The sequence below is a fragment of the Vulpes vulpes genome, chromosome 2 (assembly GCF_048418805.1).
Source record: "Vulpes vulpes isolate BD-2025 chromosome 2, VulVul3, whole genome shotgun sequence".
Classification (NCBI taxonomy): Eukaryota; Metazoa; Chordata; class Mammalia; order Carnivora; family Canidae; genus Vulpes; species Vulpes vulpes.
In genome coordinates, this window is record NC_132781.1 from 93314886 (window position 1) to 93459064 (window position 144179).

A 144179-nucleotide genomic window follows, 5' to 3' on the forward strand; every position below is an offset into this window, starting at 1 on the left:
TAACAAATCCACAGACATTGCATTGCAGTAATTTCCATGTGTAGTAATAGAGCCTTTTCTTCTTTTTTTCTTTTTCTTTTTAAAATCTGGTTATAGAAAAAAATAAAATAAAATAAAATAAAATCTGGTTATAGTCTAGTTGCTTCACTGAATGACTCTGTATGACAAGTTTTTTCTCTGGTCTTTATCTTTATGAAATGATTTGTGTCTTGTGGATATTTAGTTTTGAGGGTGAGAATCTGAATGATTCTTTAATCTGTGAGGGCTTTTCTAAACCCTGTTTTCTCATCACTAAAATACTTTATTTCAGATTTCTGGCCCCCAGAACTGTGAGAGAGGTGATTTCTGTTGTTGTAAGCCACCAGGTTTGTGGTTATTTGTTACAGCAGCCCCAGGAAATAAGACAGCCCTGCAGAGGTGAAGATCTGTGTTTATTCAAAGATCTGGGGAGGACCCATGGAAAGGTGATGAGTAGCCTGAGATGATGGGGGAGAGTCAGGAGCCAGGCTTCCGCAGGCTTACTGACTTTGGAAGGATGTTTGGCTTATTAAGTACAATGAGAAGCCACTGAGAAGTTTAAAGCAGGAACTCTAATGACCTACTTTTTAAAAGGAGACCATTCCTGCATGGAGAGGGAATGGAAGCAGGGAAGCTGGTGCAGAAGCATGAGTGAGGGCTAACAGTGGCCTGATGAGGGAGTGCTGGTGGAGATGAAAAGTTGCAGATCAAGTCAAGACATATTTGGTAGATAAAGTTGACAGGACCCATTGACTGATTGGCTATGGCGGTGGAAGAAAGGGAAAAACCCAGGATGATGTCTTGGTTTGAGCCAAAGGAGTAGATTGTGATGAAGCCTAGAGAGAAAACAAATTTGGAATAGGGGGTGAGACTCAAGAGTTCAGTCTTGAACATGGGAATTTTAGATGACTGTGGATTATGCAAGCAGAAATGTCAGGTGAGAATCTGAGTGCACAGCCTGCAGCTTAGGAGACACATCTAGGCTAGAGATGTAATTAAGGAATCATTATAGAGATTATATGAAACTTGGGTCTCCAAGGGAAAGACAGAAAAGACACTCAGAAATAGACCTTAGAAATACCAACATTTTGAGAAAGGAAGAAGAAAATAAGCCAATAAAGGAGAGCAGGGATTGAAGGGAAATCTAGGAAAGCATGCAGTCCCAGAGGCCAAGGAGGGAAGCGTTTGAGAAAAAACTGTGCTCAACCCCTTTCAGTGCTGCTCAGAAGTAAAATAAAACAAGGCCAGAACAGTTCTGGCCTTTTGATTCAGCAATGTAGAAATCACTAGAGAGCTTGCACAAAGCAACATCAGGTGAATGGCGAGGGTGGCCTCCAGATTGGGGTGGGTGGAGGAGTGGGTGATGCAAAATGAAATTCCAGGTGGAATAGAAGTAAAACCATAAGGACAAAATTACAAAAATATTGTAAGACCATACAGGAGAATCTTTTTTTATAATCTTGTGGGTAGGAAGGCTTTGAAAGGAACCCCACATCAAAACTAATTGTTGAATGATCAGAATTAATAAGTAAATAAATTTACTTATTCAATAAAAATTAAGAAATTTGACTGCACATCAGTTATTTAAAAGCTCTATAGGAGGATACCTGGGTGGCTCAGCAGTTGAGCGTCTGCCTTCAGCTCAGGCGTGATCTCAGAGTTCCGGGGTCAAGTCCTACATCGGGTTCCCTGCAGGGAGCCTGCTTCTCCCTCTGCCTGTGTCTCTGCTTCTCTCTGTGTGTCTCTCATGAATAAATAATCTTTTAAAAAATTTTAAAAAGCTCTGTATGATAAAAAAAGAGACCATACACAAATTTTAGGGGGAAAATGCACTATGGATTTTGATATGGAACTATCATATATTTGCAATATACACAATAGAAAAAGGATTGCTACTTAGAATTTATCACAAATTTCTATGAATCAGTAAAAAAGAATACATAATCTGACAGAAAAGTGTGCAAAAGATACAAAGGTACCTTACAGAAAATGAAAACCAAGTGGCCAATAAATATATGAAAAGGTGCACAACCTCATTAGTCATCTCAGACATGTTCATATCAACTGCTGGTAAAGGGTCCTGGGATTGGGCATTCTCAAACATGGCTGGTTATGGTGGGTATGTAAATTGGTACAGCCATGGAGGGCAATTTGGAACACTATTTATTAACAAAATCCACTTTGTATGATAGGCCCTTCAGAAACACCAACATGTCTATAGAAGGTGCTTCATTGCTGGGTTTGTAATAGAGAAATGTAATCAAGACATCAGCCAGCCTTCTGTCCTTTTTGGAGCTCTGGCTCCTCTTCCAAGTTCGTACAGAACTCAGTTCCTCGTGGCTGTGGGACTGCAGTCCAGTTTTCCTGTTGGCTAACAGCTGAGGGGTGCTCATAGTCTACTGCCATATGGCTCCCTCCCAACATGGTAGCTCACTTCTTCAAGGCCAGCAGGAGACTCTCTCTCCAGAACTATCTGCTAACACAGGAGTCTATATTATGTGATGTTTTCAAGGGAGTGACTTTCCTATCAGGTGAAAGTAGATAATATCAAGGAAATTATTTAAAAAGTCATGGAAGTTATTCTGGCCTGGTATGAAGTAAATAAGCCCATGAGGATTTTTTTTTTTTGCTTATAAATTTAGCTTATTTCACAGGAGATTAGAATATACTCAATTGTACCATATCTATACCCTGTGTCCTTCATCTTCAACTTGTAAAAAAGATTGGCTTATAGGCCCAAAGCTTACAGTGTGACCCGAGCAAAGGAGTAACCAAAATGAACTAAACTAAGCTATATATATAAAAAAAAAAAAATCACTGAAACACTAAGCTTCCTGCTAGCTCTCTGCCCTGCTGTTGCTTGTACAAACATTTCCGTAGCTTCCTCTCTCCTGGAGAGCATTGGGAAATGCTGTCAAAAGCAAGTTGTGTGCAGGGTTTTGCACCCTGGGTTTTTGTTTGTCTTTTTTTTCCATTGTGGAGAAACTCATTGATGATATAAGACTTGATTAAGACTGAATAGCACCAACAGGAGAAATATATGAATATATATATATATATCTCCTATTTTATATATATGCTGCTGATACATACATATATACATAAATACATATATATATGTGAGTATATATATACACACATATATGTGCACATATATAACCCAGGATTTCCTGCAGAGCTTGTCATCTTTGGAACAGTCACAGTGGAAAATAAAAGTATCTCTAGACCTGTTGTTCCCCATGGCTACAATAACACAAAGCTGTGTTCTTTGGACACTTTTTGCTGCCCCAGCAGTCCATAGGAGATTTCCTCTTTGTCCTTAAGCCACCATCATGAGCAAATTGTTTTGTCAGTTGGCCAGGACCTCCAGATAGATACTCAAGGATCACGTTAGCAGGAAACTCCAGCTGCATGTGTGGAAGTGGGGTGGCTATGCCTTAAAGAAGGTTTCATTTTTGTTTCAAGTTGTCATAATCTTTTATTGGGCTCAACAATGCTGGATGAAAACACATCCAGGGTTGTTTCTACATCTGGAACTTAGCTGTCCTGCTGAGGATAGTCAGGGTGACTCCGGGGAATAACCATGGAAAATGATGAGGAAATCATTCTGAGAGCCAGAGAAAGAATTCTTCATTGCACTAAGATGCTCAAAAAAAAAAAAAAAAAAAAAATTAGACCCTGTGTCAACCCCACATGAGCCTTGGGAATAATCAGACTCAATCAGGATCCCAATTCTCTCCCCTCAACCAGCTGTAGTTCACCTACTGTTCATCTCTTTAGACCTGGGCCAGCCTATGCCCAAACTAGCATTTGCTCTGGCACTTGGTATATATGAAGTCTCTAACCAAGGCTTGCTGATTCATTGTATTCAGTTAATTGGCGCTGCCTGTGGCTTAATTTGCTTAACTCACTGGACTCCCTATGCTCCCTATGTGCTCTTAGCCAATGCTAACCACCTAGTCTTTGACTTTAGTTCAACCATCTTTACTCTGGTTTGACCATACTCAAGTTCACCTATACTCTGATACTCTAGATCTTGATTCAATCCCTTATTCTTTAACCTGTGAATCGATCTTTGTTTACCACATTCTTCCGAACCCTAAACTTTCCCTTTTACAGCCCAGGCTGTGGTCCTCTCCCACTCCCTGTGCCCACTGACACCCAAAGCCCACCTGCTCTCTGACGTCAACTCTTTCAAATCGAGGCACCCTTACTCCCTCCCTGACTCCAGTCCACCTTCCCTCAGGGTGAAGCTCAACTTCAGGGAAGAAGTAGGGTGAAGGATAGGTTAGACTCTATAACAGGAACAGGATGAGCAATAGGATAGGGATGGGAGAAGGTGAGTTTCTGTTGTCTACATTTCCTGGTAACTCACAAAACTGGACAGTTAGTGGTGTGGTTAGGGCTATGCAACAAGTATGAATGTCAAAACAAACTCATCAAAATGGCAGAGTCAAAATGGCACCATAAAAATATGCACTTGTGCTGCCTATGTCCTGCATGACAATAAGTGTTACAAGGCAACATTAATAACTTTCATTTTGTAGCATTTCTGAGTTTAAAAGTTGCCTTTACATCTCATATTTAATAGATTTTAGAATTGTAAGATACATTTTTTTCATATTTTTTTTTAACATTTCTCCACTATTTGCATCTTACAATCAGTATTTTATAGTCACTGTAGACCAGGTTTCAGTTGTTACCCCACTGTTATTGCTGACTTTTTTTTAAATAGTCGATTTGTTATTGAAATATAATTAGCATACACAATGCTATGCTAGTTTTTAGTGTATAGCGTATTAATTCAACAATTCTATGCATTAGGCAATGTTCACTATGATAAATGTAGTCACAGTAAATGTAGATAAATTGTTACTATATTATTACAATGTAATTGACTATATTCCTTATGCTGTAATTTTCATCTCTGTAGCTTATTTATTTTATAACTGGAAATTTGTATCTATTAATTCTTTTTATCTATTTCACCCATCTCTCCAATCATCTCCTCTCTTATAGTCACTGCTTTGTTCTCTAAATTTTAGAGTCTATTTTGTTTGTTTGTTTGCTTATTTGTTTTTTTTTTTTTAATTCAACATATAAGTGAAATCATATGGCATTTGTCTTTCTCTGTCTGGCTTATTTCACTTAGCTTATACCTTCTAGGTCTATCCATGTTGTTGAAAATAGCAAGATTTCATTCATTTTTATGAATGAGTAATAATCCATTATATTTTGTACCATATCCTCTTTATCTATTCATCTAACAATGGACACTTGAGATACTTCCATATCTTGGCTATTGTAAAAAATGCTGCAATAAACATTGGAGTGCATATATCTTTTTGAATTAGTATTTTCATATTCTTTGGGCAAATGCTCAGTAGTGGAATTTCTGGATCATATAATATTCCTATTTTTAATTTTTTTGAGGGACCTCCATACTGTTTTCCATAGTAGCATTTGAAATTTGAAATGGATTTTCAAATTGAAATTGAAATGCAAATAAAAACCACAATGAGATATCATGTTACACCTTTCAGAATGGCTAGAATGAAAAAGACAAGAAATAACAAGTGTTGGTGAGGATGTGGAGAAAAAGGAACCCTCATGCACTGTTGGTGGGAATGTAAATTGGTGTCATTGACTAAATCTTCAAAATACCAGCATCAAAGTCTGCAGCATGGGTGGCAGCAGTCTGGAAAATCCCAGGGACAATCATTTTGTAATCCCTACAGGCCAGATTCTTTGGTGGGGGAGAAAGGGAGGGAAAGTTGGTAAATCAGATGGGTTTGGCAATTCTTAAAGAGGAAGTTCAAAAGAAGACCAAATCTAAATAATTGCAGAGCCAGCTTAGGAGATCAGTACAGTTGGCTTCTAGCTCTTTGATGGATTCTTTTAGAGTGCACTGTGGCATTAAAACTCTTCATGACACAGAGGGTAGTTTATGTAGGAAAACAACAGCTTTTAGTGAAGCTGAATCAAAAAGCAGTTTGGAAGAGTTAGAGTAGGAATGTGAAGATGTTTCAATGGATTTCTCTTGTTTTCCTCTTTTATACATGCACGTTAGTATAAAACCTGTGTTTAAATAAAACTAAAATCATCCTTTTAATACACATAAGGTAAAAACTTTCCACGATACGAAAATGTTGTCTCATAGTTTGACAGTGTTTTTTTCTTTCTTAGAAATGGTGCATCTTATAGATAGTGGCTCTCAGATCATGAAATGTGTGTGCCATTTGGTCAATGAGAAGTAGAAGATGCTTTGCACTATGGTGGCCCACTGGTCCTCCCTTTGACATGACATCGATTCTTAGTTGGTAGGATTCATCGGATTGTGTCGGTTTCCTTCTGCTCCAGCAGATTGATTCATCTGTGGCCACAGAACATTCCTTACTTCTCTGTTTTGAGACACTCACAGAAGCTACCGACATCAAGAACTAGGTTGATAAATGCCTTTAAAATCACTGTGCCTTCTAAGAAGCCAAGCTCGGAGATGGAATAGTGAAAAAAACGATAGAATACAAACTATTTCCCAATATTTGCAGTGCAGCCTGGGTAATACAGGGGAGGACTGTCAAGCAGTTCCTTGCTCATCTAGGAGCTCAAGAAACATCAGGAAAATGTGTGATGAGGAAATTTTGCCATCAAAGTGCATGGAAATCAAACTTAACGGGACCAAGGCTACCCTTCAAGAGTTCACAGTGCTCATGCCAGGATTTGATTATCACCACAATATTCAATGCTTACATTCCTTTGAGGGAAAGACGGATATCTGATTGTTACGGGCTATAATATATCCATTTTCCTTCCCACCAGCCACCGATTTCCTTAATGGGAATTACATTCTCTTGTTGAGAATTTCTTGGCCACAAGGCCATCCTGATTGTTGCCTTTCCCTGCCTCTCCCCACAGTGGAGGCCAATGGGGCCAAATACTTCCTCCATCTGCCTTCTGCTATAGCCAGAGTGTCAGCTTGGGTCAGTGACTGAGCTAGGCTTGACCAATCAGATGCTTACACTTGGGGACTCTGGATTCTGTGCCTGTGATGTAGGAAGGAGAGGAGTTTCAGAAGTTAGATTCATCACAGTGGCGCCAGTCATTGTCACAGTGATGTCTTGATCATACTGTGCCTATAACAAAGCTGTTGCCTTATTTTATACATTTTGATGCTTCTCACTAGGTCTTTCATGGTTCTTTCTATCCCAAGACTGTTCTTTTAGCTTCCCTCCAATTATGAGAGCCCCAGATAATATCCCCTTAATCCCTTATTGCTTCAAAGAGCCTTAGCCAGTGTCTATTACTTGCCCCTAAGAACCCTGATTCAACAGCACCTCATATGAGGTAAGTGCTATCATAAAGGAAAGAAGAGCCTGCATAATTTTTCAGGTGTCCTCTTTTGTGTCTTTAGAAGAAAGAGAAGAAGGAATCAAATCTTTTTCTAGAATCTTAAAGAACACAATGATGTTGTATCTAACATAGGGTGGTTCTGCCAAAAAGACAATAGATATGGCTTTTCATGGTTTCTTTTCCTCAATATTAGATGACTTGTGTGTACTACAGATGTTCAATGGGAGAGTGTAGGCTAAGAACACAGAAGTCCCTGTGTCTGACAGCCTCCATCCTATCTTTTTCTTCTTCTGGTACCAAAGGAGGGAAAACTAGATTTGCTTACTATTTTAAAATTAAACTTCCTTTCAGGGTTATGCACATATCTTAGCCTTGCCAGACTAAGAACTACCACATCCCTCTCCAACAAAATAATATACAACAATAATTTTGGTGACAGGCAGATATACATTCTGGAAGAAGGTGATGGGGTAAGTATATGCATTTATTTGGGATTCAGAAATGGTTCCCATGTTGATGAAATTATCCTGGACATTTCACTATATATTTAATGGCAACAAATAAAACAGAAGTGGCAACCAATGGCATATCTTAGACGAAAGATTAGTATGTGCCAGTATCCAAAGTTAAATCTTGCTTGGTGCCTTAGGGAACTATACCAACAGTATTCATCAATGCAGGAAGATTCAGAATTGCCCATACCTGAAGGTAGTTTGAAGGTGCCTAGCAGTACTGCCCTTGCTTCTCTGCAGCACTGTCAGGTGGAGTAGAAGACTATGGGGATGGTTTCTTGAATCTTGATCCATTTGGCTCTCTAAGCCAGTGCTGTTTCCCATGGGAGTTAGACTTCTCATCCCCAACAGGAGAACCCAAAATGTGAATTATTCTTTCAGTAAAGGTAATGCATTTAACTGGCTGGGAGTATTTTTTAATACAGCTGACCAGGCTTAGCAGTTCTACCTCAGATGCTGAATGAACTTCAGAAATACAGCAGGTGTTGACAACATGGTCCTGGCCAAGAGAGCCCAACAGGCTGGCCACTAAGCTCCTCCTTCTTTTCCTCCGTATTGCAACAAATGAATGTAGAGGGATCTTCTCCATACCTCTTGCTCTAAAATTGGCAGAAGAAATTAGAGCAATAGTGCAAGGTTCACTTGCTCAGTCAGGAATGTTTGTATTAATTACACATAGGTTAAAGAGAGATTAAAGATAAATACTTCTGTAAAGAGGAAAAAACCCATAGAAGAGCTGGAACCTAATGATTAAGCATCATAGATAAAAAGCAAGGCTAAGGTAGTCAGTCTCTGTCTGAGCAGTGCTTCTGAGTTTCATATTTAGCAGTTTCTTTCCTAATTAAATGAAACTTGATACCTTATTTGCTCACATTTCAATTTGGGAAGGGTTGGCGTGGAGATAAGAATGAGGTCTTATCCTCTTATGAAGTAGGAGAGATAACTGGGAGTTGAAGAGCACAATTGGGAAAAGGATAAGATGCCTTGAAATGGATTGGAGTTGTCCAAGACAAACATCATCCCTTTCACCTGGTGGTCTAGAGCAGTGGTACTCGTATCTGATGTGTATCAGAGTTACCTGGGGGCTCGTCCCAACACAGGCTGCTGGACTCTGCTCTCAGGGTCTCTGAATCAGGAAGTTGGGGTTGGGGGCCAAGCATTTGCATTCCCAACAAGTTCTCAGCTATGACGGATGCTGCTGACCTAGGAACCACACTTCGAGAACCACTGATCCAGAACCCTGTGTTGGTTCAGGCAGGCATGCAGCAGAGTATGGAATCTCATGTACCTATTGTTGGCTAGCACCATTGGCTCTCACAGCACCCGGTTTGCAGCCTATTTAATTCTGCACTGGGGTCCAACCTATACTATAGGTACTAGTTAAAGTCTCCCCAAGGGGTAAATCTTAGAAGGAAGTCATGTATTTTTCTTGACTCTCTAAAATACTAGAATTTATTCCCTGTCTCAGACAATATTTTTGCACATTGGAGATGTTAGAACTTTTCTCCTGGAGACTTAAGAGTAACAAGCATGTGAGGAGAAAGGCCAGGCCCAGTTGTCCATAGCATTATGTAAAAATGAGGAAATGTGACTTTAAGAACAGAAATGGTAGAACAGCTCCTATAATTCAAAGCAATCTTGATATCATCAAGGTGCTGGCAACATCCATCCTTTGAATCCCAAATTCCTGCTCTCTGACAAGCTCATCCAGGCTCCCCAGGCCCACTGCTGGTGGCTCCCGGGGAAACTAGGATGTTATTCTGGCCCTCATTAGTTTAGATGGATTCTTCTTGTTACGAACAGTTCAAGGACTTCTGCTTCTTAGTGAATCAGGCAAGATTTTTTTTTTTTTTTTTTTTTTTTTTTACCCTGCTAAGAACAGAAGAATGTATACATGTGGGCATCTTAGCCTAAGTTTTCAACTGTTCTGTTCTAAGGACCCCATTATACTCTTAGAAATTATTGAGTACCCCTAAAAGCCTTAGCTTAACTAGGTTATATCTATCAATATTTATCACATTAGAAATTAAAATGGAGACATGTATAAATATTAATTTAGTAATTCATTGAAAAATAAGTACAATGTGTGTTTTCCAAAATGAAAGTGAGGAGAAGAGTAGCATTGTTTTACACTTTGCAAACCTCCTTCGTGGTCTGGCTTATAGAAGATGCTGGATATTTGCTACAGTAGCTTGAAAAGGGAAGAACATTTTACTAGCCTTTTCAGATAATTGTGGATATTCTTCTCTGTTTACTACATCAGAATTTAACCAATGGCAGTTTCTTAAAGATCAATTGCAATGTAGAATCCAAAACTACGTCAATGATCTATTAATATCCTGTTATAGGGCAGCTCGGGTAGCGGTTTGGCACCGCCTTGGGCTGGGGGTGTGATCCAGGAGACCCGGATGGGTCTCCACGGCCAGCTCCCTGCATGGAGCCTGTTCTCCCTCTGCATGTGTCTCTGCCTCTCTCTGTCTGTCTGTCTGTCTCTCTCTCTCTCTCTCTGTCTCTCATGAAAAAAATAAATAAAATATTTTTTTAAAAATCCTGTTATATTAAATTCTTTCTTATACTCTGCTTCAGGTTTGAAATGTAATAAAATTACTAATTTTACTGCTGCATTTAGGGTGTCCTTAATTGAGGCTCTTTTTTTTCTCCCCTCTGAGTTTGTGATGATGAAGAATTTAATGGCTAATGACTGGTTTGTGCTAAGACATAAACAGTTGTACCCACCATTGCTTCCGTAAGAATGTCAAGAGAAAGGAAAAGGTAAATAGCATTTTAGTATCATTAGGAAGATAGTTTTGGCTCCATGGACTCCTGGAAAGATCTCAGTAACTCCCAGAGGTTCATCGGCCACAGCTTGAGAACCGCTATGTTAGGAAAATGAGGTAACAACTATATCCTATATTTTTATCTTGCTGGCTCTTTGATCCTTTCATCTTTCAGTGTGATTAATAAAGAAAACCCCAAGATCACATTAAAACTCTTCTAATTTATTCACGACATCTAATTACAAGGCAAAACAAATCACAAAAAAAAATTGCGAAGTCTCTTGAATGCAATAAAAATAGTAATTAGTAACCCAATGGGAAGTTATCCTCCTGGCAGTCAGATAATGAAATACACAGTATAGTCTAGAATACATAGGAAAATATAAGATTAAATAAAATATAAGATTACTTGCTGTAAATTTATGGGAAATATCATGGGAAACTTAAGAAAAATGGAATGCAAGCATGTCCATTATTTTTTTGTTCCTTCCATTTGGTAGAAGTAATGGGTGTGACTGAGACCTCTGAATATCCCATGGTGCCATGGGGGAGAGGCCAAGCACAGAGCTAGGGACTTGGGGCTGACCTCTAGGGAAGGGGTGGGTATGAGAACTACTTAAATGTAGTAGCTCAGCTGACACTGAGCCTAGGCACCCCTGATCCTGAGCTGTGTGCTATGCTTCTCCTTCACCACCTGCTGAACCGAGTCTGGCCACTCCAGATGCATAAGAGATCATACAGCAGCAGAATCTAGCTTCTTAGTCAATTCCAAGGTAGCACCCACTTTGTTCATGTCCTATATCATCCTAGATGCTTGTTTTCTAGACATAGAAGCTTAGAACTCCTCCTCTTGATTCCTTGTCCTACAGAACTCCTGCTTGCCCTTGACTTTATGGATTTGTATAAAGCATTCCCCAGGTTTGGCTCTTGGGGCTTCTGGCTCTTTTCTCACCTCTCACCCCAGATGAGCCTTGTCCCTAGTCTCAGACTTGAATTGAGAGCCAGTGTTCCTTGGCCTTGGCCCTCACTTAACTTCCTGGACTATTGGTATTTTGGTATAGTTGACAAATTTCCAAGGCCAGTGAGATTCCATTGGAACCTCAAGAAACTCAAAGAGCAAATTGTGGTGCAGGTATGGCCAAGATGGTAACGAATTGTAATGAAGAATCATAAAACATACTTTTAAAAAAAGTCTCCTCTCAGAGGGATCCCTGGATGGTGCAGCGGTTTGGTGCCTGCCTTTGGCCCAGGGAGCGATCCTGGAGACCTGGGATTGAATCCCACATCGGGCTCCCGGTGCATGGAGCCTGCTTCTCCCTCTGCCTGTGTCTCTGCCTCTCTCTCTCTCTCTCTCTGTGAGTATCATAAATAAATAAAAATTTTAAAAAATGTTTAAAAAAAGTCTCCTCTCAGAGAGTGTGTTGGCACTGTCTGTGCTTTTGACATGTAGAACCAAGGAAACTCAGGCCATCCAGTTGCTCACCAACCCCACTCCAATCAAAACCAAAGTGGCCATTGGAATTCTTTCTGAGGATTAAATTCAGAATTTTACCCTTCACATAAAGACTAAAGTGACTGGAAACGAATGAGTCAAGAACCAAGGGAAACTTTTGAAGAAACATCAAAATTATTCGTGATGGAAGCATGACTTGTGAAGGAACCCTAGAGATCAGTGAATGCAGCTCCATGATGGCAGAAGTGTCTGTCCACCACTTCATCTTCAGAGCCTATTCAAATGTCTAGCACATAGTACATGCTCAAGAAAGATCTAATGAGTAAAGGAGTAAATTAATGGATCATTTAGATAAGAGCAAGGGGACATAAGAGAGAGGGAACTCCTGTGTCTCTAGATCTTCTTCCCAAGAGTTTGAGTTTTAAGGTGCCTAAACATGATGGATAATGCATTCAGGCAACAAATATGACCTCAGCCCTTTGGAGACAGGCAAGGAGCAGGAAAAAGAAGCAGGCATCCTAGGAAGGATGAGATGACAGATGCCACATGGTCTGGTCATATATTCGTCTCTTTATTTCTCTTTTGTTATCCAAAAACCTTTTAGTTTACAATTCCAGTGCTATTGCAAATGCATTGTAGGAAATAAATGAAAAGATTTTGTGTTCACATTTGGGTCAAAGCCTTATGAAAGAGCAGGTCCTTGTAGGCTGGCCTAAAGTAGCTCTAAAAAGAAGGATCTCCAGGGAGGCAGGAGTCAGAATTACAAGAGCCCAGCTGAACTTTCTTGGTGATTCTTACTTCATTGATTCCATTTTTTTTTAAAGAAAGTCAAATTTTTGCCTTGCCGTATTATCTTTGACCAACCTGACCCTGTTACTGCCTACAGCTTAGCGTGAACAGAGGACTTGTAGGAGGCAGTGTCTAGAACACACATGCGTGGCATTAACCCGAGACTACTTCTAACATCTGACTATGGTAGATCATAGGGTTGTCCCCATTGGATGATCACTGGTCTCAACATGAGCGTGGAAGACGTCGAGCCACCTAAGTGATAGGAGCAAAAGACTACAACTGCTTTGGAAACATACCCTAGAAGTGCGTGCAGTCGACACCAATATTGTTGGATGACCCCATTAATAGCACAAAGTATCAGTTAAGGGCAAGATGGCTTCGTGGCAGCTTTCTGACACAACTGGTTTTAAGTTTTAATGTAGTTGACCCTCCAACAGGTATTTTTCAGACAAGCGGTCTTCACAAAAGGAGGGTGAGCTCTTTCTAGTTCCTGCCTAAACAGCAGTGAGGGGCTGTAGGGTTAAGTCCCTTCTGCAGTTGGGTTTCTACATTTAGATATCTATAAGGGCAGCCTGATGGTAAAACCCTCCGAGAAAGTGGTGGCTGTGGCTGGCGGTTGGAAATATTTTTTGTTTTGCGACTCAGCATATAACAATGTATTTAAAAAATTTGTACCAGGTTTAATTAGAAACAAATTTGACACCACATTCATCTGCTTGATCTCACTCCCTAGACTTCACTGGTACGTTGTGTCATAGGTTGCAGTCAAAATCTCCCAACAGCACTATAGTTCTGAAGTAAAGAACTTGGGCTCTGGAGGTGGACAGACATGTTCAAGCTCTGCTTTTACTATATATGCCACATCTTCGGCACCCTCTGCCCTCATTTCTCCATCGACACAATAAATATGGTAGCACCCACTCATCAAGCGATGAGGATTAGTGGTAATCTATGTAAAGTGCCCAGCAAAATGCCTGAAAGATAATAAGGGGTTCAACAATAATAAAAGCTACTTTTGAGAACAAATATTAACCATTTATGTCATCAATACACATCAATACACACTTGCCATCTCCTAGGGTACTTCTACTTTAAAATACCTGTTCCCTTATCAGACCATGTGTCAAGAGACATGGTCACTTCTTGCTACCTCCCAGCTCCTTACCTCCACTTAACCTTCCATATCTCAGGGGCCTCCTTCACGCAGCCCCTTTGTGTGACCTGCCCAAGGCTACAAGAAGTGGGTTTGTCAGAGCAGGTCCCTGGGACTGACAGGAGACTAGGAACTACATGAAATATGCTCTCCTTTAGGAGTACATGGTTCCACTCATTGGGCTAGGCCCTGCAGTGACAATCCTTGGGGACTTTCCATGTGGAGGACTTTGTTTCTCCAGAGTAAGCCTCAGACTGCATGTGTGTGATGTGGTGTGTATGTGCAGTGCATGAGCACGTGGTGTGTGGTGTGTTTGGTGTGTGGTGTGTGTGTCTGTGTTGTGTGTGGTATGTGTGTATCTATGTATGGCATATATGTATGTATCTGCAGTGTGTGGTATGCATGTGAGTGGGGTGTGTGTGTGTGTGTGTGTGTGTGTGTGTGTGTAAGCATGTGTGTATGCACATGATGACCTTGGCTTTGTAAAGAAGGCCCATTTCAGAGTTTCCTAACTCATGCCTGTATTCGGCAGTCACTCCACAGAAGCATCCAGCCAGCCTTGCCTAAGTGCTTCAGCCCCTGGCACCTGTGCCTTTTGGATCTACGACTAGCCTCTTGGAGAGAAGACTCTGCCCCAAGATGGGAAGATGCCAGCTGCATTCCTTGCTTCAAAGCGAACCAGCCTTTCCTGAGCTCTACAATGAGAAGCCCCACCTTTTTCCTGGCCTGAATGTTTACTCCTTTTTCTCAAGCATCCAGGGACTTCTGGTGAGCTTTCTCCACTTCAGCCTCTTTACAGCTGCCTGGTTCAAGTGGCACTCCCATCTGTGGCCTTCCCAGCTTTCCCTGCTCCCAGAGATCGGGTGAGATCTGTCGTGTGGCTTGAGGTGGGGTCCGCAGATGGGCTCGCCCCCATTTCTTGCCTGCTGCCTCAGAGTCTCCAGATCAAACCTCCTCAGTTTGCCCAGAGTCAGCGGAGGTTGCGTAAAGGCTGTCTCTACACCGTGTAGTTTGCAGTGTGGGAGGGCCCTACAGGCCAACAGCTGGAAAATTTTGAGTCAAATTTCCTCTGGGGTGGGACCCAGAATGACAACACTGCAGTGAACTGCCAATGCCAGGACAGGGTCTGGGGGTAAGCTAGCTGCCTGAGGTGCCTCTGTTCTCCCTTCTGTGGGGGATTTTGTCTCACGATTACTTTCAAGGGAGGAAGAGAGCAGATTTAGAATGAAGAATCCAGGACTAGAGGCATGTTTTTGACGGATTATTGTCCTCCTCCTTCATTAACCCTAAGCCCTGTGCCTTCCACCTCTGCCTGTGAGTGACCTGCACGCCGCCCACTGGGAGCACTTTCCCCAAGCCCTGACTTTGGCACCAGTGGGGCTCAACCTCCCACTCCTGCTGACAACAGGGACGAGTGATCTTGCTCACCAGAAGAGAGATTAATTTGGTTCCAGCCTGAAATTGTTTCGTAAGTGCTCGTAGGCTAGGGAGGTCCGTGCTGAATCTGCACCTAGAGAACCACAGGTGCCGAGTCCTACCCACTCCGAAACTGCCGATCGGAGGGATGCCTTGCCCTCTGTCCGTGCACGAGGTCTTTCTGGTCCCCTCCACGTCCCTGCCCCTCTTCCTCCGTGGTCCGCCCCTCTGCCTCCCTGTTCTCTTAACCCCCAGGCCTGTGATTATCTTAAATATGAAGAGAGGGTGGGAGAAATGGGGCTCCTTCTGATGGATGCTGTCAAGGAAACATTTCAAAAATGGGACACAGTGAGTTGAGCCCCTGGGAAAGGCCAGAATCACTTGAACTGGGACTTCCTCGGTGCTTGAGGCTTCACGATGATCCCTCTGGAGCCTGGCAGGGTGACAGGTGGGATGCAGTTACCAAAAAGCCGAGAAGCATCTCCTTATGCCTTTCCCCTTGTCATCGGCTGTCCTGGCAGAATGCGAAGCGGGGCTGCAGCGAGCTTCTCAAGTGTTTCTACTGTATCAGTGTGTACTTTACAGGTCATGTTGTGGGGTTTTGTGTTGCTTGTGCAAACAAGCACAGTGATGTAAAACTGTCCAGGACCCTGGATTTCCTTACACGCCCCCATCTCAGGTGCAGCAGAGGCTGCATGCCCATCCTCAGCCACTCCTGCCCCTCTCAAAACAGTGTGCAGAGCCTGGGACAGACAGGAGGCCACCCTGAGTGTGAGTCTGGTGGCACCTGTCACATCCAGGGGCTGCCAATGACGGTGTTCCATACAGTCAAGCCCTGATCATTTCATGGTCACTGTGTAGGGGGTGGGATGTTGATGGAACCCGATTCTGGCTGGTACATACTGAGCGCTGGGCCTGCTAAAGCACCTTCTTTCTCATTTAACCTTCAAACAATCCCACACTGTAAGCACTACCATTATCCCCATTTCTCAGAGGAGGGAACTAAGGCTCAGCTAGGTCACCGACCAGGGCTAAAAGCAGACAGCTTGTTAACTGAGCTGCAAGGCAAGCCAGGTCTGTCACCAGAAGCAGAGTATTCTATCCCCCTGGGACTACAGTGAGCGTTTGAGGAAGGGGGGCCGACAGAGCCAGCCCAAACCTCTACCTGCCTTCCCAGGGACAGTGTGTCTGACCATTCGGGGAGGGGTTCTCTACTGGGGCTCTTGTTCATGTCCACAGCTGGGCTTCGGGGTGTCCCTGAAAAGCCCTCTGAAACTGCACAAGCTGCTGTGGGAGGGGCACCTGGGTGGCTCAGTGGTTGAGCATCTGCCTTCACCTCAGGTCATGATCCTGGGGTCCTGGGATCAAGTCCCACATCAAGCTCCCCCCAGGGAGCCTGCTTCTCCTGTTGCCTGTGTCTCTGCCTCTCTCTTTGTGTCTCTCATGAATAAATAAATAAAATCTTTAAAAAAGGATGCTGTGGGTATGTGTGGTATATTTTTTCTGAAGAAAGAATGCATAATTTCAGTGATTCTTGAAAGGCTGGTGCCTCTCCAAAATGGTAAGACACAGGGTCATATCACTTTACCACATTGTCTGTGCCTCCTAAAGGCTTTCTCTTGCCTTACCCCATCCCTGCTACCCACTCTGTTTTGTTCCATCAATGGGAATCCAATCCAGGGCCTGTTTGATGGTAAGGTCAGGTGACTGGTCACAAAAGCGATCAACCTTGACTCTCAGACTGCCAGCAGACCTGCCCAGCTGCCACACTCCTTGCGATGTGCTGTGGTGTCCAAACTCTCCATGGATTCTGCACCATCTCTGGATGGAGACATTGGACACAGAGCCCGAGGAGGCTCCTTGCCAGCCCACTTTGATGTGTTACAATAGGGTGTGAGGGTCTGGCCTTACCGGGGTGAGGGGTGGTGGGTCAGTGGGCCAGCCGAGCCAGGGTCCCTGCCTCTCTCTGCTGGACTCACTGGCAGCTTCATTCGGAATCACAGGTGACCTCACCTACCCTTTAGGCATGGTCTTCAACATGAACAGAGGGAAGTTGTGAGAGTCACGAGTCAGACTCTGGTCATTTTGACTCATTTTCCTGGAGTAGGAGCTGAAAGATGAATTTCACGTGGAGCAAACTTGAGCGGGGCAAGGGGTATGGAAATGAAAACCCTAAACACCAAATGTTCCTAAATAATAAATAGTTTTCTTCTGATTAGAGGTCATGTTAGAAATCCCCTCCCTCAATTTATGAACAATTATAAGCATGCTGGACCCCGAGTTAAGAGGTGCCATGATGAAAATCTGGCCTTCACTTTTCACAATCTCTTTTTCTCAAACTGTCTGGAAAGCCGTGACATTCTCATCAGTTTTTCCATTTGTCCTTTGTTGAGAAAAACTGGCCTTAATAATCTGAGAACAAAGTTCTTTTTAACCATCCTTCCTTCATTCGCACCCCATTCCCCAACCTGAAAACAGCCTGCCTTAGATGGATTAAGACCACCTCTCACTCCTCAAGAATGACCATGATAAGAGAACTTTGTTCTTCTCCTTAACTTGTCTGATTGTACCCGAAACTGGATGTGAGCTGAGTTTTCCATAAGACCTGGTTAGCAACAGGTAAACATATCTGAAAGTCCTTCAGAAATTGGTTTACTTGAAGCTAAGGATTGATTTTTAGCCCTGAACGGCCTGAGATCATTTTTGGAAGAAGGCGCATGGAGATAAATTAATACAGGATTTGAACCCTGGTTCACAGCCAGCAATGGGTCCCGAGCAGGATCAGGAGGTGAGCTACACGTCCTGGGTCACACCACTATTGCCTGTTCACTGTTCGGATAGAAGAGAAAGGTCTCGGGGTGAGGCTCAGTCTCAAAATGATTTCTTCCCTCAACCACAAGCTTGACAGTTTATAGAGAATAGACTACAGGGAAATAAAGCGCTTCTTATTCAGGGCTTTTGGAAGAACTGAGTCAGAGATGGGAAGGGGACCACTTGTTTGGAGTCACGGGGGAGGTACAGGTTCCCAGGGTGGGTTAGCGCCCATAATTCAGAAACTGACCGTGGGGCCCTGACCCGGTTCTGCCCCTCCCGATGTGTGACCTTGAACACACAGCTTAACTTCTGCGTGTCCGCTTCCTTACCTGTCATATGCGGATAATAACTGACCTCATGACGTTGTCTGGAGGATTACGGGAATTAATGTTTCTACTGCTAGAGTTGAGACTGGCTCGTGGAAAGTACTAGACAAAAACTACGTATAATAGCTACCACTGCTGCGATTACTGTGAAAATCACCTTCAATTCCAAGGATGCCAGAGCCTGAACCACTGCACTTTTAAGGCCGCGCTCCCCACCCCACCTCATCTTTCCCCTGCCAGAGAGTACTGACTGTCACCCCAGCTAAGGGTCTGGCTCTCCTCATCTCAAAGGTCTCTCCACCAGTTCCTCAGTTATCTGATCTGTAATAACCCTTCGAGTCCAAAAGTCTGCCATAGAAGTCAATTAACCTCTCTTCTTGAAATTAAAGCCATTTCTTTGCATTTAAACCACTCTAAGATGGAGAAGTGTACTCTCCTTAAAATAACTCTCCTATATTTAAATGCTTGATTAAATCCCTTTTCTGCCTTTTCCTCCCCTGAAAAGAAATCACAATCATTTAACTTTTCCCTGGGGTTCCTTTCTATTACCTACTTGAACTGTTCTTGCCTTCCTGTTTGCCGTACCTCCCTCTTAAAAACCAAAGCCACATCTGAAAAGACTGTCATTGAGGACACTTCTTGCCAATGCCACAAGTCAGGGATGGATTTCTTCATCACTCTTGCCCATTCTCTTCCTGTTGTTTTGGTATCAGCCTTGCTCTCATGGCCATAGTCAAACATATGAGTGAATGACCCCCACACTTGAGCTGAGGGGGCCCTTCATGATCGTCTGCAGGGTCTCAGCCCTTTCTGCTACTCATCATTCACCATCCTCAGCTCTTAGGATCTTTCTGAACCTGTCAAGGTGCTAGACTCACAACCAAATATGGACTTAAATCTAGTGGCCAAAAAATGAGCTCCTCAAGGTAGAATGTTTGGCTCTCTATCCCAGCGCTCATTATGATGCCTGGCTCACAGTAGAGCTTCAGAAAACTTTGTTAGATGCATTTTCCAAGCCACCACTAGAAGTAGGAGGTTTTATCAGGCCCCAGGTAAGCCTTGAGGACTAATGCGACATTCCCTGAGAGACTTCCTCTCTCCCATATTTCCAAATGGACATGGCTGGGAAGGGGGTCTATAGATGTGACTTCTCTCGGGCAGTATGTACCCACATGGAAATATGGTTCATAGATTTTTTTTTTCACCCGAGTGCTATTTCATCCTAGAGTTGGACATTCTCGGGAAGTATTTTCAAAACCTCACAAAGGGAAACCTTGATCTACTTAGGGTCTGGATTCCATTCTGATGAGCTCTTTGGAGAGATATGGAGGGAAAAAGTGGGACATTGTGAAATCAAACCAACAATTATAATGTCTTCTAACTCCAGCTTGGTTGGGAATTATTGGTTCAAGTCACACTTTCCACAGGGTCACTGTCTCAGAATAGTGTTCTTCAGAGATTACATAGCCACTTGTTAAATATACGGAAACCAGATTTATTTCCATCTGTTCCAGTCTGTGTCCCTTCCACCCCGGTCAGCTGGCCCTACTCCCTGCTCCTGGCTTCATCTCTTTCCATAGCTTTGCTAATTCTGTTTTATTTTTGTTTTTTACCAGGGATGTCCTGCCCCCTCTGTACTCCAGAGACATTTAAATCTACCCTGAGGCCCCCTTTCTCACTGTCAGTATTCTCTCCTCTTCAGATGTGCAAGTTTTGTCTTCCCAATCACTCATCATTGAAGGTGGGCCAGGGGCAATACCTCTTTCCCCAATTTTCAGCCCTCAGGGGTGTGTAGTACAGAGGGCAGAGCTCTAGATCAGTGGACTGTAAACCAGTCAATTTCCAGAACCACCTGAGCAATTCTTAAAAATATCTACTGAATCAAAATCTCCAGAGGAGAGGCCCAACAATCAGCTTCTTACATATTTTACATGTTTTAATTTTTTTTTAATGTTCAGGTGGTGATGAAGGTCTGATGATAGGTCCAAGTTTGAGAACTACCATGATGAGAGGAATCTGTGTCAAGTCAAGTTTTTGGTACTTAGGTGATAGAGCTACTGAGCCTTTGACTTGGTCTAATAAAACCAAAACAGTTTTCTTCCCAAGAGGTGCACTGTGAGTCTTCACCACTGGAGTCCATGAAAACACTTGGCTGCTCTGACACTGTATACATCAAGATGCTGGCTTTTTCTTTTCTTATTTTGCATCACATCCACCTCCAAACTAAGTATCACTGGTCTTACTAGCCACTTGATTTAGCATCCAGATGAACAGGCTTTGCTTGGCAACTATCATATTCCATCCCTTCTACTATAAAATATGGCTTCTCCTTGGCCAACATACAGGATAGATTCTGTTCAACTTAGTGTTTAGTAATGGTTTTGTTCATGATGTGCTTGTCCACTCTTAGAAGGTACAATCACGACCACTGTCATTACCACATCCAGGAGGCTTTTCTAGACAGTGCCCACTTAAATGTGGTGGTGGGCCATTCATTTGTTCAGGTATAGTCTAGGCTGTAGAATCTAACCTTAGACACACACAGCCAGTTTTGCTCAGATGTTTGCCTGTAGTGTTTCTAATCTGTGGTTTGGATGCTTCTTTAAGCCTCTAATCTTGGGCCTAGGATATGCTGTAATATGTAGACATGAAAAATTTTCTGAAACTGGAGGCATCAAATTTCACTTCTCATGTGGTATCCATTTATTTTACTTTAGATTACCATAATGACATAATACCAATATTAATAAAACCATTTATTGAGAACCTAATATGCATAGGACAATGTACTAGGTAGGTGCTGAGACTTCAAAGATTCATAAGATAAGATCCTTGCTCTAGGGAGGACCACACTCTGGTGGTAAATAAAGGAAACTATTCATTAAAAAGCAGTTTACAAAGCCACAGAGGAGACATCAAGTACCAGATGAATGGCTCAGTCAGTAATCTCCCTTAGGATATGAAGGAGCACTTGACCATGAAGCATTTGCAAGCTTCATGGGGAACCTACTATGACATGGAAACTGGAATACAGCAGGTACTCAGTAAATACTTGCCAATGAATAAATAAATGAATTACTGTATGGATGGTGCTAAGATAGGAATTGTGCCTTGGAATATAGGCAGAGCACATTTAGGAGAAGAAGAAGTGCACACGCAGAGCTTCTTTATCAATGAAGCATGAACCTGTCTCATCAGGGAGCAACATGAGAAGTGTAGGAAAAAAAATAGTTCCATTAAGGTTAATCTTTTTATTGGTAGTAATCATTTATTGAGTAATAATTAAATTAATAGCACTTACTAAATATTACTTATTTGGTAAGTTATTAGTAAGCAAATTATTAGTAATTTAGGAAGTAAATTATTTTCAGTATATAAACACTCACTGTGGAAACACTGATTCACCATCTAACAGGGAGACAAAGGACATGCCTGAGTATAGATGCCTTTGCTGAGCTATGTACAGTCACTATCTGATTTGCTTTGTAATCAATTAATTTCTATTCCACCTTTTTCCAAAACAGATTTAATATCAAACCATTTCTAAGACCTAAGATAGGAAGCAAGATACAAAGAGGCTGAGAGTTGGAGAAGAAAAAAACTGAAAAGGACCTGAGCTAATGGGGTCTTCTTGCAGCTTGGGCTAAAAAGAAAGGACATGAGTGACTTAGAATGAGGAAACAAATAAGTTTCTGGGAGAATAAAGGAGAAAACCTTTCTCCTTGCTCCTAATTTCTGAAGAAAACGGGGTTGTTTTAAACTGTAATCCCTAGTTAATTGCTGCCATTCCCATTTTTACTACCAGTGAGACTCTTTCTACCAGCTAGCTAGCCAATTTTTTACGTGCCTGGCACTGTGCTAAATCCAATACACACATTTAAAAAATTTTAATCCTACAACTGCCCTGTGAATGGGTCCTATAATTCGCCCCTCTCGGCAGAAGCTCTTTTTTTGTGCAGCCCTTCCTAAGAGCAGCTGGATGCTCTCTGTGAGCAGGTCTTCTCCAGCCTGGGAATCCACTTGCAGAGAGCAAGCAGACTTCATTAGGCAGGAAGCTTCCCCAGTGGGAGAGAAGAAGATCCCACTGCAGAGACAACTTTGATCTGGAAAGAGGAGCAGACACACAAGCTATGTCCAAGCAGCTCAAGGAGACTCTCGAGGCTGAACAGGAGAAGAAGAATCTCTGATTGTCGAGGACACTGGATTGCTCAACCACCGCCTTTGTTTTTTGGAAGGAACCATGTGTGGAAGGCAGTGTTCTGGACTCCGAGTCAGAGAAGATGTTTCCAGCTGTGTACAATGAAGGAGGTCACTTCACATCTCTTAGCTCCAGTTTCTGCTGTTAGCAGTGGCAAGGAAGGTCTGCCCCCTTCTATGCTAATTCCAGAGGACCAGATGTGGAAGTGCACATAATGCATTAAATGTGAAAGCTGCAACATGTGATTGAACCCCAATTTAAAATCTTACATGTTTGGGGCACCTGGGTGGCTCAATTAGTTAAGCATGTGCCTCAGCTCAGGTCACGATCCCAGGTCATGATCCCTGATCTCTTCCCTTTTCCTTCTCTCTCTCTCTCTCTTTTTCTTTTGTTCCTTTCCTATCTATGTTTGGTTGTGCCACCCTAAGCAATGACAGGAAGAAGACAGGCAGACTCGAGTGGCAGCCAGCTACCAGCACTCGGGGCATATTGAAGAGGACACAAAGGTAGAAAGAGAATAAAAGAAGAAATACTGAGACACCAGGTAGTAAGGACTTGTAGTGACTCTCAGGCCCTATCTAGAGACAAGAACACATAGGATTTTATTTTTTATTATTTATTTATTTGAGAAAGAGAGACTGAGAGAGCACAAGTGGGGAGGAGAGGGAGAAGCAGGTTCCCTGCTCAGCGGGACCTCGATGCCAGGACCCTGGGATCATGATCTGAGCTGAAGGCAGATGCTTAATCTACTGAGCCATCCGGTGCTTCTCTGTGAATTCTACTTATTGTACACTGCTGTGAAGAGCTCCCAAGTTGTTATGTCATTTTCATAATTATTTTTGCTACTGGTTGTAAATTAGCCCATGGGACAAAGCATCTCATGATGAAAATTCTAATTTTATTACTGTTGGACATTTAGGTTTATTTAATAAGTAGCACCATCAAGAATATCTGATGTATGCAGACTTTTCCACCCTATGAATTAAAGGAGAAAGTGTTTATAGTTATTTGGTTTTCTAAAAGCCAGGCAGAGTTTTCTAAACTCCACACACACTCAGTATCTATCAGGCTTTGCTCACCCATTCTGCTTTATCTTGCTTTATCCTCATGGGATCTTCTGGTCAGTGAGGCAAGGAATTAGCTGCTGTTTCTAATCATGACTTTTTCTCTCAACAAATATCTTTAAATGCCCTGAAAAGACCAGAAGAATTATGTAGATAGCCTGATAGCACTGGCCTTGCAGTTGTCAACTTTGGAGACATGATGCTGTCCAAAGCAACAAGAGGAAGTTCATCCAACAGAATGACATGATGCACAGCAGAGTCCCACTCGCGCCCCTGGGCAGATTTTCTTCTTCTTCTTCTTCTTCTTCTTCTTCTTCTTCTTCTTCTTCTTCTTCTTCTTTTTTTTTTTTTTTTTACCTAAAACAGAGATGGCATAGATAGCTGTACCAATTGGGGACCAACCAGGAAAATGAGAACCACTCTATGTATCTAAAACAGAAGACATTTAATACAATGAGGTAGTGACACAGATAATGGAAAAGCCCCAAAGCCAAATGAGACTGGTGAGGCAATTGAAAGATTAGCGAAGGTGGGAAATCACTTCTATCCCTAGGCTGAAGGACAGAGCCAGAGTCATTTGGTAGAAGTTGGGCCCACTGGGCCTGGTCCCACAGTGCCAAGGTCACTGAGGAGGAGATGCAGCCCTGTTGGAGATGCTATCCACAGCACTGGGGGTGGGGGGGTCGGGGGGTACCCTGGCTTCTCCTCACTCCAGCCTTCCAATCTCCCTCCAACACCTCTCCTTGGTTGAACCCAGCTGGAAACTAGGTCTCTGGAGAGTCTGGGACACACAACTTGGAACGGTGAGCATCCCCCCTCCCCATTATGATCCCAAGTGAAGTAGAGAAAGTATGAGGAATGAGCCCCAGGGCAAACAAATCAAAAATAAGTACAAAATCACATTGCCAAATATCCATTCAAAATGGCACTGAGGCAAATAAAGAAAATCCTCTGGAAGTTCTGGCCAAGAAAGCAAAAGAAAACTAAATGGTTTGGTTTTAAGTACCCGCATCAGCCATGATGCATTGTTAGTTGCAAATGGTACCTCCAGCTATAGTGAGCTAAAAACTGATTTATTGAAGACTATTAATAGGTCACAGAATCTCTAGGAGACCAATGTCAGGTGTGGAAGCTGTAGGACCAAGAGGGAACACAGTACGAGTTTTGCTGCAGGGAAGAGTTGCTGTTGTTGCAGAGGCAGGGCCAGGCCCCTGGACTCACACAACAGATAATCTGTACCAGACACCATGACTGGTCTTCCTTGGAGCTGTCTCTGAGAGCTGATGACTCCCTGCCAACTGGCACTGACCTCCCGCAGAGTGGATTCACCCCCTTTCCTGCCTCCTCCTGGTCTTTACTAAGTTGAAGGCAGCTAAATGCCCAGCCTGTGACACATACCTGCACCCCAGCTTCAAAGGAGGCTGAAAGAGAAAGTCTGGCTTCTAGCTTGAGGAAGGATCACTACCATGGGGTGAATTGTGTTCCTTTCCCCTCCTGCAAAAAAATTATGTTGAAGCTCTAACCCCGATCTGACTGTTTTTGAAGGTTGGGCTTTTAAAAGGTTCTTAAGGGCAGCCAGGTGGCTCAGCGGTTTAGCACCGCCTTCAGCCCAGGGCCAGGATCCTGGAGACCGGAGATCAAGTCCCACATTGGGCTCCCCGCAGGGAGCCTGCTTCTCCCTCTGCCTATGTCTCTGCCTCTCTGTGTGTGTGTGTGTGTGTGTGTGTGTGTCATAAATAAATAAAATCTTAAAAAAAAAAAAGAAAAAGAAAAGAGGTTCTGAAGGTTCAATGAAGCCATGAAGTGAGGTCCCAATCTGATAGGATTGATGGCCTTATAAGAAGAGAAAAAGAGAGAAAGAGAGGGATGTCCCCGTACACACAACGAGGAAAGGCCATGGGAGAAGGTGACGGTCAGTCTGCAAACCAGGAGTTGAGTTCTTGCTGAACCTGACTGTGCTGGCACTCTGATCTCAGAATTTTAGCCTCCAGAAGCATGAAAAAATACATTTCTGTGGCTGAAGCTACCCAGTCCATGGTATTTTGTCATGGCAACCTGTGCAGACTGAGATGAGGACTCAGTGTAGGAAGTCCCAAGTTCAGCCAAGGATGACTACTCACAAGACGTTGAGTGACCACACATGTGATGACCGTCCACTGTGACCACATGGCCAAATTTTGTTTGCTCCAGAATGTTATTAGGTCTCCCCACCCTTGTGACCATTAAAGAGGATACAAATTACAAGAGTGGTGACACAGCTACTGAGATGGTACAGTGCCATTGCTCCTGTCACGTGAGAACACTGGTTCCCTTTGCGCCCTAGATCTGCTGGAGGCAAATCTGCATCCTTCAGCCATGTGGCAGCTCTGTCTTCTGATGGGGTCACACCAGGGAAACTAGGCTGTACCAAACCTTAGCATGAGAAAGGAAGCTTAGAGAAGAATATGCTGCCTCTGTTTCACCCAGGGCCAGATCCTTCCAGGTCTTGGAACAGCTCTAGCTGTTACAAAGATTCTTTTTGTAACTACCATTGACATTTCTGCAAGGAAGCTCATCTACAAATTCAAAATTCAAGAAACAACTAACAAAGAGTGTGTAAAAGTTGGTCCCACTCGGGGACAAGTGTTAGAAAGACAGAGCCTGGGTCATCCCTGGGAGGGCTATTTTAAGAACACCTCATTTTCAAGGAGGGTCGGACAATCTTTCATTCATTTCCTTTGCCATTAGGTTCCAGTGGAGTAAGACCGACTCCGTTATTTTTGTAGTAACCACTAATGGAGTGGAGTCTACTGATGTGTCTTTTATAGTCTTAGGGTCTGGGAAAAGTTAAATAAGATATCATTCTTACTTGCAGAAAATACAAAGTGTGGTACGAAAGGCAAACATAGAGACCACTAGCCTGTAACTACAAGAAATACAAGAGAAAAATGAACAAAATGTGAGGAGAGCCTGCAGGAGGGAGCAACTGACTGTTTGGAGAGACTCAGAGCCGGTCTCAAAGACAAGGTGTGTTTGGGGATGCCATGGAGAGGGCCTGACGGTGCTTCCAGGGCTTCTATTGAAGAGAACAGTTGGACACAGCCATTCAGTTCCTTGGGGATGAAGCTGGAGCAGTGTGCCTAGGCAATGCCTGAGTTAAAGAGTTTCTCTGATAAATAATTCAAATGGAGACTCTGGGCCTGAATATGGGCTGGGTGATATGAATAGGTTTGTCTTCCCCAGGTTGATCTTTAGAGGTTATTGCAAGAGACTTTCTTTCTTTCTTTCTTTCTTTCTTTCTTTCTTTCTTTCTTTCTTTCTTTCTTCTTTTTTCTTTCTTTCTTTCTTTCTTTCTTTCTTTCTTTCTTTCTTTCCCTCTTTCTTCTCTCTTTCTTTCTTTCTTTCTTTCTTTCTTCTTTCTGTCTGTCTGTCTGTCTTTCTTTCTTTCTTTCTGTCTTTCTTTCAATTTTATTTATTTATTTGAGAGAAAGAGAAAGAGAGAGCGAGCGCAAGAGCACAAGAGCAAGGGGAAGGAGAAGCAGACTCCCCCTGAGCAGGGAGCCGAACACAGGGCTCCATCCCAGGATCCTGGGATCATAGCCTGAGCTGAAAGGCAGACGCTCAACTGACTGCCACCCGGGTGCCCCTCCTTTTTCCTTACATCCACCCCAAAACCAAACACCCTCCCTACAATCTCCGCCACATCCACTCCCCTGGGCTGTTATAGTACCCAAACAGTCGCAGACAGTCCACCACTGAGTGAGTGTGGCTGTGTACCAATAAAACTTTACTTACAAAGTGTGTGCATGTGGCCCAAGAGTCCTGCTTTGCCAACCCCAACAACATGGGATCAGATCTGAGAGCGCAGCCCTCATTCACTCCTGGCTTGCGGTTTTCAGGTCCTTTGAGGCTGCGTATGCAGGTGCTGGGGATGGGCGCTGGCGCTGGCGGGGCTCACGGGGGCGGGGGGTGCGGGTCAGAGAGGTCCTCGCTCTAGGGCGGGAAGGGCCAGGTTAAAGGCAGGTCCCACTCATTCCTCCCGCGGAGTGCCTCCTGGCCGCCCGCCTGCTGTCTCGCTGCGGCTCCAAACTGACTGCTTGCGTCGGGGCCAGCTGCTGCTAGGCAGGAGCCGTGGTTTGCTCCCGAGGTGACTTTGCACAGGATAATTTATATTTTGGTGTAAACCCACCTCGAGCTCCTTTGAGATGAAAGACTCTATATAAAACTGAGTTATGACCCTGTTTAATGGGAGCACTGCTGAGTTTTTCCAAAAGTGGAGTTAAACCCCTCTGGCATCTGCGAAGGGCTGGCTGTAAAGGTCTGTTGGCCATTCCGGCGGCTCTAGTTTTTGCTCTTGATCTGCATGCGATAAATCATTCTCCTCTTCCAAGGCCAAGGAGGCATTTGTATTTGCCAAGACGCTTGAGGAGGAAGATCTCCAACTGGTCTGAGCTGAGGCTGGATCTTTGCTTTTTAAGTTGTTTGGGAAGTGAGAACACAGACACATATTCATGCTCTTTCACACTCACACACACACTCACACATGTTAATCTCTCATGATCACATATTCCAGACTAGCTACCCCCTCACCCTATAACTTCATATGGATTGCCATCACACTGGTTGTGTTTTTGTTTTTGTTTTAAGATTTTATTTATTCATGAGAGACACACACACGGAGAGGCAGAGACATAGGCTGAAGGTGAAGCAGGCTTCCTGTGGGGAGCCCAATGTAGGACTTGAACCCAGGACCCCAGGATCACGCCCTGAGACAAAGGCAAATGCTCAACTGCTGAGCCACCCAGGTGTCCAGACACTGGTTATGTTTTTATACAAAAGATGTGACTTGGCCAGTCTCCTTTGACATTCTATACTTTTTAACCACTGGAAGACTCCTTTTTTGTGTGGAGCAAAGCTGTCTCCAGGTGTCTCTGCCTCTAGCTGAGGCCCTGGCCCCCTGCCCGCCCCCTGCTCCGGCCAGCTCTGCGCAGGGCTTCCCCTCAGACAGTATCAGACAGGGCATACCAACATGTCTTTTTTTAAGAAAAGACCAGAAGTGTCTTATCTTACTCATTTGGAATTTCCACAGCTATTTAACCTCTGGTTTAGGAAAAGTGGGTTTGAGGGTTCCTCCAGTTGTCCCCAAGCTCTCACATCAGATCAGCGAGCTCATTTCACCCGAGGTGGATGGCGCTTCTGCTTGCCAATGTACCTCATTTCCATCTCTCCTCCCTACTGACTAGAAACCTTGTGGTTAAAATAACACACAGCCTCTATTCACAGCTCAAACTTAGAGCTGCTCCCAGAAGCAGATTGGGGATTTAAGGAAGTCTCAGAAGGTGCTTTTGAGTTGCTTCTCAATACCCAGTGTTAGCGTCTCGAGAAGAAATCAGGGATCTGCAGGTAAACAGCTTCTTTTTCTTTTGCATTGGTTTGTTAGGGGAAAAGAAATGATTAAGAAAATTGCATCTGCACACATTGGAGGAAGCCAGCTGCTTGGTAGCTTTTGACTCTTGAACGGGGCTTGTGTCTGCTTCTCTGAAAGGGGAATAAAGTCTGACCCCAGAATTGTACGGAAAGAAAACTGCACTGGCAATTCTCTGTTGGCAGAGAACGGGCTGGGGCTTTGGGGGAACAGATGCGTCTCCTTGGCGGAGCAGCAAACCACCTTTGGGTTTGTGGAGGTGGTAAAAATAGGAAACAGTGGTTGGGTTGGTCTCCTTCACGTGGGGCAGTGGCTGGAGGTAGGTCACGTGACAGGGGCAAGGGGTGGAGGAGCCCCGTCTGATCTGGGCATCACATCTTACCCGATACAACAAACAGATTATCCTTCCCCCGCTGCTTTCTCCTCAAGCAGTTGGGTGCCACCCTTACCTGTGTCTGTCTCCCACTTCTAAATTGTTGGGAAATGTAGCTTATTATCTCATTTTTTAAAAATGATTTTATTTACGTATTCATGAGAGACACAAAGAGAGAGAGGCAGAGACACAGAGGGAGAAGCAGGCTCCATGCAGGGAGCCTGATGTTGGACTCGATCCCAGACCCTGGGATCACGACCTGAGCAGAGGCAGATGCTCAACCACTGAGCCACCCAGGCGCCCCTGCGATCTCATTTTTAAATACATTTCAACTCATACCTTTCTCCAGGGATAGAACATTGAGGATTTGTCTTACATCTATTTGTTAAAGGTTATTTGTAAAAGGTGTTTGTTCACTTGCAGATTTTCTCCCTCCCTCACTGTCCCTCTGTGTGTGTGTGTGTGTGTGTGTGTGTGTGTGTGTCTCCCTCCTTTTCTATCTTCCCCTCTCCCCACATCATGTTTCCCTTTATGTCTTAATTTGAAGAAAGTTCTATTCCTATTAGGTGATAGAGACAAATCAATCAATCAATCAATCATCGGTCACCAAACATTTATTCGATCCACATGCTCTGTATTGGAATAGTCACCAGGGTTGGGGGAAGATAAGTCCTGTCACGACGTCTGTCATGTATTTTGACTCCTCCGTACAGAAAATAATGACCCAATACAATCAGTCCGAAACGAAGTGCTAAATTTCGAACTTCAGATTATAGGAGACATTGAGGTGATGACAGGGCTGCCATTCCTGAGAGCTCACTCCTCACCAGGTACTAAGCTCAGCACTTTGCAGTTGTGTCGTTTTATTATTCTCTCAATAGCCCCTATGTTACATACAGGGCAAAACTGAAGCCCAGAGAAGGGACGAGTACCCAGCCTCACGTGGCTTATACGCAGTAGACTCTATGCTCAAAGTCTCAGTGCTCATGCTCTGGCAGGTATCAGAACATGTGCCCCAGGAGAAGGGGTCTGTGTGCTGGGCCCCAAACAGTTGTCCAGCCTACAAATGGCCAGAAGGGGCAGTTCTGTGGGCAAGAGGCAAGGGAGGAGGGTCAGCGCAGTGGCAATGGGGGGCTGCAGGGAAGTGCTAGATGCTGAGAGCCAGAGGTGTTGGGCACTGGACCAGCATGGTGCTGTTGGCCTGGGGGGTGAGACAAGGAAAGGGGTCGAATCACCAGCCACAGTGCTCAGAGCCATCTGCAGGCTGTGCCTCTCCCTGCCTTTCCTGGTGAGTGCAGGGCTCATACCTTCCTGCCTCAGGTTGCAGAGAGGCTTCCGCCCTCATAGGAGAGGCTTCCTGGCCTCTCCTATCAGAGGAGCAGCTGTGACCACTGCCATTTGCTTCCTGTTGTGGTAAAACAGACGTAACATAAAATTTAATTTTGAACCATTTAAAAAATGCACAATTAAGTGGTATTTAGTACATTCACAACACGGTGCAACCATGACCATCATCTAGTTCCAGAGAACGTTTCCATCATCATGTACCCTTTAAATCGGATATCTGGTCCCCGCTTCCCTAGCACCCCCAGGCTCTGAGGACCAACCCACCAATCCATTTCCTATCTCTATAGATTTGCTTATTCTGGACGTTCCATCTGGACAGAATCGTACAGTATATGGCCTCTCGTAGATGGCTTCTTCCTCTTAGCATCATGGTTTAAGGTTCATCTTGGATGTAGCATTAATCAGCACTTCATTCCTTATGGCTGAGGGTATTTCGTTGGGTGCAGGCATCACATTTTGCTCGCCCACTCATCACGGATGGACATTTGAGAGGTTCCCACCTTTTGGCTACCACGAACAGTGCAGCTGTGACATTCATGGGCACAGTTCGTTTGAACACCTGTTTTCAATTCTTGGGGGTGAACGTGTAGGAGTGGAATTGCTAGGTCCTGTGGTAACTCTCCGTTAAGCTTTGTGAGGAACTGCCAAACTGTGCTCCACAGCAGCTGCACCATCTCACGTTCCCGCCGTCGTGTATGAGGGCTTCAGTGTCTTCACATCCTCACCAATATTGGTTCCTTTCTATTTTCATTTGATTGTAGCCGCTCTGGTGGGTGTGAAGTGCTATGTTGTTGTGGTTTTGATTTGCATTTCCCTTATGACATCGAGCATTTTTTTCATGTGTTTGTGGGCCATTTGTCCCATTCACTTTTTATGTCCCTTATTTGTCTTTTTTTTTAAAGATTCTATTTATTTATTTGAGAGAGAGAAAGAGTACAAGTGGCAGGAGGGACAGAGGGAGAGGGAGAAGCAGGCCCCTCGCTGAACAGGGAGCCAGACAACGGCTCCATCCCTGAGCCACCCCGGTGCCCCTTGGCTCTATTCTTGATACATACGTCCTATGGTTTACCACCTGTCACATTACATGTTTATTTACTTTCTACCTCTCCTGGGACCGAGTAATCTCCATGAGGCAGGGACTGCTCTGCTTTGTTCATTCTTGTATCTCAGTACCTGGGGTAGGCTTGGGTATTGCAGGGACTGGGTATGGATTTGCAGAATTACTGAAGATCAAATTATGGCTATTGTTCCCAGCCCCGGGCCTGGGGCCTCTCCTCCCTGCTGGTGGGTCAGCAGAGGGGCAGCACGGTGAGGGCAGAGCCACAGCTGGTCCCCAGTAAGTCCTGATCATGCTCCCCCACCAACCCCCCCACCCCCCAACCCCCCAACCCCCACCAGCCCTGGTTGTCAGGGCGACAGTGCCCTTGCCAGCCCTCGGATGGTGGGGAGAGAAGTGGGAGCAGCCCAGTTGTTTTGGAGATAATCTAGGTTTGAGGTCACAAGAACCAGAGCTAAGGCAGCAAGCAGCAAGGAGATCAGCGTGGGAGGAATACATAGGACGGGGGGATTTCAGGAAAAATCAAACTAGATGACTGGCTGATGTGTCAATCAAGGTAACTTCAAATTTTGAACTTGGGAGCCTGGGAAATCGGTGACACCTTAATGGTGAAAGGCAGTTGGAGAGTCTCTGGGAGCAGGGAGGAGGCTTGCTTTACACGGAGTTTGAGAAGAGCAGGGTTGTGCCCATGTGTTCTTGGCGGCAGACACAGCCCTGGCGCTGGAAGGGGAGAGGAGGACTTGAGGAGGGAATGGAGATCCTGGCTCCAAGGATCCCGGGTATCAGTGAAACTCGGAGAATGGATGGAGCTTCAGAGAGAGGGGAGAGAGGTACAGAAAGGGAGGGCAAACACGTTAGTGTTGCTATGGTGAGGATGGGTAGAAGGGGGGTGAGCAACGGAAAGGGGGGCAGGGGGCAGGGCATGGGGAGAGGGTCAGGGCGGGAGAGGGGAAAGGAGGGGGAAGTAGGACACAGATGAGGGAGCACCCACAAAGGGAAGCAGGGTGGGGCAGGGAGGCCGTGAGGAAGAAGAGGAAGCAGTGAGGGGTTGGTATTCCAGAATACTTGCCACCTGTTCAGAAGCAAGAAAGTGGGGAACAGAGATTTGGCAATTGACCTGGGGGTCCACCTTCTTTCCCTGCTCCCTCTCCCCCCCAGGCTCCTCAAACACCCTAACTAGCCTCACCTGATAACCTGCAGCCCAGGACCTTCCAGGTGAAAGGTTATTAGTGAGTCAAGTCCAGACTTTCATTTGGAGAGTTTGGAAGGATGCTCCTGAGATAGGAAGTCTTCCTGTCCCGCGGAGCAAAGCTGTGCTGGGCCCATGGGTGTTCTCTGCACTCAGCAGAGCCCTGGTAGAGCATGATTTCAGTGCAAACAACGAAGTATCTAAAGATCCCTGAGCACTAGGGCATGTGAGAGAGGCAGCAGCCTGGGGAAGAATGAAGATGCTCGGGCCCTGGAGGACAGTGGGAGAGCAGCTCTGAGGTCCTCTGTCGACAGCTCTGGTTCGTGCATTCAGCAGACCTGGCTGGGCCAAGGACTCCACGCTCAGCTGCACCCGGATTCAGTGAAACAATATCTACTCCCAAAGTGTTTGATGGGGAGCAGGTTTATGGGAACTTGCCCAAAGCATGTGCAACCTAATTTCCTTTTTTTTTTTTTTTAACGTTGAGGATATGGGAGGTTTTTCTTCCATCAAAATGTAGGCTGACATGTATTTATGAAGAAGGCACTTATTACCCAGGATGGAAAACTCTGACTTGGGGAAGAACATTTAGTGGTAGAAATCTCTCATGGACTCCATGGAAACTCCAGGGAGGGGATGACCCCTGCCATCATCCCTACCTGAGGAACTGAATTCTGGGGACGATGGCACACCTTGTCCTGTGAGCCTCCCACTTGGAGTGTATAATATTGTTCCCTGCCTAGAGTCTTGCTGATAAAATTATCATCTCTCCATTGCAAAGCAGTGTTCACTAATCATAAGGCTGGATGCTTATCCTGTTCCGGCTCCAAGCCCGAATAGAGAAGAAACTTCTGAAAGCTAAGTACACTGTACTGACACCCCACGACAGCCACTCCCTATGCAGCTATTCTTGGCACAAAACAGGGCTCTTGACATTTTTCTGGAACATAACCTACCAAGATGTCCCAGGCAGTAGAGGAACCTACCAGGATAGGGTACATATTTCATTAGACAGTACTGCCCAACATTTTTTAAACTTTTCAGGAAGTTGCCCCTTATGTAATTAAAAAGCAAGTAAGAGTTCTGTCTTCATTCTGAAATGATGGGGCGTCAGGACTGATGTCCTTGGATGATACCATTTTCCAATTTCAGTCAATTGTTCATTAATTTAAAGACTTACTCATCTAACAAATATTTGTGTAAGCTCACCAAAAAGCCAGTCAAAAGTCCCACTGGGAGAAAGATATAAGACCCTGTCCCTGTTCTCAAGTCTTAATAAAGAGTTAGGGCTGCCATGGAGATGAAAAGAGACCACAGAAGAGAAGTGCACAGAAACCCACTGTGCGGGGGGCAGGGGGTGGTCAACATGGAGGGCTCCTTGCACATAGCTCTGGCCTCCCCTACATTTGAGTTGGGGGCCACCTCCCTAGCATGTCCAGCCAGGAGGATAATAACTGAGAAATTAAATGGGAGAATGGGCACCATGCATGTCATCCAAGCTCAAAGATCCACAGGGCCCAAAGTGTTTATCCAAATTAACCCTTTGTGCTATTGCAGGCTTCACAGTGACCAAATTGTACAGAATACACTGCTTTTACAGGATGCACCCTTCCGTGTTGTAAAACATCTGTTTAAAATAAGAGAAGATGTCTAACACATCATCTGTAATAATGGTTTTCAATGTTCTGGAATTGTGTTGGAATAGAAATACCGGCTGGGGTCTTAGTGTCATGGATGCTTTGTCCTAAAGGAGTGATGTGTTCCCTTCCTGGATGTTGCCACTAGGATGTAAGTGAGTGGAAGGATCATCATATTTGGGTGAATGCTGGGCCTGAGCCACTTCAGGAGATAAAATGTAAAACCACCACTGTGGACTTTTGCACATAAATTGTAAAAAATCAGCCTTTAATCTTTTATATTTATCCAGAGCAGTAGTATCAATTAATCCCATTGTTAATTTATAATGGCAGATGATTAACATAAAACAACTACCCCACGGGCTTCAAAAAGTATTATATGAATTATTTTATAATAGTCTTACCTTCCTGATTCTTACTTTTCTTATTAAAACTGTATTTATGATTTCAGCACATACAACCTGAAGGTGAAGAATTGGGCCAGAAAGTTGGCAGAAGGAGCCCCTTAGGGGTTAAATGTCACCCACAATACAGGGCTGGTGATAAGCATAGCGAAGCTCAGCTTTTGTCTTCTTGTCATCCTTTTTGATACCAGCCATAAAAGAGAGTCTAAAAATTATTTTCACCTCTCCCCTGGGTACTCCTCAACAAAATCATTGCCAACTGGAGTTAGCAATCCAGGGCAACATAGCACCACCCTTCAGAGGGTGGATTTAGAAATAGAACCTACTTGGTTGGTTCTCCAATCTGCCTCTTATTCTAGCACATTAACTTCCCTAAGCTTCAGTTTCCTGATCTGTAAAATCAAACTAATAAAAGCTCCTAGACTTCAGGAATGTTATGACAGTGAAGGAAGCTAATGTATGCAAAGCTCTTAGCGCATTCAATCAATGTTAACTATTATTATCACAGGTAACAGTGAGTAACGGAATGAGCTGCCGTCTTTCAGCCACCCTCCAGCCTGCCTCTCTCTCCCCTCCTGTGAGTTTAGTCAGAAAGCACAGCTCTGAGGAAGTTACTCCTCCACTCAAAGCCCGGGATGGAATCAAGTGCAAACCCCTACAGCGTGCCACGGGGTGAGGTGGGTGGGGTGGGGTGGGGGAGCTTCTCTCGAAGCTGGGTCACTCTCCCTTCCCACTAGCAACCCTCTCCAGCCCCAGCACTCCTAAAGTCACAGCCCTTTCTGGAACGAGTCCTATGCTCCAGGGCCTCTGTGAGTTCCCTCCTGGTCGCCCCATCCCTGGTGCCCTTTCCTCCCCAGCTCTCTCTGCGCATTAGTTCTGACGGGAGCCAGTCAAGCTGGAGTTAGGTTTTTTTTGGTGCATTTCCGTGATACTTTGCGCCTTGACTGTAGCACCAACCGGGCTCACTTTGAATTGCTATCTCCTGTGTGATACAGCAGGCTCCTTGAAATCTGGAACAAGATCATGCTCATTTTCATGCCTCCTATCATACTTTGCAAGCTGTTTTGCACATAACCGAACAGCAAAAAACGTTGGCTGAATCGAATCAAAAAGTTGATGCTCAAAAAAAAAAAGTTGATGCTCTAGTTCTAGGTCATTCCAGTAACAGTAGAGAAGCAGCTTGTTTGGGATCCAAAGAACTGAATATTTAAGTCTGTGTATGTAGACATGTGTATACGTGTGTGATTTACATATTAATTAAAATATATAAAATATTTTTAATATATAAAGATATGGGCAGTCCCAGTAGCTCAGTGGTTTAGCGCTGCCTTCGGCCCAGGGTGTGATCCTGGAGACCCAGGGATCGAGTCCAGCATCGGGCTGCCTGCATGGAGCCTGCTTCTCCCTCTGCCTGTGTCTCTGCCTCTTTCTCTCTCTGTCTCTCATGAATAAGCAAAACAAAATCTTTAAATATATATATATATTCATAAATAAATATAAATAATATATAATGTAGTAATAAATATATAAATATTTTGTATATTATATAATATATAAATATATTAAAAATAAAAATATATGCTTATAAAAATATATATATCTCTTATCTGTGAAATAGACAAATGACATGTGAAGTTCCTTCCAACTCTGGATCTATGAATCTGAGTTACAGGCCTTCCTACCCTTCCCATACACCTCTAAATATTATGGCAAGAGCATAACCAGGGCTCTGCCATCTAGAGCCACAAGAAGTTCACTAGGCAGGAGGTGAGTCACCAAGAGTGGTCTGAAGGGTAGTGTGCTGGCTGCCCCCCCCCCAGTTGGCTTTTCCCCGTCAGGGGCCACAGTGGACTTGGCTCATTATTTCAGTCCTGCTTTTCAAGTCAGCATGTGGCAGTTTTTCTCTTCTCCATTGTACCATTTCACAAGCATGTGAGTACCTTGCCCACAGCAGACGCCCCATAAATATCACTTAATTGAATGAGTGGATAATCTTTCCTTTCATCCAATAACAATAATAAGAACACTAATAATTTTAAATACATTTATGGCAGGGGTCTGTGCTTAAAAACAAAGCCACAGGGCAGCCCGGGTGGCTCAGGAGTTTAGCACCGCCTTCCGTCCAGGGTGTGATCCTGGAGACCTGAGATCGAGTCCCACGTCAGGCTCCCTGCATGGACCCTGCTTCTCCCTCTGCCTGTGTCTCTGCCTCTCTCTCTCTCTCTCTCCTCTCTGTGTATTCTCATGAATAAATAAATAAAATCTTAAAAAAAAAACCAAAAACAAAGCCACAGATTCCACCGAGTAATGAATCCTCCTCTATACATTATGAACATATAAGCTCGCTTAATTGTCACACTCCTGTGGGTTACGAGCTACAAATTCAGACATTTTATCATTGTATGTAGCAATGACCACCTAACATTATTTGTTAGTCTTCTCACTATGTAAAATTATTTTATGCTCATGTGTATTATACTTCTCTTTGTAAAACGTACTCTCCACGAAGATAGGGATTTCCTCCATTTTATTCATTACTGTTTCCATAGCACAGTGCCTGGAGCATAGTAGATGCTCAATAAATACTTGCTAAAGACAATTGAAATTTATATCAAGAATTTGGGGAATGCCTGAGTGGCTCAGTGGTTGAGCGTCTGCCTTCGCCTCAAGTTGTCATCCCTGGGTCCTGGGACTCGATCCCCCCACAGGGAGCCTGCTTCTCCTTCTGCCTGTGCCTCTGCCTCTCTCTGTGTCTCTCATGAATAAATAAACAAAATCTTAAAAAAAAAAAAAAAGAATTTGGTACTAAATAAGCTCTATGAGATAGAGAAAATCATTTAACCAGTGAAGGAAGCTAATTTGGAAAAAGAGAATGAGGCCTGAAGTTGATTGGGTTTTGGGAGGGGGTGGTTAGGACTACTGGAAGTTTTGTTTGTTGGTTGGTTGGTTTTTACCCCTGATGTGTGTGTGTGTGTGTGTGTGTGTGTGTGTGTGTGTGTGGTGGGGGGGAGGGACTGGAATGAGACAAAAAAATGGGAAGATAGGATTTCCCTGAAGGTTCTGGAAATGATTATCTGAGACCTTTCTTTCATATTGTTGTTTTACATTATGAAGGCGAGGAATAAGAAGAATGGGGGATAACTGTAGATTTCATCTTCTTCAGTTTTTAATACTGTGAAGGACAAGAATAAAAAGTAGGCAGGTTGAAAATTGAAGAGGAAGTCTATGGAAGAAATAATAGAAAAAGTCCGGGTGGAGGAGGAACTAAAAATCCCAAAAGACAACGCAGCTCTCCTGGCAGGAAGACTGCAAACAGGGAGTTCAGAGGCTATCAGTGAAATCAAATGAAGGAAACAGTGGGAGGGAAAAAAATCAAGAAAATGCACCGTTAAGGAAAGCAGCACAGATGCAGTTCAGCTTGCCAGCACGAGAGCCAACTGTCTAAAGGAAATGGGAAGCTTCGGGGGCGAAGGTAGTAAGTGGAGCAAATAACAGAGTGGTGGGTGGAATATTTAGGCTGGAGATTGCATGGCAAAAAGTTATGGACCGGAAGAACTTTGGCATGGCGGGTAAAGAGATGAGTCATTCCAGAGACTAGAGACTTTATAAAAAAGATGTAAATGTGTTAGGAATTGGAGGACACCTGTCACACACAAAAAGCTAACCAACAAACCAGAATTCATTCATTCTTTCATTTAGCATTTATTAAGCATCAGCTGGCTACTGGGGATACAACAAATGTGGATGAATCAGACGAAACACAATCCCTGCTTCTTAGAGTTTACAAGTGAATAAGTCATATAATCTCCCTGATGAATATATATGGATGAATATATATGCTCAAGTAGGTGTTCCAGGCAAAGGAGATCAGATGGAAGCATGATAACCAAGGAGCCATGTCTTCTTGGGCTGGGGAGGAGGTGGAGGTGTGAAGGTGTAAGCAGGCTTTCCAAGTAGTAGTATGTGAACCAGGATCTGGAGTGGGGAGAAGAAGGAGGTTGGGCGAAAGAATCCTTCTAGAGGGAACATCACATGCAAAGCCCTATGTAGGAAGGCTCATAGCACCTTCAGGAAATAGAAGGTGCTGGAGAACAAGGAGTCAGGAGGCTGGGATGAGGTGGGGTGGGAGGGGCCAACAAAGCCACATCCAGGAGCCCAGGGAGTCATGGTCATTGTCCAGGGTTTCATCCCAAGAGCAGGAGGACATCACAGGGAACTACAATTTCTTCCTTATGGGAGGAATGAGATGCACCCAGTAGCTGGACTCTTCAGATAACCAAAACTCACCATTTGTGTGCCAGGGTGTCTACATCTTTCCTGCCTTTGATGGACAAAGGTCTTAGATGAGGCTTGCTCATTTTCTCTCCTTTCTGAGGCTCTTGTCCCTGACCTCTTAACATTCTTTTGATGGTGCAATGCATCAAAGACTGTACTTTTGAGGTATAAAAGCTGCTTGTCCTTATGCTCAGTTATCCTAGGCAGTTTTTCTCTTTGAGTCCTAGTCTGTGTTCAACCTTTTTCATTCCAGTTGCTGCCATTGTGCCTGCCTCTCTCTCTAGTTGAATGCCCTGGTCTGTTGTGGAAAGAATAATCAGAGAATCAAATCAGGAGGCTTCAGTTCAGCCTGAGTACATGGGCTTCGTGGCTCTCCAGGTGCATTTTGGGTATCCCCCACTATGTGCACTGATGCTCTAAACCTCAGGGTGGCTGGAGTGGGCTTCAGTTGATGCCTTAGGGCTGCGCTGTACAGTATGGTAGCCAATGCCCATGCAGCTATTTAAATTTAATGAGTTAACACTGAATAAAGTTCAGAATTCAGGCCTCAGTCTCATTAACCACATTTCAAGTGCTCGATGACCACATGTAGCCAGAGGCCACCATACAAGACAGCCCAAATCCAAACACTTCTATTATCGCAGAAAGTTGAATTAGGCAGTACTGTCTCAAGATGTTGGTGGAGATCGTGAACCAAATCATCTACACTATTGTCATTAATATTTTTAAACATCTATCTGATGGTGACTCTAGGCATTTACCAAATGAAGAAGTGGATGTGGCCTTTCTTATTTCTCCGAGCTTACAAAAATACACCCCGTAAATTATTCCTTTCAGAATTGTTATAATTACTGTAATGCTATTGAAGAAATGCTTAGAGATCTGCTATTTCCAGCAGAGAAATGGACTCAAAGCTCATTAAAATTCTACAGTTGCTCCCTGGAAAAATCGGAGCTCTTGCTCGCTTCACCTTCCAACAGTGTCTCCAAATAGACACACGTTGCATACATGCTATGCAGCCTTAATGATCTATTTGAGAAATTCCATGACACCACCTGAGCCTCCATCAGTTTATACCTCAACCTCAGGAAACAAGGTACATTCGGGAACCTGAGATCTTGGCACAAGCAGATGCTTGAAAAAAAAAAAAACAGCTTGTTGAACTGATGAGCTAGTTATCCTATGTTCTGAGCTCAGAATAGCAAATGAGAAAGAAAGAGATCGAAGATACTCTGGTTGAATGTTATAGAAAAGTCATGTCAAGGTGTGATGAATAATGCATTAGAGATGCCTTGATTTTCAGTATGTGTCAGCTTGAGAATGTGGTCCATGCCCAGAGGTTTCCATAATCATCACAATCATAATGACACATCTACAGGATTACTAATCCCTGTGACAACTCTGTAGGATAGGCAGCATTCTCATCGGAAAGGTGAGGAAACAGGTTCAGGGAGATGGGGATTCGTCCCTAAGCTGCTGTGACTTGTATGCCCCCACGGCTCTGCTCTCAGGTGCATGCTCCCCAGTCTCCTGGGAGGTGGGTTAGGAAAATGCACACACCAAGGCAGAGTGACAGGCAAAGGAAGCCTTTATGGTCCAGGGTACTCGAATCTTTCTGGAAGCTTCTCCTCATTGTAGCTCCTCAGGTGATTGTATGACTTGCCTGCACTAAACCTTGGCTTTTACTGACAGTGAGGAAAAAAAAGTGGAACACAGCATTTTTTTTTTTCTGACTATTGTAGTCAGCTGACTCGACATGAGTTTCAGAGAGAAGTTCTACTTTATTTAAAAGTGAACAAATAAGCAAATAGACACAAACAAACCTGCAAAACAATTCTCTGGGATGAATGTGAACAGCCTATCTTTTGCTAATTTGGTCATTTGTCATCACCAATGCTTCTGGGAAAAAGTACTGGCTGTGGCAAGGCTGGGCCTTTTGAATTCTATAAGGTCTTTGCCTTAGAGGCCCTCAACTGCTAACCCAAGTGGCTCAAAATATTTTCTGAGTACCTGTCTTGTGTCAGGCACTTAGGATCCAAGGATGAGTGAGATACAGTCCTTGCCCAAGAGGGGTCTGTGATCTGGCCTGGGAGGGCCAAGGGTCAGCAAATAATGAAAGCAAAACAAGATAAATGTTACCATATGAGGATAGGACATGCAAAAGATTTGAGTACCAAGTGTATACTTTCAACCCCAAATTCCAAGTTAGGGTAGGCTGGGTGGGGGTGCAAGCTTAGAGACAGGACAAGCTAGGAGCAGGCTATAGGCTACGGCTAGTGCTGAGCAACACAGACGAAGTGCCTAGGACACAGGCACCCATTACAGGGCCACTGGGGAGGCTTGCCCAGGAATTAATATACAATGATGGTTTTAATTTTTTTTAAATATTTTTATTTATTTATTCATGAGAGTGAGGGGGGCGGGGAGAAGCAGAGAGAGAAGCAGGCTCCATGCAAGGAGCCTGATATGGGACTCGATCCTGGAACTCCAGGATCACACTCTGGGCTGAAGGCAGGCACTAAACCACTGAGCCACCCAGGGATCCCCACGATGATGGTTTTATAAACCATGGTTCACTAAGGGACAGAATCAGCTTTAATAATTGACTAGTAAATATCTATCAGCAATACTGAACTAGAAGTGAAGAAATAGATCCAGGATCAGGTAATAACTTTAAGAGATGAGAGTCACGTGTTCATCCATCAGGCAATGCTGGGAACTGTAAGTTTGAGGCAGGAGAGAGAAAATGAGAGCATGGACCATGGAAGGACACAGAGTTCACAAAGAATGGACATGAAGTTTGTCCCAAGGCCACACGGAATACTAGGGAAGAGGATGAACTGATCAGAGGCTCCTCAGCATTCCACCACGGTTTTACGATGCACCAGCCTGAACTCAGCCGGACTGAAGTCTGAACCACTGGGTCCAACATCCTCCTCCGACAGTTTGGATGCAACATCTCTCTGCTGAGAACTGGATGTTCTCCTTTGCATTCCTGAGTGAGGGACTCTGGAGGCTGATTTTCAGACAGAGTGTGGGTGGAGGAAAAGATGGGAAACTACCCCACACTTCAGTAAGATCAGGGGGAGAGAAATTCATGCAAGAGACTAGATAATGAAAAGGAGAGAACGGGCAGGCTAAATCTGCGGTGCGTGGGCAAGACAAGAAGGTAGGAGTGGGTGGCTGGCCTTCACGAAGGCCAGGATGGCGCGTTAGCTTACAGAGGGAAGAAGACCAATTTCTTTCTGTAAGACCACCAGCCACCTCCCCCAAGACGGCATGAAGGGAGGGCGCAGGCAGCAGCAAACCAGAAGACGAATATTCTACCAGGCCTTCAACCAGAAGACGAATATTCTATAGAGCTTCTAGGGCAGTGATAGCAACCTCACGGCACCTGGTGGTCTGATGTGTCCCAATATGTTCCATTTTTCTCAGCAGCCCCTCCCCCATCCACACTTTATGAGTTTTCCCCTCGGCTTCAATAGGAGTGGGGACAAAGCAGGAAGGCAACTTCCTGATGACATCCTATAGTGACCCTTAGAGCAGTATCACATTCTTCTCTTTCACATGGCAGGACCATCTGACACTCACCGAGTCCCTGTGGGCCCAGCAAAGTGCCATGAAAGATAGCATGAGGTCAGTCCCCTCCCTCTATAACCAGATACCTACGATCTCAGGCGAGGGTCTAATTAGGGCAAGTAATAGCCAATAAAACAATATTCTACACAATGGACGAGTTTGGAGCTTACTTCTGAGATGCTTATTAAAGAGCCTTGACTCCAAGTAGTTGCTGCGTCCCTAAGCCATACTCCGTCCCTGGGACTCCCTCCCAGCTCTCCTGCTGCCACCAGACTTCGAGCATCAGAGTGCTGCCCTGATGATTCAAGAGGGTCACACACCAGGGCCTGGAGTTCAGGAGGTATTTGCAGGAATTCAGGGAGGCAAAGCACTGAGCAATCCTACTCGCAGATATTCCTGGTTGACTCAGCACCCTGCCCAGTCCCTTTCTCCATTCTGCTGTCCTGACGGGACCCGCTGTGGGCCTTATGTCTGTCTGACACCTCTCCGCAGGCAGCTCGTCTGCACCAACGATTTCAAGGAGTTGCCAGTTCCAAATGATCCAAACTGACGTGGGTGTCCAGATGTGGCCAACAATGGGCTTGTGAGCAGCACCAGAAGGTCAGCCTGGAATAGGCAGGCCATTGGGATCCACACGGAGAAATTAGGAGACCATCTGCAGGTTTTGTCCACATTTAAACCATGCCCTGCATGAGTGACACCTCAGTTTCTGCTCAAGGCAGATTCCTTTTCTAATTTGGTCGCAGGATGTTTATCAGAGCACAGGCCTCTCACATCACAAAATTGGAAAGTACAGTAGACTTAACATCCGGGACCTTGGCATATCAGCACGGATGATGTTGAATTCCTTCTATAGTATGTCCCTTCCATTATTTTTTAATTTCTCAAAAGTGTCTATTTTCTGGGGATACCTGGGTAGCACAGTTGATTGAGCATCAGACTCTTGATTTCAACTCAGGTCATGATCTCAGTCATGAGATTGAGCGTGGCCTGGGGCTATGCACTCAGGGCAGTCGGCCTGAGATTCTCCCACTGCCCTTCCAGTGCGTGCTCTTTCTCTGTCCCTAAAATGAAAAATAAATCTTTGAAAACAACAACAACAACAAAAACACCAAGAGTTACTGAGCAGAAACATGGGGGAAACTGAGTTGAAATGTAGATAATAAGCAGTAGGCTAAGCTCATCACCAGCTCAATGGCTTGGCTCACTCCAAACAGTTGCTCTCAGACTGTTCTAGTGCCTCAGCAGGACAAATTATTATACATCTCAGGCTTTGGGGGATGTTCACAGAGAGTCAAAACAAGCAACAGTCGAGCTGCAAGTGCCCAGCAACCCACATGCCAGCTCTGGCACTGCTATTAATCCTGCCCTCAGGAAGGAAAAGGCTTCTTTCTTAAAACTTTGGACCATTCCCGGGGGGTGGGGGGCTGTGTGACACAGTGCTGGGCTTCGTGCTCAGAGGTGAGGCTTTGGCTCAGGATGTTTGCCATGGATGCGGGTGTCCATGAGGAGAGCCCTCAGGTGTGTCTTTCCCTCAGGGTGGCCTCCTGGCTCCTGTTTGTGGGCTTGGGGGTTGGATGGGGAGTGAGGGGTGGTTGTGGTGGTTTTGACAACCATGGTGGCTCCCAGCTGCCCTGCTCTGCCAGGAGCTGCGGTTCAGCACCACCATGCAAATACATGTCTTGGGCCCTTCCTGCCACCATGCCCTACTGGGAACCCCAAATACCGCAACCCGTTCCCCACCTCTCTGCCTCACCCCTGTTTCCACTCTCCACTCACCTTTCTCCTTCCGGAGGATCCCCCTGGTTTATAGAAAATGTACTCTGTGATTTTAGACATAAAGGAGGTTGAGGAGAACTTGAATAGAGTTTAGAATATGGTTATTGCCATCAGGAGGAAATTCAAATAGTTTTATATGCCTTTCCACCTTCTTAACTCCTACACCCGTCCGAGAAAATTTGACGTCAGTTCCCATGTGTTAGCACCCCCTCCTTCTGACAGGAACTTCCTTTAAAGATAAATTTAAACAGAAACTCTATTATGCCATTAGAATCTCATCCAGAATCCACATTTATTTTTGAAAAGTTTTTTCTTAGTGCTGTTTAGTGATCTTTTAATTATGCCAAACAACTGTCAGAAATCATATTGCAGAGCTTCTCACAAATACACTCGTCGGCTTAAGTCACCATATTGTTACTCCTCCAGTCTGAATGCCTTTGTTTACCCATGACAATGAATACAAGCATCGGTACCTGTGGCCCGGAAAGGAGATTCATGAGCGTGGCCCAGGCTGCCTGGGAGGGCCCAGGCCAGTGCTCCCTGGTCTCTAGGGCTTCTTTGAGCCAGGCTGCCGTTTCTAATCCTGCCTTGGCCCAGCTCCAATTCCCTCTCATGCCCCGGATCTTATTCATCAATAACTTGTGAATTAGAGCAGAAGCTAACAGACAATGAGCTAATCACGGCCCACCCTTCTGCCTGGTGAGGACAACTATGTCCCAGAGACCCGGATGTACTACGGCGACTTGATTTTCAATTTCAAGGGTCCTGCTTCTCATGAGCTGTTAGGACTTTTGAAAGAGTATGGAAAGGGATTTAGAAGTAGACAAGGATAAGATCTAGAATGTTCACTCTCTTCCCTTAACTCTTTTCTATCCACCCATCCCTCTGTGGCTGCCTATCCCCTGTGCAAATATTTCTCTTAAAAAGTTCCTCAATCAGCAGGTAAGCAGGTGGTGTCCAGGATGAGTTCTGGACCTTGATGTATTCTTAGAGTATTTTTAGTGTCATTGGCTTTGGAAACAAAGGAGCCTACAGTACACCATTTATCACACTGCTGGACTAGCAGCTTTTTGGCCAAGAACCCCTAAATTAAAGATGATAATACTTAAATAACTACCTATTAGGTTGAGAAGGAAAATATCAACCTATTCTCTGATTGTTGGTAAAAGTTAACCAGGTTACGGATCATTGATGTTAACTACTGGGACCCAGATATTCTTTGGATCATTTTCACAAATGTAACTGGTAATTAAATGAACCAGTCATTTTGAATTTATTTTTGAAACAATTGTGTTTTCATATTTTGCAAATAACTTTTATACAGCAGAGTTGATGTGTGTGTGTGTATACTTTAAAAGCCCCCCAGTACAGGAAAGTCTTGCTGTTTGCTAGACAGCTGGCACCTGCTGCTCTATTCCAAGTGATTAACTCATCTACAGTGACTTCTCTTTTGGATAAATCAGAACAGTGATGGTGTCACTGGCTACAAAAATGGTAAATGGTGGTGGCTAGCCTATATTCTATGAAACGATCATCCAGTGAACTCTAGATTTTTTTTTTAATGTATTTCAGAAAGGACTTCCAAAAAGGTCTTCCAACATTTCTGTCCCTAGATAGCCATTAGCAACAACTTAAAAAAAATATATATGGAAGGAGCATCCACATTTCACACCCCTTCTCCCTGGTGTTCCACTGAGATTCGACAGATGGAAGCACAGCAGTAGTTTTGCAAGTGGCTGCCAAATAGGGCAGCCAAACGGAGCGGGGAGAGAAGAGGTGCTATTCGAGATGCTGAGAGACAGATGCCCCTCCTGCGCTCTCGCAGGTAGCTGCTCCCCAATACCGCTGTGGTTCCGCTCGGCTGGCGGCACAGAGGCAGCTGGAGGCAGAAGGCCCAGCCTCACCACCAGAGGAAGAAAGCCGCCCAGCCCTTCATGTCACAGTTGGGGAAACTTTGATGCAGATGGGGACAGTGACTTATCAAGGACATGGGATGATTTAGGAAAATCCAGTTTCTTGCCTCCCAGTCTAGCGGCCAGTCTAACATTCTCCAGGGCACTGTACCCATCACAGATGCTAACCACAGGCTCAGGAACCAGAGCCCTTCTGACACCCATGGCTTCTAAAATTTGTCCTGAAGAGGGGGAAAAAAAACCCTTCTTGATTTCTGTTAACGAGAGTTACTTTTTATACATCACCTCCCTCATTGGGATAGATTTCAAGGCCTGGGAGCCAAATGGACTTTGTCTAGTTCCTGCTTTTGAATCACAGTGTTTTTGAACTGTTTTTGTTTTTGTTTTTTAAGAGGAAGAAACTGAATCAAGGCCTTTATCTTACTATCTTCCAAACTTTTTTTTTTTTCTTCCAAACTATTTGATTTAAAACCTGAACACTGAGCTAGCAGATCTTGCCACTTGCTCTAAGTAAACAAAGGAGTCAGGAAGCCTGCAGAGAGGATTCCTTCAGTTTTGGCTGAGACCCACAGACTGACAACAGTGTTGTGTTCTCGCACATCTAAGGGGGACCATTTTATCCTAAACTTCCCATGGGGAGAAATACTAAGATTTTCTGCACTGATACTAATGATCTATCTTTGGGTATTTGAAGCTGGATCAATTGCTTCATACTGTTTGTTTATAATGTCCACACTTAGGCTACTTTGCTTTTTCCCCACCAGATCCACCCTGCCATGTCTTCATTAATTTTAAGCAAAAATTTACTCATGTTCAGTGAGGTTCCTGGTTCCATGCTAGGTCTTTTTAAATAGGGATGAAGGAAAAACACCCCTGAGTTTTCTCTTCTCACATTTGGAACCTGTCTAGTGGGGGATTGGGTTACTGATAAAATGATATTGGAGAACGTGGTTTCAAGTCTACTGGCCAAGTGGGCTTAATATCAGGCCCTTAAATTAGGTCTGCTTTTGGCTACAGACAGTGTTGCTATTGAACACCCATGACCACCAGCCTTGAGGAGTGACTAACATGGTGTATGTTGATTGGCAGGTTCAGGAGGAAGGAGAAAGAAGGTGTTGAGTTGTGTTCAGTTCCTCCCAGACTCTACATACCACTTTGCCTTGTGCCTGCAGTACAGCATAGATGGGGGTGGAGAGCCTGGACTGTGACTCTGTGTCACCAATGGAGAATGGGGCTTCCTCCGTTGTACAGACATTCCTAGTTCAGAAGAGCCAGGATTTCTGCCTAAGTTTCCAGAGCCCAAGTCTGGGTTTCAGTCCACTGTTCCCACCCTGCTCTCCTGACAGGGAACGGCAGAGTTCTTTAGCAAGACATAAAATTCCACCAAAAACTAAGAAATTTACTGTATCCTTAAAAAAGAGAGAGAGAGATGGCAATATGCCCTTTAGAGAGCTATTTCTGACTTATGGGATCGATTGAATTTCTTTGTTTATAAAAAGTATGAACATTTTAAAATCACATGCCTCAGATTAGAAAGAGTTCAGATTTACTGGCTGGGAAAAGGTAGGTGGATATCCCCATCTCTTCATCCAAGGTATGAGCCATGGGAAGGACCATGGTCAAAAAGCAAGGATACCTTTTGTCAGTTGGAAAAAAGCATCAAACAGCTTTTTTCTTTTTAAACATTTTATTTATTTATTTATGAGAGACATAGAGAGAGAGGTAGAGACCTAGGCAGAGAGAGAAGCAGGCTCCCTGTGGGGAGCCCAATGTGGAACGCGATCCCAGGACCCCGGGATCACGACCTGAGCTGAAGGCAGACACTCAACCACTGAGCCACCCAGGTGTCCCCAGTTTTTTTCAATAGCGGGACTGGATTTACACCCGAGGGGTAGCGGTTAAGGATCTGGCTTTGTGACGTGGCTCTCAGCTCACAAAAGTCACTGCTGCAAATCCGAAGCTAAGATAACTGAGCTTCCCACCTTGGGCCAACTGACATCATCCTGCAGGCAAACCCAAAGGAAGCGACCTCTTGACTGATTTATCTAACGCAGCTCATTTCAAACTCAGTAGTAGACTCTATTTTCTGCCCTGTCAGTAAAATGCACCCTTTGGGTTAATGCCCTGCACAGCTGACACACCGTTTACACGGATTTGTCTGCCAAAGGACAACTCAGTCTTTTGTGGAGGGGGAGAAGTTCAATGTCCCAAAAGAGGCAGACAATAAGTAGACTTTGTTTCTAATTGTTTTGCTGGGCAGTTCATCTTTTGTGTACTTTATATGAGTTCATTTTTCTTTGAGGAAAATTTCTTTTTTTAAAAAAATGTAAATGTACTGGTTTATTTTTCTGGGGACAGTTTGATGCTAAAAAAAAATTCTGAGTTTTCCATTTTTCAAAAGAGTTGGAAGAGATAGGGTTTTATATGTTTTGTCCCTACAGTCCCAACCAATTTGCCATGTCATTGCAATTTTTAACCTTTCAAAGGAGTTCATTTAAATAAATAGACTGTCTAGAGGGAAGCCTAGATGGGTGTTTGAATTTGACTAATTCTCTCTGCTGCCATAGATTCCTGCTTTGCAAGTGAGCAGGGCACTTAGAAGCCCATGGACTGGGCACCATCACTTTAGATCCATGGGCACTCTTAGACAGAATAGGTAAACTATTCATCAGTGATGCTGGAGATTAGGCTGCTTGGCCTATTTGCAGTGACTGGAGGGACTCTTAATGTCAATCCATCATTTCCAGCTCACACATAGAGTTTCCGACACACATCTTTGGTTCTTGAAACTCATTCTTATTTCTTTGTATCATCACTTGGAAGGCCTTCCTTCTTCCCATCCAATAAGGGCATTTTGTGATTCAAGTAGCCTTTGTGATTTCATGGCTCTCACTGGCCTCTATCTTCTCCAAGTTTCCACAAAACCTGTGTCCCATGTTACAATCTCTTTAACTTGATGGAAAAGTATTGAAGTCAATGACTTTTATTCGTTACAGAATTTTTGAGCTAGAGAGAACTTTACAGTAAAGACAAAGGGACAAATGTAGTAATACTACTGGAGAGTAGAGACCAATACAAAGTCACATAAAAATAGCGGTAGATAAAGCAGATGGCCCGCCCAGAACTGGGCCACCATGTGCTCATTTTATAGTGGATCATTTTATTTAAGCCTTGCCTGACTAACAGTTTGAGGCACTGTCTTTAGCACCAAGAGCCTAGGCCATACCAAAAGACAACCATGTTCCTCCTCTTAAAATATGGAAAACGTAAAAACTGACCTTGAGTTCACAAAGAAACCAAAGATTAATTAACAACAACAACAGAAAGGTTTATGTTACTGAAAGAAAGAGAACGGTGAAGAGCAGAGTACCGGCCTGCATTTCTAGTGTCAGGAGTGGAGTGTCCTGCTAGGTCTAGGATCAGGACCATTTTTGTAGCGGAAGATGTGAGGGCAACCAGTCTGAAGACCTGATGAAGGTAAAGAACGGAACGAACATGGACTGGGTGACTGTGATGACTTCAGAGCATAAATGATTTTATATCAAATTAATTTAATTTACTCTCCCACCTCATGAATAATAGACATTCTTAGGTTCCTTATTTTTTAAAAAAAGATTTTATTTATTTATTCATGAGAGACACAGAGGGAGAGGCAGAGACACAGGCAGAGGGAGAAGCAGGCTCCCTATGGGGAGCCCAATGAGGGACTGGATCCCAGGACCCCAGGATCATGCCCTGAGCCAAAGGCAGATGCTTAACCACTGAGCCACCCAAGTGGCCTGTTTCTTAGGTTCTTTAAAACTGTTTTGTCCAATTGCATGTTTTTTCTTATGATCTAAATGCCTGTGTTTCTGTACTGATTCAGGACTGACTTGCATTACGGCTGGTAGACAGAAGTTTCATTTGATTCCCATGTAAAATTATGGATCGAGTTGTTTAAACACAGATTGGATGACTTAGCAAATAGACATTTGAGGTTTAACTATTAAATTGAAGCTCTCCCGCTGTCTGTAGCCCTCTATTCTGACGTTCACAAAGAACTCTGCTGTTTCTTTTGAATAGAGTGAGACACCCATAAATAAATGTATTTGAAATCTTGAAAACTCTTTGTGGTCATGTAAAATGTTGTTCAAGAATCTTTTATCAAATCATTCAGTTGATCCACATAAATACACACAGGCAGAAAATCTAATATGAGTGACTAGTTATAGAAATGGTTCTTTACAAAGTGGCTGCTTAGCATTGGGTGGAGGTGGGGTGGAAAGGCACCGGAGAAGACACTTGGTTTCTACTACATATTTGGCTCTAAACCACTGTCTGGCCTTAGACAAGTAAGTTGTTTCATCTGTAATTATATCTGAGGGTTTCTCCAGTTCTAGAAAACTCTACTTTTGTAAAATAGAAGATTTTTTTCTCTCTTCTTATACTTAATGTAAGGGATAAACTATTTCTATAAATGGGGACAGTAATACTATGCATTTCTGGAAGCCCTGGATTGTGCACCTGGAATTGGTCTGGAATCAACTGCATCACCTTTAAAAAAAAAAAAGGGATCCCTGGGTGGCGCAGCAGTTTGGCGCCTGCCTTTGGCCCAGGGCGCGATCCTGGAGACCCGGGATCGAATCTCACATCAGGCTCCCGGTGCATGGAGCCTGCTTCTCCCTCCGCCTGTGTCTCTGCCTCTCTCTCTCTCTCTCTCTCTCTGTGACTATCATAAATAAATAAATAAATAATTTAAAAAATATATATATATATAATGTATTTATTTGAGGGAGAGAGAGAGAGAGTGAGCAAGAGGGAGAGAGAGAGAGAGAGAGACTGCACAAGTGGGGGGAGGGGTAGAGAGACAGGGAGAAGCAGACTCCCCAGTGAGCAGGGAACCCAATGCAGGGCTTGATCTCAGGACTCTGGGATCATGATCGAGCTGAAGGAAGACACTTCACTAACTGAGCCACCTAGGCTCCCCTGCATCACCTTTTAAAACACATTTTGAATTAGGTTTCAGACCATTTGATCAGAAGCCTTTTTTTTTTTTTTTTTGCATTCTGTGACATTCCTTAATAGCAAGTTGTCATAGTCTTCCCATAGCAGAATTTTTACAAAAGAATCCATATCCTAAGGGGTTAGAATAAGTGAGAGCTTTTCTTAGCACTACCTAAGATCTGACTCTGTTTTTCATCCTTCTGGAAAGCTGCATTTGACAGCTAATGGATCTGTTTTGTTCTAAAACTACCATCTGCTCCACGGCACTTTTAAAGGTTTCTATTATCACCATCATGTGTAAGATGTATAAATATATGTTAATAATTATTCATTTCTAAGAAAAAGGCAAAAACACAATTACACTTAGGCTTCAAATATATAATATCTAAACAAATATAGTGGTGACTCCTAGTTACACACATTTGATATCGCTGAAAACCAAAATAACATTTTATTATTACAACAGAATTGCAGGAAGTGCTGGAGAGGACTGTACAAGTTACAGCTTCCAAACATGAGTCTGCTAATTCCAGGAGTGGCTATACAGCAGGGATGTGTCTCTGCTACACAGGTCTCCCTTCTTGTCAGAGACACGCTAGTGCCACCGGGGTACCTGCTGGCATTTGAATTCCAGGTTCTGATTCAACTCCAAGCCCTAACCTACCTGATTTGTTTGCTCAACCCTTTCTTCAACCCTGTGATCCAATGAAATGTCTGATATGGTCATGCTAGTTCAAACTGGGTTTTTGTCATTTTCAGCAAAGAAAATTCCTGACTGATGGATAAAATATCAAAATAGAATGACCTTTCATCTAGTTTATTCCTTACTCTCTAGTTTACTCTACTTGGCAAACTGGTCTGTGGTATGTGTTCACTAGGTGCCAATAACATCTCATCCCTTCCAGGCAACATAGATACCTCTTAAACTCGACCTTAGGAGGAGTGTGCCCATACCTAGGGAACTATGGGTGGTCAGCAGTAAGGAGATTTTGGCCATGGTAAGGATACGTTGTATTGTTCTTCAGTGAATTTGGCATATGAACGATACCTGGTACAACGTTAAAGCAGGACTACCCTGGTGAAAAGAGAATTCAATTTCCTCTTTCTGTAAGCCGAGAACATATCTTGGTAGATTCCTGGTTGCATGTGGGAGAGGAGCTCAGGAAGTCAGCTGGGCAGGAATTACCACAGACAAGGAGACCCAGGCTGAGCCAGAGGACAGCAGGTCACGGAAGGCTGTAGTACATGCAGACCTGGGGTATAATTCTGGGGATTGCTGCTGGAATTGGAATCAAAGGGGGCCCAGAGAGTGATGACAACAGCGAGCATTCCAGAGGAGGCAATGGCCTGTAGAAAGGCTGAGAAGGGAGCAGAGTGGACTGCAGAGTGGTCAGACGTGGGGCTGTCCTAGCGGGGTGGGAGGGGTGATCATCCACGAACCACATGAATAGGAACTTAATTCAGGAAGTGTGTGATGTAAGATTTGAATTCAACAGAGGCTCTCCTGTAGGTTTGCAAACAGAGGAGTTGGGTGATCCTCATGAGATTTGTGTCAGATCGTTCTCCAGGCTTTGTGTGGGAATCTGAGGGAGTAGTTAGGCCAATGGCGGAGCCCCAGACATTGTTGCCAAAGCTGCAGGACTATGTTGGAAGGGACAAGGGACGGGCCAGAAGGACACAAAGTGATGACTTTCTGTGAGGGAAAGACATTTAAGTAGGGAGGGGCTAGAGTTGGTTCTAGGCTGTGAGCCCCAGAAACTGACAGGAGGGCACCATTCTTGGAGCTCCTTGAAGATGGGAACAGGAGGGTGAGAGGAGGAACCACACTGACTCTCTCAGAAGAAAGACTCAAGTGATACTCAGAAACCTGGTGGTTCTTCCAAGACCAGGATTCTGAAAGAACAGTCTTTTTTTTTTTTTTTTTTTTTTTTTTTTTTTTTAACCTAGCGACAATTAGATCAAACCACTGGAAATAAAAGGGTTGATTCCATCTGGACTCCCTCTAGGAGACATCTCAACTACTCAACTTAGGTAACTCATTAAGAAAACCCTCTCAGAAATTTGTTTTTCCTGTCAAGAGAGCTATATAGGTATTATTTTCATTCTTGTTCTTTCTTCAGGAGGGTGGTATTGTTTGAAAAACTAAACAAATGGTGGATAATAATTGGGAATAATTGTGCAAGCAAGACCTGAGCTAAATTCTTTTTATGACGTATTCTCATAATCCGCAGAAATTATTCTACATTTTAAGCAGGGAAGACAAATGTGAAGTCTTAGTGTCTGGTTTTCGTGAGTGGATTAGACTCATCGAGACAGGTGTGATACTCCAGAAACCCTCTTGCCCACTGCTCTCTAGTATTTGAATAGGAGCAGTCGCGTTGTGTGTCACGTGAGCCAGCCCCCTAGGCACAGCCCCTGGGAACCCAGTCAGTGAGCTGACACACGGTCAGCCAATCCACGGTCAGACGTCTAGAAAGAGGTTTGGGGTGGGGGTGGGGGACAAATAGCTCTGCCCAGAGATGATAGTGATTAAGTGAACTAATCAGATTCTTTCTCTCAGAAATTCCCTTCCTTAGAAAATCAAAGAGCCCCATCTAGAACAGCAACATCTCCATCACTCAAAAGTTCACTTGTACCTTTCTGTAGGCTGCTGCCAATTAGCCAGAAGTTCCTATAATTATTTGACCTACTAAAGAAGTAAGTCAGATCCCTAGACCAGGATCACCAGCAACTTCCCTGATGTTGACCGGAAGGGTCTCACCAGAGTCTGACAACTAGAGGCAGAAGCCAGATTTGTGGAGCTTTTACTACCACCATCTCCACCACCTCAGATACAGTTGCCTGCTTCGGAGGCACTCAGAAACGATGACTATGACATCTCAGCATCCTTTACCGAGGTGTACTTAAGAACACTGGTCACACCCCTTCTTTCCTGAGTGCTGACAGCACCGGTCCCTGCATCAGAGGCACCATCCTCCTAAGTGTCACCAAGGAGACATGCTCTGATACATCTCGTTCAAAAGAGGAATGCATGGTGGTCCTGTAGCCTTTTTATGCAGCAGTATAAAGGGGCCTGCTGCCACCGGCCGATCACCAGAGAAGCAACTCTTCTGATTGACGGTTCTGCAGACAGCTCTTTCCAATTATCACAGGTATAATTTACTGGCCTCACGGTCCGGTCAGAGCAATCAGCTTCTCCTGCAAAAGCAGAAAGCCCTGCAATGGTCACCTTTTGTCTAGCTTTTCAGCCGTGAAAGAATCTATTTCAACCATCTCCACAGGCTTGATGGGTAATTTGCCTGGTTTGCACTAAGCAGCAGGTCTCTGATGCTGCCGTATTAAAAAAAGAAACCCTTCATCCGGCCCGCTGGGAGCGCAAAGTGTCTGTCTTGATTCAGATGTTTGCCTTTCTACAATTGCTATCAGTCCTGGTGCGCTATGTGGTTGTGACAGCTACAAGGTGGAATCCTGCAGAGCAGCTCCGAGATTTGTCAGGAAAATAGGCTTCACACATACACCCCCCGTTTGGTTGACCAGGGCGAGCTACTAAAATTTCAACCGACAAGCCGTCCCTATCTTCCTGTAGTGACTAAATTATTAAGAGAGTGGAATGCAAATCAAAACCACCATGAATACCGCATCACACTCATTCAGGTGACTATTTAAAAAAAAAAGAAAATAAAAAAAAATGTGTTGGCAAGGGTATGGGGAAACCTGTTTATTGCCAGTTGGAATGTGAAATGGTTCAGCCAATGTGGAAAACAGTCTGGAAGTTCCTCAGGAAGTTAAACATAGAGTTACTGTAACATCGGCAGCTCCGCTCACAGGTATATACTGAGAAACCTGCAAGCAGAGACTGAGACAGCTATTTCTGCACCACTGTTCACAGCAGCCTTATTCACAATCGTGCCCATCGATAGCAAATGGATAAACAAATGTGGTCTCTACACACAATGGACTATTATTATTCAGCCTTAAAGAGAAATGAAATTCTGGCACCTGCTCCAACCTGGAGTCTTGAAATCTTTATGCTAAGTGAAACGAGCCTGTCACAGAATGAGAAGTATCATAGGATCCCACCTCTAATGTGGTACCTAGAGTAGGAAAATTTAAAGACAAAATAGGATAGAAGGTGCCAGGGGCTGAAAGGAGCAATGAATGGTGAATTATTGTTTAACGGCTACAGGGTTTCTGTTAGGGGTGATGAAAAAGCTCTGAACGTGGACAGTGGTCGTGTTTGTACACCATCGTGAATGTACTTACTGTTACTGAATTGTATGCTTCCAAATAGTTGCAACGGTGGGAAGAAGTACGTGGAAAAGTACATTTCTTCTGTGTAATTCCTTGCCAAGGGCATAGGCAGCTCAGTTCTGTGTCCCATCTTCTGCTCAGGGTTTTTGAAAGAAGCCACACCCATGTGTCACCTTGTCACAGAGAAGACTAGAAGCTCAGACTCTGGGAGACAGGTCTCACTGGACCACGCCGGCTGGCTTGCAGCAGCCTTGTTAATATTCTCTGCAATCCCAAATGTCTTCTTAGATTTTTCCAAGTTCAATCACATACATGTCCATTTATTTGCCTGCAATTCTGGGCAAGCGAGTTCTGCTGGGGAATGTGCCTTCTCCTCTCCCTGAGACACCCTTTTAAAATGAATAAAACATGGGTCTGAGCAATTCAGCCTTCCCAGCTGGTTCTTACCAGCTTATAGTATGTCTTTTGTTTCCTTCTACCCTTGACAAGCTTGATGGCTTTGCTCTCATGCTGACTTTTTACTCCTGTGAAGTTGAGGATAACAGGCCTTCTTGTCAATCCCCATCTAAAACAGACTCTAGTGATTCGCAATGCCATGCTACTCAGGACTACACATGTATCCTTATCTTGTCCTAACTGCACACAGATAGCCCTCCCCAACTGCACTGCAAAATTCGAGAAGGAATAACCAGACAGCACTACGATGCATCCCTTGCTGAAGTATGAAACCCTGTTTCTACATCTGGCTGAGTGGAGGACTCAGTCTTGGAAGACTATAGTCTTGGAGGACTCAGCTCTAGCTATGGTTTCCGCAATCACCTGACAGTGTAGCTGTTTTGACAAAATAGAAGGATTGGCATTCTATCTCTAGAAAGAAGTAACTCTGTCAGATTTTGAGTAGGCACCAAATGCTCAAAAAGTCCTGTTTGAACCATATTTATAAATTAGAAGTGAAAACACGTATGCCCCAGGAAGCATCAGGCTAACTCCATTTGTCATCTCAGTCGAGAAGATTCAGAACAAATGACAATGCTTGGGAATAAGTGTTATAATATAATGAGGATACAGCAGTGGCAGGCTGTGGAGAATACAGCAGATGCAGAGGCATGACAGCTCCATTGCTATTTACCCCAATTCTTCCAAGGGACTTCTTCCCCCTTTAGCAGATATTAGTAAAGCAAAAACAAACTGCCCTAATTTCGAGTGCATTTTCCCCCTTCCTCGCTTCAGAATTTTCCAGTGTGCTGCTCCATAATCTGATGGCATGATTCTGACAGGTTGGCATCTGCCAGTGTTTGGTTTTTGGCATTTCTGATGTGACACTGGCTTCATTTTATGGAAACGTTTTTATCCAGAATGAATATAAGTTCCTAGAGTGACTTTGGGGTACAACTTTGCTTCAAAATCCAACAATGTCACAAACCTTGGAGTGTTCCATCTCCTTAGTTAGCCATCAGCTCAATTATTATGTAACAGTTATCCATGGTCATCAGTACGAACAGGAATGTTAAATCAATTAAGCCATTCCATGGAGTTGGGATAAAGCTGTGTGAAATGAAACCAGATTAACAGGTCTAATGAGAAGAGCATGTTGTCCCTCAAGAATTCTACTAAAAACGTATTGAAAGCAACATGTCAGAGAGTTTGTTACAAGGGCTTTCTCCTGGGAGCGGAGGAGAACTGTGCTTGCATTATATCCTTCATTTCCAAAGCACATTTCTTTCCTTCAGAGGTGAGGACAACCCTGACCCACATTCCATTCTGGATTCCAAGGCCTTTTTTCCCATGGAAGTATAAGATGCTTCCTGGAAGTCTATATAGATCGCCCATTTCTGTAACTGGAATTTAAATAAAGCCTTTATCTGATGTGAGAAACGGAGAGGGGGTCTGCCTTCTAAGAATAAGCAGGTCCTGCTCCACATATGGAAAGCGTCACCCATCGGGAAGTGATTGGTATGGTAAAGGGAATGGTGGGCATGCCACAGGTAACATATGCTACAACCCTGCTCAGAGGAGTCCACAGCATTTTTAGATTTCTCCTCCATGTGGGGATCACTGGCAGCTGGAGGTACACACACAGCTGCAGATTTTGTCTTACCCTGGAAACCATTGCTGTGGTGTGTTTGGGTGGATGCAGAGCCATGCACAGTAGCATCACCTTTGCTATACCCACTCATTTGCAAGGTGAGATACTGTCTGTCCACCTGGGAATGTTTGAAAACCAGGCCTAGATTGTCAGGCTGACTCTTCCGGATGTTTAGGCCAGAGAATTTGGCCCAAGACACATTTGAGCACTTAATCTTGAAATCACTGAGACTTTCAGTGGATTTATAATATGGTTGCATCACTTCTGCCTTGGCCAGTTGCCTACTTGGCACCCTCCCATTAAAACTGGAAAGAAGGGGTGAAAGGCAGTGGAGTAACGACGTGCTAGCCACAGGTACAGTAGGTGTTAATATCTGGAGAAAGAGTCATGTAAATTTATCCTGCTCATGTATACTTCAAAGGATATACTTGGCTTAGTATCAGATGGCTATTTTGTCCACAGTATTTTTGTCAAGATTTCTAACACATTTATTCATCCTCTCGTCACTGGGCCAAAACTGGTCTTCTAAATCCTGAAAGCTAGTTCTTTAACTGCCCTACACACACATACACACACAGAGAGCCATATGCTCAGATTAAGCTCTGAGACTTCACATTTCACATTAAATAAAAGTCCTTTCATTTATTTTTTATTTTTTATTTTTTTAAAAGTAGGCTCCATGCCCCGTGTGGAGCCAAACATGGGGCTCGAACTCATGACCCTGAGATCAAGGCCTGGGCTGAGATCAAGAATTGGACACTTAGCCAATCAAGCCATCCAGGCGCCCCAACAAGAGTCCTCTTATTGAAGTGTTCTCTTGGAATCCTGTGTTACCTGGGCTTCCTGGGAAAATGAAGGTAGCTCTAAACACCCTGCTTTACATAGTGTCTGAACTGAATTCTTTATTTCAATAGCTTTAAGAAGTTCTAACACTTTGCTTTAACCTGAAAATGCATACCATTCTCTTGCCTGGAAAGAAGGAAGGAAGTAAAGAAATGCCAATCTTGCTTTCCATCTAAAAGGCTAAATGGAACAGTCTTTCTTAAAATTTGTTAATCATCTAGTATCTCTGTAACATTTTTTCCTATAAAAAGCAAATGAATATAGAAATAGTTTCCTCCCTTGGTTCTCAACAAATGAAGGAACTGTGCTCATAAGTTATATTTAGTTGCCCGAAACTGAAGATACTAATAGCTCTCGTTTGCAGAGTGCTAGGATGCACCAGGTGCTCTGCATTTCCCCGCATTCATTCTCACATGAACCCGATGAAGAGGGCAGCAAAAGAACAGCTTGCGTTTATGGAATGCTGACTCTGTGCTGAAGATGTTCACAAAGTATCTCATTTAGTCCTCATAACCAGATTATAGTTTGTTATTTTATAAACTGGGGCTCAGAGAACTGAAGCTTTGTAATTCATACAGGGCAACGTGTAGCTCCAACCCAGATTCTTTGGACTTTGGAGCCTAAAGATTTTTTCCTTCGGGTTATGTCATCTCCTGATGAGCAGAGGAATTGGGAGGCACTTTACTGTCAATATACTCAGCTCCTCAAATGGGGCAACCAGTCACTTTGTGGTTAATGAGACCACAGAACCAGCGAAGAACTAGGAGAACCTGCCAGTAGGAGCAAGCTAAGATTAGGATAGGTCACAGGTGGCTACTCTAAAACTTGGGTGCTTATTAGAATCCCGGAACTTGGTTAAAGGCAGGTTTCTGGGCCCCACCTCTAGGCTCCTGGCCAATGACAGCTAACCACTCATTCTTTTGCCAACAGCCCACAACTCTACCATTCATATGTGAGCAGATTTAAAGGATGACATTTCTAGTCTTAATGGTTGATGTCATGAATGGCAGTTGTCCTCAGATATCTTGCCCTTAGGAAACTCACAATCTGGTGTGATGAGGGAGGCCTTTGTGCCACATAAGGATGCTGCAGGAAGGCAGGCCCTTATTTTGAGATATTTGTAGTGTGGAACACAAAATGGAGCCTGTAACCTAGAAAGTGGGAATGTTAAATAGTCATAACTCAGCAGTGGGAGTTAACTGTGAACTAAAGATGTTTCACGGCACCTGCCTTTATAAGAGAGAGGAAAGTATTTTGTCTTCCCAAAGCAATGCTATATTGGTGTCTGGGGGAAGGGGCGTCCTTCTTACTGTCTTTGTAATGGTGTTTCAACTCTACCTCTAAAAAATCTGTCTTTTAACTTTTAAAGATAATTAATTAATTAATTAATTAATTTAGAGAGGTGAGTGGGGGAGGGGCAGAGGGAGAGGGAGAGAGAATCTCCAGCGGACTCTGTGAAGAGCCCGACACGGGGCACAATCTCAGGATCCCAAGATCACCTGAGCTGAAATCAAGAGTTGGTTGCTTAACTGACTGAGTCACCCAGGCCCCCGTCTTTTAACTTTTAAATATATTCCTTTAAACATAGTTATTAAGACCTTAACATTTGATGTCAGATGGCTGAAAATCAGATTTACCACCCTGCAATCACTTCAACATTATTTCGTCCCCACGTTCTTCAGTCCATCAGCATTTCCCTTCCACACATGCTAGCACCCTGTTCACACTACAGTTCATTTGGAAAGCTGGGAAAAGTTAATAATAACAGTAATGGGACAATATCTTATGAGGTAGCAGCAAAGAATTCATAATTAGGAAATGTTCTTCGACATTTTAAATTAATCCTTCAACCTATAAGGTCCATCATAACCTCATATAGAGGTGGGCCAACTGATAAACAGGTGGCCCCTGATAAAATAAACAGGTGGCCCTTGACCACGAATAAGGCAGTGTTCTCTGGATAGGATATTAGTTTTGTTGATGCATATCATCTGTTCCAAGAATGTAGAATATTATAGCTCCAATATATGCTATATAGAGAAGGAAAAAATAGGGGCGGATTTAATACTCCATCTGTGACTAGTTAGTTATGGTAACCTTCAGGTATTTGGTGGTTTCAGCAAAAGTCTGATGCACATTCCAGGCATCTGGAACTATAGGAAAGACGGTAGAAATGTTTAGACAGAGAAGGAATACACTCACTAGTTTGACAAAAACTAGAAAGTACATGCAGTTCCAGCTGACTTCAGGACTGTACTCTGTACTCTGATGGCAGAAGTGTGCTCCAGGTTCCCACCCAGGGCAGAGGCTCTGGTGATGGCCCTCCTATTCAGCTAGGACTGGGTAGAAATGAACCAAGTCATCGGGGAGGGTGGGTGACAAAAGAAACTTTGCCTCGCAGCTATCCTGGAGTTTACTAAGCAACATTCTAGCCAGATGAGACACTGGGTTCGGACGTTGTTACTTTCTAACCACTGCTGATGAAAAGCTGACTTTGGCTAATGATTTGTTTTCTTTTCTCTGAATTATGTTTCATGCCTATTGGTTGCCTTCCTCCAAACTACTAATTGTTCCCTTTGTCCTCTCGCATTTGCATATTTTATATTGTTTGCTTTTAGAAAACTTAATTTCTGTTCGATTAAACCAAACAGGCAAATAGCATGCAATCTACTTGAGATATATATCAACCAGGTACTTAGAGGCTAATAAACGGAGTTTGAGAACAGTAGACTGTTTTTAAGGCAGAGCATGGAAAAAGCAAAAGTAAACCTCAAAACATTTAAAAACAAGCAAATAACCCAAGGAAACCTCATCATTTGCTAAAAGTGCTGGCCACTTTTCCTTTGGTAACCTTTGATCCTCAGCTGAGTATTTCGACCCCATTTGTATGGTGAGGGTTTATAACTCAGTATTTGTACCGTGTGAGTTTCCATGATCATTTTTTTCACTTCAGAGATATATGCCAACTCAATTCAATAGACAGTTGTTTCATCCAGATGCCAAAGGTATGGTGCTAGGTTGTAGTAAACGGAGAGACTGATTTGTACCAAGTCTTAATGTATAAAGGTGACTGAGTGACAACATGGAAAGGTCAGTGTAAAGTTCCTTGCAGTTCCCCCAGAAACATGGGGCGTGGCCCGCCATGCAGGACCACAGAAAGAGCACCAGTGTCCATCAAAAGATGAAAAAGAGCATGGGGAAAGCATAGACATGGCCTTTTTTTGGGGTCTCTGTGTAAAAGACAAGGCAGGGGGGCACCTGGGTGGCTCAGTGGTTGAGCATCTGCCTTTGGCTCAGGTCGTGATCCTGGGGCCCTGGGATGGAGTCTCCCTTCGGGCTCCCTGCAGGGAGCCTGCTTCTTCCTATGCCTGTGTCTCTGCCTCTCTCCCTGTGTCTCTCATGAATAAATAAATAAAATCTTAAAAAAAAAAAAAAAAAAAGACAAGGCAGGGCTAGGGAAACAGCTGAGTATCGGCTGGTCTGAATAATTCCGGTGGGCTTTGGGGGGTAGAGGCCGTCCCAAGCCAGGGAACATACTGGTTTGATGTGTGGCGGGTAGGAAAGGAAGTGCTTTAAAGGATGGGCTCTGCATCACAGAGGGCTTGGAAACAGCTGTGGCCATTACGTTGGCCATTTACTATAATTGATAGAGGCCAAACACAGAACTGAGGAAAACATGGTTGGGACAGGGTGAGGGGGTAGCTGTGAGCAAGCCCTTCCTCTGGGAACTCAGAATCTAGCAGCTGAACTAAGCACATATGTTATATGCCAATAGAGTGAATGCAAGGTAGACCATGCCAGATGCTAACCTAGCAGCTTAAACAGAATCCTTTAGGAGTTTCACAGAGGCAAATAAGCAAAGTCACAGAAAGCTTTCTTATATGGGAGATTTCCATTGTCTTTGATGCTCAACTAGAATCACTTCTTCAAAATCCTAACACCCTGGTAATATATATGGAAGGACATAAGACAAGGCCCAGCCAAGTGCCTGACACATGAGAAACAGTGAATGAAAGGTAGTTCACACTTGTCCCTCACAACTTGGTGTCATTTCTGTCTTGCTAGCCATTGCCAACTTAATAAAAGGCCAATATGTCACCATGATTCCAAATGGAAGCTTTTTTTTTCTTTCTTTCAATTCATACTGGCAACCAACTTCTTTCATTGTTATTCACATAATTCCCATGTTTTAAATAAGAAGTCACGTGGGCTTAGAGAAAATGCTGGAGTTACTTTTCATTGATTCTTGATTGGCTGGCGTGTGATGGGAAGAGAGGGATGCCCATGTCTGGACCACTCTGGTGCTGGCCACACCACTGTTTTCCTGGAGCCATGTGTGCATCTCCCTTGTACCAGTGGGACCCCAGCCAGCCACTGTCATTCCCCAGAGGACAGGAACGCAGGGTTTTCCTAATGAATCTGGCAAAGAATTGCAGACTACAGGCAGGGAGATGCTTGGGATGTTCTGTAAACCACTGGTAAATAGTAACCCTTCGCAAGGGTGGTGACAGGGCTTGGGAGAGAGGCAGAGAGGCTGTTTCCCATTAACGTGTAGCCTTACAGAGGAAAAAGCTGACAAAGAGATAGCAAATAATTAAAAATTATTTTTCTAAAGTATAAATAAATAAAAATTATTTTTCTCATGTAATAACCATGTGGATTCACTCTTCTTAGAGTGAAGGTATCAGGTTCTAAAAAAATATTTGTTATTCTTCTCTTAATCCCCAGGATTACAATTTTCGGTCTGGGCTGGTACCAATTCTTCTAAATCAACAGTTAACAAACACCTATTGCATTTTATTCCCAAAGGACATTGCTCTGCTGCTCCTCATCATCATAGAGTGATGGTGATGACTACTGTTTTTTGAATGTTTAGCATGTGTCAGTCATTCTGTTAGGCTTTTGACACACTATTTCTATTTCTTGTGCTCTATCCCTGCTTCTCAAACTTTCCCAATGTGTAAGAAGCATCTGGACATTTACTGGACATTTACTTAAAGGACAGATTACTGGGTCTCAATTGTAGAGATTAGAAGTTCCGATTCTGATGTGTCTCGGGGCCAGGTTTTTGGTCAAATCCCCAGTTAATCGAAAATGAGGAGTCCATGGAATGCACTTTGAGAAACAGATTTCTAGTTCATGGTTAAAAATAGTGATGCAGAATAGCCTCGGAATTAATGTACAGCATGTCAGTATCTAAAAAAAAAAAAAAAAAAAGGTTTATTGGCACCTGTGGACATAAAAGCCTTTCCAGTGTTTGTATAATTATTATTGTCTGACTTTTAGAACAAAACAACAAGAAGGACTTCAAGGTTTTATCAAGAACCTTCATCTTTTAAAAAATGAGAACTGGTAGTGTTTTTCAGACTAGGAAAAACATCAAAGAATATCTAAGTCAGCTAAAGGAAACCTTATAGTAGGTCATCACAAAAGAGCCCCAAAGCAAGGAGGGAGGAGGGTTATCTTAGGTCCTTGAAAAGGCAAAGAATTAAAGAAACAAGGGTTTTGTCCTTTTTTTTTTTTTTTTTTCTTTTTTCTGAAGACGCCCTTTCTCTGGTCATCATATATCTGTCCTGATGACTCAATAATCTGAGTTCCTTCCTGAGTCTGTGAAATCCCTTCTCCAGGACTCAAAGAAAGGCGGGATGTTTGGGCACCTGGGGCTGGATCCTGGCACACATTCCCCGGCCAGCGCTGGGTTTCTAACAGCATCATGCTCAGAGTTGGTTTAAATCACATTTGATATCTCTTATCACATAAGTAGCAGAGAAGATATTTTTCCCTGTGTTGAAATCAAGTAGGTAAGAGAAAGAGACTACGGTTGCATTAAGAAGGGTGGGTGGTGATGAGGAGAAGGAGCGTGATTCTTCCTACAGTCAGAATAAAACTTACACAGGTGGTTTTTGCATTACCCAGTCCTGACTTATAAAAAAAAAAAAGATTCCTTTTTTCAGAAAGCATAACAACCAACATATTCGTATGTGCTTATATAAAAAACATAAGACTACACGCAGATGTAGAGCTGGTTTCTCTCATGCCATGTCCACCATCTCGAGGCTGTGGCAAACTGGCCCAAGGGACTGACCTTACCAACTTTTATCCTCATTTGGGGAAGCACCTCCCTCCCCTTTGTCTCTGTCTGACATTGTAATTCAGATAACCACCCACTCAGACTCCTGGATCTTTTTAACCTTACCTCCTTCTTCTTCGTTATTCTATTTTCAAATCTTCGGGAAAAATCTCTCCCAACTTTCTCCTTGCTCCCCAGCTCCTCCACCATTTTCTATCCTTTTTTTTTTTTTTTTTTTTTTTTTTATTCTGCTTGTTCACTTCAAATGGCCTTAGTCATGGCTGGAAAGCAATAGAGCAGGGTTAGTAATGTATCAGTGCAGGAGAAAGAGGGAAGGCAAACATTTTGAAATGAGGCTGCCATGATAAAGAGCCAGGGCTCAGAAACCACAAAAATCTCTGAAATTGCAAAGTCATCTTCACAATCTGTAGCCGCTCAATCTTATTAGCTTCTTCTAATTAAATCTGCCTTTACCAACCTTTCTGCTGAAACATAATTTATTAAACTTTATTTAGGTGGGTTTCGCTTAGTTCCTAGCATTGCTTCAATGTTTTGGGGTTGTTGGTTTGTTTTTTGTTTTTTTTTCCTACTGCAACATACAGCATTTCAGTTATATTATAAAACTTCTGTGGGGTTGACCCAGAAACCCAACAATATAACATTGTTCTAATCGGTTTGCTGGCTGATAAATGATCTTGCAGGAACATTTGGCTTCATATGTATCTGCATGGTGCTGGGCACCTATAGGTGTTCCACGAAAAGAAAAAGTTACTTCAGTGAGTTGACAAATTGCGGGCAAATGGGAATGGTATATGCCATTGAAGCACTCTGTCCCTGAAAGATGCGTTTATGGCAAGAAGTAATGGCACCATTGCACAGGACTACGACTTTTTTCAAAAGCCTCTGTGATTTATTTTCTGTTTTTCTCATCTTACTCCTTCAGTCGGGAAGTGATACCCTCTGCCTCTGCCTAGAATACAACCCACCTGTCGTCCAAGGTGCCCCCCACAAAGCCTTTCCTGGTGGCTCCAGCCCACAGAACACCATTAGTACAGGTACCAGTGGTAGGAATTACCAGCTTCTGCCCTTTTGCTATGTGCCAGTACTATGGCTGAGCGGATGGGGCAGCGGTCTCAATCACTGAGGCCAGAGAAACATGGAGTGGCCTGGAGTCACTGTTCATTCTAGTCTGAACTCTCCCACTGACCTCCTCCTACTCTTTTTTGCCTTTAGGCAAATCCTAGTTCCAGCCTTAGTTTCCCCATCTATCTCAGGAGAGGCTAGACCGACTGACCTCTAAAGTCTCCTCCAGCCTATAGCTAAGACTCTTAGAGGTCTTTTTTTAAACAAGGAAATCCCAAGCACTAAGCTGTTGCCACCGGCACAGTTTTCTGCTCCTCACGCCTTCCATGATTGTGTTTTTGTGAAAGTGTGTGTGTCTGTGTTTTATGTGTGTCTGTGTATATGTGAGTATGACTGTGAGTTTGTGCGTGACTGTCTACGAGAGTGTGTGCACCTGTGCGTGACTGCAGATGGTGTGTTTGTGTGCGTCTGTGTGTAGCCGTTCGTGAGTGCGTGTGCATCTGTGTGTGAATGTTCTGGGTGTGTGTGTACATCGGCGCAGGGGCGAAGCCGCCCACACCCAAGTGACAGGAAAAGAGACAAGGGTGTCCGGCTCACCTGTGCTTTGAGGCGACCCACCCAGGCCGGGCCCGCAGGAAGCCGATGAGCTAGGCTCCCCACGCGGTACCGCCCTCGGCGGAGGGAGCCGGAGCCCGGAGGCCGCCTGGCGGGCGGGGCGCGGAGATCCGGGCGGGGCGAGGCGGCGGAGGGCGGGCAGATGGGCGGGGCGAGGACGGGCGGGGGCGGGGCGAGGGCGAGCGGGGGCGGGGCGAGGCAGCGGAGGGCGAGCCGATGGGCGGGGCGAGGGCGGGCGGGGGCGGGGCGAGGGCGGGCGGGGGCGGGGCGAGGCGGCGGAGGGCGAGCTTATGGGCGGGGCGAGGGCGAGCAGGGGCGGGGCGAGGCAGCGGAGGGCGAGCCGGCGGGGGGCGGGGCGGGCGGCGGAGAGCGAGCCGATGGGCGGGGGGAGGGCGAGAGGGGGCGGGGCGAGGCGGCGGAGGGCGGGCAGATGGGCGGGGCGAGGGCGGGCGGGGTCGGGGCGAGGGCGAGCCGATGGGCGGGGCGAGGGCGAGCGGGGGCGGGGCGACGCAGCGGAGAGCGAGCCGATGGGCGGAGCGAGGGCGAGCCGATGGGCGGGGCGAGGGGCGGGGCGAGGGGCGGGGCGGGCGGCGGCGGCTCCGGGCATGCTCGGCCGTGGCGGCAGCCAGCGGGGCGGGTCACACTGGTCCCCGGCCGGCCGGATCGGCGGCGGCGGCGGCGGCGGCGCGGGGCAGCATGAGGGAGCCGCTGCTCGGTAAGTGCCGGCGTGTCTCGCGCCTCCTGACCCCCGCCGTCCCCTTGGCCTGCTTCCACGGCGCTCCGCGGGCCTCGCCCCCAGTGTCCTGCGGTCGCCCCCAACTTCTCCAGCCCGGACGTTGCTCCCGGACGAGGGGCGTCGGCGCCCCAGCCGTGGGCGTCCCGCACGGTGCCCATCCCGGCCTCGGGGTGCGGAGCCCGGTCTGCGGGGAGGGGGCGTCCCCGCCGCTCAGGTGCCGCCCGGGTGCGGGTCTCCACGGCGGCGGGCGCTGGCGCTCGCGTGGCCCCTTGCCGGGGCGCGGGGGGCGGGGGCGGGGTGGGGGTGGGGCCGGGCCGCCGGGGGTCGCCGTCTCCGCGCCGGGCGCCCTCCTCGCCAGCCGCTCCCGCCAACGCCCCTCCCGCGGTGCGCCCCGACTGCGCGGACGTCGGCACAGGCGCTGACAGCCGCTGCCCGGAGCCCCCGAGGTCCGGGTCCCACGGTGCCCCCCGCGGACGCTGGGAGCCCGCCGCCCGCGCTCCCTGCTCGGGTCTCGCCGGGCCCTGCGCGCCGCGCTCGGCGGGTCAGGACCGGGGATTAGGGCGCTCACCGCCGCGGCTTCCCGGCCACTGCCGGGGGCGGCCCGGCCTCTCGGCTGCTGGGGGTTAGGCGGAAAAGAGAGAGAGAGAGAGAGAGAGAGAGAGAGAGAGAGAGAGAGAGAAGGGTGGGAGAAAGGAAAGAGCCGCGCCCGAGAGCGCTGTGAATCTCGCTGATCGGCCCGTTTCTGGGCTCCGGAGCCTGCCGGCCGCTCGCGTCTCCGCTCTCCGACCCCCGGGGCACCCTCCCCTGCCAGGGTTTGCTGCGCGCCGTGACCAGGGGGCTCCGCACCTACAGCTGCGAGCTCCGTTCCTGCCCCTTGTCGCTGGAGGTAGCGCCCAGCGCCCCGGATTCTTCTGGGGGGGCTGAAAAAGAAGCTGTGATTTCACTACTGGAAGAAAAAAACACAAAACGGAAACTCTGCGCCAGCGCAGCCTGGTCAGACCCTATTCCTTGCTCATCGACGCTCTCGAGGAGCAGAGGACTTGGGGGAATTAGCTTTGGCAGATCACCCCTCCCCCTCCCAACACACCCTCCCACCCTCGCTCCCATCCCCTGCATCTCCTCCCTCTACTCCCGTGCTGGCCTGTCCGCTTGTGCCTCCCCTGATCCAGTGGCTTGTCTTGGGAGAGGGATGAAGTAGCGTGAACCACACAATTGCGAGGTTTTCCCTACATCTTCATGTCTTCTCTTCTCTGGCTTTTTGCAAGGAAATTTGATTTGAGATGAGGATTTGGAAGATGGGATAGGGTGGGGTGGGGTGGGGGGCGGACGGGGAGGATTCCTGGGAGTCTAGGGACATGGGATTTAGGCAGCCAGAAATACTTAGATAAAAAACGGCAGACTCAGTATTCAGACCTAAGTGGTCACAGGCTAAAGTTCAAGAAAACAGTGCCTTGTATCAGGCAGGTTTAGAATTTAAGATGACTGGATTAAGACCATACACCAAGGCAAGCGTGTATAGTTGTTTTAGAAATCACATGCAGATTCTTATTTCGGGGGACTTGTGATAGTTTGCATGTGAAATTGGGAATTTGGCAAATTCATTTGGTTTCTCATAATGCTGTACGGGTTTGAACTTTATATTTACCTTGATATTAGGTGTCTCAGTCTTGGCCACCAGCTGCACAGCAGTCCCGAAGGTCCCTAACTGTTACTCTGGGCAGATAGCATGTAGCAAACAGTTTGACTCCCCCAAGAGTGGGTGAGCAAATATTTGTTGAACGAGGCCTTAATCTGCTGGGCCTTCTCCTGGCAAACTTCACCCTGTGCTGCAGAGAATGGAAGGTCAGGCCTTTGGCAAGCCCAAGAGATTTCAGGGGATTGGATGGGTGGAGAAAGCCTGTGCCAGAAAAGAAAAACAAAATTATATATATATGTCTTTCTACCTCCTTGGAATATAACGTAAAGTGCAGGAGCGCTCACATGCTCTGGAGGGCTTCACAATCAGAGTTATCTAATGACCATCTGAATAGTCACAGACTCCAGATGCATAGGGCTTATCGTTCAATAGCTATAAAATGTAACTAGAGATTGGAGGTACACAAGGAGAATAAATAAAGGACCAGTTTTTCAGTTAAAAAAAAAAAAACACAAATCTGAAAAGATCCTTGGAGTATAATTTTTTTTAAGTGCAGTTTAAAAATAAACTAGAAATGCTATCAGTAAAGAAAGCCCAGAAGTCTGTGGTTCCGCCAAGTTCTCATTGTCCTTGCTGGAGAGTCCTCTAGTTTGGGAGGACAGTAAACACCAACCCTGCTCTAGGAGTCCAGAGTTTCTCTTTTAATGAGCTTGGCGAGACTTCACACTAATTAATCTAGGGAGAGTTTAGAACACAGAGCGTTGGATTTGAAACAATTGTTCTGTTGTGGTTTTTATTTTGATAAGCAAAGACTATGTCTCTGAAATCCTATTTCAGGCCTATTGCTGAACCCATTACTGCAGTTTATTTGGTTTTTTAACAGATGTTGTTTTTTACCTTTTGGATGGCAAGGGTTATCTCACTCATTAAAATGTGGCTATTGTGCTTTGTTTCAAGAGTCTATTGAGTTAAGGAATGCTGAGGGACACTCACTTGCTAAGGCCAGCAGCCCAGGGGAGGTGAGGTCAGTTTCCAATACTCTGATATAGCCTTTAAATGCTAAAAGTCATCGAAAAACTATAGGAACCGCTCTGATACTAGAATCTCAATCATTTTGATTTAAATTGATGGTATCTTGTTTAAAATTTGGATTATTACCTTTACTTTCTTTAAATATATTTTACAAAAACTTTCCATAGATCATATAGTTGGGAACAGCCAGGTCAAACGGGTAAAGATTAATTATTAGACCACAAAATACCCTTGTAATTTGCTGCTTATTGGTGATCTCTCTAAAGTTTACCTATAAGCTTGTTTCTTCCATATGTAAATGGAATAATTTATTATGAAGAGACACCGGGATCTCTGGGTGGCTCAGTGGTTTAGCGCCTGCCTTCAGCCCAAGGCCTGATCCTGGAGTACCAGGATCAAGTCCCACGTTGGGCTCCCTGTGTGGAGCCTGCTTCTCCCTCTGCCTGTGTCTCTGCCTCTCTCTTTCTCTCTCTCTCTCATGAATAAATGAATAAAATCTTAAAAAAAAAAAAAAAAGAGACACACCAAGATATATTTCAAAGAATAAAAAAAGGCAGGGGGTGGGGAGACAGAAAGCAACTATATGTATACAAGGAATAGTAGGAAAAATGGAAACCCAACTATTGGTGGTGGTTATCTCTTGGCACAATGGGGTTATTGGGAACTTTAATTTTTTACTTAAATACTGAATTTCTCAATGTTTACTTCTAGAATAACTTTTACATGACTTTTGCAATTAGAAAATAATGTACAAGTTATGCGAAATAATTTAAACCTTAATATTATTATAAGACCTTGACTCTTTTATTCTAACGTTATTTTATTTTATTATTTTTTTTTCTTTAAAATGTCTGTGAACTGGATTTAATTTTCCACACAGACAAGGTTCACAGGATTCTTTTTTTTTTTAAGATTTTATTTTATTTTTATTTATGACAGTCACAGAGAGAGAGAGAGAGGCAGAGACACAGGCAGAGGGAGAAGCAGGCTCCATGCACCGGGAGCCCGATGTGGGATTCGATCCCCGGTCTCCAGGATCGCACCCTGGGCCAAAGGCAGGCGCCAAACCGCTGCGCCACCCAGGGATCCCTATTCTAACGTTATTTTAAAAGAAAATTAGTGTGTTCTAAGTTTAATAGACTGTAGCAGGAATCTTTGCGTGTGAAGTTTAATTTACATGATGGTAGTGGGATTACAGTCTAATCTAAGTTTGACAGTTATTTTTGCAAATAGCCAAAAATTCCAGAAGATTTAAAAAATCTTAACCAATTTCACTTTTTCTTAATGACTGCTAATCCTTCAGAAATGTTAATGAGGTACTTAGGGTCTCATAAAAAGGAGAGGTCACCAAAGCACTAATTGTGTTGCAGAATTTAGAGGTGAAAGAGAAGACAGGAGTTGTGTGTGTGTGTTCACACATGTACAGGGGGAAAAGACAGATAATATTTATGAAAAAATAAAGTGCATAACATTTGGTACTTTTCTTCTCTCTCTCTGTGTTTTGGAATCGATGCCTTAACACTGACCAACCCAGCAAGATTAGCATTCCAGGATCCTTTTGATCTTAGACCCAAACTTTCCACCCCCCCCCCCAACTTTTTTTTTTGGCGTGTCACCTTAAAGAAACTTAGTGATGTTTGCTCTACTAAAATGATTACTTCACAGATTAAATACGCTTTCTATGTTTAGGAGATTTAACAACTTGAGGGCTCCGGTAAGGTAAGAGCTGGCCATCACACTGTTGTAGCTAACAGCAGTGTGTGAGCACTTCCTGTCCCAATACATAAGCTGGGACTATGGAGTTCTTTATTTAATTATTAAGACTGAAAAGAGAAATGGCAGTCCTGTTGCTCATAATAAAATACATAGTTCTATCATTAAAAAAAAAAAACTACAGAAAGCATTAAATGTCCATATAACAGCAACGTGCCCCATTCTGCTTTGTTTTAGGTCTTAGCTATTTACCTCTTGTTTAAAGAAAGTACTTTGTTATATATTAATCATAACATTAGACCAAAAATTGTCAGTTGAAGAAATATTTACAGTTAACTGCCAACAATTTGAGGGATTAATTACATCTTAAGTATGGAATGTCAGTGACTAACTGAAAAGTTTTAGGTTTTCTAGAAGAGTAGCAGTGTCTAATCAAGCCCTGTAGAATGCTGTTTATAATCTTGTATTAGATTTTAATCAGCAGAACATGTAATTTTCGGCTTACTGGAAACAGGTTAAGAATCTCTGTAGCAGACAAGACATGTGTACCATATACTAGACCTTTAGAACCTTATAGAATTCACTGTTCATTTATTCTTTTCTTCAGTGTTTCTTTTATTTTCATTAAGTGTTCCAAGTTTTCAAAGATATATATTCCTAATCCTAATTAAGAAACTGTTCTTAATTTTGTTTTCTTTTTTAAAAAATATTTTTATTTTTATTTTCTTAAAATATTTATTTTTAAAGTAAACTCTATCCTAATGTGGGGCTTGAACTCCCAACCCCGAGATCAAGAGTTGCCTTTCTACTGACTGAACCAGACAGGCACCCCTAATTTTTTTCTTTAAAGATTTTATTTATTCACGAGAGGCACGGAGACAGAGAGGGGCAGAGACACAGGCAGAGGGAGAAGCAGGCTCCATGCAGGGAGCCCAACGCGGGACTTGATCCCCTGTCTCCAGGATCACGCCCTGGGCAGAAGGCAGGCACTAAGCCACTGAGCCATCCAGAGATCCCCCCTAATTTTTTTTCTGATGATGAGATTGTATCAAGTTAAAGTACATGAAAGTACCTATATTGACCATTTTTTTCCTGCAACATGGCAACTTCATATGCTTGTATCAAATATATTTCATCACGGGACATCATAAAATGCAGTAAAGTATAAATAAGGACATTAAGAAAAAAAAAAAGAAACCAGAATCCAATACCACTGTTGATAATTTAGTATGTTTCCCTTTGGTGTTTTTTCTCCTGTGTGTGTGTGCGCGTGCACATGCATGAAATTACTACTGTATTGAATCCTGTCTTTATTATTTAACGTGGTACCATGAGCATTTCCCTGTGCCACAGCATATTTGAAAACATAATTTTATACATGTGTATGCATATTCTAGTCTCCCATGTGGATGCATCTGGATTTTTTTTAACCGTATCTTAAATGGACATTTATTTGGTCCAATTTTTTACTTATCATAATTAAGACTTGAGTAAATATCTTTATAGATGACTTTGTGGGTATCTCTGATTATTTCATTAGGATGATCCCAAGAAATGAGGTTATTAGCCCATAGAGTGTCAGATATTCGAAGATTTTATAACATATTGATCACTTTTAAGAAAGGAAATACCCATTTACACACAGACCCCAACCCCACAGTCATATACCCACAAATAGGAGAACGCTTACAACTCATCATACCCTCACCAACAACCAATACTGCCTTTTTTTGTTGTTTTTTGTTTGTTTTTCAAATACTGCCTTCTGAAAGCTTCAATAATTTGATCAGTGAATAATAGGATTTTGGTTTAATTTACATATCTTTAATTACTGGTGAGAGTAAACATTTTACATTTTTAAATGAGTATTTGTGTTATTTTTATATTAAAAATAAAATTTTTAGTTTAAAAGGAAGAAAAGTTTTGGTTGATCTAATGAGGTTTTTAATAGTTTTATTTCACTGTCTTGGGAAGCCTTGTACCTGTAAATATGAGAATAAAAACAATTTTTATTTTTATAACTGTAAAGGAGGAGGAAGGGTACCTGTTATAAAGTAACATTCATTTGCCAATCTGAACCTTTGGTGATGAGAATGCCCATGATGGACACACCACAACCTAGAATCGAGCATCTGCAAGGGTGCAGTTGACAGGGCTTGTGTCTTTATGTTCTCCAGCACAGAGACCGGTGCCTGGCATAGTCAGTGTAAAACAAGTGTCCCAAGCAACATAAGTTGGAAGAAATGTTCAATACCTGTGCTCTGGGAGCTCTGGATGGAGAGTTGCTAGGTGGTACTGAACTCCATGGCCTCAGCCCCAACCCTCGCCACCTCCTCTTCACAGTGTGTGGCCATTTAGCTCTGCTTTCTTGGTTGGCCTCTCTGGGTGCTAATGGGGCCAAGGTCAGAGGTTCTGTCTTCACATGACCTATTTAGCTTTGTTCTGTGTCATGGCCACAAGCTGTATCCTTTTTACTGTGGCCAGCTGACTTAGAAATGCTTGCTGTTCATCACAAGGGTGAGCAAGCTAGAGAGAGGGACAGATTTCTAGAGCCAGAAGGACCCTATAGAACCTCTAGTTGAACCTTCTTATTTTACTTCTTCTGGAGAAAACTGAAGCCCAAGGAGTTTTCCTTCTTTGGTGCAGTGTCCCAGGTTCAGTTCAACATAACCCAACAATATGTATTGAGCAACGTGGAGAAACAGAAACTCATCCCTACAGTGAAGGGGTGGACAACCCTATGCTTAAATAATCATGGCTAATCTTTAAAGAACTTAGAAATCCACCACAAAATAAGATTACTTTAAGTAGTCTCAGGTTTCTTGGATGGGAAAAATAATCTGATGGAAATCTGTCTGACACTGATTTGGGGAAAATAAAATTTTGTGGAACTAGGTTGGTTCAATTAAAATGGGATGACCTGTTATCCTCAATCAATAGTTGTTTCTGATTTCTGTCTTTCTCCTAAATGAATTGGCCATTCTCTTAGTCACCAAAGACTAAAATCCACGGTATGTTGAAAATTACTTTCTCAAAAATTGCTCTTATTATTCCTTTCTCCCCACCCCCTCTGTTACTACCCCTGCACATTACAATAGAAGAGATTTATAACTGTTTGTCCCCTGGTCTGTCCTTGTTCTAACCACTCTCATCCTCTATTTTCCAGCCGGATTGATTGTCAGGCAGTGTTTCCCCTGCTTGCCCAAACACTTTTGTGGTTTCCCGTTGCCTACTCAGATGAAGTCCAAATTCTATCAGTGTTGTAGATAAGAGTGACTATTGTTGATAATTTCTGTTTTAGAATTTAGGGTGGTTTTTTTTTTCCCTAAAAGCTACTCACTCCTTTCCCATTTATCATGGATGTAATTTGCTTCTCAGATTCACACAACAGGTTTTGCAATAGCTCTGTAGGAGTCTGAAACCAAACATGATCTGAGGTCTGCTGAAGGTCACCAAGCAATGACACGGTCTATTTGTACATGAGTCCTATTACTGAGCATTTAAAATTAATACTAGCACTGCCATGAAAACATCACAGTCAAGTGAGGCATCAGGTCTTGTGTGTGTATGTATGTATGTGTGCACGCATGGTGTGTGTGTGTGTGTGCCTTGTGTGCATAAGGAAAGAATTCTGTAGAAGAGCCATCCGAATCCAAGAGAACAAAGGAGATTTTTTTTCCCTTTTAAATGTAGGATATCCTTTTAAATATTCCTTTTTCATTTTGATGCCACTATGCGTTCCATCTTTTCTTGTTTATTCTTATGCATTATTTGGTAAATTAGTAAACTTCTATTGTTATTAAGGAAGAAAATTTAGGGTGAGCCTAAAAGAGTAGCAAGTGGCAAGGGTTTTGAAGCTACATAGACCTTGGTTTGAACCTCAGATCTGTACTTACAGGCCCAAGATCTCAGCCTCAATTTTCTTGTCTGTAAAATGGAAACATTCGTGGCTACCTTAGAAGTTTCCTGGGAGCATAAGATGAAATAAAGTGTGCTTTCTCTTTTTACCTGTTTGTTCTTTGTTAAATGTTTCTTCTGTGTGAATGTGTGTTTAGATATTCATAGAATTAGAAGGAGATTCAAAGTGGGTTCATTTGTGTCTTGTGTTCTGGTCCAGCCCATGCTAGAAGTCCCCTCCTTACCTGAGATTGTGTCTAGACACCTCTACAGTTGTGACCACTCTTCCTAGATGTTCACTATGGGTTTTTGATACAAGGCAACAAATAAAAGTAGGGAAGGAAAAAATTTCTTCAATGAACTATCTGGAAAATCATATAGCATAGACCTACCTTGATGGGGAGGATTTGTTTAGCTTTGAAGCAATCTTCCAGAAGCTTCCTTGACCCCTTGAGACTAGGTTAGGGACCCTTCTGCCTATTTTCTTGCTGTCTATACGACAAGATAGTAAGACTCTCAAGGGAGAAGAATGGATCTCATTCTTTATTATAGTTTCAGTGCCTGGTGAATTAGGCACTCAGGAATTGTGTCTTAATGTTCTGGATATAAAATAATCCTGTTCTAAGTGACTTGGATGGAGGTTGAGGTATCGATTCACAAAAGACAATATATGTGGGTGATATAAAGCAGGTATGACCTTGGAAATCAAAAGTTACATCCTACATGATACAAGAGGAATTAGGAAATGGTCTGAATTTCATGATGAAAATTAATAGCCAAGTGGAGTCTTTCCTTAAGGCAAGTAATTCTTCAGAGACAAACTAGAGTCATTGTAGCATGATAAATCATCTCATGTTTGCGTGGTGATTTCCACTTATACATATTCTTTTTTGATCTGCAAAACAGTCTGGTGGGATGGGAAGATAGTAACATTGCTGTTTTGCAGATCAGAAAACAGGTTTGGTGCAGTTAGTAACTTACTACAGGGGTCATAGCTGGGGTTGGGTGTCAGCACTAATGCTGGGATTAAAAGGATTGCACCTGCTACTGTGCTATTTTAACTGCACACATACCTTTTCCAGTGTTAACTCTGATGTTAAAATAACTTACGTTTATGTCAAGTTTTGCTCTATGTTTGTCTTTATAGCAACGCTTTGAATTGGTGAGTGGGTGATCAAATTAAATGCTGTTGATTTAGGATGCTGGTATCTCTGGATCAGAAAGCAACTTTAAAAGGGACATCTTTTTGTGCAGCAGTTCATTGGATGCCTGTCTCCTCAGCATGTCAGCGTCTTCTCCTGGTGGCAGCTCTGACTGATGTGTTCATGGTGGGCCTCTTGCTGCCTCTTGAGGCAGCCCATTAAGCCTTAAGTAGATAAGGACGCTAAAGAAACTAAGCTGAATCTGATAGGGATCAGAAAAATGATGTAACTGTTCAGAGATTGGTTTCAGGGGAGTGGTGATGTTTAGCACAGGTGTGGGAAAGGGGTGAATTCTGGGCTCTGAGTTGGGATCAGAGCATGTCGAGTGTCAGCCACAGGGAGATTGGATGGTGGCTGGGAACACTCGTTGGGGCTGTGAGGCCTGTGTGTCATCCTCTCTCCTCTTGGCTCACCTGCATCGCTCCAGGTCCTGTGTGTGGAAGCTGGTGTACTTTGTACTCCTGCCCCCCATAGGTTCCTGACCTCTGTGAAGATAGAACAAGTTAGATGTATCCAATAATCAATACAGCTTTGACTTCAGACCTGTAAGGTCAAGTTATGGCTCTTATAGTTTGAGTCTTTTTTTGAAAGACAACTTGGCCTGGGTTGTCATTGCCACTTGAGGGTTTGCTAAATATAATTATCATGCAGACGTGACCATAGTAGACCAACTAGGACAACTCCTCTCCCAGTAGGAAAATGACCCACATTGCGTACTTTACGAGGGCCTTTTCTTCTTCCACCCTCTGTGTGTCGCATGGCCACTTGGAGTATAGTACACTTTGCTTTTAAAGAGCCTGACATAGTAAGAGAGAGAAACTGAGTGTTAATACAACCTAAATTCCAGGGTTAGCTGTGGTGCCAACTGGCTGTGTGACATTGAGCCAGTCCCGGTGGGGACCCTCCCTGGTCTGGGCTACTAGGATTTTGTGGCCATGTCACCTCTTTACTTCTGAGGTAACTGTACCCCAGATTTATGCTATATACCAATTCCCTCTCATACACAAACACCCATGCAGTTTATCTAGTGAGCTCCTAATCAGTCTTCAAAAACCCAGATCACATGTCCCTTTCTCTTATTTCTGCCTTCATTCAATAGTTATTTACTGAGAGCGTGCTCTGTGCTAAATGCTGGGGGTACAGCACTGAACAAAATGAGGACGCTGGCTTCATGGCCTTGCCCCCGTGTTCCCATAGCCCTGTGTTTGTAATGGGATCACTTTCCCCCACAGACTGTAGTCCAGTGACTTGCTCAATTGAATCAAAGAACCAGTGATTGCCTCTCTGGCCCTTCCATTCCTAGGAGAACGACCCAAGTGGTACACAAGGGGCACACTAGTGGTACAGCCCCCAGCGAGACAGGTAGCGGGAGTGTCAGGAATGATAGAATCGCCATGGAGACGTTCCCACCAGTACAGTAACCCCAGGGCTTGTCAACCTTCCATAAAATGTAGGCACATGATGGGAACTTCTCAATTTCCCAAGTTTGATGCTCTCTGTACTGACAACCGGGACTCTTTTGCCTCCCGTCGTCTAGCATGTGATGAAGAGCGAGGACTTACAGTCAGCAGAACTGCACGGCAGGCCCAGTTAGATCCCAGGACAGGAAGCACATGTGTCTCCCTTTCACCTGCACACAGACTGCCAGGCATTTCCTGGCCATTGTTGGCGGGGCTGCCACAGGCTGTTTCCGCGCAGCAGCCAAGTGGGCCCGGCCTCCGTGTGCTCCCTCCAGGCCCCAGGCCGCGGCCCATCCCCACGAACCACCCGCAGATACAGGAAAGAAGATTCTCTTGTGTAAAAATAACTGTGGCAGCCCCATCTGTTTTTACACGCGGGCTCTCCAGTGGGTTCCTTTTGTTCTTTGCCAGGGCTGTGGCCTCGGACCATGTACCCCAGGGGAGTGGCCGCTGTTGAGCCTGTGGACCCTGGTGGGATCTGGGATTGGGGGTGTGGCCACCTTCAGCCCACAGAGGGAAGAGCTGCCCCAAGGGTTCTGGGGGAGAAATGTGATTCTTAGAGATTTCCCAGGGGGAGAGCATGCGGGGTGCCGCAGGGTGCGGGCGGGGTGTGCAGGGCCAGCGAGCCCCAAGACTTCAGCTCTGCCTTCCGAGGCTCCCCTGGCCTCCGGGTGTAGTGGCCACGCAGAGGGTTACCCCTAAGCCCATCACCAGCAGCGCCCGCTCGCCCTCGCCCTCGCCCTCTGAGAGCAGGGGTAGGGCAACGAGGTGGAAGCGGGAAGTGTAACAAGGTAAAGCCCGTGGCTGGTTGTTGCTCTTTTTAGAAACTCCCAGTAATTGCAGCTTCCGAGTCTGTATTTATTTTGTCCTCCTGCTTCTGCCCATTGTTTTCAGATGCCGGGGGCCAGGGAATGGTGGACACCGTTAATCATCTCGTTGCTTAGACACTGTTCCAGACTCCTCTGCGAGAGGCAGCCGGCAGGGGGTGGGCCCCGGCCTCCCGCCACGTCCTGCAGCGCCCTTGCGGCGCCCCGCTCTGCGGGGGAACATGATGGAGAGCGACCTCGGGTGGAGCGATCCACTCTTCTCCCCGTCCTTGTGGGTACCAGGCGGTGTTCATAACCCAAGTCTTGCCTGGTCAGAGCGCAGGGCGTGGGAGGCGTCAGCTGGGTTCGGGGGGGAATGGGCGACTCCTCTCAGACCCTCTGTGTTGTCCCTCCAGTGTGGGTCCTGCCAGCGCGCTGCTCCCAGGGGCTGAGCTTTGATGAAGCCGGTGCATTATGTACAGCGTCGAAGACCTCCTGATTTCTCATGGCTACAAGCTGTCGAGAAGCGTCCCAGCGCCGCCTGAGGAGGAGCGAGAGGGCCGCCGGCAGGCGAGGGCCCGTGCCCGAGCTCGAGCTGCCCAGGGCCTGCTGAACGGGTGCGACGATGGCCCTGCCGCCCTCCCCCACAGCAGGCCGTCACTGGGCAAGGGACACGCCAGCACCTCTGAAAGCAGCCACCGCGCTCCCAGAGCCCGCGGCGAGCCCCAGAGCGCCTGTGCTCCTAGAACTCCGGAGCTGGGGTAAGCCTCAGTGTGAACCCACCACTTCCTTTGTTTGGGGGATTTGGCAGCAGGTTCCTAAATCAGATCCTTCTGTGCCTTGTGTTTGACTGGAGCCTGGAGGGAGAGGGTGAGAGACAAGAACATCTCCCCACTGGGGTGTTTGGGGCATCGCCGCAGCACAGAGCACGGGGCCTGGCCATAGGAGGCCCTGAGTAAACAGTGGTAAGTAGATGCCTCGTATCATGTGAAACACGCAGCATTTTAATCCCCACCCTCTATTCCCCCTTATAATAAGCTCCTCGTGTTGCCTTCACTAGGCATCATTTCAGAACTCTGGAAAAGCTAGTTTCCATCAGGCACACATTCCGAGTCCATTAGGCTTTATTAATGGGTTTCGATCTTGTGTACATTAGAGAGTCCAAAGAGGTGTATCTCCCCCTCCATTTGTGAAGAAGAAAACCTTTCTTCTTGTATATTCATATGATTCTATTGGCTTCTGACCCATCTTTCCCTTGCACACGCTGGCCCCAGTGTGGGTGTCCCATCTGAATACAGGTGTATCGGTGGGTGTTTTCTTACAACAAAAAAGAGGGCAGGTTGGCTGGGGGAGGAGAGGGGTTAAAAAAGGGAATTTGGGCAGCTTGCCACAGAGCCAGCATGGGAGGGGAGCCCCTGCAACCCCTATCCAACCTAGAGGAAGCCCGTGTCATCACTTCATAAAAGTGTGTTTGTCTTTGATGCTGCGTTGGGACCAGGCTCAGCCTGGGGGAGGAGAGCCCTGCCGGTCGGTGTGAGATCATGTTATGTAATTGTGCATAACTGACAAGAAATGGACCAACACACAAATGGAAGCAGAGGCCCATCTTCTAGGGAAACAAACAAAAAACCAAGCAAACAAGAAGGGAAGTGAATTCCTGTCTAAAGGGAACAAGCCAGCCTTCCAGGGTTGAAGGTCCCCTTTTCACGGAAAGGATCTTCCTTGCTGGCTGATGGCTTTCAGGTGAAGACAGGAGGGATTTTATTCTTAAAATTTAGAGCATTTGCCACCTTGGTTATGAGTAAAAGCCAAGATGGTTGGTCTTCTGATGCCCAGTGTGGTCAGGGCAGGCGTCTGCTGCCATGTCAGCACCATTTCTTCAGCCAGAGGTGAGGGTTACCACTTCTGTGGGCTCAGGGGGAAACCCAAAATGGGAAAGGGCTTAAACCTTGCCCTTCAGACTCATACTTGTGCCCATGACTGTCTTGGGCTTAAGTCCCTTTTCAGCCACATTTCCTGAAAAACATGCCATGCCCACCTTGGATTTTGGGAGAGGCCGCTTCCAGAGGAGTTGGCAGAGAGTTAGAGCAGCCTTAATTACCACTACACAAGCTTGTGCCCGACTCTCTTCCTGCCTTCCGTAGCTTCTAGCTTGGTGCTGAGTGTATCTGTACCTTCCACCTTGGATTTCAGGGCACTAAGGCTGTCCCTGGTCCACTCCTTCCTCCCTTGGCTATAGAGCTTGTTGTGGTGTTGGATACACAGTGTTTCATACGTGCTGTGGACTCGCTTCTTTCTTCCACCACTATAACAGCTGTTAAAAAGCAGGAGGCTCCATTTGTGGCAGTGGAGTCCCTGCAGATGGGCCTCGTAGGCAGTGTGGGTCTCCCTCAGTCCCAGAGGGCTGGATCAGAGATCAGAGTAGGGGGCAGTAAAATCCCGTCCAGAATTCTGGGGGCGGGGTGGGCTGTGTGGCTCCCAGCCTCATCTACAACTTGTTCAGGACTTTCTGGGCCTTTGTGCTAACAGGTTTTTGAGGACCGCAAGCACTCACAGCTCAGTCTCCCTCCTACGTAGGGAGGCATACGAGGGTCTGTAGTCAGTCTTTTTTTCTGTCATGAGCAAAGTGCTCAGATAAGTGGCTTTAGGTAGCACGGGCATGTCTTTATACAGATGACACAGTTCTCAGCTGATCTGGCCATTTTCCCCCCATTTCTGAGGTTGGCTTCTAACCTTCGGATAGAAGGTTGCCTTGTCGGGTAAAAGGAGAGTATGCATACATGTCCGCAGAACTCTGTGCCAGTGCCCAGAGCCTCAGAGAGCAGCTGCAGGGCTTCCTGGGTTGAACTGAAAAGATGTTTTCTTTCTTTAGTCACTTAGAGAGAACTGAAAACAGAAAAACAAACAGGTAGGCAGGAGCATTCTCAGGGAAAAAATAAGTGCCTTGAGAGGAAGTAAATAGGTGCTAGTAGTTAAAGCCTGGAAATTGAAGAAAAAGAAAACCCAACAATACTTTGGCTTATGTGAGTTCTGAATCTGGATGAATCGGTGGTACTCTGCCAAATCCTAGCCTTCAGCCTCTCGACTGGAGCAGCTGCAGTCCTGCTGCCTGCCTGTCCCACACGGTGACTCTGCGGGGCTGCTCCCCAGGTCTGGAGGGGCATGGGGCCCCAGCTCCCAGCAGTCAGGCCAGGAAGCAGCACGAGGGCCTCCTCTTCCTGCATTTCCCAGGTGGGTTGAGGTTTGCCCCACACCATGGGCCAGTCCTCAAGGTCCCATGGGCTTCCAGGAGAAGACGGTGGTCAAGGTGGTTTAGAAGGCCCCAGGGACCAAAAAGAAGACTGGTTTGCTCTATTCTGGTAGGATGGCATGTGAGCAGTGTCATTATTTTATAGCCAAAGGACACAAAGCCCAGAGTTCAGTGGTGACTCTGTAAGGGCCACTCACTTGGTGCCACAGCAGAGGGAAACCTGGCTCAGGCCTCAGGCTCTGGGCCACCAGGGAGGCTCGTGGGTGCTGTGCTGCAGAGTGTCAGGTGGGGCCAGCTCTCCCCAAGACCTGTCCTCATTGGAATGGACATTGGCTTCTCCGAGCTCCTTTCACAGTTGCCCTGAGGGGGACTGTCCTCTCTCACTTCCTTGTCCTGTGGCCTGTGTGGATATGCAGTGGCTGTCAGAGCACAGCTGCGTCCCTTTCCTGTCTGAGGAGCCGCAGAAGGAAAGCATCCTGTCGTGCCTCGATTAGATGCGTGCACACAATGCCGGTGCTCTGTGTGTGTTGTTAAGGGCAGTACTGTCTGGCATCTGGGGCAGGCCTTGAATGTCAGGATTGTCTGGTGAGAATGATAGCACTTCTTTCTTTCTTTCTTTCTTTCAATAATTAACATCAGCTTCCAACAGAGTTTCTTACGTAAGGGCCGGTTATATGCAGCAAAATTCAGAGAAACAGACCCCTCAGATATGGAACCTTGACTCGATTTTCAAACATGCAGTATGCACGTCTCCCAACTTGTGAAAGAGGCTGTGCTTTGAGCTTGCACTCTTCCCAGATCAGGTGATACTGAGCTCCCAAGATGGGAAGAGAGCAACAGTTGTGCTATGTACAGAGGGGAGTGACCCTCTGGCTTTCTGAGGAGCTCTTGTATGCAGGTGGTGGAAACAGAACCAAGAGTCACTTCTTACTTGGACACACGTATCTGAAATAGTGAGGACAGGGCGACCATGGGGTGTTGCACTGTGTGTGTCAAGGCTGTATGAGCATTTAAAGCACGGAGGGGCCTCTCAGCCCCTTCCCTGGCCCCCTTTGCCTGTGACATCAGCCCCCAGCTCTGAATGGGCCCCCCAGGTTCTCCTCCGAGCCCGAGTCCTGTGTCCTCTCCCATTTCCAGGATGCCAAGTGTGTGGAACCACCAGGTGCTCCCTATGCCCGAACCCTGCCTGGAAGCTCCCAGAGCCCCCCTCTCCAGCTCCCACCACACCCCTTCCAATCAGGGTAAGGGCTTCTGAGGTTCCCCCAGATGGAAGGCCTCGCTCCTGTGCCCCGGTGTCTTACCAGCACCCAATCCTGGTCCCCAGGATGGTCCACTCTCTGAAAGGTGACACCCTTGCAGATTCATCTCTGGTTTTGCTAACTCCTATTAAGGAATTTTGCATTTATTAAACACTCAAACCAATTTTTTTTTAATAAGTTGGATGAAACCTAGTACTTCTATGCCAAGGCAGTTGTGGAAGTGTGAGTATCTCAGACATTGGGAGAAGATTGGGAGAAGATAAGATGTGAAGTAGAGGAGGTTTTTCCAGTGAGAGGACCCAGGTGAGGCTGGTTTGGGAAGGTTCCATTGTGGAAAGGAAGGGTGCTTGGCTTTCCAGGCCGGGCAGCCGAGGTGGCAGTTCTGATGGCTTTGTCCACAGGACTGCCTCCTGGGGGACAGCCAGGGAGGAAGAGAGAAGGAAGGAGCAGACACAGACTCAGCAAAACTCATATGAGGCTGAATAGCCTGGGCGGGGGAGGTTCCCCTCCTTTGTAGATTCTGCGGGTCTAAGACATCAGCCGCCAGAGTGATAAGGGGCAAGTTGTCGTGAGACTATAAAGGAGAGTCTCATGGAGCCGCCTCAGGTAGGAAGTGAAGATGAGCCAGGCCTCAGTGACGTGGGAATGAGAAAACGAGGACCCAAGACTGGGAGTCTGTCGACCTTTCTCAGGGTTGTGGGTTATTCCCATGGGGGACTGTTCCCTCTCTGTCCCACCTTGTGACTTGGCTTTGCATCTCCCTGTGCTTCTTCTGCTTTCCCTCCACCGGCGGCCCTTACTTGGCAGTGACTTTGGCTCACAGTGAGTTTTGTTCTATGTTTGCTTCTATGTGATGCTTTAGCTCCCCTGGTGACCACTGCCCATGCCTCTTATATTTTTGAGAGAAGGAATCAGTAGTTGGGCTGGGACCTTGGTTACGGTGGGTGGGAAGGAGGGGGTGAACCAATATAGGTGTCTGATCTTTACCTGCCCTCCATAAAGGGGCTGTAGGTGAGGGAGGTGAGTGCTGACTATGCACCCCAAACGTGCTCTTTTCACCAGTCCTTCACTTAGTAACTCCAGAGATGTGGCATTTCCCGCTTAAGTCTGTTACTCCAGAAAGCTTATCGCAATGTTAAACCACTCCTAAATGGTCTCAGTCAGCAGACTGTGATGATGCAGCTGGCTGTAGGCTTTGCACAAAAGTCACTCTGATAGTACAGGAGCAACCTCACAGGCCATGTCAGATGTCACTGCAGGATTGATAGGTTCATAGCTGGAAAACCATAGATGTCATAAAACTGCAGACAGCATTCTATACATCAAATGATTTGGTGCTAGATTTTTACCATGTCCTAATTTTTGCCATATAACCAATGATTTGTTGTGAGATTTTTTACTATGTCCTAATTTTTGCCATATAATCAACGACAGATACTTCTCGAGTGCATCATATGTTGGCATCTCTGTCCTCCCTCTGGCAATATGGAGAGGATGCTTCTGGAAGCTTACATTTATATTTGTGTTCAAAGATTATAATGAGGAGTATTCTTTAGTTCATCAGTTTGCACGAAGTTTAGCTACTGTTGCACATACTGTGATGCTCCAAGAAAGGCCTGCTTCCCAACACACACACATGTGTGCGTACACACACGCACACACATACCCCAAGATTAAGGAGGGAACAGAGGAAGTGCGCATAGGGGAAAAGTGAGCTGTTATCTATACATGGAGGAAACTGCATTCTTAAAATGTAAGTAGCCATTACTGAATAATATTTAGCTACCTTTAAAATATGTAGAAGACTGTTCTCGGGCATTCACGATTTCCTTACTGCATTTCCTCTGAAAGACTACAACAGAGGAAGCTGTAAAATAACTTAACATAGCAGGAGTTTGGATCTGAAAGTCATACCATAATAGATTGTTCTCTGCTTGGCCCTAGGAATTCTGGTAAAGATGTTTGTAAAGTTAACTATGAGATTGACTTACAATTATGTCTTGTCATCAGCAGCAGGCATCACTAAGTAGAGACATAGCAATCCAGACGAGTCTCTGATGTGGTCAGGGCCTCATCTTGGGAGGTTTACATTTGATCAGCAAACGTCTGTTCTAGATGGTGCTACTGGATATGATAAATAGTCACTTTTTCAGAGGCTTTTTAAACTTCTCTCAAGTCACATCCTGCCTATAATGGTTTTCCAGAAAGGAAGGCTTCAAGTTTAACATCTGTTTCCATGTATATCTTTTTCTTTACAAAATTATATTTCCACTAGTAATATTTGTCTTTTAGCTGCTTGCTTCATATTCTCCTTATTAGGTAGGTGGTGGTATTCTGACCCCTCCACAGAAAAAAAGTATAGATTGTTTGAGCTGGTGAGCTCAGGAATACACAGTGAAGGTTCCGACCCCCTCTGTTTTCCATTGGGTCTTTGATAAACCTTTCTTCTCAGATGCCTTGTCCTTGCTGGTCAGCCCTGCCACCATCCAGAAGTGCCTGGAGCCAGTCCCCTCTCCAGCATGCACTCTCGTGCTGCTCAACTGTTACCAGTTCTTCCCAACAAGAAGCAGGTTAGACCCTTTGAACACGTGACTTCTAGAAGAACAGCAATGGGAAGAGGGGGGTACCTCTAGAATTGATGGAAGGCTCCAGCAACACAGCCTAGAACTTCATTTGTCTGGGAAGCTGGGTCCTCATCAAGAGGAGCATTGTAAGTCAAGTTCCTTCTTTTGCTAGAGAATTGGGTCCATTAAGGAAGCCAGGAGATACTCAAGTGAGGGCACTGGATGGTTAAGGGGGTCCACAGAAAGCCCTGAGTGCATCTTCAGTTCCAGTTCACTTTGTTTCAGAGATGATGATACCTCTGAGTTCTTGACTAGGTACAAAGAACCCTAGAGGGTCTAGCTGCTGTACTGATGTGCACTTGCTATACGTGATGGTGGAAGCAGTGTCCTCATCTGTCTATGCAGACGCGAGACTAGTTCCTTCTAGCCCCTTCTGGCCCTGGCTTACCTTCTTTGGTGGCTGCCTCCCCCAATCTTCACTGCTGTAAGCTTAGCTTCTTAGGCACAGAGAGCACTCTCCACATGTCCACATGAGCACAATGGGGGTGGTGATGGAATCATGAAAGAGAAGCAAGAAACTGGGGTGCTTTTTTTCATTATTGATGATGACACCATAAAGACTGCACTGGTGAAGATATTTTCACAGTAAAAGTGTGTCCTTATGAAAGAGAAAACAGGAAAATTCAGTATTTGCCTCACCTATTGCATTTATGTGCAAGAAAAATGTATCAGAGCTTGCTCTTCTTTCCGCTTTGTTTTAATAAACTAAATATTGGTTTGTTCTCCATCATCATTGTGGAAGCGGGTGTAGCTTCTTCCTTAGAGACCAGCTATCACCGGAGGGGCAGAGTCTTGTTATGACAGTCAACTATATCATTATTTCCTGTTATTGTGAAGGCCCATTGATTATGACTTTGAAAAACACAATACGGATCTAAAATAACCATCACATAAGACAAACACTCAGCTCTTCTGTCTTTCCTTTGTGCCCCTCACCTCCTTCCTGGGACGATGTGAGGAAAAGAGTTTCAAAATGATCTGTGCTGCTGAGAACTTATTTTAATTGAGTTAATAATAGTAGTAATTGTTTAAAAAAAAAGAGGGCTTATTGTGTGTTAGACACTTCACTAAACAGTTGGAATGTATTATCTCATTAAGCCCTCCCAGCAAACTTAGGAAGGAAGGAACTATTCCCGTCCCTTGAGTATAAACGAAGAATTGGAGACAAACTGAAGTGACGTTCTATTGTGGAAGGCATAGGCTGGAAAGCCAGTGTCCGGGCCAGGTGCTCACACTCCCCTGGTAGCATTGCCACACTCACCCTGTTGGCCACTGAGAAGCCTAAAGCCACTGATGCTCCCTGAGCCCTTTGTGGAGCCACAACCATGACCATCCTGTTGACCTGGAGCAACCCTCCTTGGATGCAGGCACCAACTCTTCTTTCCCTGCTGCCCTGTCTTCCTGACAGCTAAGAAATTCATCAGGAGGTGACTAGTAACCAACAGTAAATAACAACTAATAATCCTTGTTCAGATTGAATTTTTGCTGATAAGCAATATTGATCCATAATGTTTCCAGAGCAGCCTTATCTTTTCTGACTGATCTTTATGCTGCCCTCCATGTGTGAGTCTTTATCTTCTCTTGACCTTGTATTTCCCCTTTCCAAAATTACCTTTCTATTACCCTGGGTCAGAGGATTATTTACACAGTATATTATATTCAATATACCAAGGCACACTGAAAAATAAAATTGCAGGCTTCCAGGCCCAGAGAACATTAAGAGCAAATCCTGTAGCAGTAGATGGCTGACTCCATCACAGAAACATCAAACATCTCACACAGGGACTGGTGAATATGAGCCACTCTAAAGAGATGCCCCAATGCCTTTGCCAATCTAGTAGAAGAGAGCTTCTCCTTCAAGGTGTAGAAGGCTCTTTAAGTGACCTTTATGCTCAGATTATGCATCTGGGTAAGATGGACCCATCTGGAATAGGGAGTGGCTTCTGAAGGAATAGCATTGGCAAAGTGCTACAACTGTCTCCCACGTCCTGTAGGATGTGACCATCTTTTGGGCTGGTGGGCTTGCCAACTGGAAGAAATCACAGGACCTGGAGTCTACTTTAGTGGAACCTCCCACCCTCCACCAGGACCTCCACAGGGAAGCACAGTTGGCTAGACTTTGGGATCTGCCCCCGGAGAACTGGGTTCAGGACTTCGTTCATGGAAGAAGGAGGACATCTCTCCCATGCCCACCAGTATCAATGCAGAGCTAGGCTGTAGTGTGCCTGGATGATAACAAGTTTGGTGCAGCTTCTAAGGATCTCGGGGTCCAATGAGAAGACGGTCCTGGGGTGTGTGAAACCATGGTTACAAGTCATGTCAAATATTGTCATTCTATTGTAGGCTTTTACTTTTTTTAAAAAAAAAAAAGAAGGACACTATTTTCTGTTTTGGTTGAAAGTGAGTCATGAGTGCACTAATAGAAATGTCTTCTAATTTTTTTCATCATTACCTTTTATACAGCGAATGGGCTTGCCTGTTTTCCTTTGGACATGTTGTTTTTCACATGTTCACATTTCAGATATTTTCCAAACAGTTTTTATCAGTTGTCTTGTTGATATCATGTCTCTTCTCTGTGATAAGGCGTGGGGCTGTTAGCAGCTGTAACGTGTGTCTCACCTCTGTTGTGCTTTCCCAGGGGCTCTGCATAAAGACCCTGCTTGTCTCTTTGAACTTGTCCACACAATTTATTTGAGCTCTTAGATTCCACTTTGTTTTTCTTATCTTTTTCCCACCCTTTTCCCCACATTAATACGTGTGTTCAGCATGTTTTTGTAAAACGTCCCATTGTTCACTTTTTTAAGATGTAAATTATTAGGACTCATTTTTTTAAAAAGAAAAATTTGATCTCATCTCATTTCCTCAAAGGTATGAGAAAATCTGTTCTTGGCTTTGAAGCCACGTGAGGGAACACACAATTTAATAGAGAATGGACATCACATATCAAAGCCAGTAGATATCCATGCTTGATAAATTGTCTGAGGGAGAACTGTAGCGGAACTATTACCATGTGGAGGCCACTTGAACCTGTCAGAGTCAGGCTCATATTGGGTACAGGATAGATGTTTGTTAAATACCTTCCTTAGCGTTTTCAATTATATAGATTATTTAATATTTCTCAGATGACCTGTATTTATCTTAAATTGGGATTTTGGTGTGTTGTACTAATAGAAAAAAGTTGAACCCAGAATGCTTAGCCATTTCATTTGGCTCCAGAGGGCAGTTTTGACAAGGTGAAGGTGATACAATGTAACCTTTTTATGTGGGGAAGAAAATGGATTAGGTCTGACTGTATTCTTGCCCTATTTATGTCATTCTTTATTTGTCTTCTGATCACGCTCGTAGCACGTACATAGACAAATAGCACCTTGGGATTCCAGCCACCTCTTGGCACTTAAGCACACCACATATTTACTGAGAAACCAGAATAATCCACTCGAAATGAGCAAAAGCCACACAATGTGGTTTTTCTTACAAAGTTGAGTGCCCCAGGAAAATGTTTATAGGCCTATAAGCACTAAGAACGGTGCTCATTAAAGCCATGTGGTATATAAAGCCCACTCACCATCTGCTGAAGAACAGAGGCAAGAGAGGAGATTCTTTACTCTCTCCTAATTGGGTCCGTGGCAATTGTCACTTCTTATTAAGTTGCAATGTTTAAGTCTTGCCCTTGGACCTGCGTAGAGCCTATGACCCCACAATCAGTTCATCTTCTGGTGTTTCTCAGGACCTGCGTAGAGCCTATGACCCCACAATCAGTTCATCTTCTGGTGTTTCTCAGGACCTGCGTAGAGCCTATGACTCCACAATCAGTTCATCTTCTGGTGTTTCTCAGGACATCTGTGATGGACAGACAGTCACAGAGGACTTACTCAGGGAAAAGCCTGGAGCTTCCAGAGCTCATGCTGGCGACTCGCTGGCTCACCAGGGTAGGGGGTGGGGGCCGTGCAAGGAGGGTGGAGATGATGGCTTCCACCTTGACCAGTCCTTACAGAAACTGATCCAAGAAGTGTTCTGCTAAGCATTCAAATCCTAAGTGCTCAAAACAAGATTTTGATAACAACAAAAGCAGCAAGACTGCTGACACTATGTGTAGTAAATGCAGGGGTGCCTGGGGGGCTCAGTCTGTGAAGCATCTGCCTTCAGCTCAGGTCATGATCTCAGGATCCTGGGATTGAGCCCTGAATCAGGCTCCCTGCTCAGTGGGGAGTCTGCTGCTCCCTCTCTTCCTCTCTCTCTTTCAAAAAAATAAATAAAATCTTAAAAAAAAAAAGTAATAAATGCAGAAGCATTTTGATTGCTCGGTGGCAAATGCTTTACCTCACATTGATTTTAAATATTTTCTGCTTTTTCAACTCATAACTCAGCTTTGCTTTAAGTGGCTGCTTAAAAAGTTATCTGGAGTGGGGATGGGAGCAGGACTTGAGGCAAAGAAGTAATTCCAAAATACTAACTACTACTATTACTACACTAATGATGGCATGCCTTGGAGATGTTGCTGCTTCAGTTATGAATTTTTTGGTTTCCCAATCCATATTAAAGTTACATGTACACCATACAATAGTCTATTAAATGCACATAGTGTTATGTCTAAATAAGCAGAGTATATACCTCAATTTAAAATATTGCCAAATTGGGGCACCTAGCTGGCTCTGTCGATAGAGCATGCGACTTTTGATCTCAGAGTTGTGACTTTGAGCCCGGCATTGGGCACAGAGATTACTTAAAAAAATAAACATTAAAAAGTTAAAATATTGCTAAAAATGCTAACCACCATCTGAGCTTTCGGCAAATCATCCTTTTGCTGGAGGAGGATCTTGCCTTGAGGTTGTTAGCTGCTGAAGGTGGGGGTGGCTGTGGCAATTTCTTAAAATAAGACAGCAGTGAAGTTTGCCACATTGATTGACTCTTCCTTTCATGAACAATTTCTCCGAGAGATGTGATACTTTTTGATAGCATCTGACCCACAGTAGAACTTCTTTCACTGTTGTACTGAATTCTCTCAGCCCCTGCTGCTTCTTTATCAACTCAGTTTATATGATATTCTAAATTCTTTATTGTCATTTCAACAGTCTTCACGGCATCTTCACCAGGAGCAGATTCCACCTCAAGAAACCACTTTCATTGTTCAACCATAAAAAGCAGCTCCTCATCCATTCAAGTTTTATCACAGGATGGCAGCAATTGAATCTCATCTTCAGACTTCACTTCTAATTCTTGTTCTCTTGCTGTTTCCACCCCATTTGCAATAACTTCTTCCACTGAAGTCTTGTACATTCAATCTGTAAAAAATATAATATCTGTGAAACACAACAAAGTGAGGTATGCCTGTAATGTCATCATCATAGATATTCGCTCTTCATTGACCATCCAGGCTCCTTCCTAAAGGACAGCAGCCTCCATCAAGTGTGTTGGGAATGGTCCCCCTTCAGCCTGTCCCTGGAGGTTACTCCCCTGCCTCCCAGGCCTCCCGCTGTTGCCCAGAACCAGTGGCCCCAAAGCTCCTCCTATTCCTACCACCCTCCCTCCATTGTCCATCAGCTGAAAAGTGGGCTGTGTTGTAGAAATCGTTTGGAACCACAAATGACACCTGAGCACATGAAAAAAAAAAAAGCTGACCTCACTTGTAATCAATGAAATGCAAATTAAAACCAATCAGAAGTTATTTCCACTTATCTCATAAGGAAACAAATTAATTGTAATAACCAGAGATGGGAAAGGTCTGGCAAGATTGGCCCTCCTCTGCACCACAGGTGGGAAAGTAGATTGGAACCGCTGATCTAAGGGCAGATTTGACAATAGAGATAATATAAAGCCCCTGATCTATTAATTCCTTTTCTAAGGATTTATTCTAAATAACCCGAGACCTGCTTAGTGTTTGCAAGCAATAGCGTTTCTCATAGTGTTTTAGAATGTCATCTACAGAGAGGCCCTTAAAGTAATCCTGTATGTATGATACAATACTATTCATCTGTTAAAATTATTCACTTGAGGAATTTTGCATGACATTGGGAGCTGTGAAATGGAATGGCTACCTGAATGGGCTTTATTTAGGGCCACACTGACTGCATTTGAAGCTGTCCCTACTAACTTCCAGGCTGTGCAACTTGGGAGAGATGTTAAACCTCTCTATGCCCCAGTCCCTTAAAAGGGAGAACAAACAGTGGAAATGCATACAGCTCATTTGGCATCCTTCGCACAGTGCCTGACACAGCATAAGTGCCAAGTGCATGTTACTGTTAAATGACTTACCATCTGTGCCTCAGTTTCCTCCTCTGTCAAACGGGAATGGCAGCAGTACCTGTCTCAGCGGAGTGAGGGTGCGTTAACAAGCAGGAAGCACTTAATGTCCCCAAGAACCCAGATTCCTGGTAGAGAACCAAGGCTTTTCGAAAATCCGCACCCTCACCCACACCAAGACTATGGGATATATATCAAAATAACAGTTTCTGGGTTTTCCAATGTCATAGTCCTGGTCTCTTGTCACTTAGCAGCTGACTGTTTCTGTGCAGGGTTAACAAGGCTGTTCTGATTTCCTCCTCATCTGCCTTAGAACAGTGATTCTGAACTCTGGATGATGTCGGAATACATTGGGGGTGTGCTGCTTGCTAGATTGGTGGGCCTTGGGCCTTCATATTTTTTAAAGGTTCACAGGGAAATTCTGACGTGTGGCCAGGTGATGGGCAGCAGGCTGGAACCAGGCTGGCATTTGGTGCTACTGTGTCCTGCCTGGCAGGGGGTTCTGGCACATGGACAGAGCCCCTCTTCTCCGGCTGAGTTTCGAAATCAGCCCGAGCAGTTTTTCCCACATCACCTGAGGTGAGACTCCCCTAGAGTGCTTGCTACGAATGTGGGCACCTGGACCCTAACCCAGACCTACCAAATCTGGATTTTTACCCGAGGGACTTGGTAACGTGTATTTAGTGAGCCCATGGGGAGATTCTTGCCATCAGGGAATCGCAGGAACTCTGACGAAGCCATGGTTCTGTCTAGCTGCACAGTGGGCATATCTAAGGTGCCCGAGAAACCCCGATGCCAAGTCTCCTGCCTCTGGGACTCTAGCGTGATGCAGCAGGGATGCTGGCTGGGCCTCAAGACCTGGGAAGTCCCTGTAGAGTCTAACGTGCGGTGATGATTCTCAGAGTGGGGTGCTGGGACCCCCATCGCCTGGGGACGTGTTGGAGATGCATACTGTAGTGTCCGACCTGAAACTGCTGAATCAGAAACTGGGGATGGGACCCAGCAGTCTGTGCCTGAACAACCCTTTCTCGTGATTCGTGCCCATGCTGAGGTTAAGAACCACTGCCCGAGGGTGGGGTTCTAAAAAGCCAGTTCCCAGACAAATTCCCAGGAGACCTCAGTGGTCAGGACTCAGGGGGAGAGTGGACTCCCAGTGGCCCATGACCACACTTTGAGAAATACTACTCTTGAGTTGACCCTTGTTCCCTTGGGCATTTGAACATTATGAGAGCCCTGACATCTCTCAAGTATCACCAATGTCCTGATGTGTTTGTGGGCAGCCTGTTGCTGCCACTCCTAGGCCCTTGGTGGCAAAACACATGGCTGCCTTCCAACCATAATTAGTGGGACATGTTTTCTTTAAAGTCAATAAGTACTTGGGTTGGGAATATATTTTGCAGAAGCACTGACCTGTGTTTGACTGGGAGCACCAGTCATAGAGCAGACGAAGGAATGCTTCTCCTGCATGGGTCTTCCCCGGCTATAACTTCTGTGCCTGTCTGTTTTGTAGGTTTTACCACCAGCCCGTGCTAAGGTGGTCCTCTCAGCCCCAGACTGCTCACGACCACGCCTACTGGAGAAGAAGAGGACAGGAGGTTGGTGGCTTCCTTGGGCCAAGGGACCGAGAAGACCTGGAGGGCAGAGGAATGGCCCAAGCCCACAGTCTGCCTGTCCACATGAGGGAGGGTCCATGGGAAGTTGGAGGAAGGACAGAGAATGTGATGAAGAAGGCAGTTTGGGAAGAAGAGCTGAGAATGGCAGCACCTGCCAAGTGGCAGACTATAAGCCTTGAGAGCTGGCACCAGCCAAGGAAGTTAGGGAGGCAGATGTCTGATGGTGACGGGGAGAGACTGTTTCAAGATCTGTACCCATTCATGCAAGGAGAACAGGTGCTGAATTCTCAAAGCAAAGGGAAATCCCAGTCCTTGCCCAGGGTTCTTTCCCCCGAGGGCCTGAGTTGCATGGAGATTCCCATTCCACTGAATGATGGACATTTTCCAAGTGTTCCTAAAATGCCATTTTACCCTCCAAATTGTGCCCCCAATTTGGAATCCACAAGGAACCTCGAGAAGAGTGGCTCCTCGGCCCCTTTGCCCCGGCCCAAGTTTGGGAGACCCCTCAAGCCTCCGTCCTACGACTCTCACCAGAACTCCCGAGTGGGCATGGAGAGCAGCGACTCTCCGGATGGTCAGCAGGCAGACCTGTGCGCCTCCTACCTGAGCAGAGCCAACGAGCCCAGGCTGGAGCTCTGTGCATCCGACTCCGGCTTAGAGCCTCCGGTGTACGTGCCCCCGCCGTCGTACAGGTCACCGCTGCAGCACATCACCAACCCCTACGGGGACGATGCGGCCCCCAGGCCCGTGTGTGCTGGGCTCCGTCAACAGCAGCATCCCGCGGAGGTGCCCAGTGCCGGGGGTCAGCCTCCTTCCAGGCCGCTGGGAACCGGGACCGAGTATGGTGCGAGTCCGCGCTCTCCTCGAGCGTTCCCTCTACAGCCCCGGCCAACCACCGCTTATGACAGCTCTGTCCTGTATATTCCCTTTGATGATCCCCGGATACGACATTTTAAACTAGCCCAGCCCCAGGGTTTCCATCCAGAAACACAGGCTGCTGAGATGTTGTACAGCTCGAGTCCGGGTACTGCCCCAGCACCTGCTCATGGCAACAGTCAACAGGACGGCGCCGTCTTGAGCCCACGGAGCGTGAGGACCCCACCAGGCAACGCCAGCAGCTCCGCCCCAGCCAGTCCTGGTCCCCGGTGGCTATGGGGCCATCTCCCCGGGGATGCAGAGAATGGCAGCTTTCCTGACCAAAGAGACCATGGTGCTGTGAGAGGACAGTGGCCTGCTGTGGGTGGCAGCCCGCGTGGCCACCCAGAAGGCCCGGCCCCCTCCCCAAGCCCGCAGGATGAGAGTACCTGCGAAACTCGAACCACGCTCAAGAAGTTTGAAACTGGGATTCAGACCAAGAAAAGTTCAAAGAAAAAAATGAACGAGACGATATTTTGTTTGGTTTCCATCCCAGTTAAATCCGAATCACATCTGCCAGATATAGATACGAACAACAATGACTTAAAACAGAGCTCTGATAAAAAGAATAGGCTTGATAAGAGCCCGGCTTTGCAAGAACAAAGTCTGCTGAGCATGTCTTCCACGGACCTGGAGCTGCAAGCTCTCACAGGAAGTATGGTTGGGAGAACAGAGTTCCAGAAACAAGATCTGGGGGAACCAGAAGAAGGGAAACAAACAAATGACCTCAGATTCCTTCACCCTACAAAGCACAGAGAGCTCAAGTATTCTGGCTCATGGCCAGGGCACCAGTACAGAGATCAGCAGACACAAACCACTTTCACCGAGGACTCCAAAAGCCCTCTGCCCCTCCCATGCGAGAAGCCGGGAGGGTCCCCAAAAGCAGTACTGACACCCAGATTTTCAGATCCCATTGCCTCCGAAGCTCACCTGCCTGGGGTGTTAGCTTCCAGCCACCAGAGCCAGAGGCCACATGCTCATCACCTGAAAGGTCAGATGTCCCTCAGCCCCTCCAGCAATAGCGCTTTCTCGAAGACTTCCTCCTGCATAAGCCACGCACCTATTCTGAAAGCAGGGCCCACTCAGCCGTGCGTGGATGGCCGCGGACGCGACGCCAGCCCTGTGCCCCGGGGCGAGGTGGTGAAGGGGGAGACCACCGGCCCCTGCAATAGTCAGCAGCTCTTTGGCCAGTTTCTCCTGAAGCCAGTGAGCCGGCGTCCCTGGGATTTGATAAGCCAGCTGGAAAGTTTTAACAAGGAGCTTCAGGAGGAGGAGGAGGAGAGCAGTCACAGTGGCAGTGGCAGGAGCAGCGAGGACAGTGACACGGAGTGGCGGTGTGAAGGCCACGCGGACACCACTGCCAAGAGCCGGGGCTTGGGTGAGGCAGGCCAGGTACAAAGAGCTGAGGCTGCCCTAGGGATGCTGGCACCCGAGGAGCCCAGGCCCAGGTCGGGAAGAGTGAAGAGTAAGTCCGAGAGCTGGAGCGAGGAGCAGAAGCTGGGCCGGCCCCACGTCCCCCCTTGGTCCCTGGGCCCCGTGACAGTGGTAGGTGGAAGGGCTGCGGCCTCACTGTCTCCACACACCAGCCCGGTCACCGAGAATGGAGACCAGGAGGCCAAGCACAGGATGAACAAGCCAGCAGTCAGCCTGGGTCCTGTGAACGCAGTGACGTCCTCTAAGTCCAGTGACATGAAGCCAGTGCTCTCGTCTGAGCCAGCTGAGCTGAGGCAGCCCGGGGAAAGTCAGGAGCTGCCCGGCATGTCCATTTCTGGTGGGCCAGGTGCAGCAGCCCCTCGGAAGGCTGGTGGTGGAGGGGAGCAGGGGCCGCGGCTCCCACTCTTTCTTGCCAGCAAAGCCCGAGGACTGTCCGCCCCAGACTTGAGGTCTGTGGGGCTGCTACCTGCACCAGAGCGGAGTGCTGAGAAGTCAGATGGCTCTTTAGGGGAAGCAAGTGCCATAGAAATCCCCCCAAATGAGTCCCTGCAAGCAAGGGCTGCAAGGATCCTGGGCATCGAGGTGGCCGTGGAGTCCCTACTGCCAGGTGCCCAGAGAACAGGGCAGAACAAGCACCCTGAGCCCGATGGAAGTGTCTGCAGGCCAGAGGCCCCCAGGAAGGAGGCTGCATCCAGCTCAGCACAGCCAGATGACCCCGCGGTGTCCACGGACGCCTTCTATGGCAGGAGGAAGTGTGGCTGGACCGAAAGCCCTCTCTTTGTAGGGGAAAGGGACGGTGCCCGTCGGGTTGCCCCGACTGCTGAGCACGTGAGTGTGGACAGGACTGTCCCCAGCAAGGCTCCCAGTCCTGAGCCTCAGCCCAGCCCCCAGGAGTTCACATCCTGCGATCACAGGGACACGGAGACAAAACCACCCTTCAGGTCCACTCTGTTCCACTTTATAGAAAGGACCCCGAGCGTGGCAGGCGCAGAAAAGAGGCTCAGAAGCACTTCCAAAGTGATCGAAAGTTTACAAGAGAAATTGGCCTCCCCCCCTCGGAGAGCAGACCCCGACCGCCTGATGAGGATGAAGGAGGTAAGCTCTGTGTCTCGGATGAGGCTCCTGAGTTCCCGGAGCGCCGACTCCGTGGAGGAGGCCGAGGACCTGAAGGCCGAGAGGGTGCCACCCGGAGGCCCGGTATCTCCAAATGCGGGGGACCTGAAGGCTGGGCACCCCCTCCCTGTCTCCAAGGGAGCCCCCTCGCTGGAAGAAGACGGGCATCCAGCATCACAGAGAGAGAAGACTGTCCAGCAGGACTTCTGGTGCCCAGGTGAGGAGGCAGGCCGCAGGCAGGGCTCAGTATTAATTTCATGGTCTTAGAGTATAAAAAACACCAGGTTGGGGATGCCTGGGTGGCTCAGCGGTTGAGCTCTGCTGTCAGCTCAGGCAGTGATCCCAGGGTTCTGGGATTGAGCCCTGCATGAGCTCCCTGCTCAGTGGAGGGTCTGCTTCTCTCTCGATCTGCTCCCACCCCTCCCCACCTCACATTCTCATTCTCTTTCCCTCCCTCCCTCTCTCTCTTTCTCTCTCTCTCAAATAAATAAAATCTTAAAAAACAAAAAGCAAAAAAAAAAAAATACCAGGTTGTCAGATGATGAAAATCCTGTATTGGTAAAGCTGAGTTTGTGAATTATCATACCAGAAGATTCTTCATTTTCCAAAGAGTCATCCAGAAGCTTTCCTTAAAAATCAGTATCCCGTGGTACATCATAAATGATTATGTCTTTATGGAAATTACCTATGCAAACAATTATATACAATTATCTGTATAAATAAATCTTGGGTCCCTGACTGTGAAGAGGTAAATCAGTAAAGTATCCCAGCTTTGGTGCCACCCCTTGATGAACCTTGTAGAGACCGTGCCGCACATGCTCTGCACTCTCTCCCAAACAACATTCACCCGGACCACCTGCATGTTCTTTATTAACCTAATAAGAAAGAGATACCCAGATAATTAAATAAACTACCCAGCCGGGCTGCTGTGTCTTACACCGAACCTTCCAAAGTCCTTTGTCCCATTTTATCTGTTTTTGCTACCACACCATTTATGAAACTTTAAAAAGGTTTAGTAGATAGAAGGAACAGTTTGCACTTTCTCAGCACCCCACCCCTAAAAGTTTCACCCATTAGCTCTGTCCCATAAGGTCTCCTAAGGTCTGAGGGCTAAGCCCAGGACAGAGGGCACCCCCAGGCCTTTGGGCCTCTCCCTTCTGTCACCTTAATGCCTTCAGAGCTGCTCCAGGTCAAACCACCAGGCAGGTTATCAGGGGCAGCAACGGGGATTGTCCCCAAACAGTCTCACCCTCTCAGCTCTGATGCAGACAGGCATCTCCATTTCCAGCATTTTCTTCAGAGGCTGGGCAATTAGAAATCATTTATGCTAGCACTGATTAGAAAAAGAGTGGAGGTATATGTCAGAAGGCCTGCATCATAAGCCACACACAGGGAGGGACCTCAAATCATTCATTTAGACCTTTTTACAGCAAGGGGGAAACTGCCCTTGTGTGTGTGACCATGCTGACCCTGGGCCCCCAGCCCCTCTCCTGAGGCAACCCCCAGTGGGGCAGCGCCCCTACTCCCTCTTCTCTGTCAGTGGACAAGATTACTTGTTTCAGCTAAAAAAATCCAGAATTTTTGTTCTGCAAAACATCCACGTGGCATTTCTTAAATTTTCCCACGAATGCAGTATGATTCTTAGTGTTGGCCAGTGTTTCTTAGTTTCTTACATGAAATACATTATTGAAATAAGCCATTTGTCAGGGCCCTCTTGGATCATCTGACTTGATAAAGGTCTTTGCCAAGAGAACACTAAGATGTGGAACTCTTGCCATAATGGTGGGGAAAAAGTGTTATACGACCCATTTTTTGAGCTGTTGGGATTAGGCTTCAGCTCTAATAAATGGGTCCTCTCTCCTCCCATGCAAAATATGCCCACTCGCTTTTGAGTGTGAGTTAAAATGAGTTTCTTCATCAGTCTGGTCTCATCCTGAAGATTGTAAGGATTTTTAAATGAGGCAAATCCTGTTACCAGTTTGTCAAGATTTCTCTTTCTCAGTTCATGGCCACATATTTCAGGGAATGTTTCATGACACGAAACTTCTAGTTCAATAAAGTACTCCCTCAATTTTTAGCTCATTTGGCATGTGAAGAGGGTTTAGATCATTTGGTACGTGAAGAGGGTTGGACAGGTATCTGCAAACATGTAGGTAATGCCAATTTTAATGTTAACCACTAGGAACACCTCTTCCATTACTTTTTTTTTTAAACTAGTTACTGGGCAGCCCGGGTGGCTCAGTGGTTTAGTGCCACCTTCAGCCCAGGGTGTGATCCTGGAGACCTGGGATCGAGTCCCAGGTCAGGCTCCCTGCATGGAGCCTGCTTCTCCCTCTGCCTGTGTCTCTGCCTCTCTCTCTCTCTCTTTCTCTCTCTCTCTCTGTGTGTGTGTGTGTGTGTTTCTCATGAACAAATAAAATCTATAAAAAATAAAAAATAAACTGTAGTTACTGACATTTAGTAAATATTTTTTTCCTCTTCTCCATCTGATGCTTTTATTAATACATAATAAAGTGACCACAAATCTAAAGGCAGAGAGCTGCTCATGATGCACACAGTCCCCTCTGGCACTCTTAAATAATGGCAGAGCAGGACACCATTAGGGACAATTTCATGCAGGAAGAGGAGCTCGGGTGCACCTCCTTCATGTGATGGTCACCAGGCGTATCCAGAATCATTTTGAGAGGAATGTGGATCATATGACTATGACAGTCAAACTTGAGATATCTTACCTTCTCCTCACTGTTGCTTCACAAGTGAGAATAAAGCCTTGTTGCTTTTTTTGCTGATAAACTCTGGGACATGTTTTCTTCTTGATATAGTTTATCATTTTATACATAAGAATCAACATCTCCATCCCCCAACCCACCCTTGCCCCTGTCATCCCAGTGTGTAGGAACCACTTCACTATTCCCGAATTCACAGCCCACTTAGAATTCAGATTTTGTTCTGGAATTTGAAAATAAGTTTATGCCACCGTATATCTAACCCCCGCCCAGCATACACACATGCACATGCCCTTCCACACACAGTGATCCTTGAAGGTGGTCCTTTCAGCTGATATCTTTTTAGTGGTCTTTTGGGCCTCTGGCTAAGAAGTCAGCACCTCAAAACTTAACTCAGGTGACAAAATGCCATCTCTGCTAGATGGATCGTGTTCCAGTTTGGAAGTGTAATCTTAGGAACTGGTAGTGTTCAGAACCCTGGTTCTGTCAACCTCCGTGGCATACTCTATCCATCTGGGTGCAGGAGGAGAACAAGGAGAGACTGCTTTGGGCCCAAAGGGGTGCATCTTGGGAGGGTGTGAGATGCCAAGCAATGCCACTTGTGGGAAGGCTGGATGTAGCTCTCCATCATGTTGATGCACAAAACACCCACAAGGGCAGGCCTTAGTGTGTTGTCTCTACCCGAAATCCTGCCCACTGGAACCAGGATTCTCACTACTCAGAGTAGCCTCTCTGTCCTCTAGATCTCCACGTGCCAGGATGGTAGCTCCTGGTCATATGTGGGGCCTTGAGCATTTGAAATGGGGCTTATCCAAACTGAGGTGTGCTGCAAGTGTAAAATACATACCAGGGTTCAAAGACTTAGGATTAAAAAAAGTTTTTTTTAAGTTTCTCAATTTTTATATTGATCACCTGTTGAAATAATAATAATTTGGATGTATTTGGTTAAATAGAATATATTATTAAAATTAATTTCACCTGTTCCCTTTTACTTGCTTTATCACACCTTCTAGATAATTTAAAATAATGTTATGTGGTTCACATTATATTTTTATTGGACCTACACTGTCCGTGATTGGCAGAAGGAGCCCATTGTTCTACAGAGTTCTTTCCCTGGCTCCCTGGCTCCGGGCCATTAGCTGCATCAGTAGGGCTGTGGGGTGTGGACTTGTTCTGCAGAGGTGTCCCCCTGTACCTGGCCCGAGGTGAACTGCTCGGTGCCCACTGGATGTAACCTATGCTCAGTAGATGCTCAGCGTCTTTCTGGCCTCTCACCGGCTGGAAGTGACCGCCCCCCCTCATCTCCAGCAGAGAAAAAACTGTTCTTGCTCAGAGGAGGTCCCCCTCCAAATCCACACACAATGAGGCTGACTGAGCACAAAAATGTAGCGCTCAGCTGTTCATATCGGATGTTATCACACTGGGTGTTGCTGAGTGTAAAAAATCAGAAGGCAGCCAACCCACTTGAGCTCCACTTGCTTTAGCCACGCAGGCACTTGGTGCAGCAAATCACATTTGGGGAGGAGCAGGCCGCTTGCTTTTCCTAAATGCAGGCACTGTTGTCCTATTTGGTTTGTAATGTCTGACTCAGCGCTGTAAGCACGGTCTTAGCCATCACAGGTGTGTCGTCTGGGTAGTAAGCATGTCATGGCTAAGCTGAGACTGTGTCAGCAGACGTGGTAGGGCGTTTTGCTGCTGGAGAAATTGGGATCGGTACGGCCTTCGTATTGCACAGTTGTCCAGGCACATTTAAGAAGAAATCGTTTTACAATAGTTTTTATAGCTGTCAAATTGTACCAATCCTAGATTTCATGTTTTCTTTTTTTTTTAAAGATTTTATTTATTTGAGGGAGAGAGAGAGAGAGAATGAGTAAGGAATGCGGCAGAGGGAGAGGACGAAGCAGGCTTCCCACTGACCGGGGAGCCTGATGCGGGTCTCGATCCCAGGATGCAGAGGTTATGACCTGGGCTGAAGGCAGACACTCAACCACTGAGCCACCCAGGTGCCCTACTAGTGTTACATTTAAAGTTGAATGATGTTCCATTTCTCTGATTAGGTAGTGACCAATGTACCAATTGTACAATGTACAATGACCAATACAGTGTCCTTTTAAAACAGCCTTTTGATGATAGTTTCTTACTCCTCAGTGAAAACCATATTGTTTAAATGTCTAAGCGTTCACTTTACACCTGTGAATTTTGTTCCCTCAAAATATTTATTTATGTCTGAGGATTGAACAGAAAACACTCTAATTGAATATACCAGTAATTTTTTTTTTCTCTTTTATAGATTCGTATGACCCTAGCAGAGTGGAGAGGGTGTGAGGAGATTGCCAGTGAAGCACCGGATCGCTAGAGTTTACTAACTGGGTGTCTTCTTGTTTGGCCTGTCCGCCCCGCCTGCCCGTGTGTTGGCTGGCGCCTGCTGGCTTGTACTGTACTGTCGCATCCTCTACCACTGCCACCAAGAAATTCACCATCCCTCCAGAATCACTTTGTGGAAATAAAGCATTAGTCTATTGAAACCATCTGTTTTTATAATATGAAGAGTTAATGCCTGTATGTAGAGAGGAGTTGCATAAACTCTCCTTAGTGATGGATTTAGCCAAGCTGGTAAATAGTTTGGTGTTAATCTGGTTCCATGTAAAATTCAAACGGGAATGGTTTTGAAGGGACTGTGAATGTCATTAATTCCCCTTTGCATCTCCATAGCCTGTGGCCCATGCTCCTGTTAAGGAGTTTGGGACTTGGGCCAACTGCCTGGCATTCCAGCACTTTGAGTTTAGGGGAAATGGGATGAATCTATATGCCCGTTTCTAATCAATTTGGCCTTCTGCTGCTGCAAGTAACTCTATTTATAAGTAACTTGCCATCAGAGAATAAAAAGCAATATCTTTTAAGTTTCTAAAAGATTAAAAATTGTACCATAATGTATTCAGAGTATTATTTATCTGGCGATGAAATACTTTGATCATTCGCAAACATGCCATCGTCTGCTTTGCCCTCAGTATTATCTATTTTTATGTTCTGTATGGATGTTTAGAAATTCTTTATATGAAAAGTAATTGCTGGTTTAAAATAGACCATTTTAACAAAGTAACTATATTTCTTTTTACAAAAATGCTATTTTTCTATGATGTAAACAATTATGAGGTGGCAGATTTTTAAGGAAGTATTATTTTATTTAAGAGTCTGTATCCCTTTGTGTGAGAGGAACCCAGAAAGGGTTCACATTTGCTTTAAAGCACACACCCCTTACCCCTTCACAGCTCAGCTACTTTTATGTTATCTTAAAAAGAGATGTCAATATAGACATTGTATTACAGGGTTAATAAAATGAACTTTTCACAAAGATGCTTTCGCAAATGTAGCTGTAAGGTTATATTTGAAAATAACCCTCTCAAAACCAGCCAACATCCTTACAACTATTTTTGCTGCCATATCCACTAGAATTACCAAAAAACATAGTTTCATCTCGGTATGTCTGTGGGGATCTCCCCTGAGACGATACTTTCCTCTCCACTGCCCCCTGCCCCTTTATGAAATACTGTATTTTTATCTAGAATGATCCTTAATTATTAGTCTCTGCATATTTTTTAAAAGTGCTAGAGACATTATATATATGCCAATACAAAAGTACTACGAGGCCTATGTATTCTACTGTGTTTACTATTGCAGTAGCCTGCACAAATTTTAAGCATTTTTATGCATTTGTCCCTTCTTTCTAAGTAGGGTATCTTGTTAGCTAACACTTCCTGAATGGTTTTTTGTCGCCTTCCTTCCTCTTTCCTTCCTTCCCTCTCTCTTTTTTGAGAAACCACCTTCTCTATTTTTAGATGTTTCAAATTCCTAAAATGTAAATTGTTGGGTGGTCTGCAATTTGGCCTGCAAACAACTCCGACTGGGCTTTCATGGCCCATTTTTATCTGTACCATATGATTTTATTTCATAAAAACTTCATGTATTTGGACTATAATAAACAACACAGAATCTAAGTAGTTCTGAACAGTTGTTTCAAATACACTTATCTGCATTCTTGGTCCTTACCTCTCTTATGCAGTCTTCTATTACTTGTTTCCAGATTTTGGCTCTTGTGAAAAGTTGTACTAGGCTCTTGCTTTCCCAGCAAATGAGATGGGCCAAGTCTTAGCATTAGGAATGGCGGAAACTTTTTCCCCAGGAAAAGTTTAATAGGGAAGAGGTCAGTTACTCTAATAGTTGGTGAATCACTCAAGTCATCTGCTAAAACCAAATGAGGGTGGCTACCTGGAGGTCTTTGTGGGGTGTGCTTCCCTCCTTAAATTACAAATGGAAGAAGGTGAGGTGTACGTATATGTATGTATGTACACATATAGAAACATACATATATACATGTCTATTAACTCTACTCTGACTTCTTAAATTTGTTGATCCCATCTAAAAACTTCTTTAAATGAAAGTAATCAAATTTTAGCTTATTCCTCAAGAGAAAGAAAAGGATCCTGAAGAGAAAAAACATGGTAACCTATGTATACCACAAAGCAATATAATGATGGTCTTCTGGTTTTTATTCTAAATTGTACCATCTTTCTGAAACCATTCTGAATTTTGTTGAAATTATCAGTATTTCTACTTTGAACCTTAATTTCTGGACTTAAGCCTGTATATAAATCTTTTTGGTGTGTGTTGGGGGATAACTTTGACAATTTGAGTTTTAAGCTTGCACATTCTGAGGTAAATAATACATCCTGTAATCCAAAATAGCTTTCCCAGAAGTTTTGAACTTAATGCTAATTATTATTTTATTATTACTACTTCTGATGCATATATAACTCTCCATTATTATTTGTGGCCTGAAAAAAAAAGTTTTCCTATCTTGTCTTTGTCATTGTTTTCTCATATGTATGCTAACTGTTGGTGTTTCATGATTTTGGGCTTATGAAATTAAAAGTTCTACCTTTGACCATTTGGACTAAACATTACATGAGGAATTGCCTATGAAATTTATTTGTATTTTTTGATTTGCAAAAGAAGGGAAAGAGAACATGTTGGTAATTTGGCTCTAATTACCTTTCTTTGAAGAAAATTTTCAGGTTGCCAAAAACCAGGTATCTTCATTATCATTTTCGACCTCAGGTTTCTGTGGATTGCAGGAACCTTCCCACTAAAGGGGGTGCAGTTCTGGCGCATGTCTGCAGAACTCTGTTCCATGCTGCCTGTCACATGGAATTCTTTAAAAGTCCCTGAAAATGCATCTACTCTTGGAGATCCTGGTTTCCTTACTAGAATTGTAGGTTAGGGTTTTGATCCATGGGCAAATTCTAAGTAGAACTTTTTCTATCCTCTTTGACTGTTGGTTGGAGTGTTTCTGTTCATGGAAGTTCCTATGCGTAAACTCAGATGACTCTGGAACTAGCCCCTGACCGCTTTTTGCCGCAGCAGGATGACTGACTCTGGTGGCAGCTTGGCTTTGGGCTTTGGAGGAGGAAGGGTGAAGCTGACCTGCTGTTGACACGACTGCTTCCCAGCTCAGAGCAGAAAGAACCGATGGAAAATATGATGAGGCCACCACTTCGTCTGGGACCCCCCGCCAAAGACTGTGTTTGTGTGTCTTGGCTGTTTTGCTTTGTTTTGTTTTGTTTAAAATGATGAAGTAGGACACAATTAAGTGTCAGGTTAGCAGCTCTTGGAAAGTGACCAGTAGAGCAGAGTTCCCACTCTCTAAATAGCCGGGCTTAGAGAAACACTCTCAGTATTCTAAGTGCTGGTGAGCAGTTGCTGCAGTGTTTGGGCCATTTTCTGCAGATCCATCTGTGCTAGAGGGATGGAAGGAGGGGTGGGAGTGAGTCTCAGGCTGCTCCTGCACGCCTGGGGGATTTTCACATTTGCTTTTTCTTTTGTTTTTAACTGCAGATTCTGTACATCTGTTTGTGGGAGGAGAGTTGCTACTCAGGACAGGATTTAAGAGACAGATTCCAAGTGACCTTTAAGAGTGCATGGTGGGAGGTCCTGTTCCAGGAGTGTGGGTTGGTCCACTCTGGGACCCACCAAGCGAAGAAGGAGGGGATGGTAAAATAAGCTTAAAAAGAGAGAATAGGGCCCCAGCCTTCACATTTTGTTAAAAAGAAAGAAGAAAAGAAAGAAAGAAAGAAAGAAAGAAAGAAAGAAAGAAAGAAAGAAATTAAGAAAGAAAGAAAGAAGAAAAAAGTGGTTAAGAATACAATCCAGATCGAGACCTCATAAAAAGGTCAATATGGTCTAACCAACTGCCCATTGAAACAGTCCTTGGGTTCATCAGCAGTGCGGAGAGGTGGGCAGAGTGCCTGCAGATTCCTGGCTTTGACTTTTGAGAGCCCCTGTCACACTTGTATTTGTTACAGAAGACAGGGAGGGCCTTGTTCTGTGGCCTCTGCTCAGTGATTGAAATTTGAACCCAAAGGCAAGTCCAGATTGTCCAACCATTCGTCCCATTGCCTTGATTGGGGGGGTGAGGAGGAAGCTCTCCCCATAAGATGACCCATCCCTGCTTCCATACAGAAGCCAGGTCTGCTGGGGCTTGCAGCAAAGCCGAAGGAGCAAGACTTCTTTCTCCTGCTATCCTTCAGCCCACCCTGTGGCAGGGCCAACACGTGTGACACTCCCTGTCACAGCAAGAGCGAGACAAAGGCAAGTCAAGTTGAGAAGCATATGGCAGAAATTAGAAATGAAAACCATATGTCCCAGCCAGAGAGAAAAGCAGTAACCTACAGATTATAAAAATCAACGAATTACTCTCCCACTTGGGGCAGCTGAAATTTGAGCCCTCACACTACACTCGGATGTGTCAGGAAAGCTAGGCAGAGGGATCTCAAAAAACAAATATGTAAATAAATAAATGAATAAACTTCCAAAATGTGGTGAAAACAAGGCTCTGTAACCCCACAGAAACTTTGCTCATCATTTCTTTGAGTGCCACTGATACATAAGGCAGGTGGAGAGGATTCCAGGAAAAGACACACCTGGTAATGGCCAATCACCAGCTGCGGGTCATCGCCCCCCCCACCCCCCATCAAGCAGCACCAGAGGCCTTAATGTGACTAGCGGTGGAGATGGGTAGTCATGCCCACAGGGCACAGATGAATGTCTTCCAGGAGCTCTTGTATCTCTGCACAATGTAAAGACTTGCTATTTCAGGATGGTTGACCTGCTCGTAGCACACATTCCAAATAAACATTTTGCATGGAAGTACCTCTGTCCGTTGTCTTTGGCTGTGAGAGCAGGAGCTGCCCTGTGAGCCCTTCAAGGCTGGTCCTCAGAGGGCAGCAGGTGGCACAGACTGCTGCTGCTCAGATGCCGTAATATGGGGACCGGTGGTCCCAGGAGGTCCAGCACCTTTTGGCCTCCACCAAGTATTTCCTGGGTGTTTAAGCAACTCTGACATCTACCCCGCAAAGACTCACTACAGGGTGGAAAGAGGCCTTTGGTCAATTTGGGGACTGGGTTTGAGTTTGGGCTCCATTATTAGCCAAGTGGTCTTGCCCATGTCCCATTCCTGGCTTCTGTTTTCCCCACGCACCTCTCCTACTCCTTGAATATAATAAGACCCAAGCATCTAGAAAAGCCCATGTTGTGAGTGTCCAACGAATGGAAAATGGAGGTTGACCTGTGCCGTACAGGGTAAGGGGAAACTGTTTGTCTGGGAGCTTGTAGGTTTTGAAAGCCAGGCCGTCATTCTCTTACAGGGATTCACCTTGTTTCTAGTATCCCAGTTCCGGAAGCAGATGCAATTTCGGCACCGCATCATGCTCTCAACTTATTTCTAGTAGCCCAGGAAACCTAGAAGCAGTTGTGTCTGAGTTTAAAAAAATAGATTTGGTCCTTCTTTCCAGCTTAAGCCCCCCTCTCTTCCTCATTTGCTTCTGGAGACTTGTCCTCATTCCTTCTGAGTCTCCACATGTGTGGGTCTCCACGCTCGAGGGTTCCCAGGCCCTCTCAATAGTCTGAAATTTCAAATCATGTTCAAATGCGGGTTTTAAAGTAAGAGCTATTCCCAGTTGGTTGGTAATTGAATCCGCATAAGAAAATAAAACTGAAAAAGAAGTCCCTTGACCAAATTAATGCTGTAAGATGAAACACACAGCCTAGGAATCGGGGGACCTGTCCGGGCCCAGCTCTGCATGAACTAGCTGTGACTCCGGCCACCTCCCCTGCTCTCTCTGGAACACTTGACAAGTGGAGAAGTGGGATTGAACTAAATTAACTGGTTTCTTCCAATTCTAATATTATGTAGTTATTTTTTTGGCAAAATTGGAAGTCCATAGGGTCTTTGTCCTGCCAGAAGGGTCCAAGAGTAAAATAATGTGAAAACCACTGTACAGGCCTGAGGACCGACCGGGTCATCGCTGGGTAGGGAGCCCTGCCATTATTTCTTTCACCAGGGTGGTCCTTTCCCCATTCCAATAACTTATCATACTTCTCTCCCCCTTCTCATAGTTTGGGACCAGCCAAGAGACTGACAATATTGAATTCTCCCAAACATATTTTTCTTATGTGAGAGCAGGGCACTGGGTGTTTATGGTCCTGGCTGGCAGCCCAAAGCATTCATCTACAGCGTCTGCACAGAGCACTTTTCTCACAATTGGCTTGCTCGGGGTCCCTTTAAATGCACTTGGGTTTGGAGATAATGTGTGACTTACCAGCTAAGTTGGCCTCTCTGCTTCAGTCCCTCACAGAAATCTTTCCCAAGGGGGTCAGCTTGTGTCCCACAGGCTGGAAATGCTGTCAAATCACCCAGAACTCAGCATTTGGGAGAAAACAACTCCATGGAACCCTGGGAGCGTCGGCTCTCCACGTCTAGTGGGGCCACTGGTTTGGTTTCAGCCGGATAGTCTCACTTTTCTTTACATGAGAGATTTGTGCCGGATCACATGCAGACTCCACTGGCTTCCTCTTTGGGCTACTTCCCTGTGTCCTATGCTCCCACGGCCTTAACTGTGGCTGGGGTTTTTGTTTGTTTGTTTTTAAATAAAGGTTTTATTTATTTATGAAAGAGAGAGGCAGAGACACAGGCGAGGAAGAACCAGGCTCCATGCAAAGAGCCTGATGTGGGACTCGATCCTGGAACTCCAGGATCATGCCCTGAGCCAAAGGCTGGCACTCAACCACTGAGCCACCCAGGCGTCCCTGTTTTGTTTTGTTTTTTAACCTAGCCTAACCCTACTGGTGTTTCTCCAGCCATGACAGCAGGGTCAACTTGTGGAGATTTAAACTCAAATGTTCATTTACCTAGAGTTTCTTTTGAGTGTTTAAAATAAAATGCTCGGGGCACCTGGGTGGCTCAGTGGTTGAGCGTCTGCCTCTGGCTCAGGTCGTGGTCCCGGGGTCCTGGGATCGAGTTCCACACTGGGCTCCCCGCAGGGAGCCTGCTTCTCCCTCTGCCTGTGTCTCTGCCTCCCTGTGTGTCTTTCATGAATAAATACATAAAATCTTAAAAAAAAAATAAAATAAAATGCTCAACACGGAGATGAAGGGAAGACAAGGAAACAAACATTGTTAGGTCCCTGTGGTGCACCAGGTATGTTGTATGCATGGACTAATTTAATGCCTGTCACTCTACAAAAGATAAACAGAAACAGAGAAGGGGAGGCAGAAACTTGAAGCATGTGGCTAGCAGTAGAGCAGGGATTCAAGCCGATTTCTCTACCCTAAAGTCCATGCTGCTCACCTTAGCTTGCTGCATCCCAGGAAGATGGACAATGATCTTCCAGCTAGGAAATTCAAGGATAACAGTTTACAATACTAAATACATTCATTATGATCAGATTCAGCTGCTTACATCAAAAAATTAGAAACAACAGTGACCTAATGAGATGGAAGCTCATTTCTCTCACATTTCAAAGGAACCAGAGGGTTCAGGGCTAGCATGTCAGGAATGAAGGATATTTGGAAGAAAGACAGTGACAAAAGGAAACCACCCTTTAAAGGATTTTACACCACCCTGCAAGGAGCCCTCCACCCTTTCCCATGTGATAGGTAGATGATAAAAACCTGATTGAGTGACAGGCTCATGGAGGGTTAATCGGGTTAAAACAGCCCACCAATAAGTCCCTAAAAACTCCTAGGCTTAGAAACTCCAGTGGCAGCCCTCTCAGGTCCCCTCTATCTTCGAGAGCTTTGTACTATCATGCAATAAACTTTGCTCTTTCACCCACCACTCTTTGTCTGGTCAACCTCTTCATTTTTTGAAGCAATGTGACCAAGAACTGTAGACACCAAAAAAAAAAAAAGAAAAGAAAAGAAAAAGAAAAAGAAATCCTGCACCAACCATGCAGCGTCTTCACATTGGCTTCCATCCTCAAGGTAACTTTATGGTCCAAGATGGCTACCAGGGTACCAGCCATCTCAAACATTTTCCAGGTAGCTGACAGGAGGAAAAATCCTCCTTGCAAATGAGTTAGCTTCCCCTAAAGAGACATCCAGGGTGTCTTACACCATTCTGCTTATATTCCATTTGCTGGAACTCAGTCACACTGTCAAAATAGCTGCAAGGGAGGCTGGGTAATGCAGGGATTTTTGTTTTGTTTTTAAACTGGGCACATCGCAGGTCTGAATAAAATCAAAGTTCTATTAGTAGCAAAGAGAGTAATGATAGTTATTGACTGGCAACCAGCAGCCTCTGCTGCAGTTAAACTACCTACAGGCATCATTAGCCCCGGGGAGATGGATGCTCACCAGCCGCAGCACAGCAGTCCATGCGCCTTCTCGGTCTCTGTGGAAAGCTCTGTGGCAGAACTTCACAAACAGCACCGAAGATTTTGTCTAATGAAAGATTAAACATGTTGCCCCAAGTGGAGAGTTTTTAATAGTGCCTTTAATCCAAGAAGGGAACAACCACCAAGCCAAAAGGAGCAGCTGTAAGCAGCTACCCCTGCAGTCCACTCTTGGGGTCTGACAAAAGCAAACCCTCACTTTCCGGGAGATCCACGCTCAGGGGAAGGAAATGATTTTTCCACGTCGGTGCTCTTCGTACTCACAACAAGGAAATGTGGGGAGAGGCAAATGGCCAACACCGGAGTGGAGATACCGGTGCAGATGATCGCTGGGTTCTGAGAACCACAGACTGTGTTTACCCTTGCGTCATCACACCTTCCGCCCAGAGGCACAGACTGAACTCTGGACTATCTTCCTTGAGGACCCAACAGTCCTTAGGGAAGCCCCCCAGGGAAGGGGGAGGGGCGCCTGGTGGGCGAGCCTGGGGCCGACGCCATGGAGACAGATGGAGCAGCTCGGCCTCCCACATCCTTGTGGGAGGGTCCCCTGAAGGGCTTATGCCAATGCCTTCCTGCCCAAGACGGACCCTCTCAGCCTTGGAAGCCCTGCGGCCTACCACAAGGGCACCGGAATGGAGCTCTGAGCAGTTCAGATAGCAGGGTTTACAGCAGAATCTTCTGCCTTTCTAGTTAATAATCTCAGCCAGTGAACGTTGCAAGGGAAGGTTCCCGAAGCCCTTTCTTGGGTATGGAGATTTGCGTTTATAGATGTGGCTCTATGGAAGAAGATGTGCCCCAGGAACTCTTTTATTTTTTACTCAGACTTCATGACTAAAGACAAAAATCAAACAGGAGCCACAAGAAAACATTTCAAGAGGTCAGGGGAGAAAGCTGCGGCAGGTGGCACTGTTGGTCCAGCAGCACGGTGGCGAACATTCTGGATGTAGAATCCTCTCCCTGGTGGGTCTTCCCAAGAGGGGCGGAAGAGATGAGCTCAAATTGGGTGGGTGTGCTATGCTAAGCAAGGGAGGAGAAGCTAGGGGACGGTAGGGAAAGATGATTACCAAATTTTGACAAACCTAGGAGATATGTCATTATTTGTTGGGAAGAAAATGTTGTCAGTTAAATTATTAGTTGCCCTTGACTATAAATTCATCCCAATTTCAGAGATGGGGGAAAGAGATGTGCCCATCCAGTTGATGAGATGCAATAACTGGCCTTCACTCCCTCTCCCAGACTTCACGAACACCCCCTCTCCCTAGCTAAGGCCCTGCGGGGATGGTTCTGGAATGACCAGCCTGCCCTCCAAGAGCATGCAGGCCACGTGCATGAGGAGCAGCCCCCAGGCTGTGGCTTCCAAACTTGAGTGTGTAGCCCAATTCCTGGAACTTGTTAAAAGAAAAAAAGAGGCTTAGTTTTAGTGCTTCTGGAGTGACAACTAGGACACTTCTTTAACCAGTGGGCATGTAATTTCCAAGTCCACTGTCCCACAGACATTTGAGGAAACTCTTCTGGAGTCTTCAGAAGCAATTCAAAGGGCAGATCCAGAGCTTCCCTCTACCCTTCCTAACTCAGAGCCCCTTCTCTTCCCTGGACAATGTCCATGGGCCTTTCATTTCTAAGATGAAACCTCAGGTTTTGCCACAGCTTCCCTGACCTGGCCACATGAGGTGGTGGCATGGTATGAAAGTGTCCCCCCAAAATCCATATGTTGAAGCCTCATGGTGTGATGGGATTAAGAGGTGGGGCCTTTGGGTCTTGACGGGGTCAGGAGGGTGGAGCCCTCGTGAATGGGATTAGCAGCCTTTTAAAGAGACCTCAGAGGGCGCCCTTGTCCCGTCTGCCCCTTGAGGACACAAGAAGTCTAACACCCAGCAGAAGACCCTCACCCAACCACGTGGGCACCCTGACCTCAGACCTCCAGCCTCCAGAACTGTGAGAAATCAATTTTCATTGTAAGGCACCAGTCTGTGGGTGTTGTGATTGTAGCCTGAGACGGCTAAGGCAGGTAGGGTCACTCTTAAGACCAAAGGGATGCTTTTCTCTTGTAAGGCACTGACCATAATGACTGTGATGGAGCGTCCTTTAAGTATCAGATGTCACTGTCTCTTTGTCCTAGGTGACAAGCTTCTGAGGGTTTGCATCATGTCCGTCTTGTGCATCCACACAGCCTAACACAGTCCCTTGCACATACTGACGACCTAGGTTAGCAATAAACATTCAGAAGTAAGATGCAAGAGAAGAGGAGAGGCTACTCCTCTGTTGTATTTCAGGAGAGCAGGAAGTCATCACCATGGAGCAGCCACCATGTCAAACAAGCCTGGACGGGTAAAAAGAGAGAGAGAGAAGAAACAGTGGACAGTGAGTTGAACTAGATCCTGAGGTGGGGGGTGGGCCAAAGGTGCCTGCGTGGATGGAGGTGGTAGGAATTCTGGAAATTGGATGGGGTAAGGGGGCTTGCTGGGGAGGGAGACTCAGGCCCTTGGAGACTTCTAAACACAGAGAAAGTCGCAGCTCTGTCCCCACGTCGCAGGGCAAGTGGGCAGAGGGCTTGAGCAGGTACAGCCTCCCTCCCCTCCGTCCCAAGCAGCCTGGGCTGGCTCTGACCAGTCTTGCCGGTGGGTCCTGAGGGCCCAAGGGAAGGCCCCCACTGCAGAAAGCTGGCAGATGCCACACAGCTTATCCCAGTTTATCCCAATCCCAAGGGGCAGTCCCTTGCCCCTCACATCCGACCTTATTTATGTCAGCAGGAAGTGACGCTAGGGTCCATCCCCATTCTCTCGGTGCATTCCTATATCCTTTCAGTAGGGGGCAAAACCTCTTATGACAATAAGGATTGTGCTGCTAGTGCTGGTTGATGCGACTGTGGCCTGACATTCACTCTGAAATCTAACCGCCCGGGGAGCCTGTGTCAATAATTGATTTTAATTTCCATTTGGACAGGAGAAAGGGATTTCTTTTTAAAAGGCCCCTGACAGTGAGTTGCAGGCCTGGCAGCCAGCCTCCAAAATGGCCCCAATGCTCTTGGCTCTAAATTATTCCCGTGCTTATGGAGCCTTCTCCCACACGAAGGAAGGCTGAACTTTGTACCCAACGGCATGTTGCAAAACTTAATGGTGTGTGAATTCTGAAGCTGGATCATAAAAAACCCCACTGTGGTGTCCGACTTGCTCTCCTGGATGCCTCGAGGGAAGCCTGCTGCCCTGGCAGGGGGACGTGCCCGCAGCCCTGGGGGGGCGCCGAGGCCTCCCACTGACAGCCGGCACCAGCTTGCCTGCTGTGCCAGGGGGCCACCGTGGAGGCAGAACTTCTCGCCCCATGGAGCCTTCCAGAGACTGGGCTCCGCCCAGCCCCCAGGCTCAGCTGACAGAAATGAGGTGAAATAACTAATGTGTACCGTTCTTTTCAACTGCTGCATTCGGAGGTGATTTGTTTTGCAGAAATGGAAATCTGATCCTGGATGTTTGACCTTAAACTGAGCAAGGAAGTCAAAAGGCAAAGGGACACTTGTGGTCGCCATTGGGAAAAGAAGAAGAAATGTCAGACTGGGGCCTGGGAGGATTCGTTTTGACAGCTTCATAATTTCACTGTAGGGTTGGCTCTTTTGGGCTTCAGCTCTGGAAGAACAAGTGGGAGCTGTCAGGAGAGTCATTTCTGCCTCTGACAAGCCCTGCATGCACGCACTTGGGTGGAACGCTGAGTTTGAATCCTGCCTGCGGGCCGCACAGTTTATACCACTATTTTAAAAATGACCATCTTTATGATGAAGGTCTGCTACATGGAAGATTCCCTGTCAGAGTTATACTTGTGCCCATATTATCTCTGGTTCGGACCCATCCCATATACGTAAGGTTGTACCATGAAGAAAAATTAAGCTGAAGTTTATCAAATTATTCTATCTATAAAAGACCATCTTTATTAAGTTCGGGTACCTCCAGTGGATGGTGCCTGTGGAGGGGTTAGGTTTTTTCTTAATCCAGAGAAGTTTCAAGGTCACAGAACCATGGTGTAGATCCCAGTATCACACACAGTACAGAGAAAATGTCTTTGTATGGCAAATAAAAGTATAAAATGTTAATAAAATGCAGGTTTCTCCAATATGCCTTATTCATTGTGCCAGGCTGCCCGTTTCGAGGAGTGAGCTCTGGGATGAGAACCAGGAGTCTCACAGAGCAGCATCTCCACAGACGGCCCCTCATTGACAACCCTGAACCCTCAGCCCTAGGAAACTGGACCATCCCCCTTGCCAACTTGGCCTCAACAGTTTTGTCTATTCTTGAGTGGTCTTTATGAAGAGCAGCAATTGGTCATAAGTAAATCCCCCTATCTGAAGCTGGTACATAGCAAATAGTCACCCACCGGACAGCCAGTGCAGCATCACCTCCACATGGCCATGTGTGTCCCACCCATTGATTAAGTCAAAGGCACATCGGCGTCCCAAAGGGTGTAATTGTTTGGATCAGAGTTGAACAAATCTTTATTTTCGGATCTTCACTCTCCCCTTCAGTGCACACTCTGAAGACAAAGAATAAATCCAGGCCACTGATTTGAGGCTTGGCCACATGGCCTGCTTTGGCCAATAAGGTATCAGCAGATGTGATTGGAGCAAAGGCTGGAAATGTGTTCACATGGTTGGGTTTTCCCTACTGTGCTTCTCCCATTGCCAGGAGAATGTGCCCGGGGCAGCTCCTCATTCCGGAGAAATGAGAGATACAGACAGGTGGGCCACCCCAGTCAATGTGGAGATGCACAGCTTGAGGTAGGGTCAGCTCAGCTAAGCCACAGATGTATGAGAAAAACAAATGCTCCCTGGGATTCGTTCCTGAAGTGCTTGTGCTTACTTGTTACACAGTTTTACAATGGCAGTGCTGCTAACTGCCACATGGGCTAGTTAACATTTTTTATTTATATATCATTGTATCCAAGGGGAACATGTGCCTGAGGTCAGGGCCTGCAGGAGTATCAAGAATCTTCTGGAAATTCTTGATATGTGTATTCAAGAGGCTCTCTCTCTGCCCTTTGATCCGGAGCCTGCTCTGGAAACTCGAATGCTAGATTAATGCAGGCATGCGGCCTTGGGAGGTCTCCCCACGCACCCCCGCCTCCGTTTATTCCTGGTGGTCAAGTAGAACTCAGACTAGTCCTCTTACATTTCTTCGACTCAAACATTTCTCTAAAATCCTAACATGAGGAGTTGTGTTGTTCCTTAGCGTACAGATGATTGTCTTTAGAACTAGGATCCAAAAGAGATGGTGATGTGGGAAACAATAGGAAATATATTTGAGGTTTGTGGAATCCAAGCTGAAAATACTTCCATATCAACACTTGCCATTAGCCGTTGGGATAAAGGAGGTGACTGTAGGACAGCCACAAAAGTCCCCGTCAGAGAAACATCCCTTCTGGTGGAGCTGAGCGTGCAGGGGGCGGCCGGCAGCCCCAGCCCCACGCAGGGGCCTCGCTGTGGGTGCGGGGGAGCCCGCCGGCGAGGGGCCCAGTCTTGGGAGGGGGAAAGTGGTGGGTCCTGCCCTTCCAGGGAAGACCACCCTGCGCGCCCGGAGCCCGCGGGTGACGCGCCGCTCTTTGAACACTAGAGGGCAGCGTTCGCTCATGCCAAGGACGTGGTTGCTCGGGTCCCTCCTGGACGTGACCGTGGCTGCAGCCTTTCTGCAACCAGAGCCCAAGGAGCAGCAGCTCAGCTACGGAGCTGAGCTGAGGAACTTGACCCAGACGGGCTGGCACGGAGGAGAGACTTTTAAGGGATCCTGCTCCCGGCCCCCTAGTTGATTTGTGGAAACGCGCAGATAACCCACAAGCCCTCGGCTGGAAGCATATGTGGATGAGACTCTGATGAATTGGAGTTTTGTTACTCGTGTGATTTGAGCATGTCACCGCAGAAATGGCTCTTGGGAGGATTAAGTAGGATGATGCATGCAAGGGCTTGTCACAGTGCCTGCTCAACCAGTGTTAGCGAGCAGTCATACCGGTGGACTGGAAAGAAGCCCCCACTGGGCAGGAGCCTCCTGAAGAGAGAGAGAGCCGGCAGGCTGCTGCTCCTGCACAAACCCATCCCTGTAGGGGGTGCAGTGAGAGCCCCTCCAGGGCACCACATGTGTGGAAGCAGAGACCTCAGTCCCAGGCCACAGGGCCTCTTGAGCCTGGCAATCTTGGCTGCACAGAAGGAACCCCTCCGGGTACGACCCCTGAGGATGGAGCAGAGGTTTGGGTGCCAGCTGACCACCCCCCCCCCCACAGACCTGCTCCTCCCAGGAGGCTCCACGCGGCTCCTGCTCAGAAGGCTGGCTCATGGGGGCAGATCTCCCGTGGGGCCTGGTTGCTCCTGGGTGGCTGTGAGCTCTCTCCCATCCCTCTGACGCCCAAGTTGGCAGGGCAGCCCCTGGAATCATTCTGATAACCCAGAACAGAGCCTAGTTATTTAGTGCCCATATCACCTGTTTTCAAATGAGCTCAGCCTTGGAAGCTTCAGAATATTCTAACGGCAGCTACTGCTGAGTGCTCCCGGGTGTTACAATTTGTAGATTGTAGTGGGGACGAATGAATGAGAGATCGTCTTGCCAGTGGCCTGGAGTCTAGACTCCTCAGTGTTAGACATGGCAGTTCACCAAGTGGCTGGGTGGCCATGGGCAACACTTAACCTCTTCCTACGCCAGGCTCCAGATCCACAGAAGAGGCAAAATGCTGATTTCTGCCTCTCCTCCTCTCAGGGCGATTGTCAGAATGAACAAAGCAGGACACTACGTGTGCACAGCACTCACCCTTCACACAGCACTTTTGTGGGGAGACATTCTCCATGGGTCTCCTGCCCGTCTGTTCCTGCCCACAGAGGAGCTGACTGCTTTTGTTCTGGCCTTTGCTCGGGACCAGCTTTTGAAGGGTGTCTGCGGAGCCGACAGCCTGGGAAGACAGAGGCAGTGCTGTCTGCACATAAGGCAGGTCTGTGCACTGCACAATAGAATGAAGAGAATGTGTCCCTCTGGGGCGGAGCTCAGCTGGGCTCCCCGCCCATCCTCAGCCCCGCCCTGGGCGGGTCCCAGGGCTCCCAGTGGGGGCTGGGGTCCAGGAATGCCTGTGAGAAGCGCTGGTCCCTGCCCTGCCGGCTGCCATAGCTGTGGGCAGTAGAGTCCTTCATGTGGGACCCGGGAGTCTGTGTCGTCACCATCGCCCCAGGGACGGGCAGGCTCACCGGCCAGCTTCCCAGGAAGGCCCAGTCCGCAGCCTCGCTGTGCTGAACCAGGTTGAGCCGGGGCGGGGGGGTCCTTCAGGCTCCTCACCCCCACCCCAGCACCAGGCACAGCGGGATTTCCGTTCTGCAGGTGAGGCCACAGAGGCTCGGGAAGCTTAGGGACATCTCCAGGGCCAGTGATAAGTGAAAACAGTGTTTGCCCCAAACCTCTCTCCTCTTCCCAAACCTGGATGGGGTGGCTGGGAGTCACATGGGTGCTGGCTTCTACAAGCAGTACCGATGGGATTTGTTTTATTATCCTGTCGCCCCAGGGGCCAGAGGACACGGGGTTTCCTTCAGCCACCCTCCTGCATGGGGCTCCCTGGTGCGGGGGGCCCCTGGGCCGGCCACACACCCGGACACCTGTGCCTCAAGGTGACAGCTTCGGGCCACACCCGCCAGCAGGGCTCCCTCCACCATGGGGATGCCTGGGGACCCTGAAAATCACCTGTGGGTGCAGAGGAGTGGGCAGGGCGGGGGATGAGCTCAGTCAGGGGACGAGAGGCCGTGGTGGCACTCCCGGCTTCCTCAGCAACGGGGCGTCCGGCCTGTGCGGCCTGGAGGGCAGAGGTAAGAGGCAGGGGCGCAGGAGCGGAGGAGGGGCTCTGCGGGGCAGCACCGAGCTCTCCCAGGGGACCCCAGCCCGAGCCCGGGGGGCCGAGCGGGGCTGAGAGGGCAGCCACGCGGCGATGCCCGAGTCTGATTATCTCTCCATCCCTTTGTTTTGTGTTTTTTAATAAAAGGAAACTTTAACAATCCTCTGACTTAAGTCCCAGACATTGTGTATCTGTGTGTACCTGTGTGTGTGTTTACCTGTATGTGTGTCTGTGTGTGTCCATGTGTACCTGTGTGTGTGTCTGTGTGTGTCCGTGTGTACCTGTGTGTGTGTCCGTGTGTACCTGTGTGTGTGTCTGTGTGTCTGTATGTGTGCATATATTTGTGTGTATGTGTGTGTATATTTGTGTGTGTCTGTGTATCTACGTGTGGCGGGGAAGGATAAGTGTAAACACTAGGGAAAGGGAAAAGAGAGGGCTAGCCTGGCATTTGGCACTTGGTGATCACCTCAGGCTTCTGACAGAATAGAACTGGTACAGTGTGGCCTGGGCTCCATGTTTGTTGTGTGTTGTGACTTTTTAGTAGCTCCCCAGCTGGTTCTCACACCCCACAAGGCCTCAGGCCACTCCGTCCAGCGTGGCGACCAGGGGCCACATGTGCCTATGGAGCACCTATGCTGTGGCCTGTCCCGGGATGTGCTGTCAGTGGAATCTACACTCCGGATTTGAAGACTTCAGGCAAAAAAGAAATGTAAAATAGCTCAGTATTTTTATATTACCCATCGAAATGTTATTTTAATATATTGGGTTAAATTAAACACATTATTAACATCAATTTTACCTGTTTCTTTTATTTCAAGGGTGCTACTAGAGAATTTAGTCACCAACATGGCTTGCATTTGTAGCTCATACTGTGTTTCTACTGGATGCTGTTGCTCTATCAGCCACTTTGTGTTCCAGAAAAGGGGCAGAGATTAAGTGGCTTGCCTACTATCACACACCTGTGGAGTGCAGGGCTCCATCTAAGGCAGCACCGCCACTACCCACGACGGCCTGAGAGTCAGTAGGCCACACGCTGGCTCTAGATGCAGCCCCACGTGTGAGAGTTTCAGAAGGAAGCTTAGTCCCAAAGCTAGAGATATTCCTGCTGTCTTGGTTGTGTTGGTTGTGCCCCCCCCCCCGCCCCCCCGCAGCACCTAGCACAATGCTCAGCACACAGCAGGCCATCAGTTGACGCAGGTTTAAAGTTAACCTCCAGGCTTATTGCCTCTGGATGCAAAGTCCTGGTCCTGCAAAGCCTTTGCAATGCTGTCCCCTGCTGGTTGATCATTGTAAATGCTTGGTGAGGTTCCCTCAAGCAACTTTGGTGCAGATGTGAGCTCACGTGTGTATACTGTGAATTACATCAATGTGTGTGACATGCGCATGTGCTCTGTGTTGTGTATTGCATGAGTGTGTTACGTGCACTGTGTGTGTACTCTGAGTGGCATGAGCAGGTGTTACACATGCATGTGTTGTGTGTCGTGCATGTATGTATATACATTGCAAGAGTGTGTTACATGCAGTGTAGGTTGTGTGAGTGTGTGTTACAAGAACATGTGTTGTGTGTTTGTTGCATGAGCGTGCATTACATATGCATGTGTTTTGCGAGTACTATGTGTGTTGGGATGACCATGTGTTGCAGTGGGGGGTGATGATGCACAACACTTTCACCTGCTTTAACATTCCAGAGACGATAGTGTCCTTAGCTTGCTGGTTTCCTCCCATCCCTGTAGCAGCAGTTGCTGGGCTTGTGGGAGGAGTCCTCTGTTTACAAGTCAGGGTCCCCAGACAATGAAGGTCTTGTTGCTGTGCCGGGTCTTTCTACACCAGATTATTTCCATAATTGTACACAAATGTCCTCTGATGCCCACAAGAAGTCTCAAGTAGGAAATTCTAGTTCAAACCCCGTTTGTGGTTCACATGTCCCTGGCTTTGCAGCACACAGCTTGCTTTCAGTCCCCAAGGTGATATTTTCTTGCAGAAGGGGGCAGTGAATGATTGAGAGCAGAAGGAGACAGTTGGATTCTCCAGAGTGGAGAGGCCCTTGCCTTATGCCAGATAAGAAAAAAGTAAGACACAAATGTCTAATAGCTGAGCTTTCTGGAGAGACCAAAAACCTGTGGCCCAAATACTTATGCATTAGCAACGTGTGAACCAGTGACTGAATGTCCTAATTCTCCTGCACACAGGCTCACCCGAGTGTGACAGAGAACACAGGTGGGGCCCCAGGAACTCAAATGACTTTCCCTCAGTTACTATGGCAAGAGTAAAGTTAAATCATATTATCCCTAGAAACCACATAGGCAGGGGCAACCAGTGAATCCACTCTGATAAACATTCTCTTTTCCCTCCAAGGGGCAGTTAAATTGTGGTTTCCGGACAAGAATGGAATGACTAGTGTGTGATGATCTTATGCAAACCATCTCACTTTCGAGATGGTTTCCTTATCTATAAAACTTCCCAACTTTTCTCAGTGGGGTAACAGAGGATCGCTTGAGGTCCTGGATGACAATGGTTCCCAGTTCTGGCTACACATTTAGAAAGACTGCTGCTCATGTCTCCACCCAGACCCTTTCATCAGAACTTTCGGGGGTCTGGATCAGGCATCAAGGTTTGCCCTGGCTGGGCCAGGCTGTGTTCATCACATAATGGACACATCCCCCCTCTACCATCCTCTGGGTACTCCCAAGGGCAGGTGATGGGGCGAGCGTTGGCTGTGGGGGAATGATGAGCAGGCTGTGACATTTTACTAACCTGGCCTAAGGGAGTCTTGACTGTGGGTGGAATGGGGACCAATGTTCCTCATAGGAAACACAAGCCTCAAGTCCTGCTCTCTCCCCCTGCCTCACCTCTGCCTTTTGTTCTTGCCACAGACCTCTTCCTTTGGTTACTCTTCCTGATCTTGCTCAGGAGGTAAGGGGAGGGCTCCCTTCTCTTCCTTTTCCCAGCCCAGCCAGGTGTAGGTCTGTGGACTTTGCTCAGGTACCTGAACCAAAAACCCAGGGCAAGGGAAGCCCCTTTGTCTTTATCATTTTTCCTGGGCCTTTGTGTTATGCACACTTAGCTCTGATTGTTGGAGATGGGGGGAAGAGGAGGAAGGTGGGAAGATTATTAATTCCCTCAGCACAGAAATTCTTTAGGGAGATAGAAAAAAATGTTAGGCTGCCCAATGTTGGCATTCCCACAGTCCTTGCCCCATATCGCCTTCAGGAACATCCCCCGCATTGCTAGGGAGGCCCCTAAACCTACCAAATTGGCATTCCCTCATGCCAATTTGGACTGTGTTTCAGGAAAAAGTAGATGCCTGTCTTTAAACAATCTTTGGTCCCAAATCAAGGAAAATGTGTCAAGTTTGAGGAGATCAAGTACAATCTAGGGAGATTATAAAAAACACATTAATTGGAGATTAATTAACACATTAAGTAGAGATTCACCACTTCAGAATTTGAAATGGAATTCCTCACTTGGTAAACGCTAGTCACTGTTCTCCCACCCCGATCTGTTCTCTCTTTCTTTCTGGGTTCATGACCATGCAACTCAAGTCATGTATACACATCTCTGCCTGCCTTGTGGCTGGGTGTGGCCACATAGCTAGTTGTCACCCGTGGAATGTGAAGAGAGAGGTATGCACCACTCCCGCCTCACTTGCTCGAGAAGGAATTTGCTGCCCTGCACTCCTTCCCGTTCAGTAACATCTTGTGACCTGGCTTCAGTCCTGCAGGCATGGAGAGCATCCTAGGAGATGGCAGGGTCACAAGACATTCATCTGGGTCCTTGACAGTAGGGGTCAAAGCTCTAATTTGTTTCACAGAGCTGGTCACCCAGTGTGAGGGCTATTCATGAGTGGGAAAGAAGCATCTGTCTTCCTTATGGCACCAATTTTGGGGTCTCTATTACAAGTGAATAGCCTCTACCCAAATGAACTCACTCACCATATAAATCTCATGGACCACATGCCCCATATCTAGGTCCACTCCTCGTGCAGCCATTCATGCCTGTCTTCCCAAGTGTGGCAACTTGTATACTTTTATTTTCAAAATGCCTTGAATTCCATCCATGTATCTTCCTTATAATCCCAGAGCAGCAGAGGGTTCTTACAATGAAATGACATCCTACTTAGAGGTTTGGATCTAAAGTTAGAGCATAAAGCAAGGATCATGTAGAGTCAAGTACCGCTTGACAAGTCTGGTAGTGCCTTTCTATGTCAAGAGTTCCTCTTAATAAGCCCACCACAGGCCAGCTTTTCATCTATCCTGCATAAAGTGTTTGGGTTGCATTCACAAGTCATGTAGTAGAAGAAATCTCTCTCTCTCTCTCTCTCTCTCTCTGTGTGTGTGTGTGTGTATATATATATATATATATATATATACACACACACACACACACATTTAAAGTAATCTCTACACCCAATGTGGGGCCGGAACTCATAACCTTGAGATCAAGGTCTCAAACTGACCCAGCCAGGCACCCCAAAGAAATGCCTTTGAATCATGTTTAGTGTGACAAGATACTCACACTTTGACAAGCATTTGGGTTCTGAGGTGGAGCAAAGAGCAGATTCTCAGGCTTACTTTCTCTTGGGCATTGGTTCCCAACCAGAGGCAGTTCTGTCCTTCAGGGGGGCACATCTGGTAATGTCTTGAGATATTTTTGATTGTTAGGATGGGGAAGGGGGGTGCTACTGGTATCTGGTGGGTAGAGGCAGAAATGCCATTGAATATCTTATGATGCGCAGGACAGTCCCCATAGAAAAGAAATCTCTGGCCCCTAGCATCTATAGTCCTGAGGTTGAAAACCCCTGCTCTAAGACATAGGTTATTGAGAGTAGATTAGCAGGTGAAGTTGTACATGAACTTTCCAGAACTCTACCAAGCCCTTTCCCTGACCTTCACATGTTTACTTTAGTTTTAATTCGAGTAAGTTACATAAACTGCTATTGCTGATCCTTTGGACCAATCAAGCTCAAGATGGCAAGATCATGGATCCTTGACAATTTCCTTTATGTACTAGTATCCACGACACCAAAGATGTCCTATTTGGGTCAATCCTGGGCTGGTTGAGGAAGTTTCATCAACAATAATTAACGGTGTTTTATCTTGTCTAATTTTTTTTGCTAAGTGACATATGCTCCTACTCTCCTGTTCAAAAAAGAACTCTGCTGACCTGCTTCTTGTTGTCAGGGACACCCCACAACAGCCAATCTCAAAGTGTCTCTCCTTGGTTTTATCCTGGAGTGTTTCAAGAAACATCCTCCTCTTGCTAGCCTTGCACCACATGGATAGTTGCTCTCCTGGTGGAATCTTCTGCTCTCAGTGGTCCTTTCTCCAGCCATGCCTTGTAAACCAGCCTGTCAGCTGTCTTGATTGGAACCAGAGCTCTTCTCTAACTGCTGCTCCCTCACTGGTCCTGCACGATTTTGATAATGAGATGCCAGATGTCAATGAACAGCACCTGTGTGATTGTGGGAGTCTCTCCAGCCCTGCTCTGGGTGGCACAAAGGGCAGCAATTGCTGTAGGGGCAAGAAGAGAGGCTTCAGAAAGGTCTCGTGGCTGAAGAGGTAAAACAGGTACCTTGTTTCACATTTCTTGTGGGAGCCTTTCTTGGTGGACAGCCCCAGGTATGCCCCTGGACAGAATTTGAGCTACAGACTATCACAACACAGTCAGGACAATGATTAAAAAAAAAAAAAAAACGCAAAAAACCAACAACCCCACTACCATTCATGAGGTTCTGTTGTGCTTTGGATGTCATGCCTGCTGGTTTACGTACATTATCTCATTTAGCCCCGCAACCTCATGAACGTTACTCTAGGTATTTATTCTAGGCACTGTGGAAACAACAGAAACAAAGCAGACAGAAGTCCCTGCTCTCAGCAAGGTGACATTCTAGTGAAGAATATAGACAAACAAAATAAGTAAAATATGTAGTACTTTTAGTTCAGTACTCATCCGTGGTAAACAGAAAATTAGGAATAGAACTTCCTTAATATGCTAAAGGGTAACTCTAAAAATACCGCCAGCAAACAGGCTTATTAGTAGTCAAATATTGAAGGCGCTGACATGAGGAAGGAAACAAAGAAGACTGCTCTCACCACTTCTATTCATTCTGTTACTGGAGGTCCTAGCAGGTGCAGAAAGGCAAGAAAAATAAATTGATAAATAAATCACTTTTATAAGAAATGATACTTTCATTATTGCAGGCATTACGATTTTGAACATAATGATTAAACTATTCAGATAAATAAGTGAATTTCTTAAGCTTACTGGATTTTAATTTTTCAAAACTCAATTGTATTTATAGCAACAAACAATGAGAAAATTAGATTTAAAATTACATTTGTAATAGAATTAAAAAGTCAAATATCTAGGAACTAAAGGCATTCAGTATCTCTGCACCAACAACTACAAAATATTGAGAGACACTCAAGAAAACCTAAATAGATAGAGGGGTATCTCATGTTCATGTATTGAGACAAAGACTGAATATCATAAAGACTACACTTTTCTCCCCAATTCTCCACAAGCTGAACATAGATTCAATGCAGTTCCATTTAAAACACCTGTAATTTTCTGTAGAAATTAGCTGATTCTAAATCTTACAGGGAAATGTAGCCAAGACAATTTTGAGGGACAAAGCTGTGAAGTATGCACTATCAAATATCAAGTTTATTACAATGCTACATAATTGTTAGCCCAAGAGAAAAAAAATAGACCCATGAAAAAGAAGGAGAAGCACAGAAACAGATCATCACCTACGTGGTCACTTGATTTATGACAGTGCAGTGGCAAAAGATGTTCTATTCAATCAATTGTGCCTAGGGGTGTTGGATATTTATGTAAGGGAGAAATCAATTTTATCCTTCCCTTATGTTTATTAATAAAACCAATTCCAGTTGGAATTTAGACTTAATTATGATAGGTAAATCATAAAGTACCACAAGCTAATACAACAGAATACCTCATGACTTTGGGTAGGCAAAGTACTGTTAAGCATGCACCAAAAAACTGACTTAAAAATTTTTAAAAAATTGGGCTATATTAAAATTAAGAATTTCTGTCAGTTGAAACCTACCACTAAGAAAATGAAGAGGCAAGCCACAATGTGGGAGAACATATTTGCAATACATGTTCCAACAACAACAACAAAAAAAACTTAGATTTAAAATACATAAAGAAAAAAAAATAAAATACATAAAGAATTTTTACAAGTCAATAAGGGAAAATGGCAGATAACCCAAAGAAATATTACAAAAATATTGAATGCATACCAGAGGAAAATATTGAAATGGCCATCAACATATGAAAAAGCGTTCAATCTCATTAATTACTAAAGAAATGCAATTAAAACCACAACGTAGTATCTGTACACTTATACTAGAATGGTACAAATTTTTTAAAAGATTGGCAATATAAAGTGTTGGAGAGAGATGGAGCAATGCCAACTACCAGCTCTGCCGGTGGTCTGTAAATGGGTGCAACCGCCTCAGAAAACTGGCTGCAAGTATCTGTTGAAACATACATGAACCCTAGGATCCAGTAATTCCATTTTTCAGTCTATACCCAATACATTGATCAAAAGATGTACAAGAATAGCCCCAAACTAGAAACAATACAAATGGATAACTAAATTACGGTATATCCATGCAATGAAATATACACAGCAATGAAGATTAACAAGCAGCCTAGTCCTGTGACAAAATGAATGGATTTTACACACAATATTAAATGATCAAAACCAGACACAGAGAGGACATATTTTACAAATCCATTTATATAAAGTTAAGAAACAGGCAGGTGTGCCTGGGTGGCTCAGTCAGTTAAGCAGCTGTCTTCGGCTCAGGTCATGATCCCAGCGTCCTGGGACTGACCCCCACATCTGGCTCCCTGCTCAGCAGGGAGTCTGCTTCTTCCTCTCCCTCTGCCCACTCCTCACCTCTGCTCATGCGCTCTCTCTCTTTCTTAAATAAATAATCATTAAAAAAAAAAGAAATAGGCAAATCTAATCTATAATAACAGAAGCCAAGCTAATAGTGGCCACTTGGGGAGAGAGCTAGGGGTATGAGGGGCTTCTGAGGTGCTGGAAATGTCCCATGTCTAGCTTTGGTGGTGGTTACAGGTCAATTACGAATGTAAAATGCACCAAGCTGCATGCTTAAGCAGAGGACACTTTACATACTTTACTGTAAGTATTTAGTCCCTTACTTTAAATAACCCAATTAAATAAATTCATAGTTTAAAAAGAAAACCATTCCAATTTATTCTTTGTAAGTGGTGTGTGGGGATGCAAGAGCTGCAGAGCAGGGGCTGGTGGTGTGGATCTAGAAGCTGAAGTGCTGGGTCTTTTGTAAGCACTCACACAACGTCCTCCTCTTGTCCCTTTTTGAGGGAAGGGAATAAAGCCTGATGATGACTTAAAATTGCTTTGCTAAACCAAAGTTTCTACAACTGACTAAATCCAGAGTTATTGTGGGGGGGGGGGAGGCAATCGGTACTATCACACGCAGATGATGAGAGGGTACATTGGAGGCAATTTGGCAGTAATTGATTACAGGTTTTAGGAGGCACAACGTCTCTTCCAGCAATCAGTTCTAGGAGTGTATATGTGTGCACACAGACCTGTGTACATGGAGGAGGGATGTTCATTGCAGCATCCTGAGTGAAAAACAAACAACAATCTAAACATCAATGGGAAATGATTAAGTAAAATACAGAGTATATGCAGAATGGAATTTTATACATTATTCGGCCATTTAAAAGGATGAGATGAACTGATAGGGAAATATATTTACAAAAGACATTTTTTAAAAGATTTATTTGGGGATCCCTGGGTGGCGCAGCGGTTTAGCGCCTGCCTTTGGCCCAGGGCACGATCCTGGAGACCCGGGATCGAATCCCACGTCGGGCTCCCGGTGCATGGAGCCTGCTTCTCCCTCTGCCTATGTCTCTGCCTCTCTCTCTCGCTGTGTGCCTATCATAAATAAATAAAAATTTAAAAAAATAAAAATAAATAAATAAAAGATTTATTTGTTTATTTTAGAGAGGAAAAGAGCATACACACTTGTGAGTGGGGCGGGGGAAGGGGCAGAAGAAGAGAGAGAATCCTAAGCAGACTCCCCACTCAGGGCTTGCAATTCCAGGACCCTGAGATCAGGACCTGAGCGAAAACCAAGAGTCAGATGCTCAACCAACAGAGCCACACAGGTACCTCCAAAGACATTTTTATGTAAAAAATTTTATAAAATTTTATGTACAAAATTTTATAGTTACTGTAAAGTTATAGAACCGATGGGAGAGATGGTATGATTTGGTCATAAGCAAGAGTTCTACAACCAGACAGCTGGAGCTCAAATCCTGGCTCTGCCACTCCCCAGCTATGCGACCTAAGCCACTTTCTCTCTGTGTGCCTTTTCCCCCATCTGTGTAATGGGGTACAGATAGTACTTACAGGGCTATTCTGAGACTAAAACAAGTTGTGCATGTTAAGGACTTATGACAGCAATACCCCAAAAAATGTTAGTTGTTACTATACGTATAGTGTGATACCATTTATGAAAATCAAGACAATGGTAAATGTATACGTATCTTTGCAAATATGTGCAGGTGTATTTAAAGAAGAGCTATATAATACTTGCCTCTGTATATGTAGTAGTGTATGTATTTTTAAAAATGATTTTATTTACTTATTTGAGAGAGAGAGACAGAGACAGAGAGGGAGCAAAGGCGGAGGGAGTGGCAGAGGGAGAAGCAGGCAGGGAACCTGATGTGGGGCTCCATCATAGGACCCTGGGGTCATGACCAGAGTCGAAGGCAGACACTCAACCAACTGAGCCACTCAGGTGCCCCGTGATATTTAATGGCTCATTTTAAAAGGCCTCATTCTCTCAACAAGTCAAGCTGTATAAAGCAGAGAAATCATTCCAAGTGCTATCAACCTGGCTTTACCATACAGTCTGCCGGAGGCTCGGAGTTTTGCTTACATTTCTGAAGACACAGCCTGTCACTCCCCACCCCAACCCCTCAGCTCCACCTTCTGCTGCCCCACCCCCATCTGGTCCATGAATAGGAGAAGACAGTGGGCCGGGCAGACAGTCATCCACACACAGTAAAGGGCTCACACCATCACAAAGTCAGAGTCTTGCCTCCTCTCTTCCTTGCCTCCTCTTCCTGAGGTCTTTCCCACTTTGTCTCACTGCCCTGGGACTCTAATTTTTTTTTTTTTCCCCCTGGAAGACTTCCTGTAAAGTTTCTCACAGACTCCCCCATAATGAATTCAATATGGCTGCCAGAGTTTCATATTTGCTTTCCAGAAGTGTTTACCTTTTTCCATGAATAAAAGAGATTTGTACACCCAAAGAAGACTCTGTAATTGTGAAGCAGCAGAGAGCGATGGTGTGAGTCTCTTTCTTATAATGGATGGAGAGCACATGTTATGTGCCCCTCTGTAGGGAGTGTTGGGCCCTCTACGGCAACCAGACCCTGTTCTGACTATTCATGTTAATATATCAAATCTGATGGTGAGCTCCAAAATCATGGGATTTGGAAAGGAGGCCTGGATTCTATCTTGATTGTCTCTGGGATATTCAGAAATATGGTTTTAACTCCAGACCTTAGAAAATAGGGATATAACAGACCTTATTATAAAAATTTATGATGTTTTACATAGAAAGTACCTTAGACTTGTTAAAGTATCTCAATGTGTTAAAATAGTTTGTTTTTCCTTTCATGTATATTTAATTATTTAGTATTTTTTGCTTCTAAATAAGAAATAATTCATTTTCTTTCTTTTTTCTTCTTCTACCTCTAATATTCATTGAATATTGCAGGAGAGCACCATAAAGAAGCAGAACTGATTTTAAACATAAAATTATCACCTCTTAAAAAAATAAAATAAAATTATCACCTCTTAAAACCAGTACAATCAAATAAAGATGTTATCCGGAAAGGAGTCAAGCATTGTCTCCAATAATGCTGGAATTTTCTGGAAGTCTCAGGGGTTAAGGAGTGTAAACTAGTACTGAAGACTCAAAGAGGACTACCAGACTAACTCCCTTAGAGATAAATAATGCTCACTTAAATGTTTATCTTTCGCACATACTTGTAGGAATATCCATTACTTGAGTTTGACTCACCGGTTCAAGCCTAATTTATGAGAAAGTTCTTAAAATGCCTAATAATCTAGTTCCCATGAAGTTTCAAAGAGGGGACTGCAAATATGGCAGGAGATGCTAGCAGTCAGTGCTGGTGGATGGAAGAGAAAGCAGTTAGGGACATCTGGGAGGCAATGATACTTCTGCTTTGACTGGGAAGCCAGATAACATCAGATAAACAAAAAGCTGTTAAGCAATGTGAGGAAAGATGGAAAGAAGAAATGCACAGAGCCTCCAGGGCAGTGTTTCTCCACTGTCTGCGTTTCTATTTCTATTTCCAGTGGAATAGTCCTTTGGGTTGATGGGAGGATTTTGGAGTCAAAGCTACAGAAAGAGGAAGTAACCAAAACAACACTGACATTGTGCTGAGATCTGTCTCCAGCACACCAGGGTTGTTTTTTTTTTTTTTTTAATTTTTATTTATTTATGATAGTCACAGAGAGAGAGAGAGAGAGAGAGAGAGGCAGAGATACAGGCAGAGGGAGAAGCAGGCTCCATGCACCGGGAGCCTGACGTGGGACTCGATCCCGGGTCTCCAGGATCGCGCCCTGGGCCAAAGGCAGGCGCCAAACCGCTGCGCCACCCAGGGATCCCCCACACCAGGGTTTTATACAGAAGCAGCAAGTAGCCATGGAAGATTTTTTATTATTATTATTATTATTATTATTATTATTATTATTATTTTCATCATGATAAGTGTACTCTTTAATCACCATCACCTATTTCACCCATCCCCCCCCACACACACACCTCCCCTCTGGGAACCATCTGTTTGTTCTCTATAGTTAAGAGTATGTTTCTTGGTTTGTCTCTCTCTTTTTTCCCTTTGTTCATTTGTTTTGTTTCTTAAATTTCACATATGAGTGAGATCATATGGTATCTGTCTTTCTCTGGCGAACTTATTTTGCTTAGCATTGTATTCAATCCATGTCATTGCAAATGGCAAGATTTCATTCTTTTTATGGCTGAATAAGATATATATATATATATATATATACACACACACACACACACACACACACATATACACAGACACATATATACATTACATGTATATAATGCATATATGTGTATATACATATATTACACTTTCTTTATCCATTCACCTATTGATGGACACTTGGGCTGCTTCCATATCTTGGCTATTGTAAATAATGCTGCAATAAATTTAAGGATGCACATATCTTTTTGAATTAAAGGGTTTTTTGTTTGTTTGGTAAATACCCAATAGTGTGATGACTGGATCATAGAGTAGTTCTATTTTTAATTTTTTGAGGAAACTCCATACTGTTTCCCACAATAGCTGCACCAGTTGGCATTTCCATGAACAGTGCACAAATGCTCCTTTTTTCCCACATCCTTGCCAACATTTGCTATTTTGCCACGGAAGATTTTTGAACAAGTGAATGACTAGATCAATATAATATTTGAAAAATACTAGTCAACAACAGGAACTCTCATTCATTGTTGGTGGAATACCAAATGGTACAGCCACTTTGAAAGACACTTTGGCAGATTTTTAGAAAACTAAAAATACTCTAACTTACAGTCCATCAATTGGGCTCCATGGTATTTCAACTCATTGGTATTTTCAACTCATTTGGTATGCACCTACATGAAAATCTGCACACAAATTCGTAATTGCCAAAACCTGGAAGCACTCCTTTGAGAGGTGAATGGATAAACAGTGCATTCATACAATGAAATATTACTCGGTGATAAAAAGAAATAAGCCACCAAAACCATGAAAAAACATGGAGGAATCTTAAATGCATATAATTAAGTAAAAGAAGTGAAAGGTCTACAAACTGTACAATTCCAATAACATGACATTCTTAGAAAGGCAAAACTGTAGAGATGGAAGATCAGTGGTTGCTAGTGTTGGGACAGGGAGGGATTAACAGATGAAGGTAATGTAATGGTGGATACATGTCATTATACATTTGTCAAAATCCATACAATGTGCAACACAAAGAGTGAACTCTAAGGTCAACTATGAACTTTAATAATACATCAATATTGGCTCAAAAAAAAAGGTAACTGAAAAAATTAACTTGGGAATGCTTGGGAATGAGGTTGGCCAGGCTTGAAATACAATGTTGAAGTGGGATTTGAAAAGCAGAAATGGATGTAATAATAACCTGTGTGCTTTCAGTGGATTCAAATTCTCTTGGGCTTGGGTCATAGGATTCATTTTTTTTTTAAGATTTATTTTTATTTATTTATGATAGACATAGAGGATTTGTTTTTGATTTTTTAAATTTTTTTTAATTTATGATAGTCACACACACAGAGAGAGAGAGAGAGAGAGAGAGAGAGAGGCAGAGACACAGGTAGAGGGAGAAGCAGGCTCCATACTGGGAGCCCGATGCGGGACTCGATCCCGGAACTCCAGGATCGCTCCCTGGGCCAAAGGCAGGCGCAAAACCGCTGAGCCACCCAAGGATCCCCGGGACCCATGTTTTTATCAAATTATTCCAGATGATTGGAATACCAGGCCATGTAGGAGCTTCTAGTTTTGAGGTCCTTAAGATGTCTGTGACTTGTGATTCTTTGACTTTGCAATTCAGCCTCAAGAGTAGTCACCTGAAAAGTAACATTTCCTCATTTGGACTTTTAAAGGCCATTTGTAAGCATTTCCCATTTCAAATAGATCTCTCCGATTTTCAGATAAAGATATTGTGTAGATTAAAGACTTTACTAAAGTCATTCTGTGAGTTAATGACCAATGGAATCCACCTTCTTTCCTCATTCAAGCTTTTGCTTCTGGGTGGGCCATGCTGTTGTACACACGCACACGGTCTTTTCTGCTGTAGGCTTGGAGCGCTGCAGTGCTCTGTGTTGGCCAGGAGTACAAGCAGTTTCTGGGGTGAAGTTGGCAAACACTATTTCCAATTCCTTTTTGTACATGTGCCCTGGGTTTAATGCTAAGACCTCTCACCTGTGCCTTCTAGACTCTTCCTACTCAAAATATGACCAGCAATACTAATGTCACCTAGGATCTTGTTAGTCTCTCTGGTCCCACCCCAGCCCTAATGAATTTGCATGGTCATAAAATCTCTGAATGATTCATTTGCATTCTAGAGCTCTGTGGTCTCCCCTCCACCTGCCAGGCTCACCTGCCTTTTTTTCCCAGCTTTGCCTTAGCTCCCCATCCTGCCCATGGGCTCCACTGCCATCTCCTGGGCTTGGCCTGGGTCTCTGGATGTCCATTTCTGTGTCACCAACCCCATTACCATCCCCATTTTTCTGCTTCTCTGCCTATGGAGGCCTACATGGTTATTGGAGACAACTAAAAAGAAGCCAAGAGTCCTCACAGAAGAAAACCAGTCTGCTAGTTGATGCTCATGGGTTTTCTTTCTCGTTTTCTTTTTCTTTCTTTCTTTCTTTCTTTCTTTCTTGCTTTCTTTCTTTCTTTCTTTTTTCTTTCTTCCTTCTTTCTTCCTTTTTTCTTTCTCTTTCTTTCTTTCTTTCTTTCTTTCTTTCTTTCTTTCTTTCTTTCTCTTTCCTTCTTTCTTTCTTTCCTTCTTTCTTTCTAGAAGTTCTCTAAGTGTATTCTCTGCACCAGCAGCATCAGCCTCATCTGGGAACTTGTCAGAACTGCAGATTCTGGGGCCCCAGCCTTAGTACTAAGGAATCTGCAGCTCTGGGGGTAGGGCCCAGCAGCCTGTGCTTTAACAAGCAAATTCTCTTCCTTGCTCTTCAGGAGAGGCTTTGTGTGATGCTGCTTCTCACCTGTTAAGGCAGCCCATTGCAGGTGAAATCACCAGCTTTGTTAAACTGTCACAATCTCTCTCTTGATTCCCATCTGTCCCGATATATTTATTGATTCAGCAAACAAAAGATATATGAATCGTGATTGAACCAGCAGATAGTATCTTGAATAGGCTGACGGTTCTGAGGTAATTAAAATACAGCAGAGGGTATTTCCGACATCTGATTATTGATCTGTAAGGCTGAGGAGCCATTTCAGCCTATTGTGTGAACCCAGCTCCCTCTGCCTCAGTAGGTGATCCTGTCCTCCAGATAATTATAGACCCTCTTTCCTATATGCTCCCCACCCCATGTGGTGGGAAAATGATCATCTGGCTGAAAATTTTGAGGAAAAGAAATTAGATTCAGAAGCAATTTTTTGCATCAAAAGATATCAGTTTCAAAAATCCATTTCCTTCCGGGAATGAAGGGCATCATTTTTTTTTAAGTCGGAGATGAGCAGTGAATGAGTGTTTAAAAAGCGGCTCAGCACTTACATTTTATGTTCTAGCACTTAAGCTTAGCATAGAAAACAAAGCAGAGGTGCAAAATTCCATGTAAATGTGTTTCAAAACTGTTCACCTTGAGATTGCAGCCCAAGTGCACTGTTGTGAGGAACAGGGAGTGATTGCTGGGCCCTGGAAATGACACTGAGGCCTCCAGATAATTAAAGCCTGCCCTTACAGATAGAAATCTGTGCCCGTGTCCTGGATTTGGGGGGCAAGCGGTTTCCTCCTTGCCCAGTACGCCCTCCGCTCTCCCGTGGCTAATTCCTATTCATCCTTCAAGTCTCTGTTGGTAAGTCACCTCACAGAGGAACTCCGTGCCCGCCAGACTAGTTGTGCTCCCTTAGCTCACTTGCCCCATGGATCCCCGAACTTCTTTCCTAACACAGTGTGTCTTGTGGTTCCTAAATTCCTAAATTGTCCATAGCAACAGTGTGGACTTATTGTGGACTTCCATTAGTTGAAAAGTTGGGGCCTAAGCAGGTACAATCATCTATCACATCAGAAACAAACAATCTGATTTAAAAATATGCAAAAGATCCCAATAGATGTATTTCCAAAGAAGACATTCAGATGGCCAATAGGTACATGAAAGCTGCTCAATATCACTCATCTTTAGGGAAAGACAAATCAAAACCACAAGGAGATACCACCTCATACCTGTTAGGATGGCTAGTATTAAGAAGACAAGGGATAAATGTTGGCCAGGATATGGGTAAAAGGGGACCCTGGTGCAATGTCCATGAAAATGTAAATCGGTGCAGCCACTGTGAAAAACAGTATGGAGGTTCCATTAAATATTAAAAACAGAACTGCTATATTACCCAGTAATTCCACCTCTGGGTATCTGTCCAAAGGAAAAGAAATCAGTATTTCGAAGAGACAGCTCCACGCTCATATTCACTAAAGCATTACTAACAAGAGCTAAGATGCGGAAACAACCTAGGTGTTGGTCAATGAATGACTAACAAAGATGAGTATATACACACCACAGAATATTATTCAGCCATAAAAAGGGGAACCCTGCCATTTGTGACAATATGGGTGGAGCTGGAAGGTGTTACACTAAGTGAATAAGCCAGGAAAGAAAGAATACTGTATGATCTCGCTTACACGTAGAATCTAAAAAGAAGTCAAACTCATGGAAACAGAAACTAGAATGGTAGTTGCCAGGGGCTGGAAGTGGAGGCTGGGGAAAATGGGGGGATGTTGATGGAGAGGACAGATTTTCATTATCAAATGAATGACTTTGGGGATCTAATGTACGGCACGGTGACTGCAGTCAATAATACTGTATTGTATATTTGAAATTTGCTGGAAGAGTAGACCTCACATGTCTTCATCACACGCACACACACCCAGCAATGTGAGGTGATGGATGTGTTACTTAATTATGATAGTCATTTCATAATGTAAACATCTATAAAATCATCACATTGTATACCTTAAATATATACAATTTCTTTATCAGTTATATCTCAACAAAGTAGGGAAAGATAAAGCTGTGGTCTAAAGATGGCCACTACAAGCTCTTGTTATCCATTCCTGATCAACTGGCACACTTTGCTTTAGCATATGAGCACCAGAAATCAGATTTTTAATGTTGAAAAAATGGATTATCAACCAGTATGTTAAATGTTAGCCACAAGCCCTCATTTAGTGAAATGAAAGGAGGTCAAGATATGTGAGCTACGTGGATAGGAAAAAATATTTTAGAAATATTCCTCACCTTGTAAAAGGAAGGTCTGTACCCTTAGGGATGGTTCTGTGATTTGGCCCCAATGATCTTGTTTCTGATGGACTCTTAGGAGGATATCTTTGTTGGCTGGTGCCCACAGATTCTGTCCATAGAATATGGTCTTCCCTGGAACAAGCTTTTCATGCAAGGGGACACTTGGACATCTAAACAGGCAGCAAACAAAACCTTCATCAGGTTTTCAAATTAGTTATCTAAACCACGTGGGGCCTGCATGCTAATAAACATGTTTAATAGATGTCTCCAAGTGGGGTAAAATGTGGTCAAGGCTTGCTTTTATGATAAGCTGGTTGAGAGGTAGAGAGGATTGTCACGTCTCCAGCACTCTGAATTTCTTCCAGGCTGTAGTGGCCTAGCAGGAAGACCCTCGGTGCTGTGCAAGCTCTGATTGGGATCACCCCTGTCTTCTGTCTGGTTGTTCTTGGTCATCTGTCAGGCAGGACAGAGACACTTATTAAACAAGTCATAGCAGCAAAATACCTCCTGGAATGGATGGTCAAAGTGTTCAGGCTCGTCAGTGTAGCTACGTGAAGATAGCCCAGGAGCACGTAGAAACAGATATAGGAAGCCTAAGTACGAGAATACATTCGCTAAGAAAATACTGTGTTTGATGTCACTTCGCAGAAGAGAAGGTTGGCAAGTAGAAAAACAGCAAGAGTTTTCATATGCTGATTTCTGTTATTGAAATAATTTTTCTTTTGTATGTTAGTCTTTATTTTCTATAGTTTAAAATTTAAAATTCTCTACTTCCATAGTGATTGGAGTTTACGTGTGAATATGGGGAGAGGGACAGATATTTTGTGGTATTTATTGAATTCATTATAAAGTTACCCCATAGCTCAGTGTCTGGCGTTTTCTTGTGTTTCCATGTCAGCAGGGTACAGAACACAGTATATGTAAGGAATTTAAAAAAAAAAAAAAAGCCGGAAAAATAAAAAAATAAAAATAAAAAAAATAAAAAAACCAAAACAGGAAAAACCCCTCTCTCAGTCCAGATGTGTGATAAGTATCTGTTAGATTGAACTGAGGGAAGCCCAGAATTCCTTCCTCCTGATGCTTCTTGTCTTCATCTATCATCAGGCATGAGCTGAACCTCTTGTCATGCCAAAAGCTCTTCAGACAAACTACTGATTATTCCAGGATGGATAATTTCTTCTGTCCTGTGGCTCACTTCTTTTGGCCAACCAGGAATTGAAGGCTAATCAGTGTTGGTATAGATTCTGCTCTGAAGCTCCTCTGAATAACTTGGTAGCACCCAGCCACATGTGGTTCTTGAAATGTGGCTGGCCCCCACTGAGATATGCTGAGTGCAAATACATACCAGGTTTCAAAGACTTCAGATGAAAAAAAAAAAAGAATTTAACATATCTCCGTTACCATGTTTATTCGATCATATGTAAAAATACTATTTTGGAAACATACAGTCAAATAAAACATGTTTAAATTTAGATTTACCCATTCCTGTAGGAGAAGTCATTGCTGGCACTTGGCTCTGGCCATCCAGGGTTCCTGCTTAGATGCCCTTCTGGACCTGTTTCTCTCAGGCCAGAGCTGAAGTCTCTCCCTTCTGCTTAGCCCCATTTTTTTCACGCTTCTGTTTGATGCCAGGTGACAGCCAGCTAACTTGCTGAATTCATCGTTGTGAACCTGTGACATATGCTGGTGGGTTAATGACCCACCCCTTTCCATGCCCCAGTTCTGAAATTCCAGATGATTTTGGTGGAGATATGTGATGGTTTACCATCCATTTATTCAACAAATACCTACCGACTACAGACTGTATGCCATACAAACTGTTCATCTCCAGGCCAGAAACACTGTCTTCTGAAAGAGAGACGAGAGGGTGAGTGCTCAGTGCAGTGAGCAAGCTTCTAGAGCAGTAGCGTAGGCGTATATATTGGTAAATGCACTTGGAATAGGGAAGAGAATATGATTCGACGTTCAGGCAGACCTAGGGAGCTTTCACAGAGGAGCTAGAGTTTGAGAACCATTTTGAGTCATGAGTACAGGATCTCTAGGGGGAGAAGTGAGGAAAGAGCCTTCTATACATTCTTGTGGGAATCCTGTTGGGAATGGAGAGGGTTCTCCTCTCTTTTTCTCTCTGTTTCCTTGGGTTACTGATTTTTTAAAAAAATATTTTATCCATTTATTCATGAGAGACACAGAGAGAGAGAGGCAGAGACACAGGGAGAGGGAGAAGCAGGCTCCCTGTGAGGAGCTCGAAGCAGGACTCGATCCCAGAACCTTGGGATCACAACCTGAGCCAAAGGCAGATGCTCGACCATTGAGCCACCCAGGTACCCGGGTTGCTGATTGGATGTGACTATGATGTTTGTCACCCTCTGGCTGCCTCCCTAGTACTAATGAAATATTCCACCTCGCACACAGCACTGCCTAGGCTAGCGCTGCTCAGGGCTTCCTTTGTCCCCAGGGGAGCCATTCGCTTCTCCTGCACATGTGGAGTTTAGCTTTCCTTCTCCCCCTTTCATTCTGCTTAGTAAGCACACCCTGACTAACAACACCTGCATCCTATTCACTCTGCAGCCTGAGCCAAAGGGTAGAGAAGCTGGTCTTGGGGGCGGGGGGAGCACAGCAGGCGGTAGGCAGCCAGCCCCTCTTCCTCCTCATTTCCTATTGAAGGGGGGCCACCGGGAGGTTTCACAGAGATTCATGTCACCCACTGCCATCGAGAGCGCAGCTGTCACTGGTTGACACGCACACCCGAGCTAGCGCACACTCGTGGCCAGCCCCCCAGTCACCACTGTTTATTCGCTTCTTCCCTTTTACTTGAGCAAAAACTGCACTCCTTATTAGGGCCTCCCTAAGGCGGACTGTGGAACACAGGAGAAAGCAAAAACAAATCGTTTCCTTCTCAAACGTAGCACTTTGTACATTTACTTCCTCAACACATTTATTCGCCATGTACAGTCGCTGCTGCTTGGCTAAACACTTCTTGGAGAGCAGGATCATTGACGGTGACAACTGTATCCTCAGAGTCACTGCTAGTGGGCTCAGCATATGTGTGCCAATATCTGCCAGAGAGGCCTATATGACCACATCATTATCTCTGGTATTTCAAAACATCGTTGCCAGAGCTTCTTAATATAAAAGTTAACATTACCAGTCATATTACCCCGACCATGTTTGTTTTTCTCTAGACACTGAGGTCACATTTTCCACCCCCTTCTCAAGCTGGCATGAGTGACATTGGATCAGCTCCCCTGCTGCCTGGGATGGGGTCTCCCCCTGCTAGTGGCTGAGCAGTTAGGCCAGGGCGTCCTCACATCCACGCGTGAACATGCATTTCTTACTCGAGAGCTACTAAAAAAATGCCAATGCTTCCCTGCTGAGCACATAATGGTTCTAAGCGTAGTGCTAAGTGTTTCACGGACACCTTGTTGATTCTCTACTTTTTGATGTAGTTACTAAATAGCAGAATAAAAGTAAAAATACTCTCCATCAATGGATGGATGGATAAACAAAATGTGATCCATATGCACAATGGAATGTTATGCAGCTTTTATACGGAAGGAGATTCTAGCATATGCTACAGCATGGATGATACTTGAAGACCCACACAAAGTAAAATAAGTCAGTCACAAAAAGACAAATACTATTTGATTGCTCTTATATAGGCTCTGTAGAATAGTCAAACATAGAGCCAGAAAGTAGAATGGTCGTGTCGAGGGGCAGGAAAGGGAAATAGGGAGCTGGTGTCTCATGGGGACTGAATGAGAAAGTTCTAGAGATGGATGGTGGTCATGGTAGCAGAACAATGTGAATGTACGTAATGCCACTTAAAAATGGTTAATATGGTAAATTTTGCCACAATACAAAAAGGAATAAAATTGTCATGTGAGAAATTGATAATAGAAAGAGACATTCTTATTTGGTCTGTTTGGGAATTCCTATCTGAACAGTTCTTTTTCTTTTCTTTTCTTTTCTTTTTTTTTTTTTTTTTTGAGACTGCACTGCCTTTAGATTTAACACTTGACAGAAGAGACGTTTTTCGTGAAATACCTATGTAATATTTTTTCAAGGTCCTAAAAAAAAAAATAGATTTCTTCCTTCTGTTCGTCATTGTATATTTGGTTTGCCTCTCATGTGATAGGGAAGCCTTCTCAAACCCCCCTGAATGTCTCTCTCTTGGGTTTACTACCACTCCTTTCTCAGGAACTCTGAAGAAAAAGGTTCCAACTTGTCTGGCCTGAAGTAACATGGCCTGGTGCCCACACCTGCAGGGCCTACGCACCTGAAATTCTGGAGTCCTTCCCACTCCAGACTCTGCAGCCGCCGAATGACTGAACATACCCTGCTGAGGATGAGTGATAGGTTTTACCATGCTGTGGGTATTTAAAACATGGTCTTGTACAGAGGACACTTCTTGGCATTCTTCACGATGAAGACCATTCCTGAATCAGAAAGCCCTACTCATTGCCAAAAGTCGCTGATCTCCTTCAGAGATGTTGTATGCGTTGCATTGGTGATAATTAGTTGTTATTTATTGATAATTTGTTAATGTTCTCTGCTATCTGTAAGTGCTTTGATTAGTTTATTTGATCCCCACAACTTAGTGAGGTGGCTGGACCATGACATATCATTTTTACCATGTTGGGGGGTGAGGAACGTAAGACCAAAGAGACAAAGGGATTTGCCAAAGGCCATGACTCTTATATTTAAGTATGTTTCAGAATCACCTGGAAGGCTTGTTAAAACGGCATGCTGGGCCCCACTCTTAAAGCTTGTGATTCACTAGGTCTGTGGTAGCCCTGAAAAAGTGCATTTCTCACAAGCAACCAGGTGACGGTGATGCTGCTGTGGCCCATCAGTGGCCACTCTTTGAGAAGACCTGGCCTATGGTCACAGAGTTGGTGGGTGTGCTGTGTGCCTTCCACTACCAGTTCTGTGTGCCCACTCATGGTGGTATCAGTAGAAGGGATGGTGCCAACTCATAAAATGGATTCCACAAACCATTCCCCCAAGAAGTGTCATCATTTACAGTCAAGCAACTATACAACTAGCCTCTTGAAGGCAGGACTCATGTCATTAGCCCCTTTTCCTCAAAGCTTCCAGTGTAGGAAGCCACAGGTGGCTGTTCCTTAATAAAGGACATATAATTTGCCAAGAGAAATAATTCATCCAGTCCATCTGCTAATTTCTAGGGTGTGCTTTACAAATGGGAAAACCAATGAGCCACATGTTCCTTGCATTGCACCCTCACCTGCTTGAATGTTCTTCGTTATCATGTAGCTCAACTTGGACTTGATGAATTGAACGCCTCCCTTTCTTCTGTCTATAACATAGAAGGCTCTGCTCCTGGAAACAAAATCTATAGCAGAACACTAACACCCATAAATCTCCTTCTAATGAATTGGGACTGCAGGCTGCGTTAAATGTGAAACTGGGCAGTGTCTGCTGCTGTTAGTGAGGCCAACAACAATATGGAGGCTGCTCACTGTCATCAGGGCATCGGGGAGTGGCTGGGAGGCTCTCTGGCTCCGAACCCCCACATCTGCACCGTGTTAATGTCAGGCCAGATGACTTCACAGGATCTGCTGGGTGCCTTGGAGGCTTTTCTACATCTCTCTGCCTCTGGATCTCTCTCACTCTTTCTTTCTCTCTCTCTCTCTCTCTCTCTCTCTCACACACACACACACACACACACACACACACACGTGCATAGACACTACTTTATTTGTTCAAACTTTCTTATGAATATATATTCTCAATGACATGAATCATTTGAATCCTTCTTGTTTTAACCACCTAGAAGTGTGTTTCATTTTTCTGGGAAACACAAATATTCAAATAGTGTGTGTGTGTGTGTGTGTGTGTGTGTGTGTGTGTGTGTGTGTTAGATGTGAAGAAGAGGTCCACTGAGGCCTAAGGATCTGGCAGGAGGAGGATATAGTGCTTTAGGTCTCAATTCTGGGTTCCATGGGCCTGGCTGTTGAGATCTGATTCTACCCTCCCTGGCCCACAGGCCTCTGAGGCTGCAGGTCTAAATTGACGGGGTGCCATTTTAATTATTCATGTGTTTTTACTTTCTCAGCTTCTGCCAATAACAACGGGAAGCTCTCTGGTTTATATCAACAAAACAAAATAGTGAAAACTGCATTTCTGAAGCATCTGAAGGAGAGGAAAACAGGAGTTTCTAAACGTATGCCTAGTAACTGGGGGTTTTTGCTAATAGTTACACTATTAGAGAAAAGAGAGGAAACGTGTCTGGGCCCTGGGACCTTGTAAGGTGCACCCAAGAGCAGAGGGAGGGAATGTGGATTTGGGGCTATATGCAAATAGCCCCAAATTTGGGGCTTGCTGCAATATGTGAAGCTTATCTTGGACACCGAGGCCAATTCGGTAATGATGGGAAATTCGGTAATGATGATACCATTTTTATTTAAACTTGTGACATTTTATTCATCATGGATTCTCCTGCCTTGTTTTTTTATTTTTTATTTTTATGGTTGTTGTATTAATTAGAGATTTTTGGTCTCCCCTGAAATTTTGCCCTTGAGATGAGTGCCTCACTCTCCTGACCATGGTCCAACTTTGAGTTTGTGTATAATTCCCAGACAGCCCCAAGCTGGAAAGCTTGGGTTGCTGAAGAGGGTCTAGGGTAATAATTTGGTGAAATGGGTAATTTCTAAAACTAAATTTACAGAGAGATTTTGAATGTGCTGGACACATTTCATGTCTTCTCTTGTTCCACAAGCCCTGTAAGGATGGACACCATCTGATTATTCCCATTCTACTCTTCAAAGCAAGGACAGTCCCTAGTACCTAACAGATATTCCATAAATATTTACTGGAATACCCCTATGAGGTTAGTGTTATTTTCCTTATTTCACAAATGAGGACATTAAGATTTTGGAAGACTCTGATAATGTTCTAAATTCACACAGCTGATGAAGAGTGAAGCCTAGACCACCCACACCAAACCATGTGTTTTCCACAGGTGACCTCTCTGTCACCTGTGTCACATAAAGCTGAGGATTCTATCCCTCAAAGTTTCCCATTGCCCAAAGTAGCTGATAATTTTTACTTCTCGGGAAACCAACTAAAATAACTCTGATAGGATGCATTTTTTTTTTCTTGTGTAAGCCTTATAGGATATAAGCATTTTAAAATTCCTGGTAGCTGCCAATCCCACTATTTTATTTCAAGAAATGCTTTCAAGCCTGACTTATTCAGCCTGCTGTTAATAGGAGCAAAGATGTCAAGATACCTCAACAGACACAGACATGAGTATCACTCCGCTTCCCACCTGTCACGCAGCTGGGAGCTTCTGAGAGCAGCAATGGGCAGCACCCTCTATTAGGTGCCAATGCCTACGAGCGACTGGAACTTTGTAGGGTCTGGTCAAAGTTTCCTTAGTATATTCATCCAGAATATCTTATCAATCTAAAATAAAATGCCAGAACCAGTGGCCTTCATGTTCTATTTTTATCTATTTTTATCAATCCTATAGCACAACAATATAACTGGCTGTACCCATCTATTTATAGCACTTCTTTTGCCTAGGAGGCTCTTGATCTAGAAAGCAGTTTCCTTTCACTTACTGATGCTATGTTAATTTGTCTATATATCTCCAAACAAAATACATGAACCATAACAAGAATGATGAGGATTGACATTTGTAGAACACTTACTATTGGCTGAGCATATATGCAAAGACTCTATTTTGGGCCTGCAGAAACGTACGTCCAGCCAGTCCCCTCCATCTCATCTGACACCCCGAATCTGAGCCCATCCTCTCACCTGGACTATTACAACGGAGTCCTAACTGGGCTTCCCTTCCTCCAGGCCTGCCCTGTACAATCAAGTTCGACACAGAAGCCAGAGTGGTTTAAAAATATAAATCAAATCATTTCCTCTTTGATGACTTGTAGCTGCTCTTAGGATGAACATCCAAGTCTGCCCCTGTGTCCCATGGAACACAGCAGGGCCTGGCCCACTTCTTTGTCTGCCTCCTCTGGCCGCCTCAGTCTTCAGGTCCTGGCCAATTGGCTTTTTTTTGCAGTCCCTTGACTCACT

At 45.1% G+C, this 144179-nt stretch overlaps 1 protein-coding gene and 1 long non-coding RNA gene across 6 annotated transcripts; one reads left to right on the plus strand and one right to left on the minus strand.

Annotated features, from left to right (window-relative positions):
* Nucleotides 1-29009: 29009 nt before the first annotated feature.
* JCAD (junctional cadherin 5 associated) lies at nt 29010-105378 on the plus strand. Of its 5 annotated transcripts, XM_072749268.1 has the most exons (5): nt 67814-67943; nt 79332-79535; nt 79660-80004; nt 94127-97908; nt 102708-105378. In XM_072749268.1, exons 3-5 carry the CDS (start codon nt 79718-79720, stop codon nt 102740-102742), a joined length of 4104 nt encoding a protein of 1367 aa, XP_072605369.1. In that variant the 5' UTR covers nt 67814-67943; nt 79332-79535; nt 79660-79717; the 3' UTR covers nt 102743-105378. The 5 variants fall into 5 exon arrangements, with proteins under 5 accessions (XP_025856658.2, XP_025856657.2, XP_072605370.1 ...); XM_026000873.2 differs by lacking the exons at nt 67814-67943; nt 79332-79535 and adding an exon at nt 29010-29255; XM_026000872.2 differs by lacking the exons at nt 67814-67943; nt 79332-79535 and adding an exon at nt 67346-67476.
* On the minus strand, nt 62867-66879 carry LOC112921584 (uncharacterized). Its single transcript, XR_003235265.2, has 3 exons — nt 66744-66879; nt 65190-65344; nt 62867-64189 (listed from the first exon to the last, which is right to left on the minus strand). It is a non-coding gene; the product is annotated as an uncharacterized lncRNA (long non-coding RNA).
* Nucleotides 105379-144179: the final 38801 nt, after the last annotated feature.

Excerpts from the sequence above, each read along its gene's own strand:
- JCAD (XM_026000873.2), top strand. The coding sequence starts at position 79,718 with ATGTACAGCGTCGAAGACCTCCTGATTTCTCATGGCTACAAGCTGTCG. Across the intron at positions 80,005-94,126 it reads CCTAGAACTCCGGAGCTGGG|GTTTTACCACCAGCCCGTGC; the intron begins GTAAGCCTCAGT and ends TCTGTTTTGTAG. Across the intron at positions 97,909-102,707 it reads GCAGGACTTCTGGTGCCCAG|ATTCGTATGACCCTAGCAGA; the intron begins GTGAGGAGGCAG and ends TCTCTTTTATAG.